The sequence below is a fragment of the Labrus bergylta genome, chromosome 20 (assembly GCF_963930695.1).
Source record: "Labrus bergylta chromosome 20, fLabBer1.1, whole genome shotgun sequence".
Taxonomy (NCBI): domain Eukaryota; kingdom Metazoa; phylum Chordata; class Actinopteri; order Labriformes; family Labridae; genus Labrus; species Labrus bergylta.
Window position 1 is genome coordinate 11,721,154 of NC_089214.1, and position 144,179 is coordinate 11,865,332.

The following is a 144,179-nucleotide window of genomic DNA, read 5'->3' on the forward strand; positions in this document are numbered from 1 at the left end:
GATACTGGTTCTGATACCCAGGCTGATATGGAGTACAATTCCAAAATCAGAATGAATACACATATTATGCATGGAAAAAACAATTGAAAGCCTGCACCATGCTGTTTTGAAAGCTTCTTCTCAAATTAGACTCTTTACTCGCACAGCTTGTTATTTAAGGTCATATAAGATCATCTTTATTGATCCCCCATTGGGGGAAATTAGCATGTTACAACAGCTTGATTTTAACGACCACAAGAACATTGACCATTATTAGGCCAGATCTTGGTATCAGCTTTGGTAGCTGTATCTTTTTCAGTATCATTATTGGTAAAGGTATAGGTTTAGGTATTGTATCAGTGGTGGTATTGCTATAAGTATTGGTATAAGTAAGGGTATAATTTGTATCGGTATTGTATTGTCTTGGTGTTGTTTAGGTATTAATATTGGGCTTGGTATCATTAATGGAAGCATATCAAATGATGCTACTTGAATCAGTATTATGACACACTAGAACAAAGCTCCCGTGTCTGCAGCGTAGAGCACACACAGCTGCAAAGATATTGTTTGCAATCATGTAGCACACACACACACACACACACACACACACACACACACACACACCTTGTTTGTGCTGCTAAGCTGTGCTGGAGCACTTCAACAGGTTTCCACTACCGCTGCAGGACTCGCTTTAATGATCAGCGGAGTCAAAGAAACCCTCTGAGGTTGTTCTTTATCGATCAGCTGATCTGGCTATCAGATATGCTAACAGATCTATGAAGGACTTGTGCTGTAATTGAGTTGCTCTAGGGGAGTGTGTGCCTCTGTTTAAGAACATGTGTTTGGTACATTGTATATGGTAAGCTCCTAGAGGATTATCAGCACACTTTAGGCACATGGTGTTGCTTTTTTTTTTTGGTGTTTTTTATACCGTTGACCCAACTGGGAGATGTGATCCCTGTGCTAATTATGAGTTGTAAAGCAGATTCTAATTGCGGTTGTTGGTTTGAGTCCCTGAGGGGGATCAGTATTCAGTCTGTCCAGTGTGCTGTGTGATTAGAGAGACAGAGGGAGAGCAGAAGGGTTAAGTTTAGGTTATGTCACATTTTGTATCAGGAGTAAAATCTCTTAATACATTTTTTACTTGACTGTAGAACATATATGCTTCCTCATATAAGCATTACAATAAATGTGACTTGTGTCTCTATGATGTCATTGATTTTATACAGATAATTCATAATCAATTGAAAAAATGACAAAATAAATAAAAGAAAAAATACATTTTTGGAGCCAATTTCTATACTAATAAGAAACTGAACAAGTAAACTGATTACCTAACTCTTGGTCAAGTGAAAATGAGAGCATAAAAAGTTGTACTAGTCTGAGCACGGCATGAAAAAAGTTTGCTTTGTAAAAGGTTGTCTTGGCTTAAATCTTAATAAAACTGAAGACAGAAAAGCAAAGGTATAAAAGTGGAAAGGACTTTCTGGGTGAACAAACTGATATAAACAACAGAAATGTGTGCAGACATCGGAGGGAACACTAATACAGCTGAAAAGAAGTGGTGACTGCCATAAAGAGTTTTAATGTGTGTGTTGTGTGTGTGTATTCCATGCCTCTGTGATCACCGGTGATGTTAATGTTACCTGTCAGCTCCCTCACCACAGCAGCCGTACAAGAGACATACTGTACACGGACAAACTCATTTATTTCAGAGGAGTTGAGGGGACAGGCTAATGGTCAGGTTTAAGGCTAATAGGACACTCGGGGATACGAGCACCATTCAGCGTTGCACATTACAGACACACACAATTACATGGAGAGACATTAAGTGACTGTTTTATTGAAACAGAAAAGAATATCTGGCTATAAGGTAAACATACTCCAAAGACTCAGTCCGTTATACTGTACATAGAGGTATTTACAATGCATAGCTTGGTTTTTATCTCTAAGTGTTTTATTATTTTTTGGTAGGAGGCAGTAGTCCTCCAATTTAAAAAAAAAAAAAAGCCTACAGAGATTTCTTTGAATGGATCTGTTAAATAAAAACTCCAAACAACAAATAGTATATTTAGTCTTAAGGGGGGGCTATAGGATGGTCTGTGGATATGTAATTTTGGGCAAACTGGCCCTTTAAATATTTTTTTTTAAGCTATGTATGGGCCTTTTGACTTTAATTGACATGACAGCTGAGAGAGACCGGAAATGTTGGCAGGAGAGAGTTGGGGATGACATTCAGAGAAGAGCTGAGGTTGGATTCCAACCCACGGCCACTGCGATGAGGACTATTGCCTCTGTACATGGGGCGCCCGGCATAACCACGAGGCTATCCAGCGCCTCCTGGCACTTTAAATTCAAAATATGAGAATCCCATCCCATAACAGTAGCTACGGTCCTCAACACAGCTTGGGCAAGGTCGGCCCCTTGCTGCATGTAATTTCTTACAATGACTCATGATGAGAAAAGGAGCTCTTAATGACCACTTTAATTTGTAGGAACAAATGTATGAAATAAAAACGGTTAAAAAGTAGAACATTTCCCTCAAACAAACTTTAAAAAAAAACACATTAAATCACTTTCAAAAGCAGGATGCCTTTAACATTTACGTGACCCTGACCTTACAGAGACTCTCCAGTTTGCATAACTCACAACCACAGTTAGATCTGTGGCAAAAAAAAATGAGAATCCACATCTCAACCTCTAAATCAGGCCATGTTGCCCTTTATGTTTCCCCGTACAGCCAGCCTCCCCTCTGCTGCTGACAGGACTGATGGCTTTTGTTTGCAGAGGAGCATCATCGCTCACAGCTGCTGCTGTAAATCTGCACTCATCCATCCACCAAGAAAGCCAAATGAGCTCATCCCTTTGGCCTGTGTTACAGTGGTGAAATATTGAAGATGATGATGATGGTGGTGATTATTGGTGATTTCCTCAGCTGTGTGTGCGATTATAGAGTGGTTGTTGTTCTTTGTCTTGTTTATGTGTAAGGGGTCTCCTCATGGTGGGACAAATTGTCTGTCCTCAGGTCACTGTTTGGATCACCTGGCTGATTGTATTTCAGCTGTTCATTAACTAAGAATAGATTAATGTGAGCTACAAATTTGGAAAAGAGTTATTGCTTTTCTTACGTCATTCCTCTGTGCTTTATAAATGGAGCTGAGAGGTTCTCTATCTCTTTCCAAGGCGAGCCCTATAGACCCCCCGCTCTTCCTCTCTCCACTTCTCCTTGTTCCCTCTTCCTTTAATTACTGTCTTCATGCTTGACGGGTACTGATGACTTGATTAAGCCTGCCGTGTGCAGTTCCAGTCTCTACCCTGCTGATGAATGAGGCTAAAGCTTATTAACTTACTCATTCTGATCAATAAGGCGCTGGGCCTGAACACTGCAAGGACAGAGAGGAAGCTGCGGTGCTGCTGGACTCAGTGAAGACAGAAGGGCTGAAACCTGCACACATGATTAGTCTGTGTAACGAATCCTGCTGCTCTGAGGAGAGAGGAGCACAGGTGGATTGATTTTCTGGATTACTTTCAGTGGCAGAGGCTTTGGAGCTTTCTCTCAGCAACTTTCATGACAAAGAGTCCTGTTTTCATTCCAATTGGTTGTTGAAAACTGAAAATATATTATCACGTCACATTGAGCGAAATTGATGAGGAATCAAAAATTGGACTGACCTAAACTAGATTTAAGGCAATATATGGCAAAAAAAAAAAAAACTATTTCAGTTGCCAATTTGGCTCTGACTTAACTTTGGAATCCTTCCTGATAACAAACAAGTTCATAAATTGATTTATCTTTTAAGATTTTTTCTTCTAATCCCTGCAAAAACTTTGTTTGGTGTCCTGAAAAAGCTAGTTGTGAAAGCTAAATCCTCATATTGTGAGCAATAGAGAGTGAGTGTTAAGTTATTATTGCAAAACTTAGGCTTATTACAGAAAGAAATATGAGAAAATTGACATTATTTGCAAGAAATGTAAATTTTCATTTTACGTCCTTTTCTTTATATAGATTATAGTGTGTTTCAAAGTTTGTATGTTCATATGTTGTGTAGATTGAAATAAACAGCTAGAGGACTGTGAAGTCAAACCCTGTTGAAAGGATAATTTAAGTTAAATAAATCAAAGCACATTATGCTTCTTTAGTCTTGGGGATTTTTCTTCGTACCAGGTAGTTTCAAGTAAGAGCACATTTTTCACAATGAAAAAATAAACTTTAAGTGAAGTTTTATCTGTGGTTCGAGGTAACTTAGTTTTTAAAACTTGAATTATTAAATTAAAAAGCTATGTAGTCAGCACTGACAAACTGCTTTGTCAAATTCCAAATGTATTCTTTCAAGCCTTATCCCTTTTTCAGTGGAATTTTATTTAAAAAAACATATTTTTAATGATATATCATCTATTTCTTTTTGAAATACAGATCAAAGATGATATTTTTTTACTATCTCGAAAGCACAGCGTAAACCTGTAAAAAATGTTCAACATTTTGAGGAAAGACATTGTGATTGTTGGTATTTTTTTCTGTGACTCACTCAAATGTAATTGTTTTCAGTCTGTCCGCACTAGATTTAAAAAAACGATTTTTAAGGTTACTTGACAAAGATATTAAGAAATAAGTATAACATTTCTTCCTAGTTTATTCTATTTGACTTTGTGCAGCAGGAAGCTCTGCATGTTGCAAAACCTGAACAGCCAACTTGTTTTGGATCTCAAAGCCCATCATGCATTGATTCTATCACTGTTGATATCACCTGCAGAGAATATGTCTAATAGATTAGTCGGTCTCCCACTACTCCTTTATCCTCAGGAGGCCTTCTGACACCATCCAGGAGGCAGAGGATGAAGGAGAGTTACATCTTAACCTTATTCCCCTGAGGAGGCCTTTCAGCTCCACCAGGGCCTTTGAAACAAGAGGCTCATCATTGAAGCTAATGTGACCTCCAATGGAAGCAGTCAGCGTGTGTGTGGCCTATATACAGAGATTGTTGGAAGGTGACATCTTAACTGTTAATCCTTGAAATAGGAGATTATGAGAAAATGAGGAAGGTGCCATGTGTCTGTCTGCAGCCCGGAGCCCCAGGAAAAAAAATGTTCCTCTTTTAAAATTCCTGATATCGATCATTTTTTTGTGCTGCAGATTCAATCTTTATGGTTAAAGGTGCCAGTATTGATGTATTGTGGTCAATGATACACACGCAAGCCCACGCACACACACACACAGACACACACACACACACACACACACACACACAGACACACAAACACACACACCACAAGAGCTGAAAGGTGTTTGATTCATTTTTCATGTCCGGAAAGCAGAGACTTCCTGTTTCAGAGAAGAAGCTGATCCCATATCCCTCCCCTACACACCCTAGTGTCTGAGGACTGTTTCTTGTCTGCCAGGTCCTTAATGAACTAGACTTTGTAATATTAGCCTTTAGCTATTAGCAGCCCTGGCTAGGCTAAACAAGTCTTGGTGCAGGATAGTGTGTATTGACCTTTGTTTCCCCTCTCCTGGCTGCTCTATTTGGAGCATGTGTGCATGTTAAGGACTTCTGGGAACAGCCCTTTAAGAAGCTGCACACCGTTAATGTGACTGTAGGTCGGCTCCATTTCAGAGGCATTGATCTGCTGCTGGAGCTCAAACACTGGAGCACTGTGGCAGCAAAGCAGAGAAGGACTCTGTGGATCTAAAAAAAAGAGAATTTTAGTGACTTTAGTGTTTAGTGTTCAGTTGTTCTAAAGAAAAAAAGAGTTTTGCATTCCCAGAAGATAAAATGACAATCTCATTGTTTGATTCTGAACATGGGGTAATTAATTGGCTCTATTTCTTTATGCTGTTGAGGATCTACACTAGCAAGTTATCTGGTCCACTTGAAGTTAATATTCAATGGAAACATTAGAGGCTGTACTGTATGTCATGCTTTTTTTTTTTTCTTTTTTTTTTTTTAAAGTAAGTTACATATTTTAACAAAATATTTTGCTTTTCTATTCCCACAACTGCTCTACTTACTGTGCTTTCTTCACAGTTAGCATGTCTGGTATTGATGTTTGACAAGTGGACTTGGCACAAAGTGCGAAAATGTTTGATGCAGATGCTTTCGAAGACCAGCAGCATTGATTTGTAAAATAAATGTAAGAGGAAACAGACAGATGTAGCATCTAATCAAAAACTTGTTTTAACATAACAGATGTAGGGTGTGTAGCTGAGGCTTATTTTTGAACAGAATCCTCTGGGAGCCTTTAAAACTTATGCAAAAGCAAATGTGCAGTAATTCTTCATTACAAAAAAATACTTGTATTTATTTATATTGGTTTAGATGCTTAAGGAACCACTTAACATGTTGTGAAAAGTTAAAGAGAAGGAGATCGGCATCTATTTGATGAAATCGATTAAAAAAAGCTAAGGATATGTAATAGACATAGACCCAGCTCCAGGCACTCAGCAGGAACCAATAATTCCTGAAGTGAAGAAAATTCTTGCCAAGGTCAGCAGTTTTCCTCTGATGAATCTGTACATTATCACAAATATAGACTGACTCTTACCGTATCTTGAGTCTGAGCCATCTACTGTGACTTCTATTACCCCAGTACATTAGACCGTAGTCAATAAAGCAGTCTGGGAAGTATAGTTTGTAATAATTGAGGGTTAGTGTTTTTTTTCCAGTATGGCATAATTAGTTAAAATAAGACAAACTGCTCTATTGTATCAGGCTGTATTCATGAGGGTGAATTATTGAAATTACAAATACCACAGGTTTACTGATATCGCTTCCATAATGGTTGACTGCAAAAATGATTGCCACCACTAATTAATAGCTCTGGTGTTACCAGATGAATCAATGGCCATCAGAAGATTGTCTGCGGCTGAGATGAATCTCATGTGTTGGAGATTGTTAAAAAAGCACAAACAGATCAATGGAGCTCCACTTTTAAGGCTTGGATATGGCTTTAGATATCTGTTCCGCTGCATGTTGTAGTGTGTGAGTGTGTGTGTGAGTGTGTGTGTGTGTGTGTGTGTGTGTGGTGTGTGTAACGGCCCGCCTGGTAACCAGAGTCGTAACAGAAGCCCATTTAGCATATGGCTTCTTTTTTTTCATTTTACCACGGAGAGGTAAACACAGTGGGGAGGCCAGAGGAATAGAAAAACACCCTGCACAGGACGGATCTCCCTGTGGACACACACAGGGTGGACACACACAGAGGGCACAGTGTCCAGTTCCAATGACAAACTGAGGTCACTCTGCTCAATACAGGAAACACTTTGTGTCTTTCTTTAAATTCAACCTTTTTTTTATGACTTTAATTTGCGTAAACTCCCTATAAAAGTTTATACTATTGTAACATTGACTGAAAATTCAATTTGGGTCTCCTGCCTGGCTCTTGCTTTGTTAAAGATTTATGTTTTCAAAAGAACAAAGCACGTGGTCCCTATAATTATACAATATGTTAGTTTTAATGTGAGATATGGTGTACCTCTGAGCTCTTATCTTGGTCCGCCTCTTTTTTTCTCTGTATTTTTTTTTCCTGTTTAAGTTTTCTGCACTTTGTCCAAAAGTTTTTCATCGGCAGTCCTTCCCTTCGATCAAACAACCTTTTTTTTTTTACATTTGCCCTTTGGGTCATTTGAACGTGTCACAACACCGAAGGATGTTGATATCAACTGTCAAACCTTAAACCCTAATGGGGCTTTTTTAAAGTGACAATCTTAACAGATCAATGCACATGCATTGGAGTCAGATTACAAAGGCTGTCAATGACCACACGTGAAGAAAAGAAGGGGACAAAAAGACACTGAAAACACAGGACAAAGTCAGCCATCCTAAAAGACACAGAGCAGAGATACATGTTCATCAGTGTGACCACATACCTGCAACTTTGTTTGAAGCATGTCTTAAGGTTGTGGTTCTTGTCGTCATCCATAGGAAAATCATAAAAGGGTGAATTTGGCCAGACATAGAAGAAAATCGCATTTGCAATAAAGGATACCTAATTACCTGATTAGTCTGATTGTATTTCATTGTTTAGTCACTGCAGGCATTGTTTTTAGTTTCTAAAGAAATAGAACTGAGAGATAATCTAATTTTTGTAAAGTTTTTTTGGGGCTTTTTGTGCATTTAATAGACAGTGGATAGAGTCAGAAATCAGGGAGAGAGAGTGGGGAATGACATGCGAGAAAGGAGCCACAGGCTGGATTTGAACCTAGGCCGCCTACATGGAAGACTATAGCCTCCATACATGGGGCGCGCGCACTAACCACTGCGCTACCAGCGCCCCTACCTTTAAGATTTTTAATAGATTCATCTCTGTCTTCTTGTAATTTTGGCTGTTATTGTGTTGTTATCAGAACTGTTGGTTAATTGTTATTTCTGTTATTAACTTTTTCAATTTTGCCTTTGTACCCCAGGAAAAGTGGCTACTGCTTTGGTTTTATAGCTATTTGGGATCTAAATAAATGAATAATGACTACAGTGTGAAACACAACTTTCATTGTTATTCTGTAGCTAACTCCAGGTCCTAAAGAAATGGAATAAGCGAACACAATGTTACTTATCCTAGCTCGCCGTACCATCGTTTGCAAAAAACATAATCAAAAGATTCTGAAAAAATAAGAGGAGGATGGACTCAGATAATTATTTTCCTTGCAGTGAAATGCACCATTAGCAGGTAGATGTGTTTCATTAATACCAAAAAATAGAGTAAAAGATAAAGATACATCTAACACTGTTACATCCACAAAGAAAAACTCACCAGGGCGTTGCCTCTCCAACGAAACTGCTGAAAGGGCTTAAAAAAAAGGGGAGATGCAGGCGGGGTGTTAGGAAGTTAGATGCCGGGAAGAAGCACTAAGGTGGTGCTAGGCTAGAGACAAGCCATAAAGAAAGGCCTGTTAGGGTACATTAGGTGGAGGAGAGGGTCATAAGGCTTCATGAATGTTTCAGCAGGAGAGGTGGGTATTTGTCTTCCAGCTCTGCTGTCAAAAAGCCATCATGACTCAGTGTTGGGGGTGTAGTGGGGGGGGGGGGGGGGTTTGCCGCTGGAGGACCAAGACACTCTATTTTCCTGCGGCAGAGCACTTGTACACAATCACAGACCTGGATGGCCAATACACCAAGAAACTCTCATGACAAACCAACAGAAGTACATATACTCTTAGCTGTGGTAGTGCACTCACTGCCCGCCTCATCCGTCACTCTTTTCATCTCCATCACTGTCAGCACACTTGAAGTTGAATCACTGCCTCCCGTCTCCTGGATGAGCAGGTTTAAGACCTCTCAGCTTCTACCCTTGCTAATGTTTGGCACCATTGCAAAGCATCAGGTGCTTAAACAGTCATCCAGGCCTGAGGCATAACTGCTAAACATCCACACCCTAGGGTCTTTCAGCCTTTGCTCCCTTTTGACCCTGCAGGCCTCTGGGAGCTGCCTGAGGTCACGGTCAATTGTCCCGTTAACAATAGAAATGTAGCAGTGATAGCATCAGAGAGTAGATAACTGGGTGGTTAACCTGTTTTTTTTTTTTAAGCGGTGGAAGGAAAGAGTGGACCCTGAGAGAGGAGGATGTTGACTCTTACATTAAAGTTTTGTAGATAAAAGTGACACAACAACCTTCATCATGAGCTGCGGGTGTGTTCCTTTGTCCTTCCATGCAGGACAAAAGCAACGTTTTGAAACCAAGTAACCTCCGAGCTGCATCATCAAATTTATATATCATACTATATTAGCCACAATTAAGCTGATGCGGACAGGAGGTTAATTAATGTCAAGACATCCTCATGTCTTAAAAAATGGTTCTCTGTCGCAAAACAGTGGATTACTCCCATCCAGTGCAGCAGTGATTTGGGCATGGTACAGGGAGCTGAGCATTTTTAAGGAGGCTTTCTGGGCATACAGTATTTAACTGGAGGAAACGATACCATAGACCCTGCACGAGCCTGAGGGACCATCAAGAACCCCAAGGAGTAAGCTAAATACCTCTTACTTATTTATTTGATCAATTCGTATTTATATTTGCATATATCGACTTGCCAATTTTTGCCTACTTGCTTATTGTTTTTGTGTTGCTGAAACACCTCTGAGGATCATCTTATATTAAAAGTTACTAAAGAGAGAGATGTTTTGAGATGATTGCGCTCACGACTGATCTGCAGACAGCCGATTCTTCCTTTATGAGGATGTTTGCCTTAGTTTTCAAAATTATTATTTAAACTACTTTAAAACTTTGTGGTCTCCCTCTTTGTCCAGCTCACTGAGCTTCAGTTGTGATAGTAGAAAGCAACAGTAGACATATCAAATAATCGAATCAGCATATCTGAGGTTTTAGGCATGTTCTGAGAGGTTCAATCCAATGTTTTCAGACTAAAAAAACAGCTTCCAGGCTTAATCCTCTGCAGACTCAGACACCTACTACTTTTATATGCTGCTGGCTCACAAAAATCGACAGTGATTAGCGCAGTGATTAGAGGACGTGAGGAGGAGCAGAGGAGGTGATAAGAGGAGGAGAAGGAGGAGGAGGAGGAGGAGCAGGATGGGGGAAGTAACCGATAAAGAAGTTGTCCTCCCTTGTCTCTGTGCTGTGATCTTTGTTAAATGTGATTGACAGGTATTGATGGATATGTAGCTGACCTGCCCCCTCTGCCGATCTCTTCCTGTGCCTGAGTGTTTCTACACATGGAGCTTTGTTTTTCTGAGTGTGTGTAGATTTTTGTGCATTTGCTCCACCTAATGAACACTTGTTGTATACTCATAAAATGTTTTTTGTGTGCATGTTATGGCTTGGTTTGCAGGACTATAGTGCAGTGTGTGGCTCGCTTGTGTACCCTCATGATGATGATGATGATGATCCATGGGGAAATCAATCATCAGTTGTCCAGTGTGGCTGGTGACCATACATTCTCCAGGTTGAAGAGATGACATGAACAAATTGAAAAAAAGTCTTGAGTGCCAATTAGCTTATCCACTTTGAGAAGGTTGAATTCGGCCTCTCCCTTCATTATAATTACTTGTTCTCAAAGTGCTCATACCAGAGTAATAAAACATACAATACAAGTAGAAAAAATATTTTCATAAGAATAACTGAAAAACCTCTTTCCTGTCCCTCTACAACAGTAACCGAGAAGGCAAACAGATCCTTATTTGTCAAGATGGTGCAGAGTCGATGTCTGCCATACATGTGTTGTGTTCGTCTAAATGGACAGCTTAGTTCGGATTAGTTGGACCAACAGCAAACATCTTTAGAGGCAGGGAGGTCACCTCATCTGTGCATGTGGAAGGAGTACAGTGTCCATATGTTGTAAATCCTTCCCTTAGGCACAACACATGCAGCCCTTTCTTATACCAGCAGACACTAAATGTTCTTGAAATACAAATCTGGAAACCACAACTATTTCGACTGCGCTACTGAACTCTTCCTGAGGTACTTGAAATGTTCCCCACGGTGGGAGGTTTTCCCTGTCGAGGGGGTGATGTTGGTGGTGCTGGGGTCTCAGAAGGTAATACATGACCTAAAAAAGATCATTCCAAGTTGTGCAAAAGAGTCCACTATGATGACAGTTTTTGCCTTAATATCAATGTACTACATACAGGCAAGGAGAAAATGCAGGATGTGCAGGATATTAACATCATCACCCATGCAGTGAATATTCTTGGGCTTACATTTCATGAATTATCGCCTAAACCTAAACTGACTGCAGAAAACTGCCAATAGATTTGAAATGTTTAATTTTAAGCTCTTGGAGATACTTCCTGAACTGTAACATCAGTGGATGTATGTAGCGATGCACCAATGTACAGCATGCTTTTCTCTGACCAATAGAGTCCTATCAGTAAGTGCTCATATGGTACTAAGGTATCTCGGGGACTATTACCACCATTACCCCCTATGAGGACCATCGCTTGAGAAAAGACCCTGACCCAACGGGGGGTGGGGGGCGGGGACCAAAACCATGAGGCAACTGTCACATGGGAATGACATGGTCGCAGTTTATCAGACCACAACATGTTAAGAATTTGCATTTGGTTGGTAAGGCAGCAACTTCTGGTAATTCATTAAACAATGTACAAACACACACACACACACACAAACACACACACACACACACACACACACACACACACACACACACACACACACACACACACACACACACACACACACACACACACACACACACACACACACACACACACGCACACACACACACAGATGGAGAAATTATTGTGGGGTGAAACAGAAGTGTGGGTTAGAGGGAGGGAGGTAGAGAGTACTGTAACAGTAGCCTCTCCACTCACTATAGCTTCAATAACAGTCGGGTACATACAAAAGCCTTGCGAATAAAGACACACAGCTAGCACACAGAGAACTATTGTAAAGCGTGACGCATGGGGAGAAGAACCCTATCGCACTTTCTAACATCCCGAATGACAAAGCCAGATGTCAACCTACAAGCAGCTTTACTCCATTCAGCACTGTTACATATGAATTGGTCTAAGAGAAGAGCCCTGCAGTCCATTTGGGCTTAAATATGTCAAATTCAGCAAGGAAATATATTTTTATAAGATAGATATAGCTAGCTTACTGTAACAGCGGGGTGATAACGAGATAGCTACAAGATTCATAGCAAGATTTTCAGAAAGCCAGCTACATCAAAGCTATAGTTAGCTATAAACCGATCTGATAATGGTTCAATTTTAAATATATAGATATTTTAGTGCTGTTTTTGGGTACCATGTGGGTGTGTGTGTGTTGGGGGGCAGTAGGACAAAATATGTTGCCCCACGGGACACAGTGGATCCTCACACCAGCCCCCACAGAGAAGGATAAGGCCATCTGCCTCCTCACACATCAATCCTACCTAAAAGACACACACACACACACACACACACACACACACACACACACACACACACACACACACACACACACACACACACACACACACACACACACACACACACACACACACACACACACACACACACACACACACAAACACTGAGTGCAGGGCAGCAATATGGAGAGGCTTTGCAGACAGTGTTTGATCTGCCTTTCATCCATCCAGCAGCAAGCAGGCTGCTGAGCCTCTGTGTGTTTGTCTCCTGCTGTACTGTCCACTGTCCCTGTGGAAATCAGCAGCCGATAACAACAGATCCAACCTGAGGACTGAATGGCAGAACACAAGCTGATCAGCCTCATCTCTGAACACAGGGAACAGGAGGGGGCACAGCTCAGTGGACCCATTCAAACCTAAATGACTTAACAGGAATGATTCTTTAAAGGCAGAAGTCACACATTTCACATGCCAATGTGACATCAGGGACTTTAACTTAAATCAAAAGTAAAAGCAGGCCTTCAAAAACAGCAGAGCTGCACTAGAAGAAAAGATGTTGTAAAAGCGATTCTGCCTTTAGAATGACTTTATTTTTAGTCTCATGTCTCCTCTACTGTAAACAAGTTGAAATCTAAAGAATATTGGAAATAAAGGAGAAAGAAATTCATACCAGCATCTCTGAAAACAAGGTATAAGTGAAAATGACAGAGTAAATTACAATCGCAGTTTAATTAATCGTTTAGCAATTAAATCAAACATTTTACAAATGAGCAGATATCAAAAGTTCCAGTTATTTTTCTCCAATTTAGTGAATGAAATTAAAATCCGAGCTCTAATCAAAGAAAATAATAATGAAATATGTAACAATAATAAACCAAAATGACAAAGATGGTATATTCAACGTCATTCTTTTGGGTGAAAAAAAGTGTTAGATCATTAATTTGGAGAAAGGGCATTATTACTAACTCCCGTTTATAATTTTTAACATTCCTTCATAGTTCTCATTTAGGTTATTCATAGACAACTAAATTGAAGTGATTGGAAAGTGCTTTTATTGGATAAGAGGTAAATTACAAAAAAAAATATGAGGGAATAAAACGATGAAAAACTCAGGACCTGAGCCCTGAAACATTAATAGAGCATGTTTTAAGAGGGTATGTCAAATGACGTCAAGCCTAATGCACCAAAACTGCTTCTATGTATGAAAAGAGGAAGAGTTAGTTTCAGAAAAAGTCTTTCATCATCGTCATCATCACTGAGTTGTTTATGTGGTCTGAGGCAGACTGAGGTCCAGATGGACAGAGAGCTGCTGGGGTTTGACTTTATGAGTCCACTCAGCTGAGAGTCTGAGGCCAGTCTGAAAACAGAGGCAAGCCTCAACATCAGCCAGACAACAGTACACACACACACACACACACACACACACACACACACACACACACACACACACACACACACACACACACACACACACACACACACACACACACACACACACACACACACACACACACACACACACACACACACACACACACCGCTGACAGCTATTAGGCAATCAATAGTAGCTAATACATGAGAGTATTTGACCACTCAGCTCGACTAGCTTAGCTGATAGAGAGTAAGAGAAAGGAGGAGAGTGGACATAAGAAAGGGTTAAGGGAAGTGAAGAAAATAAGAGTAGAAGTGGAAAAGTGGAAGAGGAATAGAAGAAAGGACAGAAGAAAGGAGAAAGAATGGAAGATAAGATGCGATATGGAGAGTAAAAAGACAAAAAAGAGCCAAGAAGAGAAAATGGTAAATTAAAAGAAGAGGAGAGTTTAGAAGACAAAAAGGGAAGACAAGAAGAGAAATGATAGAGAAGACAGGGGAAGAGAACAAAGGAACAGAGGAGAAAATGTGGATGGGTATAACACTAGGAAGAGAAGAGAAGAGAAGAGAAGAGAAGAGGAGAGGAGAGGAGAGGAGAAGTGAAGAGGGGGCAGAGAAGAGACGAGAAGAGAAGAGAAGAGAAGAGAAGAGAAGAGAAGAGAAGAGAGGAGAAGAGGAGAGAAGAGAAGAGAAGAGAAGAGAAGAGAAGAGAAGAGGAGAGGAGAGGAGAAGAGAAGAGAAGAGAAGAGAAGAGAAGAGAAGAGAAGAGAAGAGAAGAGAAGAGGAGAGGAGAGGAGAGGAGAGGAGAGGAGAGGAGAGGAGAGGAGAGGAGAAGAGAAGAGAAGAGAAGAGAAGAGAAGAGAAGAGAAGAGAAGAGAAGAGAAGAGAAGAGAAGAAAAAATAGGAAGAGAGGGTTGAAAAAAGGGAAAGAGAACTCTATTAATCATGCCATATTGGTGTATTATATATGTATTGTATCCATGCATCTGATCGTCTTTATATCAATAAACATTTCTTAATAATTCGTCTAATCCAGTTGTGGCTGAATTTATAATGTGAGTGTTATGAAACATACAACAACATCAATTGTTTGGAGAGAGTTATGGTCTTGTGCTTTAGCCTCAGAGGGAATAAACCTCAGCACTGCAATAAAACCCCAGCACTCTTATCATTAATATCACATTAATAAATAGATTATTCTGATGGATCGCCCTCCAGAGGCCCAGTTAAGTCATCACGAGGTTAAGTGTGAAATCAATCCCTATAACGACCCGGATAAAAAGTTCTCCCATGCCGGAGAGTTTGAGTCTTAAATCAACCAATCACAGAGGTGCTAGTAAAACCAGTCTTATAGCGCGGCTCACTAACAATCTCAGTATTTCAGCTCTGGCAGCTCATTCTCCTTGTTTCTCCTTCTGTCTTTCTTTTCCACCTTTTGTGTCTTGTCCTACCCCTCTCCTCCGCCTCCTCCGCCTCCTCCACCCCTCTGCTCCTCGAAGGCCACGAAGGGGAGTATCCTCTCCATTCACTGCAGAGCCCTGGTGGAGGATCGGGGGTTGTATACATGGGAGGTGAGGGTGATCTACACTTGTTCAAGTATCTATATTTCAGCTGTTTGAAGGGAAAGGGAGGTTGTTAAACAGTCAGTAAGGAGGCGACCCCTGACCCTGAAGGCTGCTGTCCATCCGGTGCACAAGATAAAAAAAGAGAGTCTGGACAGTGATACTGACTTCACTGCTCTTTTCTTTTCTTTGCAGACATATCTGAAAAAAAAAATACCAATGAGAGGAGATCTTGCACCCTTAATGTGATAGAAAAAAGTTTCAGATCTGCATCATGTTGGTCATGCTTCTTCAAACAGGCCTGCAGTTCAGATACAGCCCTTTTTAATTTTTCAGTATTCAGAAAGAGGCTGCATACATATGAGACTATAGTCTGTCTGCCTGCTGCAAATGTCCTATATGCTGCAACTGGCTGCAACAGGATTCCCCCTGCACCTGCCATTTCCTTGGAAAGGCCTCACTTTTAGATATGGCTGGGAGCAGCAGCAGTACCATAGCACCCAAGTGGCAACTTTTTTTGTTGAAAAATAAAGCCAATTTTGCTACGTAAAGTACCCATCAGTATCCCATACATGCACGTTTACATGCTGTGGGAGCAACTTGGTGTTAAGTGTCTTGCTCAAGGACACATTGACATGTGGCTGCAGAAGCTGGGGATCAAACTCCTGATTTAGCTTACTTTAGCTTACATGTTTTCCATTTGGTAATACTATCATCAGGACCTCACGGTGGGTTATTTCTGTTACAAAGTCTTTGACCTGACAAGGAAGGCCCCAGATGCCAAATGGCAATTCCAGTCATCTCCACAGTAATAAGCTAGAAATATGTAACTGTAAAATGAAGGCCATCAAAAGGTAATGAATTCAGTCCTAGTACTGTTACTTGTACTTTTTAATTAATATCATATTTACAGTTTGTGTTACCTACAAACCAAAGTGATATTAGTGGGAAAAAAAAAAAAAAAGATGCTGCTATATTTGCTATAAAAGATGAATGATCCTGACGTAACCTGAAAAATCTTTTCTATTTCTCCACTCCCAATGCTTGAATTTGTGGCACCCACTTAGCGCTGTTGCAGTGTTGTTGTTTCTGCCTGCATGCCCTCAGTGTGAAGATTGGTGACCCAGAGGTTAAAGGTGACATAACAGAGCAGTGGGACAAAGACAGAAGACTGTGTCATCTGTCAGACCCCATGCTGCAGCCACCATCAGTGCCAGTGGGGCTCCCTTTGAATTAACCATAAAACACACATACATGCACCCAAGCACATCTCTCTCTCTCTCTCTCTCTCTCTTTATATATATATATATCCCTCTATCTATCTATCTATCTATCTATCTATCCATCTATGAGGACAACATGTGGCACAGTTGGAGACAGTGTGAGGGCAGATGTCATTCTTTGTGTGAGGAGCAATAGACCACCTTACTGCTGCACTCTATTGTCATTCATTTGGTCCTCTGGGGTTTGTTCACTTTTTACTGTGAACAGGACGACGGTCTCCAATTCATCACTGTTATAAATGAAGAAACAGGACAGTGGATGCACACAAAGGGATGCTTGCACTGTAAAATGCAGGTCAATACAAAAACACATCGACATGAACATGTGTGCAAGAGTCTCCAAAATGATGCCCATCGATGTAGCTTATCTGAGCGATTTGATAACTTTAAACTGTGTTAGAGTGGTCACTGATCAAAGAAAATAAAAATAAATAAAGGTAGAAGTAACTGTTCCAGTAGAGTGTTGAAACATCTCAATTTCAGCCTTTTCCTGTTTCTCTTGTATTTAAATTTCTATTCTCACATTTCTTTTAAAATAAGTGATATCTTAATTATTAATACTTTTTCTTTTACCTAAATCAGTGAATATAGATATTTTTAAGTATTTTTTCATGCTAAAGTTGAGTACTGGAATTTTGTGTATTTTAGTGTGCTATGTTGAATACTGTTTGCCCAATATAATTATGTTTCTAAACTGAGATTTTGATGGATAAGTAGCTGAATATAAAAAAAACAAATACAAATTAGCCGTATTGCTTCCATGCGCTGATTTTTTATTATTTGTGAAAAAGGCATGATGCACATAGAGGACAAACCAAGGCAATTTTGATTGCTATGCAGCCTTACATTACAGTAGAAAATATGATAATAAATTAAGAGAATGTATAACATTTATTTGTACACAAACAGGCTCCAATCTACAATGATAAAACACAGGCTACCTTTGCTTTCCAAGCATTAGTCGATGCAAGAAAACCCAATGTAAAAATAATTATAATAATATAATAATAATAATAATAATAACAACAATAATAATAATAATAATAATAATAATAATTAATTACAGTAGGTTAAGACGATTGTTGCAGAGAGAAAGCTTTAAGCCACAAAACAACAGACAATGTATTCAAACACATTATAAATAGATGTAGACATATTTTTGTCAACAATTTAAATAAAGATGAGCCTATTTAAATAGATCCATAGAACAACCCTTTATCAAGCAGCATTTACATGAAGAAAAAAAACCCACAAGATCCTTGTAGCTCCTTGTTATATGTCTTCGATGACTTCACCACAGTGTTCCAGCTTTGAGTCTTTTTGAGATATTTGTTCCACACAATCTGCAGCCCATTATACACGACTATACAGAACTTTCTGAGAACAGTTTAGCTCATAAAAGATTAGTTCCAGGGCCGATATTCCGGATTCAAAACTGTTAACCCGGAGTAAGGACAGTTTTTCTGTGCTTTGGGATCGTCCTTCACTGCGAACACAGATCCCTCCTGTAATCCACTGCCCGCTGTAGACTGGAGAACGGTACTGTCCTGGATCTCTGCAGGGCGAGAAAAGACCCATATAAATGATCAGTCTTCAAGGCCGAGGCATGCCACATTTTTTTTTTTTTCATGGAATCGACAGAGAAAATCAAAGACTGCTCGAAAATAACACAGGCTATGAAAAAACAATGACAGAGTCTGTAGGCTATCAACTGGCACAACGAAACAGGCTGCTGTCAAGAAACTGCTGTCATATCTGGACTAGACTATAACGCTTTGCACATATTTTAATAACTTTAATTGTGTGCTAGTAGGCCTATTTGTTTAGACCTACATAGCGAACCTCATTCCATTACAACATAATACATATTAGTTACTCTCGGCGATATTATCAACCAATGTTGATAGGTAGCCTAGGCCTATACAAATAAAAGGCCTGTAACATAGCCTGTAATTTTTTTTTAAATGGCCACATTGCTTACTTTTGTGGTGGTTTTTAATGTGGTTCTGAAGCTCCTGCTCCTCTTGAAAACCAACCCCGCACAGCTCGCATGGATGCGGCTTGTCCTTGGCGTGAGTCCGGCGGACGTGGCTGTCGTGGGCGGCGTGAGAGGCGAAGGCCTTCCCGCAGTGCTTACACTTGAAGGGCCGCTCTCCTGAGTGCTGCCGGATGTGTGTGCGGAGTATACTGGAGGCAGTGAAGGCCTGGAGGAAAAACAGCCAGTTATTAAGATATTTTCGTTATTCCCCCCTGTAGACATTTGTTAAATAATATTTATTAATAAAGCTGTTTTAAGGGATTATGTTTAGTGGCAGTTCATAAACTGTAATAAAAAATAACCTACATTTTTAAAACTAGTCGCACCTGTTAGGCCTACAGTTTGTCCTACATCTCTTTTGTATGCCTAGGCGTGTAACTGTTAATTGATAGTTATAAAGATTATTAATAAAATGAAATTGGTCAAACATATGTGTGTAAGTCTTATTCGCCCTGAAAGTCGTTTTCCTCCAGGGTCCATGTAAAAAGACTGTAAACCTCTGGCCTCGTGCCGTATCTTTAAGTGTCCAGATAAGGAGAAAGGGGATTATCTTCAACAAAAACCCTCTCCGGGTGCATAAAAAGGGGAGGATTTTGAGAGAGAAAAGAACAAAAAAAAAAAAAAACTTCTGCCCATTCCAGGACCGTAAATTAAAAGTAGAATCTCGGCAGACAAAAGGGGTGGGCGTGCATCTGGAGATAATTAGCATGTAAGTGTCTCCGTGGAGCGTGCCCAGCTACAGAGACAATAACGAGGGGCTCATGCACCATGAAACGAGGAAGCGGTTAATGGATCCGGGAATGCTGCAGGTTGAAAGCATGGAGGTATACTGGGTTTTAAGCAGAGAAGTGAGGAATACAAAGCAGACAGGTGTGGTACTTTTAGAAAACTAATTATATCCTGAAATGTTTTAAAGCCTTTTCATACTTTCATCAGGGGGATGTCTCGAATGGAAAACCGAGAACATGCTTTCTAGAAATGGAAAATGCTCTTATCTTATTTAAAAAAAAAACTTTACAAGGCTACAGCTTATATCATGTAAGGTATCAAATAAAAACAATGGGTTAAATAAACATAATCTCCCTATTAAACTATAACAGTGAAGTATAGCTCCTTGCTCCCCATAACTTCTGATGTTACGCAAAGCCCCGGATGTTTAATAACACACTACGCACTGTAGTTTATACATTGAGTCCATTGCTAAGTCTTAAAGTCTTCTTACCTTATTACAGTAGACACACTTGTAAGGTCTCTCTCCAGAGTGCACGCGCATATGTTTGTTGAGACTAGAAGACTGGGAGAAACTCTTTCCACACACTGAGCACTGCAGACAAATAAAACACCAAAATTATTGTCATTTTTTTTTGTGCCAATTTTAAATGTAACCTTTAACCATTTCAAGCCTATTCATTTACCTAACACAACTTATTTCACAAAGACATTTTGCAGACTAATTTGGTGTTGCTGATAATTTAAAAAAAAGACACAAGGTGTGTTTTCATTTTTTTCTTTCTTTAATTTGTTCACTTCTAGCTGATACACTTTGCTTTTAACCAACTAGACGTCTTACGGTAATTTGCCTTTTTTTTTTTTTACAAGGCCCAATAAAAACCCTCAAGCATCTGTTTGTAAGTGGCGCTGCAGGGAGCTGTTCTATCAGCACCACGCACACTTCTGCACACAGCATGCGCCTGAAACTCAAAGAATCTAAGCGCAAAACACACGTGCATACCGCACTGCTTTCCTACCTTATGAGGTCGGTGTTTCTCGTGCACGTGTAAAATGTGGATCCTTAATCTGTCTCTCTTCTCGAAGGATCTGTTGCAGAGGTGACAGGGGAACTTCCTGTCGCCTTGGTCCACGCAGCGCGTGTACTTCAGGTGTTTGTCTCTGTAGTACTTGTAAGCAAACACTTTCCCACATCTGTCGCACTTGAAACCCTCACCAGAATCTGCGGAAAACATGGTGAAAATAGACATACATTATTAATATTTTCTTTAAAAAAAAAAAGGTGTTAAGTAACATTAAAGGTAAAAAAATAAAATAAAAAAGAGGTTCAGATTCTGACCTTCAGCAGAAGAAACCGCACTGTTCTCCTCTCTGGAGTCTTTCAGAGTAAGAGGGATGCCGAGGAACTGCATGTAGCAATCCCCATACCACACCAGCAGCTCCTGCCCGGGCCTGATCTCTTTGCAGGCCTCATAGAAGATCTGACCCTGGACCTGCACAGCGATCAGGTTCTGCTCGTCCGGGAAGCGAGCACACTTCACCAAAGACATCCAGTTTCCTGATCCTCCTCTGCCGTCAACAAAGTGACTCAACCGGCCGTTTTCAAACACCTTTAGAGGCAGAATGTTTAGAATTAAATCAGAGCTAAAACACAACAGATCATATGGTAATTTAAGTGCAATAGCCACACATTACCTCCCACATTAAGGTGTTGTCGTCGTATGTCTTAATCTCGCTGGTGTTGACCAGCTTCCCCTGGAAAGGTCCGAAGCGCGTGCCTTTTGGGATGCTGCTTTTATCCGTAAATATTCCACGATGCGTCACGTTTCCCCACGCTGCCTGGAGGATGGTTAACCCTAACAAAAAAAAAAAAAAAAAATAGAAACAAACAAGTTTAGGATCTTAGCCAAATTAAAGAAGTGGCAGAAGAACTTTTTTTTTTAGGCTAATAGAAACTTGGCAGTTACCTTCTGGAAGTTCGAGCGCAACTTTATCCAGGGCGATAATGTGAGAGTCAGAAACTGGAACAGAAAACACACACATAATTAAATGACATTACGAATAGGCCTATAACTCTGGTACGGGTTAAGTTATTATCATGCTACTAAATAGGCTACATAATCCTGATGAACAATATCCTATTTGACCAATCACATTTTAGACTTATTTTTTTCTTGCAGGATTCTTGCAGGATTCTTGCAGAACAAACTCAGTCTTAACAAACAACATCTGAAGTCTCACCTGACTTTTCCGGTAGAGCCAACCCGGATATCGCGTGCCCCACGTTCCGATCATGGTTGCCAGAGTAACCGTACAGAACCATGAACAAGTCGTCCTCGCTGAAATTATAACACGTGCGCGTTTTCTCTGGCGACTTCTCTGCGCTCCGGAGCCGAAACGAAGTGTCTTTAGGCGGTGAGGCCGAGGGGACAGAGGAGGGGACAGAGGAGGACCTCTCACTGGACGGGCTGCTGAAGTCTGTGGACAGCGGGCCGGCCGCGTGCTCCGTCACCACCGCAGCCAGCTCCTCCGGTTTGGAGTGCAGCGGGTGACCCGGTAACATCTGGCTCAGGTAGGGCATCCCGGAGGCGTTCATCATGTGCTCGTGCAGGACTGAGGCGTGGTAGGGGAACTGGGGGGCTCCGCCGTGCAGGCCGAGCGGCAAGGAACCCTGGGCGTCAGACACGAGACGTCCGAGGGACTTGAGCGGGTGGAGGAGGCTGTGAGTCCGAGGGAAGAAGTCTATGTAAGGGTGGTGGTGGTGGTGGTGGTGGGGGCTGTGGAAGAAGCCTCGGGCCGGACTGCCTTTAAGCATGCCGGCGTGGTGGCTCGTGTCCTTAAGCACTACAGGGATGCTGGACAGGGACACAGACATGATGGTGAGAGGGACCGAGCAGAGGGTGAAATGGAAACGGTGGGGTTTCCTGTAGAAAGAGAGAGAGAGAGAGAGAGAGAGAGAGAGAAGAGAGGGAGAGAGAGTTATAAAAGTTTAATGCAAGACATCTTAAAAAGGGAAACGTTAGGCTACATCAGGAAAGGTTGACCTCACCTAAATCAATGATTTTAAGTAGACCTATGCCTCTATTTATTCCTAAATCAAGTAGTGTCCCTCCCCATAAAAAAAAAAAAAACAGAGTAGAAAAATTGTTGCGGTGAACTAACCTTCAGTCCACATGAAAAAACTGATCCAAAAAATTCCCTAATTTGGCCAAAATCAGGGACAAGTCACTCTTTCTCCAGGTAGGCCTATAACAATATTTTAATGTTACAGCCTAGCCTATAGAAAAGACAGAATTTCCCATTCATACCCGACCTTACTGTGGACTGTAGATGGAAAAACTGGGCAATTACTGTATCGTAATAAAAGCATTGCACAGTGAAATTGGACGGCCGACTTTGCAATATTTCCAGCTGAGAGCACACACAAGCAGACACACACCAACTGTTCATCAGCTGCTTTAAATGAGCAGCAAGGAACACGGTGTGTTCTTTTAGGGGGAGCGTTCAGCAATCAGCCAGTAAATAGAGAGACAAATCAGGGTCATGACACTCATTACCGAACAGTCGGCCGGAGCAGAGGTCAACATTAATGAAGCTTTTTACGGACTTTACCGTAAGGCAAATCGTTGAAAATAAAGAGACATCAGCAGGAGAATTGTTGAGAGGAAAATGCTGAGGTACAGAAAATATTGTCCTCATCATGAAACTGAAGTAACGATTTGTAAAAAGAGTAGGTTTAGTAAAAGCACTAAAGATAGGTTGACAAGTTTCGTGCGTAATTTCAAACTAATGGAAAACTTGGAGCATCCAAATTATATAAAATAAGCCTACTCATAATAAATTAAAATACTTAAATTATTTCAGTGAGTACGATACAATTCCCTTTATATGAAAGGCAGCAATGTTGAGCTGCGGTGATTTTTGAAGATAAAAAAAAAACAACTTACTTTGGTAGATGAAATTGGATGTTTCACAGTAAAGTTGTCTCTGTCATGTCCGCGGGCTTCAGTTTGAACAACAACATCAAAAACAGCACGCAAAAATCTCCACAAAGTGTGCCGCGGGGGGGGAAGAAGAAAAAAAAAAGGTCCAAACTTGAGACTGAGCTGCAGGGACCTTTCTCTCTGTGTTGTTCTGTGGTCATCTGAGGGCACCTTTACTGAACACGGTGGGGTCTGCAGGAGATGCTTCCTTCGCTTCCTTCTTCCTATTGGTCAGGAGTCAGCTCGTGCCTCATGCATCTCAATGCCCCTCAGGAATACATCTTCCCAGGGACAACCCACACCCTTAACTTCTCCACAGCAATCTGCTTTCTCTGCTATGAGGCTGATGGGAGAGAGGGTTTCCCCTGCTCAGCAAACACTTGAAGCGATTTTATCCGACGGACCCTTGAACTAAAGATAATATCCTACTGATATGACCTGGATGTTGTGAGGAGAACCAAACAGAAAGATGGAGGCAACGAGAGGGAAAGCAAAGAGGAGAACCAGGAAAATAAAAATGACATATGGGACTGTACTGAAGAAGAAGAGAAGGGATGAAGAGTTTCAATCAATCTAGTATCTTCTCTTTTTGTCGTTTTTTGTTTTCCAAGTTCTCTCTCACTGCAAACACAAGTCATTTAGAATAAATGAATAACACTGAAGCGAGTCATTTCCATACGTTCGTAAATGGGATCATGAAACAGCTTGTTTTGTTAAGATATTAAATTCTTAGGCCCACTGGTCGTATCTGCTGACATTTGTATTGTTTTTGTGTGTCGTTTTGTGAAGCAGCAGTCACGGCCTTCTGCAGAAGGAGGTCATAAACTAGCTTTTATGTAGGCCTACCACTGGTAGCCTTAACATATATGTCAATATAAACATCAAATAAATAAATAAATACATTATAAAATGCAGTAGTAGGCCTATGGCTCGTTAACAGGGTATTGGTATTTAAATGAAGAAGGCCTACATTTCCGCATGTAGCCCATCCAAAAGGAAAGCTAAATGTAGCATTTTATCTGAAGGGATTAGTTTAATATTCATTTATACAATTTCTAAAACACTATTTTCACCTATAGCATACTTTCGTGGCAATTATTTTAATAAAATGTTGGCTACTATTTCTTAAGTGTATATTTAGGCCATTTGTTACGTGTATGGGTAAATTCATTGAAAAGATCAGTGGAAAATGTAGCACTTTGTTATTGAGTATAAAGTATGCTAAACACTGTTCGTTGTTTATTCTTTTACTTGTTAGAAAAATAAAAGAACACTAAGGCCTTTTTATGCTCAGAAGAACTCTTCATTTCTTTGTATGAAATAAGACTCACCCGATTAAATACTGCAATAACAGAATTCTTTATTTACAAGGCAAATAGCATCAGCGAAGCCATATTAGTTCACAACTTGCATAACTGTGGTTTTAACTTCTCTTGTATATCTAATTTTGCATAAAACGCTCACACACACTTGGGATACAAAGATGGATGCAGGTATACAGTGTGATTCATGTGAACAATGCAGAAACAAATATCTCGGGGGGGAAAAACACAACGGTAGGCTTTCTATAGAAAGTCCATATAGTATTTTACATATTGCTTCAATATCCTTATGTATCATCTTTTCCATACAAACAGGGTGGGTTTGTGTGTGTGTGTGTGTGTGTGTGTGTGTGTGTGTGTGTGTGTGTGTGTGTGTGTGTGTGTGTGTGTGTGTGTGTGTGTGTGTAGGGGGGTGGGGGTGGGGGGGAGGATAGCAGAGTCTTCAACCCAACACAAAACAGCGAGCAATGATGAGGGACAGAGTCTCCAGCAACTGCGAAAAAAGTTGAACAATGATGCACCCATTCAATATTGTACACAAGTTATACAAATTTATACAGACAGCGGTGTAATGTACAAGAACGAGAAAGGACGAAATCTAAGGCATTATGCTAGGGTTTTTAGCATTTCAAGGTTGCATCTTAGCTCTAAGAAATTGGCAGACAATACAAAAGGGCATTTTAAGTTCTTCAAAACAATTGATTAAAGAGGAAAAACAAATGTTTAGTGGGTCCAAAAGCCTGGATATCTGTACGGGGCAAAATCATTGATTTGCTCCTGTCCTCATTATAAATGCTAAAAAATGCATTGCTACCACATGGCTTTAAATCTTTTTTTAAATGTTGACAATCTTTGGAAATTTTGCAAAGGGCTGTGAATCATTCTTCAAAATGGCTCAAAAAGTCTTGTTCTGCACGACTGTATGATACAATCAAAACAGCATTTATTTAAAAAAGAAAGTGATATTCTGTCGGCCTGCAGCCAAACAGCTGCAGGATTTCTGAAATCATGTCAAATAAAAGCTGAATGCAGACTATCTTTGTCAAAAAGTTCACTTGCTACAGCTTCAATTTTCAAAGAGAACTTAATGATAAAAAAACAAAACAAAAAGAGAAGCAGCAATGGGCAACATCCTACCTAAATGCTGAGAAGAGCATGGTGTAACTGCACGTCACCATGTTGTCAACAGGTTGACAAAACACACCATCAGTCACATGCTTAGGCCTTAAATGACAATACATTCAGAATGATTCTCTTCCTCTTTTATGCTGCAACATCTACATTTGACCCTGATAAGTGACATCAAAAATGTATATATCTTTTTTTCCTTTGTGGGCCTATGAACATGCTAACCAACAGGTCTTCTCTCACTATGAAAATAAAAGCTGGTAGAATTCAGAAATCCAATTGAAAGGTGAGGATTATTTGGCTTGCTCCAAGTTTGTCCTGGGTTAAAATAGTCGATATAAAAAAGTTTTGTTTGAGGAAAAATGTATTTTTGAGGTTAGAGAGGATGACTTGCTTTGGATCTTGTGAAGGTCAAACCAAACCCCTCCTGGGGCACAAGAATAGCAAGTCATTACCGAACACTTTATTCTGCCTGAGGTCATAAAATATGGCTAAGTGTCTGTCAGAGCAGGTCTGGTGAACCGTGCAGTCTTAACTCTGACCTCTGCGATAGAACAGTGGCTGCATAATCGAAACAGGAACGCTGTGTGTGGCTGCAGACTTTCTTGGTACAAACTGCAATAAAAAACGGTGTTTAATACTGCATCCAAACGTGGAGCAAAAATGTGTCCTTTTGTTTTCAGGAAACTGTACAAAAACAACGAAAACAAAAAAGACAAAAACAAAAACAAGAAAAGAAACAAACAACCCAAAGTGATTCTCAAGTAATCGTTATTGCTTGTTTACATCACACCAGAACAGTTTGCACCTAGCAGCTTGTATGAAGCACTTTTCACTCCAGACAACATAGAAAGCACACTTCTGTTAATTTTTTTTTTTAATAATTGTATGGCTGTGTTGAAGTTGTCCTTATTTTTTTTTTTAATTTTTCTGTGACGTTCTATGCTAAAGGCAGAGAAGCAAGCGATAATCTGTACACTGTATACACAGCACACCCCCTTACAAACCTTCCCTATACCTCCCACCCACACCCATTTCTGCATCGTACCAGAACGTGAAGGCTCCCACTCCACCACCCAAAAAGTAATAAAAGAAAAGAAAAAAAAAGAAAAGAAATACCTGCTCTGCTTCAAGAGGCAGTTGTGACCAGACAGGGAGGGAGAACCAAACCCTAAGGAATAAAATAAATAGGAAAGAAAATGTTTTTTCTTATCGGTATGTACAATCTCTGTAGTTCATTTTGAAACCATATATGATTTTGACATCTTCTTCTGAAACTCCAGGACCAAAGTATAATCCATAATTCAGGCTTAAAGAAGAATCTTCTCAGAAAGAATACAACCATTACTGTTAAAATGATAAAAAAGTGCCTCTTTCACACTTTGAGAAATCTTTTTTCTTGTTGCTACTAGGATAAAGAATCATCTACAATATTTAAAATGAATCTATACAGAAAAATAAAACTTAATTTAATACACTATATAAACCTCTTGACTAAATTAGTCTAATCATACAAATCTCCATTCCACTCAAACCATTCTTCTGCAGTGTTTTTCAAGATCAGTTTTTTCAACCATATCTTCATTCTACATCTTATTTCTCACAACAAGAAAAATAAAATAAACAACTAAAATAATAATAAAATAAAGATCAGCAAAAAGGCAAAACCGGTTAAGTGTTCCAGCTCCGTCCGTAGATTTGAACACAACTTGGGAGTCTTTGCTGCCATTTTGGAATTATGGGCAAATGTCCCAAATGAGTGAGAAAAAAGAAAATCAGTGTACGTCATTTTCTGAGATGAGATTGTAAATGGCCGCTGTCCACTGAGAGGAATACATTCATCAGAACAAGGGATCCCACCCACTGCTGCCCTCTTTAGGTCAGTGTCCCCCCCTGTTGAGGAGGCTTACAGTAAGTCACACTACGGTGAATGCAGCTGGACAGGCAGACAGACTGGCTCATCACAAGGCTCTCCTCCAGGAGGGTTAGGCAGGTTAGGACATAGATCCACAATCCCTCCCCCCCCCCCCACCACCCCCCAGCCCTCTGCACACACTCTGGTGTCTGTTCGGGGGCCGGGCTCCTCCGGGGGTCCGCCGAAGACACCCGGCCTGGGGGACAGACAGCAAACTCGGAGCTGGGGGTGACATCCGGGGGCCGGGGTCCGGGCCTGGCTGGTTCAAGGGGCCGTCAGATGGTTACATGTTTGTACAATTTTAAAGGGCCGACGTGCTCCTTGGACCAGCTGATCACTGAGGTTCAGGGTAAGAGCTCCATGAGGGTCAACAGTATTTCTGCAGAGAAACAACACATTTTCAGTCACAGCAATCTAATGAAAACACAAATTGAGCAGCACAAGTGTTTCTGAACCCGCAGAACTTCTCCGTAGCAAACCAGCAGACTTAAACAATTAGAAACCACCTTGGAGCACACCACAGAGGCTAAAAGAAATCCGTAAATCACAAAAGTCTGCACTAATGGCCAAACGGTAAATAATTGAAATTATCTAAGTGCCAATATATTTCTATAATCCTGGAAGGAGGATAAATCTAGTGACAGATATACTGGTGTGTTACAACAGTCTGAAGTGCAGACAATCAAACAGCAGCTCCTTGGTTAAATATTCATGGGCCTTTATTGGGCTTAAAAGCATCACGGACATCAACAGTATATTCTACATACCAGGCTAACAATACCAGGGAGACAAAGGAAGAAGGATTAACTCAGTTATCACTTCATAATCACCAGAAATAAAGTGCTGAAAGTCTGACTTGTTTTCTCCGACTTGTTAAAGGCTGAATATGTGATTTTTCACACTTAAATGTAGCAGAAATCAAGTATATCCTCTGAAAATAACTCTGTGAGTCATGACTGTACAATGAGTGTGACACCTGAGTCCGACTGTCTGTGATGTTTTCCTAGCCGTAGCTTCACTTTGTTTACATCGCCGGGACGGCCGGCTCATCCCCTTGCGTATAAAAGTTGTTTAATTGAGGGACTAGAGAAAAGAAGAATAACATAAACCCTTTTCACACATATGGAAATCTCCTGAAAAACTCCGGAGATTTCCAGGAGGAAATTCTTTTAAAGAATTTTTTACTCTGATATAACCCGGAGTTTATCTGGCCAGACCCCTAGTATTTTTTCCGCAGATAATCCGGAGGAGCTGATGTCTGAACGCGGCCGAATATACTCCGGAGAGTTTCAATTTGAGCCAATAGGAAGAGAGTGACGTTTATATAGTTACCGGCTAAAGTGTCTGCACAGCCACTACGATCTCCGTGCACGTAATTAAACGTCTGCGTTATGTTTTCTGTTCGTCAGTATGTTGTTCTCCTCTCTTTTGTGGATGTTGTCATTCCATTGGATTACACATAGCATTGACATAAAGGCAAATATTCTCATTATAACGTTGTGTAGCGGACTCTGCTGCTTCGGCCGCATTGTTTATTTACGTCACGTCTTACGTCGGGAAATCCCCCGCGGCCCCTCCCCTCTGACAGGGAAAGTCCCCCGCAGTGAGGAGCATATGTGAACGGCTAGGTCGAGAGAATCTCCGGAGAAGTCCTCCTGTAAATATCTAGATATTATCCGGAGTGCATATGTGAAAACGGCAATACTGTACTCACTGCTTATTTGAATGTCACATAAGTGTTTCTAGATCACGGTCATTTCAGGTAAATTTACATGCAGTGTGAAGATACGAGCATAATAAAGATTGGTAGCATTGCTAACAAAACAATGCAGCGCAAGTTGTTTTGGTTTCATGCTGGTGCTCAAGGGCGACATCTGCTGGATCAAAAAAAAAAAAAGAAAGCATATTCTGCCTTTAATGTCCGTTGAGAGTGTGTAAGTTTGACCCATCAGGTTTTTATGGTTCAGTCAAGCAGCTGATTCATCTTGAATCCAGACAGTGCAGCATTTACACATCATACCGTAACATCTATATAGTCTAAATGGTCTGGCTCTAAAGTGCCCGCTGCTAATTACATCATTGTCCTCTAAGTTCAAGTGAAACATCAGAACTCCAGCTGGAGGCCTGACGTAAACTGAGTAAATTATTCACAAGCACGCCGGTTCAATAAGTGTACCCAAACACTTAGGGTCTTACCATAACACAAACACAGAAGATAAGCAGCCCGGTGTGAGGAGAAAGAACGACGAACCTTTTAGTTTTTCTTGGTCCCTTGACTGCTTTGTAAAACTGGAAGGGGTCTGAGCTCCCAAGGTTTAAACTCTAAAAGTGTCTGACTTCCTACAGAGTGCTTATTGAAAGGCACACACTGAGGATATTACCTTTCATTTGGCTAATTCTCGCTGCTACCATTCCAAAACTGACTTATTTTCCATGTTCTTCAGACCGGTGGTTCTCAACTGGTGGGTCGGGACCCAAAAGTGGGTCGCAGAGCTTTTTTCAGTGGGTCGCAAATGTGTGTGCCTGGAAGAAAACTGCTGTCAAAAAGTCTATGAAGCCTTTATTTTTTTTTAAACAAGTTTGTTTCATTCAGTGTCTTAGTTCACGCTTTCTAACTTCTGAGGTCCAAACTATACAATTTTTCTTTAAATAAATCGGATTGATTGGAAAATATGAGAAATGTGGGTTGCGATTTTTCATGTAGTTGGTGGGTCCTGAGGCTCGACCCGGTAAGAACCACTGATTTAGACTGCTGATGTTTTTGTCTTGTATTTACCTGTTCTGTTCCCATGGAGGGCAAGCCGGGCGAGGGCCCCGAGGCCATGGACGTGACGCTCATCTGCCCGCCCATCTGGCCCATGCTGCTGGTAGCCATGTTGGCGGCCATGGAGACGTTGTTAAGGTTCATGCCATTGCCGTTGTACATGTTGCTGTTGTTCTGCTGAGTGAACTGCGGCGATGCCTGCTGCTGTGAGAACATACTGTGGAGAGAAGGAAGGGTAGGAAAATCATGAGGTTTGGAGAAAACATTTAGCTCGTCACCGTTGGACCAATATACTGGTATAAACTGCTTACAAACGCGCTGGCATTAGTGCGAGTGCAGCCACCGCATCACACATCGCAGGCGACCTGAAATAGTTCCCCTTCATTCATTGTTGCTCGCGAGCTGTGGGGATAAATAGCGAGGCAGAGCGTGCTGGCAGAACCACTTTTACTCTTTCATTAGCTCAAAATTAGTCATTTGACAAAAACGGTGTCATATTCTTGAGTAAACAAAGCCTGTGGAGTGCTGGACTGATTGAAAGACTCCTCAATTAAAGTCAATGAGCGACCAGTGAAGGTGGGCAGTGCAACTCGCGGGCTGATGGTACTTCAGAACGTTCACTGTAGGCTGAGAGCTCAGCTTCCGTACTGCAGCTAGTAGGAAACTCCACAAAGCAAAAATAGATGGTACTAAAAGAGCCACAGAGCTGCACGTAATATTCACTTTGTAGACTTTGCTGAGCGTAGTGTAAATTAGCACGCAGGAAAACAGTTTAAACCTTTTTTCTCTCTGAGAGACCCCAAAAACAGACTCCGTCTTGTATACTGGTGCGACTTATAGAACGTATTTTACGGTAAAATACTTTGATACTTTCTCAAAGCACATGTTTTTAAAACGATAAACTCTCTGTTCTTTAAATGTTTGATAGTATCAAAAAGTTCCAAAGCTTATAAAAACTCTTCAGTATCATTTTGAATCCACAGCTGCTGAAAGAGAGAAAAAGAGAGAGACAGAGAGAGAGCAAGAGAGAGAGAGAGAGAGAGAGAAACAGAGAGAGAGCGAGAGAGAGAGACACAGAGAGAGCAAGAGAGAGAGAGAGCGAGAGAGAGAGAGACAAAGAGCGAGAGAGAGAGAGAGAGAGAGCGAGCGAGAGAGACACAGAGAGCGAGAGAGAGAGAGAGACACAGAGAGAGCGAGAGAGAGAGACAGAGAGAGCGAGAGATCAGAGAGAGACAGACAGCGAGAGCGAGAGAGAGACAGAGCGAGAGAGAGACAGAGAGAGAGAGAGACAGAGAGAGACAGACAGCGAGATCGAGAGAGACAGAGAGAGAGAGAGCGACAGAGACAGAGAGAGAGAGAGAGCGAGCAGTGAGCAAGTCAGTTCATCTGGATTATGAATGACACTAAATGCATTGGCAACCTTTTGGTATCAAAACGTCAAAACCATAAAACCAATAAATGGAGTCCAGGACTTCTATTTTAGTGGCCGTGGTATTAAACAGGTATTTACATAGTTTGAGTTTTATAAATATAGTATTGCAGTTCAGAATTCTGTGATTGTGACAACCTTAGTTGGAACATGGTCTTATACATGTTTTAAAATACAGCAGAAGTTTACAGTTTCATTTACAGTAACTGCTGGTGTAGCTTCACCAGCAGTGATGGGCATTCAAAATAACTGCACAGAAAAACTCCATTTCCTAACTTATCGATTGGTTTACTTTTCATAGCACATAGAGGCAAAAGTATTGTAGGAAATCTTTTTCATAACCAGTTTCACAACCTCCTCACAAAAAGCTTTATAGTATTCAACAAGAAAAAAGAAATTTGACCAAGCGTTAGCATAACGTTCTTTCCCCCAAATTTTCATTTCATGACCTGCTTCAGCCGTCACTTCAGTTTGGTTTTGTAAACAGGTAAATATTTCAATGGAATCGATGGATAAGCTGCAGCTACATGAACACTTCTTTATTATTGTGCCTATTTTTGATAACGTTCTAGCAGATAAGGACTTATTTATACACACAGTTCCTGTTGGCACTGACTTAACCAAAAGATAAAAAGTGGAAGGAGTATTGGACAGGCTGACCTGAGTCGTTTTTCTCAGATAAATGAATGTACATTTATGACAACATCAGTGAAGTGTTATCTTTGCAAAGTGTAGTCATGACGTTTAAGAGATATACATTGAAGTTCTATATCTGTGTCTACCTGTTTCCTCCAATGTTGCCTTGTGGCCAGCCGTTCATGTCAGGAGAGCCCTGGAAAGCAGCGTTTCCTTGGCCCTGCTGCATCATGGGGGACTGTGTGTGGGCCATGCGGGGAGAGAGCATGGGGCTCTGTGGCGTGCCAGGCCCTCCAAATCCTCCCTCTGCTTGTTGGTTCATACCTGTGATGGAGGCATTGAGACAGGTCAACCACAGTGGACCCGCAGAGACTCCACAATGTAATTATTGAAGGAGTAAATGTACGCATGCCATGTCTTTTCATACAATCATGCAACATGAAGACTGACAGTTTAGCAGAGAATGAGCTACAGTTGCAAGCATGATGATTAGCATGACAAATCCTGTTTGCATTCAGGATTATTCACAGGCAGTTCATTTTTCCTACATGCAGTAAACAGGCAAGGAATTAGGAAGACAGGGAATAAGGATAACAGGAAAGGAATTCAGAAAATAATAGGGAGAGGGAAGTAATGTCTAGTGGAAGTTATTGCTTTGTACAAACCCACGGGCCAGATTCAGATTAATGACTGGAGGTTAAATCAAATGTCATTATACACAGTAAACCATTAGATTCTCAGATCATTCTTAGATTACAAGCCGCGCTGTTACACTGACAGGTGGAGCTGTAATTATTGCTCCGCCTGCTCACAATCTTTGGAGTCGGGTGTCTCCAGAGTTACATTTAAATAACTGAAGTTCTGGTGCCCTCTGGTGGAGAAACAGCGCAGAGCTAGGAAACCATTTTGACAATACACAGAACAGAGATTGTTCGACCACGTCCTGTTTACATCTCATTTGTTACGTAATTTGAAGGTCAATTATGGAGCAGGATTTGGATCATTCAATGTCAGCTGATCAATGCCGTCATCAGATGATTGTAGCTACTGAGAGCGTATGATGCTGTGCAACTAGAGTCACATCGACACATAGACACAGTGGCGAGCACATACACACACACACAGGTTGTAGGGTGGAGTGTGTGTGAGGCTTGGAGGGGGGGGGGTGGGGTGGGGAGGGGGGGGGTCATGGGAGTGGTACCTGAGTTGGGAAACTGAAAGGCACTGTGCTGCAATTGGGGGCTGAGTACGGCCCCGTACTGTCCGCCCATCATGTTTGTGTTTCCCATCATCATCTGTGAGGAGGAGGAGGAGGTGGAGGAAGAGGAGGAGGTGCCATGCAGGTGGAGCTGGGGGTTGGGAGGGAGAGAGGGCAGGCTGGGGGAGAGAGGGGAGGAGAAGGGGCTGGTAGAGGGAGGTGGCGAGGCCAGGCCTGTACTGGTACCGTAGCTGGGTGGGTAGGGGAACTGCTGGGGGTTGGCCTGGGGTATCCTGGGGTTACTCATGCCTCCGGCAGCCATGTTTGGAGGAAGGTTGAGGCCCTGGGCCCTCATGGCCATGCTGCGCTGCTGCTGGACCTGCTGGGCCTGCTGCTGCTGCCGCTGCCTCAGGTGATTACTCAGCAGCTCTCGCTGACGCTGCGCCAACATCTGAGCGTTGATGGTCCCCTGGGAGCGGGAGGAGAAACGTGTGAGAAAAGAACAACACAAAAAGAAAGGAAAAGCGTCAGTGATACTTATTATGCAAGTCTACCTGTGTGTCAGCAACTTAACAAACGCTGAAATTAAAGCTTTAAATAATAGCCGTCAGTCAAACTAAATACTACCTACACTCATACGCACATAAGAACATGTTTGAACAGACAAATAGTGTGACGGAGGAGGTGACGTACCTGGTTTGGAGCGCTGGCTCGAAGAGGTAGGTTCACATTCGACACACTACTCATCTGAGTCATCATTGGTTGACGGTTCTGGTGGGACAAGATGCAGAAAAAGAGGTTTAGACAAACACTTCTTCAACACTTATATATATATAAAAAACACTTATATATATATATATGTACAGTATATAGAGATACATATATACTGTGAATGTAAATACATGCTATTTATATAAAAATATATATAAAATTAAAAATTAAAAATAATAATAATTTGTCCACTTGAACCAATCAAATACTTGTGTTCGTGAGTTGCACTTGTACTATCCAAATATAATCTACCATTTCCAGAATGTTAAAAAAATGTGATTGTCTGCTAATTAGAAAATAAACCCTTCTGGGCAAAGCTGAGGTCGTAAAACTCTCCAAGCCAACAAACAAATAAATGTATCTATATGCAGTTAGACCTGGATACTGTACATGTGTGTGCAGTTAACTGTGTGCTCTGGTGAAGGGCTGCACTAATGTATGTTTCACATATTGTTGAAGATGAGTAATGGAAAATGAGAATCTATGAAGTTTTATATCAAGCAGCGTAAAACTTAAATATCGACGTGTTTCTTTAATTGGACATTGAACGTTCTGCAGTGTGATTATTGCACCAAATAAATCTTTCTTGTTGCCTTCACTGACAATTGAATTCAAATATTTCTTCACTGATCCCTTACTATCACGGTCCAAATCTAATACAATACTGATAGTAAAAAAAGTGGATATTGTTAAAAACATTGTATCTTAGTTTTCAGACATACAGTTTTACAGGCTTAAAGCTATGAGTGGTTAATAATAACATGCCATGGTTAAGCCTGTAAACTCAAAAGGAGCTATAAACTCCCTGAACAGCACATCAGTTTCATTCTTTGAATTGTTAAACTGTCCCTATTATAACAAAATAAATACAAAAACCTATCTAAAGGGTTAATATTGTCTACGGGACAAAAATGATTAAATTGTTTTTGATAAAAAGAAATTGAACGACATTAACAACTATGATGAATCTTTTCCTTTTCAATGCGACCTTATGAGCTTTATTCAAGTTATTGAAACGACCAGCAGGTGGCAGGTAGACTTGATGTCCACGCTGTTACATGTTGATGTCCTCACCTGCTAAAAAGTTAACCTAAAGACAATCATGACAATCCCAATATGTGTGGTCCAATCACACAGTCGCTGATCAAATAAAGCAATGTTACATAATAAACACCAAAGAATCAGTACACAGTCCGTATCCTGTGTACCTGCTGTGACTGGAGCCGGTGCTGCAGCTGCAGCCGTAGTGTGTTGGGCTGGTTGGGGACGACTGCGGGCCTGAGTCCGGGCCTGGCCTGCATCCTCATCATGGGGTAACCAGGCCGTGGACCCATCTGGGCTGACATGGGGTGGAAGCCTTGCTCCTGCATGGGGGCACCCGGGTAGCCCCTCTGTGCCATGTGGGAAGGTGGGGGACCAAACTGCTGTGTGTACATGGGGGGCTTTTGGTCTAACATAATAGAGGGGTCCTGGGGGAACTGGTCCGGCTCCAGTGTTTGGCTCTGAAACAGGAAGTGGCAGAAACAAATGAAAGACATATCCAGTCATAAAAAAATAATTGGAAAAATTCTTTATGAGAAAATAACATTTTAGTATGAAAATGAGATTTAGGTCAGATAAATCTCACTTGTTTTACCAGAGCAGGGATCCCCAGAGCACGATCAATCTCCTCAAGGCCATCGAAATCTTTAAGTGCTGTGTACAGCTGGGACATCAGAGCTCCCTCATCTACTCCACTGCCTTCACCAGAGCTGTGCCCTGTACTGCACAGCAAATCATCCGGAGGAGCTGAGTGCACCGGCCTGGGAAGGGAGGAGACCGAGAAGGCAATTAACATATTTTCTCGATCAGAACATTTTGTTCAGTATAAACTATAAATTACTCACAGACCATAGAGGCCATGTTTTGCATTATATTATATATAGAAGTTATTTTATTTGTAAGTCTTACCGGCTCTGGTTTACAAAAGCAGTCTGATCGATGGGCATCATGCTATCGGGCCAGGGTGCTGTCTGATTGGGTGGAGCCTGTTGTTGGGAGAAATGGTGTCCGGCCATGCCAATATCCATATCAGGTTGTGCTAAATACAGAAAAGAAAGAAATCCGATGAAGTCAGGCTGCAGTTCTGGTTATCATGAAGAAAAAAACAATTGAAATCTAGCTATTGTTTTTTTTTTTTTCTCAAATCCAAACAAGCAGGACACAGAGTCCTGAGTAAAATATTACATTCACTTCTTGTGTGTTATACCTCAGCAAACCACTAGGTGGCAACTTTTTACAGTTAATATTGTATGAGTGAGAGGAGATCTTTTCATTTAGGTCTCACCACTCCCCATATCAGTCCAAGTTCTAAAAGACTGTGGCTGACAGTTCAGCAAAGGTGGCCTGCTTTACACTGACAGGTATTTATAATGCATGCCACCTTACTGAACGGCTGGAATGCACATTTTATTATTAAAAGAGAAGGGGTTTCATTGTCAAGGGGAGCTACTTTATGTTGTCATACATCTGCATTTTAACTGTGTACCCAATGTGTGAAAGAAGCACTGAGCTCTCACCATTGGCCATCATCGGGGACTGGAGCATCTGTCGAGGCCCTGGTTGGCTGATGGGCCTCATTGGCGCTCCGTTGGGTCCCATCCTGCCCTGCATGGCGCCTTGCTGCCCAGGGCCGGACGCTCCCAGTGGAGGGGCAGAGGCCGAGCCCGCCCATCCCTCCTGCTGCTGCATGCCTGGCCGTGGACCCCCTGGAGCCATCAGTCCTGCAAGAGGCAACGCAGGTAAGAGAGAGGAGTTAGAAAAGCCCCAGTGGATCACCACTGTACCCATAATGCAACAGTGCAGGGTAAAAGCTAGGAATGCAACAATTCTCAACATAATATTGAACAGTTTGATTCGGCATCCACAGTTTAATATGCACTTGCAAATTAAGTTCATTTAGGGTTTTGCGTACAACGAGCTTCCATGCATGATATTTCTCTCTGACTTGGCTCTGTTTGTGTGTGCCTGCGAGTCCACGCGCTGCGATGAGGAAACTCCATTACTTTATCATGGTGAGAAGCTGGCAGAATGAGGAAACACCGCTGTCTTTTTAATTCAGTGGTGTGGGGACATTTCGAGCATCGAGTATAATGACAAGGAAGACAAAATGGTAAACAAGAAAATGATGTCTGCAAACATGGCTTTTAACGCGTTACCTACTCAAATGTAACACTCAAAAATTCACAGCAACAGCGTACATCAGGCTGTAACGTTAGCAGGGTGTCACGTAGACACCAGCTGATCCCTGCATGACGCAGACGAGTTGAGAGTGAAAATACTGAAATGTCTTCCCATGTGTACATTTCTTAATGGCACTACCGCCTTCTATTTGCTGAGATTTCACATCCTACACTAGGAATGTGGGTAAATGGAAACATCTATTTGCTTAAATAAATAGTTTGGGGAAAATAAAAAGAATGATTCCTTGCTGATTCCCTAAAATTTGCCAAAAACTCCAAAGAAGGGAACACGCGCCAATAACTGAACTGAAAACCAAAAACTGAGGTACATATTGAACCATGTGCTGACTGTATTGTGGCATCCCTACTCAAAGCCATCTTTGTAGTGCAGGGGGGCTGTTAGAGGAATTCTAATATGTGGGAGCGACAGTGAGCGAAACTTTGTGTCAGAGTGACTAAATATTTCCTGTCACAGGAAGTGAGTCACTGTGCCATGACATGATATGTCACAGGCCGAGGCGACACAGGCAGAGTAAAAAAAAAAGAAAAAAGTTTGTTGTTTTAGAATGTTGAGAGCAGCAACATGTGTTATAACAAGGATGCAGCGATATGGTGTTTGCTCTAATATTTGTTCCAAAGTCAAAAATCAGAACTTGAGATTCCTTCTCTTTTGTGTCCTGTGAACGATCATCGGGAAGAAAAGAGGCTAGTAAAATCAGATTCAACTTTTAATCACTTTGAAACCCAAACTTCAATAAAAAAGCTTTTATTTTATTTATCTTTGAGCATCCTTTACTCTGATGTATTTTAACATTTGAGCTCAAACATGTTTTCTCTGTTTAATTTCTATCTCAAACATCATGTTTTAAGCTTTACTTTGCACATATTATTCTCTTTATCTATTCAATCTTATTCAGAGATTGCGTGTAATTGTTTCAAACAGACTCGGGCTCAGTTATTTATTTTTCTAATGGACAAGACATACAGTGCAACTAACTCACTACCATCCAAGATAAAAATAATAAACCCTGAACACACACCTGTGCTAACCATACCAGACTGATTAGCCATCATGCCGTGATTTCCCACCAAGCCTTGCTGCTGTTGCTGCTGCATGAGAGTGTACGGGCTGTTGGCTCTTATGGGGTACTGTAATGAGGGCTGCTGGGGTGACACATTCATATCCAGGGACACACTCCTCACAGGCAGACCCCGGCCTGGCTGGCCTGGTCGGACACCCCCAAAATCTAAAAGAGAGGAATCAGCAAGTTTAGCCAATGATAAGTTAAGAAATAATACAATAACATCTGCTTCACAGCTTCATAAAAAGGATAATTTTGTAGGACTAACTTGTTGGGGCCATGTTAGCCCCCATGGCTCTGTGTTGCTGCTGCGCGGCCATGGCAGGATTGTTTTCAGACATCTGCAGGATGTCGTTGATAATGTTCTGTTTGTCCATGGGACTGGGCAACGAGACGGGCCGGGGTTCACAGAAGAGCTGCGGCTGAGCGTTCTGCAGGTCGTTCAGGATGTCGTCGAGCTCCGACGACTGGAGAGAACATCCAAAGAAAAAGAAAAAAAGTGTGAATAACAAGAAACAGATGAGCCAACTTGGAAAACAATGTTGTCTCACCTGCACACATTTAGAGAGCAGACTTGACACTGTAAACACAACAACACGTGTAAGATCTAAGAGATGGTAACAGCAGGCTTGGCCTTGCTTATAATACAGCAGTAACCCCCGGGATAAAACAGACCAATTTCATTGAATCTAGGCCACGCTTCACATTGACTTAGCTCGTCTGACACACACTCCTCTGTGCCTACTGGCTGGTGATTTTTTTTTAAACAGACAATTGGGTCTGGTTTGCTTTAGAAAGTCCACAATTTTTTAGCACATTTTTAAGAATGCCATTAACTTCTTATGACTGTTTTTGTCCCTATTGAGAGAAAACATGTGGCTACAGAAGCTGCTTTCTGCTGAGTAACACGGGAGAGCGGTGAGCGGTGGCAGGAGTTTGGTTGGTGCCCAAGTTTGAATTGAATATATAAAACATAAACAAAAGTGACTGTAGAGCTTCTCTGTGAGGCGTGGGGGAACTTCAGGTAAATAAGTTGCACTGTCTGGAAGTGGCCACAAGAGTGCAGCACACTTGGAAACACTGGCGGCTCCTGATCGTGACATACTGTACTGTACAGCAGGAAAACAGACACAGCGTTGTACCCTTAATGTTCCAGACAGTGACATGTATTAGTTTAGCATGAACATGATGCTAGAGATAGCCAGGGTCCAATATGGCATATGTAATGTTTATCTCAAAGCCTGCATTCTACTGTAAGACCTTTAATCCTCCACCTTAAGATACTCTGTAACAGAAAACATCTCCACACACACACACACACACACACACACACACACACAGCAGCAAACAGATAACCTCCCAATGCCAATCGCTACAAGCATACAGGATATGTAGGAGAGCTAGAGAGAGCAGCAGAGTGAGGGTGGGGGGCGGTGGTGGGAGAGAGAAAAGCCCTAATGAGGTCAGGAATGATGTAATGCTCCTGTACGCTCTCAGTTTGCTCTTTCCTCCTCCTCTCCAATTCTCTCTCTCCTCCCACTTTCTACTCTCTCGTCTTCTCTGGTTGCTTTTACCCTTAATGGGTCCTATTTCTATCAATCCCCGTTACTCTCTTTTCCCTCAATGCGTATCAGCGCATGTAGAGCAATCCACGTCCTTCCTCTCTGCATTACCGGAGGATACACTGTAACTGAGACTCAAACTGCACAGATTTGTAAAGACAAAAATCACTCCTGAGCAATGCTACATTTGAGGATCATTTCTCAGGGTTTTGGGTGTAAGTGTGTTAGTAACAATGGAGGAGCTGCTAAGACAGACAATATATTACAAGATCCAGTTTGTTTCAGGGCAAACATGCATATTTAAAAGTCCTGTATGTTTTTTGCCTCAGGCACTTGCTCTTTGTGAAACCCCACACCCAACAGACGAATGTAAATATCTGCAGAGTCAAAAATTGAGTGAGAGTAAAACTTAACTGTGTTTGGGTCTTTGTAATTGTGGTTACTTACTAGATATAAAAAGTTATTAACAGTAAAATGTTCAAGTTCAACTACAACATATAATATATGTAGACACGTCGGATACAAAATAGGTCCAACTTTACAAATGCTGTGTGCTTTGGAACAGTACAGGTTGACTGTCTCACACCAGGGAGGCAAAGAGGCGGAGCCAAATGTGTATTCTTACATTGTTTAAATTGTTCTCAGTTTAAATTGATCAAAACTCTCAAACAGAAAGTGTTTAAACACGTTGTATTTGATCCAAATTTTATGTACAGTACCCACCCCGATGGCAAAGTGGAGTAAAGGTTAGGGAACAGTGTACCACTCTGACTTGATGCAGGCTATTTCATAGGAAAAAGGGAACTGAGAAACAGGGTGGGTAGAGCAAAACTGCTGCTGTCAAGTAAAGCAAAAGTAATTTTACTTTGGTATCAGAATCTAATTTTGTCAGCAAAAACATTTTAATTTTTGTAAAAATGTGTTCACTGACTGAAAAGGAGCAATATGTAAGGTATTAACTGAACTGAATCTAAAATGACCTTCCTGTATTATCAGACATGAAGGAAACATGCTACGTTAAAGTGCTGGCTTCTCTGACAACAGCGCAGCAGCCAGTATGTTCTCCTTCTAAGTTTAGATTCTGGTTCGGTGTGGTTTGTATTTCTTTTTACCAGAGAAGATAAATAGTTTTAAGGCACCCCAACATGGTTGTTTTGGACGTCCCTTGGTTTGCCAGATATGACATTAGTTATCACGCAAACCAACACGTGTTGCAGCGTTCAGATATAACTGATTCTACCCGACCTAAAAAGAGATTTTTCTAATAATCTCAAAGAGCAGAAACGTGGTAAAACTAGGATAAATACTTGAGATGCTTTGCTGATGCAGGAGTGGCTAAACACTGAAGCTTCCATGTCTATGACATGGCAACCTACGTGCACATTGACTGAAGGAAGGAGGGGGCCGAGGGAGACAGCTCTACCCAATGTTTTGAATTTAAACTGAAGCACGCAATTTAAACACTAGGTGTTACATATTGCTCCTTTAAACACTTTTTAGGATTATTTTTTAATGCAGGACAGGTGATAAGAATAAAAAAATATATATATATAGTTAAACAATTAAAAAAAATTTGTGATGGCAGCAAAAACTTTCAAAGTTATGATGGAGGATCAATTATCCCAATAATATGTGCTAAGTGATTCAGAGGATAAATGGCTCACTGGTTTTGGAAAACTTTAACCTTTGTTTTCTCTTTTGTCCTGCGTGTTTCTGAAAATGTAGGTTATATTTGCCTGCGATTGAGCACCAATGAAAACAGCAAGTATTGACATGCAGTCTGACATCATACACTCTCTTAAAGTATATTAAGAAATGAGATACATTTCTGTATTTTCTTTAATGACTTAAGTTTTTCCGGTCATAGAGGGGAATATAGCCATTGTGTTAAATATCCAACACAATTCTTGTCAAAGAAACACAAAATATTTGTAAGGTGAACTGCAGTGGTTTCTACATGGCGATGCAATGACCAACATACTACTGATGATGATTACGTACTTAATTTGACAACATTACAAAAGGAAGATGTTTCGTAAAGGAGGATAGAAAGAGGATTATGCAGCTTCAGAGGGCGGTATGTTTCCATGGCACTGTTTGCGAATGAACACACACACACACACATAAAACAGTGATCATCTTGCCTGCCATAGGGTCATGCGACTAAATGACCAAACCTGTACTTCCTTTAGCCATCAGCAAAGCCACTATTACTGTTGCTGTGCTCTGATTTCTCATTTAGCTCTGCTCCAGGCATCAATAATTCAGCCCTCTAACAATCATGAGGAGGAGAAAGACGGAGGGAGGGAGGGAGGGAGGGAGATACAGCGAGAACACAGTGGGTGAGGTTAGTACAGAGAGAAGGATGAGTGGACTTTTTAACTAGTACAGTCAGCTTTCACACATGGCTGAGCAGCAATTCACCAGTGAGGAAGAGAAATCCACTCACACACATGTAATGGCTCTAATGAAGTCATGGCTTTAGTACATCTAATAAATGCCCTTGTCCTGGCTTGGAAACCATAGGCACTGAAATGTGTAATCACCATCACTGTTAAACGCTCCGAGGGCTTTAATCACCACCTCTCTGTGAAGCGGATTTTCATTTCGCTTCGAACACTACTACTACTGCTGCTGCTGCTGCTTCCCTTAAAATGAAACATCCAGCGTCCAGACATCCACATAAAGTCTCTCAATTTCTTCCTCCTTCTATTGTTTCTTGTACGTTCCTTGTTCTACAAACACACCACTCCCTCTCCCCCTCTATCTCCATGGTAGCAGAGAGGACATGCAGGAGCATATGGCTCATCATTTTCACTCCGCCTGCCGAGGCTGGGCTCTCCTGGGGGTATCTACACCTCTCTCATCTCTCCTTCTTTGTTCAGTTTCAACAGCAGCTCTTATTATCCGTCCAATCACCTTTTTTTTTCTCTTCTTAAAATGTACCTGAGCACATGCTGTACGTTACCACACAGCTAGCAACATTGCCGTGCTAGCTGACATTGTGTACCACTGCACATCTGTCTGAACACTTAGGAATGTGCAACACAAGGTGGAAAAACAATAAGACAGCAATGCCTTGAACATGCATCGCAACAGAAGACTTTTAATTTATGTTACTGACATTTAAATGGCGTGCATGTCATATGCAGACTTCTCTTTAAAAAGAGAGCTTATGGGAGGACAAGGGACACTGAAGGTTGAAAGAGCATGTACGTAATTTTGTGTTTTGCCATTTTTGTGTGTGATAAATATGACATTTGCCTTCTGTCATTAATATGTGTTAAGTAGAATGAATTGTACATGTTCTTCGTTATTCCTGTCCTTAAAATATCATTCTAATTTCCAGTTTTAGCGAGCTAAAAATCCTGCTATGCTGAAATCTCTGGTTTTACCAGCAACACTCCCTCTGCTTTTTTTCCCATTTTACTTTCTTCCTCTTCTCTCTTTCAGCGCCTGACCTGAGCGCTGTGCCAAACCTGAGGACTCGGGCCAAATGCAACCAGGATCAAATAGCTGGAGAACCACAGGGGCTCCTTCCAAATGTCACAGTTGTTTGAAGCTGGGCAGACAGCTTCACTCAGATTGTGCTGCCAACACATCAGCAGTGAAAGGCCCAGATGTTTATATACGTGATTAAAAATAAAGATGTCTTTAGAGTGTACAACAAAACTGTAAACGTGTATGTGATTGTATGTATGCCACAAATGCTACCTGACCTCTACTCTGCAGGACTGTGTTTAGCTGTAGCGTCCTGTGTGGACATGGGACTTGGGAGGAGACAACATCTGCCACCTAACCCAGATTAATACTCAGACAGAGAGAGAGGAGGCAAGTAGAGCAGTACAGGGCAGAAAAGTTTTGGAGTTTTGTTTGGCTACATGGAATGAGGTAAGAAAATAAGTTTTACAGAAGTCTTTTTATTGTTCAAAACACAGCAATGATGCAGTAAAAAAGAAAGGACAAAGAGGGTACTGAAACTGACCTGTTCTGCGCGGTCGTATCCTGCGTCTTGTTTCTCTGCCTTGACAAGCGGGTGCTTTCCACCTTCCACCTTCACCTCCCCAGGCTCCAGTTTAGGCACCTTGTCCTTAAGTACAGTGTCATCTTTATCCAGCAGGTAGCGTAGCAGGGCATTGTCTTTCTTCTTAGGGCTCAGGGGCTCCTGCTTCGGAGTAATTTCTGTCCCAGCAGCTGCACCGCCAGCCCCGGGGTTTTGGTCTTGGCCCAGCTCTTTGCCCGTGGCCTCCGCTGTGAGTTTGGCCAGGTCTACAGGAGACGTGCTGTTCTGAAGCAGCTGGTGGAGGATCTTGTGTTTTTCTTTAAGGGAAGTGGCATGTGTGTTCCCCCCAGTTTGGCCGGCCCGGACCCCCGTCCCGACCAGGTCCTTGCCCTCGCCTCCTGCGCCTGGAGAAAGGGGCATCTCCAGAGGCTCGGGCTTGGTGGTGAGCAGTTGCAGCAGCTTAGTGTTGCCCTTGTTGTCATGGGGACGGTTGTGAGCATCATGGCCATCAGTGGGCCCGTCTCTCTCCTCCTTGGGCTCAGCTAGGTTTCTCTCTGTCTGGCCCTGCGTGGGCCCCTGACCCCCCTCTGAATGAGGTCCAAATGAGTCTCCTGAACCACCTACAGGCCCCCCACTGCCTCCAAGTTTTGACATGAGATGAGAGTTCACCCCTGACCCGGTTGTCACCCCAGCTGGGGAGCCTATCTTTCGGTCCGGAGACCCGAGAGTGTGCGCGTGGGGGGGCCCGTGTCCCACGCCGTGACACTCGCTAAGAGCCTGCAGTGCTGACAGAGAGTTGCTAGTGTAGCTGTTAGCATGGGTGCTAGTTGTGTTGCTATTACCTGCACTCCCAGGTCCTCCTCCGCACATCCCCACTGGAGAGGGGGAGTGCATGCCTCCTGCTACACGAGGACTGCCGGCCCCCCCAGGACTCCCTCGGTGTCTGGGCGACAGCATAGAGTTCTGCTGAGGTGGATGTGGTCCACCGGCAGGGCTGGGGCTAGCGCGAGACGGGCTGTTCATCCTCCAGTTAGTGCCCTGCTGTGGAGGCTGCATGCCCCCAGTGTGGTTGTGTGGTGGGGGGCAGCCGAAACGGTAGCCCTGCATATGGCCCCCCATTGCTGCAGGCTCTCTTGGGCCAGCTGGGCCTGGAGGGGAGAAAGGCGTGCTGTTGCTGCTGATGGTAGTGTCTTGGCCCTGAGGCCCCGAGCCTGGCAAAGAGCCTGGGGTTGGAGGAGTCATGGAGGGGGTGGAGGGGTTTATCAGTTTGGGAGCCATCCCTGTGGCCTGACCGCCAGGACCCATGTCCTGACCCATTCCACAAACTGTCTGCTCCCTGAAGATGTACACACACAAGAACAGAAAGCACACTTAAACAGTTGAATAATAAAGTTCAAGAGAAATTAGAAAGCAGTGAACATTAGTCAATTCAGTCCCTCGAAAAATAAGCGCAACTCAAACCACGAGCACATCTTAACCCGCTGACACAGAACACATGAAGCCAGCATGGTGTGCTGCAGGGCACGAACAGGCTAAAACATGAAACCATGTTCATGCTGCAAATTTGCCTCTGTCTTCCTGACACAGGTGTAGGTAGAGAGACATACCTCTGGAGAATGTGCAGGGACATGTAGAGCTGGGGTTCGTTGGTGGCAGGTGAGCGCACCAGTTTACTCTTGGTGTGGGCTGACACGATGGTTCCATCAGAGAGGGAGAAACGATAGATGGGGCTGAAAGCCTGTCCGTGGCGGAGCACTAAGGACACATACGTACTTATATTAGAAGATGCAAACACAAAACATGTCATAAAATAAATGAATTTGCAAACAAAAATGTACGACTCATGCTTGGTCGGCTATTTAGCTTTTGTACTAAGCCCTGTATTTACTTACATTGACACATATTGCTGATAGGTTGATTAATGCGCAACTTCCTAATACAATAAATTCAATTCAATTAATTTTGAATTAAGATTCTGTTTGCAGTTTTTATTTAGGGACTAAAGTAGCAGCCTGTGAATCCATACGCTTTTTTTTGTAGAGGGGGGCAAATGATCAAACCACCATTCTATAAATATGCAATTTTCTGTAAGCATTAAAAGGACCAAATTAAGTAACTCTCCATGAATCAAACATGATAGCCAATGGCAGGTAATTAGGATTACCTTCCTGCTGATGTCTCTTGGCAAAAGACATTTCCCCGTCGTTCTGCAGGTGGAACCTCTGGATGCAGCGTCTCACTAGATCCTCCCAGCCCGGCTTCATGGACGCCCGCAGGAGACTGGTATCCAGGGACGTTATCTTACCTAAACACAGAGGAGGGGGTTAAGTGGTCTTAGTCAGACATAGAGGTGAGGTTTACATACACAAGCAAACACCAGCAGGGCTGCCGGGGATTCAATGTCTCTGTCAAATATAATTATGTAGAGCACCTTGTTGATAAGAAGATGCCCTTTACTTTGCCACTCTGCTGTATGACAGCTCTGTGGTATGATGTCTGTAGAAGTAGTAACCAGGATTCACACACACGCACGCACGCACGCACGCACGCACACAGAGTGTAACAGTTGTTCCTCAGTGGGTTGTGATTTAAATGGAGGCAATGATGCATTTAACAGGCTGAAAGCAGACTGCTGCTTGAATGACAGCCAGAGGGACTGACTCAAGACTTGCCACAAACATTTACAACAGAAGCCATGATGATGCATAACATCATTATCATCTGATGAGCAAGTGAGGATCACAGAGGCAATATTTATTAATCATGAATATTTTCATAACCTAAATTAAAACTCTTATTCTCAAACAAGATATGTCCAGGGCCCTACAAAAAAAAATGTAGTGAGATGAAGGCGTGATTCTTGCTAGGTGGGGAAGTAAATTACTATACGCCAGTGAGTTAATGGGTGTGCTTTTTTTTTGTGTGTTGTGTCTTTGTGTGTATGCCAAACACAAATGTTACAAGCACATCAAAGACCAGGTGAAATCCAGACATTTGTGTGCATCAAGGCAATGGAGTTCACAGATTTCTTTTTACCTCCCAGCGTGCAGACAGAGGTGGGCAGTGGGTTGAACTACCATGTTTTATCCCTAAGGGCCTTTACTGAGGCTATAAAAATCTTTTAATACCTCAACCTGGTGTGAAGTGATTTATAGGCCGGTGACATGGGATGAAGAGTGAATGAGCATGTGTCTGAGTAGAGACATGTTGTTTTGCAGAGTTTGGGAGAGGTATCTGTTTAGAGAATGTATTCGGAATAACTTATTATCATTCACTGGCCATTGTTGCTCTGAGGACTAAGAACATGTGTCTATTGAAGAGAGTGGACTACGTTTTAGAACTGTTCTATGCTTTATTAGTTTGTAAATCCAGTGCTGGGTGAGCGGTTTGAGTGTACCTTGCAGGTCCTGGCGCGTTGTAAAGCTCTCATGCGTGGGAAGCATGGGTCTTTCCTTCATGGGCACCCTTCGTGCCACGCAGATCAGGCACGACTGAAAGTCTAAAGGGGAGAGAGGAGAAGAGAGAGGGAGCAGAGGGGAGGTGTGCAGGAAAGAAGAGAGGAGGTAGAGGATGCAACAAAGAAGACGAGAGATGGAGGGGGAGGGGAGGGGAGGAAGAAGGCGTGAATGATGGGAGACAGAGGGAGGGAAAGAAAATGAAATGCATGTTATTCCCAGGCAGCATAATTAATACTGTTATTAATGAGCATGGGGATCAGAGCTACGCTGCTTTCATGAGGAGGAGCAGCGATCGCTGGCAAGGGAAATGATGAAGTGTGACCTTTGAAGGTGTGTGTGCACGTGTGCCTGCTGGATTGCGTTTCCGGTTAGTCTCCCCTGCATTGCCATCTAGCACCGGCGACACCTCCCCTGGCCCGACTTTAAAGATTGCCATCGCTCAATAATGACAGCAGCACACCATTGATGACACTGCCAAGTTCAGGACTGGGGTGACCCCGAAAAGTCTGCCATCTGACTTCCCTGAGCCAGTAATACCCACAATCCCACATGTTTCAAGCAAAGGAATGCATGCCAGAGCTGACACACACACACACACCTTCTTGGGTGGTCGGGCCCAGAGATCTGTGAATCTCTCCAAACTCTCTTGCTTTCCCTTTTCTTCCTTCTCAGTCTACGGCTGGACAAACTCCTCCTGCAACTTTACCCACTGATCCAGGTTTACTGCTAACACGAAGACACACACTCACTCTCTCTCTCTCTCTCTCTCTCTCTCACACACCTCTGGCCTGCGTCCTAGTCGGTGCATTTGCCAAAGTATGGCTGGCAAGCAGCTGGTGCACAAAGAAACCCGGAGAGGGGTGAAGTCAGGTTGGAGGAAAACATTTGCATTTTCACTCATTGTTCTAATCAACCACTGATCTAGACTTTTTATTCAGTTATGTTGGGAAATTAAGGTTGCTCATTTAGTGGAATTTATGCAGTAGAGGTAATTGACTTGTTTTGAAAAGCATTACGCAACTCCTTTTTCTTTGTGCAACGTTCTTAATATCTTTCAAAAAAGGAAAGGCACTTGTGATGGAAATTTCCTTCAAACTACGGGATCTCGGGTTTCTTGCAGCTCTGCAATCCACAGGAAAAGTGCACTGCCCTCTCTGTGACTTACTGTAAGAAGAACAGAAGTAACACACAATTCAAATCATTTCCCAGGAAAGGTGAGCAGATGTCGACACCGGGAATGCAGCTCCTCTCTTTTCTGCTCACACAAGCTCTGATAAATGTTTTAAAATAAGTTGATATGCGGTTGTTTTGAGACTTATTTGAAGGTTATCCAAAGGTTTCACTGATGCAATACACTTGTTCTAAACAGCTACATCCTGTACTTGCAGCCATAAGCTAGGGTTTGTGAGGGATGTACATGAATTATAGATGGGCTTTAATGACAGCTGCCCAGCCTCACGTCTCCCTCGTGTCACTTAACTTTTCATGGATGCAGGTTGAGTGGCACCGGCTTTGCTCTTCATCAGCTGCTTAAAGGACTTTTTTTTAAATGCCAGTAACAGGACTTGACTAAACCTTCTCTATTCAGAATCAGTCAATGCACACCATTAACCATTCTGCTGCGGTCAAGTTCGGAGATTTCTTAGAACAAGGAAAGCCCATTAACTCCTTTTTTGTCCTGATCAAGGTTTTTGAGCTTCAACATGAGCAATCAACTCAGCTAGCAGACACCCTCTTCAAGCTCTTTAAGAAATCGAAATCAGTTGACTTTAATTCAGTCACTGAACACAGAAGCAACCAGCCTGGTGTCACTTCAGGTAGAAATGCAAACGTTTTTTTTTCTTCTTCTAATTTAGGAGTTTAACTTGGAGTTTTTCCTCATTTATTTACGTTAGACTTCAGCGTCACAGATGATCTTAGGCTAATTAATTTCTCCCTAAGGCAATCTTTCTGTCATGAGCTTGCTCTTCATAATGAACGCAGTGTATAAGAAACTGTTCCACTCATGGCTTGCTTTTTTCAGGACAGCTCAGAGATCCTTATCCTGTGAAATCCTACTTTTCTTTTCGTTTATTCACAAGTTTCCTAATCAGAAATGTATCCAAGATAAGTCAAAATCTAATCATAAGAGAAATTCTGAGAAGTTCAAAAAAACTAATCTTGTCCAAGGTTGTTTTGTAGGGTTGCTGTTTTCATATCAAATGACACTCTTTCTCCCCCTCTCCCCCTCTCCCCCTGCGTACCGTCTCCTTCCTCCTTGATTGACTTGGGCTCGGAAACTGCGAAACACTGCATGGTCTCATATTTCTGTGGCTGGGGCTCGTGCTCGTGCTGCTCGTCCTGGTTCTCGCCGTGCGGGTTGACCAGCATTCGGCAGTTGAATGTGTGGCTGTTCCTCCTCGGACCCTCGCTGGACCACGGGACTCCGTTAACTGCGGAGAAGGGGCGAGAAGCAGCATTCTTCAGAGATGTGGCTTCCATAGGGGAATATTTATTGGATGATTTTTTTTTTTTTTACTGCAGCCAAAATAAGGGGAGACAAAGAGCCAAGAGAAGCTACCACACTGCGAGTGAAAGACATAATGAGAGCAAGACAGACAGAATGAAGGCGGAAAAAGTGTAAAAAAAAAAAGGAGAGAGCGGTTGCTGGGTAGAGATCAGTCACGATAAGCAGTTGGAAGCCTGAGCCCTGTGCCATCTATCCACAGCAATGCATCACAGCCAGGCCTCCATATGCATGTCCTCTAAAACATCTCTGCCAATCTTTTTTTCTGCTCTCCAACACTTACACAGGCGCGAGCAAACACGCATGTACACACACTTATAAAAGAACAGGAGAGATGTTCAGTCACACACACACACACACACACACAACTCATTTAACTCTAGCAAACTCCCATCACACTCCATCTGGTTTGTGATCTCATTCGGTGCATTGATAATCTCCCAGTATCTGGGACACAGCCCACTGATCGTTTCCAGGGTGCTCGGCTCTGCGCTGCTCCCCCACCCAGATGGCTGGGCACTCAGACCTCAATCCGAAGCACCGGGAGAGGAGAGGAAGAGCAGAAGAGACTTAGAAAGAGCTCCTGACATACAATGCGATCAGCTTTTATGAAGAGGAGATGGAGAGGGCGAGAAAAGGAAGAAGAGGGCAAAAAAAAACGACAGAGAGAAAGAGAAACTCTGTCTGTCTTGCAAAAATCAACTGTTTTCATGATATGAGCAATGCTAGGAAGAAAGAAAAAAAAGAACATTGCTCTTCAGGGAGGATTCATAAAATGGATAAGTGAGAGAATTACAATGGGAACTTGACGAGGGTGAGAATAACACACAAAACCAAGAGAAGGGGAAGGAAGGGCATGAGAGGAGAATATAGGAAGGGAGCGATGCTGCTGACAGGGGAGAGATGCCGAAAAAGGAAGTTAATTAGCTGAAAAGGGAGGGAGGAGGAAGACGAAGAAGAAGAAGAAGAAGAAGAAGAAGAAGAGCGAGAGCTACTGTCTGAGCTGAGCATGAGCAAAAAGAGAAAATGAAGAACTGATAGGTCTTACACACAAGACCAACCCTGCAGATTAACCATACCCAATTTTCCTTTGCAGCAGTTGAGACAAACATTTCATTTAAGCTCCATTATTATTAAAACAGCCTCCTACAACATAGCCGTCTGAACATGGGGAAGAAAAGAGGTGAACAAAAGCAGACTGTGTAAAACAAAAGAGTTGAGGTCAGGGTGTAGATTACAGAGAGTTATGAGCGGAGGTGGGATGATGCAACATGTAGGACATACATGCAGCATTAAGAAAACATAGCGAGAGAGAGAGAGAGAGAGAGAGAGACGTGGAGCACCGGAAACTGACAGGTGGACAAAAAGCTGTGGAGCAAAGCGGGGAGAAAAGTAAGGCTGGAGGCTAACCCAGGGATTTAGGCAGCAGGTTCTTGATGAACTCTGCGTGATCCCCGACGTGCAGCACGCTGTAGACGCTGGTGTTCATCAGCTCCTCCTGGTTGTAGCGCAGGTATTGGGTTACGTTCTCAGACACGAACACGATGTTACCCTCCATGTTTACCACAAAGAAGAAGCCGTCCAGGGCCTGGAGAGGTGAGAGGGAGAAAGAAATAACAGAAAGTCAGGACAGATATTTGCTTTTTTTTTTTTTTAACATTCTCGATGGAGCTATAGTCTTGGCAACAAATCCGAACACATTTCCACAAATGGCAGATGGATTCACAAACGTGTATGCAGACCTGTGTAAGCATTTGTAGATCTGTTTGTGCATTTGCAAATAGTTTTGTACTGAAAATGACGTCTTGATTCAGATGAAAGCAAATCTCAGCTGTGAAATCAATGCAGAATTAGGAGGGTAAGAATCTGTTTGACCACCTTCATTTCACACTAACACCAGCTGCAAATTTTGGTGAGGTACTTTTGTGGGGTTGTGTAACATGCAGCACATGCTACACCGTTTCTAAAGACAGTGGATCGGCACACTGAGTGCTGGATACCATCAATCTCTGCTGCTGATGTTCAACATCGGCGCGGCTGATAGAAGACAGGATAAAAGCGTGTGCCTGCAGAGATTGGAGGATGTGCGAGAGGAGGAGCGCTTAATTGAAATAATACAGCCCCAGGTCAGCCATTACACACAAGATGGTGTCAATTAGGCCATCAAATCACATCTAGCTCTTTAAAAAAAAAGGGGATTTCTGCTGGTTGTAAAGCTGCGAAATCTCGTGCCAAGCGAAGAATGAACTGCCAAGGTATCTGCTCATCGCTTCTGCTAAAATAATCATACACACACTTTACATCACATTCATGACACAAATCATGTGCTGTTTTTTTTTTTTCCCCCTTAACAGCCCATGAATCAAAGTCTTGATACTGCATACCCATCTCGCACTGCAACCGCTCTTGATAGAATACCTGTGTTCAACCAGCAGGCTTAACTTTCTGGGTGTAGCAACCTTCTCCATCCCACATCACACATGATCAAACTGAGAAGTTTTCCCTCGCCTGCATTACCACAACACGAGCTGAAAATAGACTTTAAGGAGATCTCATCTATCACTGCATGAAGCCAAGCAGGTTTCCAAAACGCAACATGGGTTGTGCAAGTCCACCCCTGTGTGGAGAAAGACCATGTACTGGACAAGTAGGGCAAACAGAAAGAGAGCAAACACTCTTTTGGTGCCAACTATTGCCTTCTTGCAGACAATCTTGCGTAATGCAGTTAGCCAATAGTTTCATTTACAATGTCCTGATTAAACATACACTGCTGCAGAGGGGAATAGGAATGACACAAATGAATATACCCTGAATTCAAATGTGCCATACTTTCCATCTTCAGGTTCCACTTTGCAGCTAGCCTGTTGTGTTAATATATGACTCTATATGGTTTTACCTCCACGGTAATAAATACACAGAAGGTAGTGAGTTGTGAAAGGAGGGAGTGAGCTCTGGGTCAGCTCTCCTCTCCCCTCACAGTGTTACTGTTATTTATGACAAGAGAGGGCTGCTCTGCACACAGGGTCTCTCCTCACATATATTTTATGCTAAACATGCTGCATAAACAGCACGACAGGGCATTGCTGTCCTGTTCAACCTATTCAAACTGGCCACAGCACAGGCCCGTGTTGATTTCAAATACCTTGTTGGTATTTCCAAATGTTTCAGTTTATATCTGGCTTCAAATGTTCAGTTGGATTTACATTTTTTAATGACAAGACTGCTGGTTGAAGAACAAGTTGTGTAACGACTGAAGACTGTTTTCCATTATCTTAATGATATATTTTAGGATTGTGATGATTACTTTGCAAGGTTAAGGCAGTTTCATATTTTATTTATTACATCGAGCTAAATAAGTGAAAGATTTTTTAAACAAATTCAGACAGTTTTTCTATTTCTCTATTTCTATTTTTAAGTTATATTAAGAGTTTAAAATATGATTTGAGAGTGTTTCATTTCTATTTTTTGGATAAATCGAGTGATTCAAATGAGATTTTTGCTCATTGAAGAGAGCTTTACATTTTTTTTAAGATTCATTGTTATTTAAATAATAACTTTAGCCAGAATAATAAAGTTTGTCCATTTTGGTTGACATTTCTAATTCTTAAAACAAATCATTTTGTCACCATTAGACAATTTTAATGTACATATGATTGATTTAAGGTTGCCCTGTGATTGACTGGTCAACAGTCCAGGGTGTACCCCGCCTCTCGCCCAAAAGTCAGCTGGTATCGGCTCCAGCCCCAGCCCCCCCGCCCTTGTCTTAGACAAGACAATTTTTCATTTTTTTTTAAAGACAAATAAATATGTTGCCTTATTTAGAACGATTTAAGATATATCTGGAGATTTTATTTTGTTAAATTTAAGAGACTGTTTTTCCCAAGACTTTATTATGGTATATCTAATCAGCTAAACAATTATTTCCCCCACTTTAAGACAGTTTAAATGTTGTAAATTAAATGTAATAATTAAAACAATAATGGTGTCAACTTAAGATAGTTTTACTGGTTTGTATTTGATCTTATTAAAATAAAAATTTGCCAATTTCCGACCGTTTTATACAAGCAGATGATCAACAGGGTTTGTATAATGAAACAAGGGTTTAAAAGTTGAAGATAGTTATCAGGATTCAGATATCACTTGGTACTACAATAGATAAATTCCCAAACACACTCTGCCTTAGCCTCCAATTGATTCACTGATGATGTCATCATACCACACAGCAGAACCATACAGTGCAGTAATCCAGGAATGCAAACTGTACCACAGTCATGTGACAGAACAAGACTCGTTCCCAGGAGGTTATAACAACAGCATGCTAATGTTTTTTCACGGCCTTCTCTGCCTTCCTGCGCTTCAGGACAGTGAGCAGCAGACAGCAGAGGAGCAGGGGGTCACAGGGCACGCGTGGGTGCATTTCCTGCTGATGGCCATTCTTCTCATGGCATCCTGTAATGAGCCCTTGGTGGCGGACGGGGACGTGGCCATTGCCGAGTGGGTGCGAATGGCCGATTGCTGTGTTTTGGGGCCGCTGACAGACGGGGCAGCATGCAGGCCGAGCTGGGCTATATTTAGCCGTGAGTTAGTATGTCGATTCGGTGACGCTGGACCAGGAGAGCTATAAATATTCCATGACAGGACAGATCTAGAGGCAAATGAAAAGAGGATAGGGAGGGAGAGAGAGAACTGAACAAGAAAAGAGAGAGAGAGAAAGGGAGGGAGGAACTGAGCGAGTGAGAGGACGGGCTCAATGGAGTGATTCATCCGCCAGGCTGTTGCTTTCTTTCCCATTATACGTAAGCACTTCAGTAGCCCTCCGCAGGACAACGAGGCCATTGCTCCGCTCGGTGATTTACAGCCAATCGGGGGCAGATACAAGACGCTGGCAGCTTAAACTCCACGCAGCGACACTCTCACACACACACACACAACTGTTCTCCGAGGATGGCACTCTTCATCATGGCAATCGTGATTTAAAGAGAGGAGTTGATCGTATGTGAGTGGGTATGTGAGTGTTAAGTGTGGGAAACTTGAGTGAGGCTATGATTAAGCAAGGAAACCCACCTCCAGCATCATTGGTCCCAAGGCATCTTTGTCAATCACACTTTGGCCTGTCGATGAGACATCAGCCTTCTGTACCTCCTCTTGATTTGCTGCTGCTGCTTTTTCTGTTAACAAGAAAGTCAAGACAAAAGTTTAGAGGTAAAAACAACAAACAATGCTTCTACAAAGTAATGATCTTTTCTTTTCAATTTCAACCCAAGTAGCCCATGTTGTACTTAAAAGTTGTTTTGTTGTCATGGAGAACAAAAAACACAACACAAAAAACTTGAACATCACAGTGGTTAGCAGAGAAAAATTATCCCCCCCCCCTCCTTAAATTGACCCACATACTATAAGAGGTTGCTTGTTGACAAGACTTTAACAAGTTATTTTTCTGGCTACAAAGTAAACACATTTGTCCTTTTGTCAAAACATGTTGCCATGGCTCAAGCCAAAAGCAGTGAGCAGCAATCGGAGTGAAAGGTTGTTGTAAATGAGAGTGTCAGAGCACGCAGCTGCCACGCTGGTGGCAGCCACTGGATGGTTTGCATTGTCATCTGCAAAAAAAAAAAAAAAAGGGAAAAAAAAGGGGGGGCTATTATGGAAACACTGACAGTATGTAAACAACTTGTGCTCCCACATCGAGAAACCAGTTGTAGCTTTATGGTCAAGCAGCAAAAAGTTAACCATATTCCTCTTTTGTTTTAAACAGTGAACATGTATCAACATGGTCGCATGTTCATTCTCCCGTTTTTAAAATGTATTAATCAAATACCTTAATACAATTATAATGAGCCAATTTTGAAAGCATTCATGTGAATAAAGAACACTAAATACCATCAAACTGAACTGGTACCTCTTAAAGCTGGTCTTATATTTGGTTACAGAACTTAAAGGATAGTGATTTCAGAGAGTAATCCTTTCATAATCTTTATTTTTCATCTCTTTTTAATTTGGAAAGCTCCTCAACATTGATACTCTTTAGCAGGGGTTGTCTCCCTTTTCATATGGATGCTTTTCTCATAACTTCTCTGGCACTGTCTCCTCCTCTTGAGCTTGTATTCAAATTGGATTTCCCAGCATGGATATAGACAGTACAGCTTGTTACAGCTATATACCGTTCATATTTCCAAACTGGATCTTTGCAAAACAAACAATTTGACAGGTTTCAGACTGATGTTTCAAAATGAAAAACATAGCTCCTTTAGATCCACAGCTGAATTAAGTCCTCCAAATGTGTACGATCGTGCCTCTGGTTAACTAAGGAGTGGAAATCAGAGTATCCTGTATGCTTCTGTACCTGCACTATGGTGCTGTTCATTTGTCCATGTGAGTGATTGGGTTAATAATCATGCAGAGAAGCCTTATGTTCAGCGCGTAGGCTGCCCTACTTTTAGAGACGATGATGAGAGGCGGAATATGAGTGGGCTGTTGGGGGGGACACATTTAACTGTCGCACCATGCCAAAAAGAGGACTGACCATATGGTGAGAGAATGTTGTGGTGAAAAGCTTACAAAACCATGTCCTTCTTATTTTTTTTTAGTCTTTTTTTTTTTAAATTTAATTTTGGGGTGGAGACGTGTAAAAACTGACACAACTGCAGCCCCCCCCCCCCCCCCCCCCCGCTCTGTGGGCTCGTGCAACACCTCACAGACGCACATTCATCTCTTTCAGCATTAATGATGTGTGCATCAGCAGGACCTCTGCAGGCCCAGCGGGCCCCAGTATACTAGCACAGCTGCCCTGGGTGCAGACCCATCACTCAATGTCAGAACAGCCCTCAGCGGCTCTCCCTCTGTCTGCAGAGCAGTGCCACAGATAGAGGGAGGATCTGCTTATTTAGAGGAGGAGTCTTAGAATAACTGCTACATAATCTGTAACCCTAAGAAGTATACTTAGACTTTCTTACTTATAATGAATGAAAACCTATGTACTAGAGGCTACTGTACATTACAGCCTCCACCAATAAGAGCGAGTCTCTGCTGTGTTGGCAGAAGCGAGCAGTTAAAGAGTGTAAAGGAAGCTATAAAACTCATGGCTATGCTATATTTCATAGACACTATAATAAAAGTCATCATTACTAAACATATGTCTATTAAGATGCAACAAGCTGCAAAACTGAAGAAAAAAAAAAGCCAAGCTGTTCTGAGCACACCACTATTTCAATTAGCAGAATGTATGCAGACAGCATGAGAGGAGCAAACGAGGATAATTAAGAGCTTTTTGGTAGGAGGCCACTTTTTCACAGGCAATCATCACTGCATTGCTCTTCTCTGCACAGCTAGGAGACCAATCAGTGAGAATGATGAAGTCACATTAGTGTCATGCAATACATCGCAAATGTCAACATAAACTGAGAATATCTGAAAATTAAAAATAATAAAATAAAAAGCCTATAGATAGAGATTGTGCACAATAACCAACCCTTGATATGACAGGTGAGGTGCAATTAAATCAACAAAAGTCTGTGGTAGAATCATGCAACCTGTACCATGAAAACATCGAAATGAGCTTTCGGTGGATCTGTGGCTCGACAACAAGTGCAACCAGAAAAACCAAAAAAGCAGCTGAAATACTCTGTGATGGGGTGCAGCAGCTTTCTACGTCAGTTGAAAAAGGTGTTGGCTATTGAGGTCTGAAGAACAAAGCAGGAGAGTGAGCAGCCTTGTTTAGCCCTGCCTTGTTGTTGCTGTACAAACACTATGCTACTCCTTCAGAGGCGGGCTTGGTACGTCACTGTAGCCCAGTGTAAAGAAATGAGATCAAGGAAAAGGAGGGAGGCAGAAAGGGGAGGAAGACAGTAAAGAGGGAGAGCAGCCAGAGTTTTTTTTGTGTGCCAATTTTGCATCACATTGTTCACTATTACATAACTCCTGGCTCAGTGAGTCATCATGTGTGACATCATCAGACGATCTGAATCATGTACACCTCGAGTGGACCACTCTTTGTCTACGAGTCACTCAGCTGCTCTTTTATGGTCCAAGCTCAATCACAATTCAGCTTTTACAACTTTTTAAGCTATTTTTGGATCTTTAAGAAGGAAATAAAAGAAAAAACGTACTTGCATTGGTCTGGTAATTTAAACATGGGAAAAAAAGTAGAAAAGCAGACCTCAACTAGCTGCGAAAGAACTGCTAAAAAAGGAGAAGCTGGCAACTAAAACCGAGCACACTGATCCATTTGCCTGATGTTCTGGCTCAGAGAGGAAGTGGGGAAGGTCTGCAGCCAACAGGAAACTGCTCTGGTTCCTCCACATTATATGATGAAGTGATGGAGGGAACATTAAATCAATGGTGCTGCCCTTTAATAGCCGCATCAATTACTGTGTATGGAGCAGATCCCACACCATAATATTTATGCAATTGTGTCGGATGCTTCTGCCAACAAGAGTGCCACCTGTGGCGACTGTGGTTATGTTGGAGTTTAAAAACCAAAACATCTTTAATATATTCACGATAATGTAACACCTGAATCACAGAGTGTTGCATGTATTTGTACCCTTTCATTTAGGGTAGGCTTGTTACAAGGCCGCCTTATAAAAAGAACTTAAGGAAAGTATTTTTTTTTTTTTTTTTACTGTTTCCTTGTTACTTTGGGAATTAATATCTTGGATTTTACTTCTACAAACATAAAACGTGTCAAAAAGATTTACCTTGCTCCTTTATCTGTCTGATCTGTTTCACAGTTTCCTTCAGGATTGCACATTTGTCAGGCTTGACATTGAAGTTGTCCATGTCGTTGAAGTTGGCAAAGATCAACTCGGCGAGCTCCTCGATGTATTTGTTCTCGTGCTCGCGGTTGCGCTTCTCGTTGCTCCGCTTCGGACTACAGATAAGAGAGAGAGAGAGAGAGAGAACGAGAGACATCACCGAGGTGAGAATTAGATTAGAAATGAAGATGACAGCAGCAGCAGGGGGGTTAAATAGGATGGCAACATCGGCATGAGAGAGAGAGTCAGAAGAGGGATGAGTCTAGGGTCAACTATTCTCCATCAGGCTCGTTGAAACCTATCAGCAGGCCTCTTTATTGTGCCAACATGGAGCACCACATCAATAAAGAAAAGCCTCATTCTTAAGTGCTTATCTGCTGATGAATTATGCAGATTGATCGTACAGACTTCAACAGTTCACCAGAGTTAGATGTGACATACGCATACAGTCACTCATGGTGCAGCTGTATATAAAATACTGCAGGATATATATGAGCTTTAGATCTTTGTTTCACAGTCTTAAAACATCTGGCGGATGGAGCAGGAGGGGAGGGAAATATTTTCAAGACAGTGGGCAAAGTTGTTGACTAAACACATGAGTAAGGAAAGACTGGATAAGAGCCTGACTGATATGGAAATATGAGACTAATTATGATTTTAGTGGTATAAATTATACTGATTACAGATATGGCAGCCAATATGGTAAATTTTCAGCTTGATTAAAAATACACATTTTCCATCAAAATGATAAATCTAAAAGTTCGGCTCAGAAGGATATATTCTGAAAACAAATTACTTCATTAAAGAATTCCTCACATTTTTATTTTCAATCATGGAGCCCATCTGCTCTCGTCTCACAAAGAAATATATATGTCTCTTGGAGCCATGGACAACCTTTTGGGGCTTCTGTTGTTGTAAGGAGTTATGAAGGCCCAGACTTCCGTTTCCCTTTTTTTAAGAAGCAAGAATAGTTTGTATCAAATCTCGAAGGCCAGTAGCAGAGCTGCACTCGCATGCAGAGGTCAGTTTAAAAGACAGTGATTAAAGCTAAATGGTCCTTAGTTCGCTGCCCATGGCTTCTGGGATTTTGTTAGTGCGCCCCTTATGCTCTCCACTCAGCTGAAGCCCACTGAAACTCAAGTGAAGGAGTGGATCGTACAATAAAAACAAAACAAAAAAAACAGCACTTCTGATTTAAAAAAAATGGATTCATGGAGAATCAGAAGATATATATTTACAGGGTTGGTAGGAAAGTCTTAATGTGAAAGAAGTAGTTTTTAAGAAGATATCTGCCTTTGGTCCAGAGGAACAAGTCTTACCTGGGGCCTAGAAGTTCGGTTGAACATTCTTTGCGTTTCCGTGACTCTGCCCTGGCAGGGTCAGACGAGTTTTCACCGACTCCACTCATCCTCAATGCATATCAGCGTCTGGAAAATCAGCACAAAGAGAGAAAAACAGGTTTTCGCGATATGTAAATTCATGAATGTACGACACTTGACGGATCAGCTATGAACACAAACAGCAGTCTTATGTGGACGCACTTAGTATTCTGTAGGTGTTCAAGGATGCCAACATGAGCATCTGCATACAACACACACACACACACATAATCCAACGCTGGGGGCACAGGTTGATCCACTCCGGGAGTGAAATGAGTGAAAATGGAGCGGAGAGAGATTCAATCATTTCTCTGTGATGGTGCGGCTCTCCCCAGAGAGGCTGAAATGAGAACACGGCGCTTTGCCCACAGCACCAGACTGCGCACTCAACCATGTACCAAGAAAAAGCCATTCGTTACACGATACCGAGCGAAGCCAGCTCACAGCGAGAGCCGAGAGGGTTTATGATCACAACATGTGTCCGTGTTTACTGAGCACCACGGAGGATCCTAAACCTGAAGTGGTTTGTAAGTGCCACTCAAAAATTAAATGCAAGACTGTCTCTTGTCTGTTCTTTTTTCAATCAAAACCACAGAGCTAAGATCTAAGCGTGTAAGAAACCAAACTGTGAATGTTCTTTTTTTTTATATTCAAAGTGACAATCTGTCTGAGGGCAACCTGCAAACTGCTATATTGGGCTTCCAGGCCATTAGGTCACAAATATGTTGCGTACTTAAGCTAAATCAACAGGGTCGTAAAAATAAGTCGGGAGCTCTTAAGAGACGTTCCCTTGCAGATGTTGAGCATCAACCTCGACATATCTCACATTCCTCTCCTCGTCTTACCCTGTGAGTCAGCACAGGCTGAACTTCATGCCACTAAATGAACGACTATCAATTATTGATCCAAGTAATGCCTTATTAATTAGCACCATCATCTGCACCAAAATGTCATGGTTACTAATGGACTTGGGTTTTGATAGAACAGAAAATTTCCTGCAAAGTAGATGTGACACTTGCAAAAAACAGGGTGATATTTAAAAACTATATGCATGAACATAACTTCTTGGTCTTTTAGTTTGAAAGGGTTATCAAGAGAGGGGAGGAGAAGGATAAAATCCCCCTCCCCCCCCCAAAAAAAAAAAAAAAAAAATACAGTTTTTAACCCTGCACAGTGCCCAAGATCAGGGCATGATTTGTTGTGAGACACTCTTAGGCACCCTTGCCATGGAAACGGCTGCGACACACAGCGCTCAGCCATCCATTACATAAGGCTGGGAGCAGAGTACAGCACAACACAATGTAGAGCAGAGAGCATAGCTTAGCACAGGCAGGCTACACTAAGAAAGGGAGCTAGTGACCATGCAAACTTGAGTCTGGCTCCCTCCTGGCCTGAAGTGACCTACTTTAAGCTAATGGTAGGGTCTGCACTTAAATGGAAGCTGTCAAAGCGGTGGGGACTGGCCAGAGAAACAGAGGCGAGTCTAAAGGGAGAAACCTGTTTCTAACGTTCTATTGACAAGTTATTTGAGTACCATTGCCCTTAACAGTGTACGGACAGGAAATTAACACAAATGTCACTCCTGCGTCCTTGCTTTACACTCATCTGAATGCGATAGAGGTGTCTTTATGCGGTGACCCAGTGCCGTCCACCTAAATGATAACAGTTTCCATAGCAGAGGTTATGTGCTTTTATTAATGACAACAGAAAACAGGCCATTAAATTCTCAAAGCTAAGTGCCACTCTCTGTTCCGATTGGTTGTGCCTGCGCTTTCCAAGCACAAGTTACCATGGGGACTCCAGACCTGATTGGTCTTTCCTTGTACTGGCGGGCCGGATGTGATTGGTTGCCTTCGTCTCCTTGACACGGCAGTAATGATGGGTCAGTGTACGTTTGAGACAAATAAGAAAGACTGGAAGCAGCGGGCACGTCTCAATGACACCAGCACAGTTGGCCAGACAGCTCGGCCAGCAGGAAGGTTTTGTTGCTGGGGGATTCTATGTTCATGTGGGCAGACTAGAGTGGGATTTGTAATCCTAGAGAACGCCCTGGATCTGTGTGAAGCTATAAACAGCTGGGCACTGGTGTTAGCACTTACTGTAAAGAGCTGTGTCACTAAGTTAATTATCAACATCGGCCACTAGGGGGGAGTTTCTCTTTCATGCCAAAAATCTTAAAGACCAGAGTAAGCCTGAAACGAAGTGGATTGAGGCATGTAGCTTGTGTTTCAGTAATGAGGACATGAAAGCTCCTGCGAGGAGTTTATAGATGATTATCAAGCAGACTGAAATGAATACTGATGATTCTTCATGAACGACAAAAGCAAACAAGATCATCAGCGAAAAGATTTCCATTTCTCGTAAAACTATTTTAATGCCTGAAACTGTTAACTTGCCGCGGGGCGGGTGTCAGGAGAAGTGATTAACAGAACTCTGAAGAAACAACCTTTTTTTTTTTTTTTTCCTGTTACAAATTCTTGCTGAGTGATACGTTTGAATGTTAAAAGAAGGCTGGATACGAGTCCATTGCTAGATAACACTACTTACACATGTTGAGGATAAGAAATGCAAAGAGATTAGAAGAATTGTGTTTTCTTCCACACACACACACACACACACACACACACACACACACACACACACACACACACACACACACACACACACACACACACACACACACACACACACACACACACACACACACAACACAAATGATGTAACTTAGTGATCATAATAAAAATGGCACAACAACCAATTTCCCCACGAGGGAATCGTTTAAAAGTAAAGCCAATGGTGACCACAAGCGTTGATTGATACAGCCAAGAGCCTGTGTCGACAACAGGACAACACAGTTCAATCTTGAGTTTACAGCTGTGTTCTTCACAGAAACCCTCATTAAAATAACCCGTTTCAAAACAAACAGGGTTATTCTCAATATTTTCAGATTCCTTAACTGATTCCTTTTTTAGATAAAAAAGGAAAACAATTTACAGTCCAGTACAGTGCAGTGTAAACCAAACAGTGATGAAGAAGAAGACTAGTAGTTTAAGGGCATTTAAAGGCCAAACATTTTTTTTGAAGTCTTACATCAGCTAGAGCCTGGCTTAGCATTAGCGTTAGCTAGCGTGAAGACATGAAAAAGACATGTAAAAGCTGTTTAATTTTGCTGATGAATGTGTAGATCCATGCGTGCAAAAAGGAAGAGCCATGTGTAGGCACACCTGAGCTGAGTGCAGATACTATGTCGAGTGATGTAGGGTAAGTCGGTGGGATAAGTCACCTCATTATGTTCAGGACTGATTGACAGATTCTGGAAGGCATCACCTACATTTGCAGTTCTTCAAGCTGTCAGCTCATTTAGTGCATTAGTAGTGCAAGTTGAGACATATGGCCAGTCACTGCGAGTTGCCTTATGTCAGTCATATGTGGGCATGTGATGTGTTGTACTGTGTCAGGAACTATTCATCGTACATTTGGAGAAAGGTTTTTTTTGGGGGGGTTTTTTGGACTAAAGGAGGCAAGCACCATATGAGAAAAACATGTGATATCATTGTTCAATATTTCAATAATATCATGAACTGGGATAAATAAACCAATGTTAAAATGTGCATATTAGCTGTAACTCACAGCTTTGATATCTAATTTCTATTTGTGTTTTACACAATACTTATGTTTGCAATATGCTTCTCCTAAATCTAAAATAAATCTTAAATGTTTTTCTGCCACCACTAAATTGGCACCAAGTAATGTGAGGGTAGCTGACAGCCAGCTTGAGGCTCATATGATGCATCAAAATGGTGTGAAAGCATGGAAACAATGCCAAGGCCTCCATCCAATAGGTAAAATGTATGCAAGCTGAGTGAGAAAGCATTGTTTACTTGAAGCTCATTTCACATATGCACCCCTGAAAATGTCTAGAAAACTTTCAGACAGGCTGCCCCTGAACTCTTCCTGAGTTGGATTTTCACACGGGTAGACTATCCATGATGAGCAAAAGGGTGATGTGTGTGTGTGTGTGTGTGTGTGTCTCAGGAGATAATAACTTGCATAAAAAGAATGAGGCAGAACTAAAAAGCTGATGAGGCCGCCGAGTCTGACAATAAAATGACACATTTTTTTTGCTTTTGTATCAGTGCTATATGTAGCTCAATACATTAATAATAACAAAAAAGCAGAGAAGAACAAATAGGCAAACAGAAAAACAAATGAAGCATGCTATACGGTCTATCGTGCGCCAGTGGTAAAATGTAACCGTCATCAGTCCCTTCCTCTCGTTTGTTCGGGCTTCTCACATCAGCCTGTATACCCCAGCTTCCCCGAGGGCGAGGGGGGTGGGGGTTGGCGACGTACCAGCGGACTTCTATCTATCTCTTGATTATTTGGCTAAAGAAGGTTGGCAAATATAATAATCATGCAATAATACACTTGGGAGGCCGTATACATACTGTTATTGTCTCAATATTATGTTGACATTATGCCGACTTTATAAATAAATAACTCAGGCGGCTCCTCTGAAGCCCTACGATGTGATTTTTAATTAGTCTTGGTAATACTGTATACCCCGGGAAAATGTGGAGGAGGTTTAACAATATGAAACATTTGGATCTCACCCAACTCCAGAGATAAATTCAGAACTTGGTGATGTGTTTATTTTGAAAGCTCAAACTGCGACAACAATGAATTTGCGATTAATAGTGCAGTCCTACTCTGAAGAAGACTTCTCAATTCAGCATGCACATATATTTTTATTAATCACTTAATACAAAAGAGATCGCACTGCTTTCAGAAAGGTACTGAAAACCCTCCAATATTCTAGTCCAGATATTGGGGGTGGTTTGTGTAGAAGAAAACAGTGAAGGCATATCTCTTGTTGCTCCAGCAAGTTATTTAATTTTCTTGCAGAAATATTTCGTTACAAAAGAAGTGTTGCAAAATCATGCAAATATTTTGTGTCATCACATCTGCTATTGCTGTTAGTTGGATAAAAATGGATTAAAGATGACCTAGAAGAGTGTGTCCACACCTTTTATAGAACCCATGGCATTCAGACCCACCACACATTCACAGTGTGAGTTCTTGAATCATACAAATTCAGCAGTTTCACAGATTTTGAAATAGTTTCAAATCAAACATAACACAGTTCATAAATGTCAGTTTGAAGGTGCACTACAGAGTTTTGGTAGAGAAATTTGAAAGTTGGAGAAGTGTACAGATTCTGCGGTAGATGTTCATAACTCTTTACACAAACTATCCTCAGAGGAAAGTTTGGTCCCTGGAACAAAAAAATTAAATGGAAAACAAAATGCAACGAGAGAAGTTATGATGGTGGGCCCGCAACAGTGAAACCGTAACTCTCCTGGTAGCTTTTCAGCTCCGAACAGTGTTCCAGGGACACATTCTTTACAAAGAAGAAAGTTCGGTATTTAGTTATATCAGAATTGTTTCACTTCTCCAACTTTCAGATTTCACTACCAAATCTACATAGTGCACCTTCAAAGGCGGGATACATCTGACACTTGAAGTGCCAGCTATAGTTTTGGCTAACCGCTTGCTGTTGCTTGTGAAGTGCTGGCAGGCTGACGATCACTGGGAAAGTACAAACTGCAGATCTGACTGGAAATGAAGCAGGGGTCACAAGGTTTACTGGAGCACAGTCTCCATGTAGTCTTTTTGATACTTTGATGTTGTGATGAGCTTAGGTTTCCTCTTACATAAGTGTAGTAAACACGACAGACCGAGCTCTCCTCCTCTTCCCACCTCTCACACACAAACACACACACACACACACACACACACACACACACACACTTTGAAGACAGCAAACATAATTGTATATTTGTGTGCAGACAGGTCGGCACTGCCAGTGTGAACTCAACGCTTCATAACAGGTTTTCATCTTCATCTTGGTCCATCTGTGTGCCTGACTCACGAGGATAAATTAAGCAACAGCCACAACCACTGCCTCACAAACACAACACTGATGATTTCCAAATCATTTAATGTTTATTAGGCCAAATGGCCACATATCTAAGTCTATGACTGAGGTTTGAATAGTGTGATAAGACACATGCAAAAGGTTCACCTGAATAAAAACTTTACACACAGCCGAAGACACAAGTTGAAGTTCGCTAAATCAATTGACTTTGAGAAGTCCTAGGTGCACTTGAGGGAGGTGATCATAGGTGTGTGTGTCATTGCTTATGTCTTAGGTGTCACAGGACAGACTCTCTAGGTCTGAGCTGGAGCCAACCAGTCTGGAGGGGAAGGAATGAAGAGACAACAAGGGGGCTGCTGCTGCTGCTGCTGCAGCTCAGAGTGAGGGGACGACAACGTTTGCTCTTGTCAAACTCAGCTGGTACAAGCTGTACGTGCCATCCTGGGTCAGAGACAAACATCTCCGCAGCAAAACAAAGTTTACCTGGAAGGCCGTCAGAATGATATGATATGATAAAGTTAGCCTCAGACTGAAAAGGTAGAGCTGCATTAAAGATGCAATGTGTAGAATTTGGTTAATTAATTCAAAATGGACTTAACCTATGTGATATATTTGTTGTTGTTGAGTGCTTCCATTACCATGTATATTTCCAACAGTTCCAGAAGCCAGGGAAATCCTTCATTTTATAGTTGTAACAGTCTGTGTCTTTAGAGGTGCCCGCCATGATGCAGTGGAGTAGAGTGAATCACTCCCATGATTCCCTGCCAGCCTCCACATCATATTTGTTATTGTTTTGACTGAGAGCCCCCTGGCAGCAGAAATTAAATACTTTTCGTTTAATGCGATATCATTTAATACTTCCAACTATACAAGTTTTACAGGTTTGATGGTAAAGGGGAAACGGTTTGAATATCATATATTTGATATCTTTTCATCACAAGGTTCAAGGGAGAGATAGGCTGTGGAAGAATATTTGTACAATATAGTTAGAAAGAACTTTTGACTTAATAAATAATAATGAACAGTACTCTACTTTTCATTCATTGGAGTATCACAGTAACCGGGAGACAGTTAAGTTAAGTTGAGGGAGATCTGTCTGTATGTGTGTTAAGTAATGCTGTTCAGTATGCTTATGTATTACTTTGTATTTGTGTTGGGACCCCATTGAAAATGAGATGCTGCATGTCGAGGGGCTATCCTTTAATAAATTCAAATTTCATCCAGATTTCTGTTGTTAAGTTTACATTTGGGAAACATAAAATGTGCTTTGGCCACGGCTGTGTGTTTTCACTCGCTGCTCTCTTTATTGGGTACACAATATAATGCACTACATCTTAGCCCGATATTCTTCCATTGTGGAGCTTTTAATAGTTGGTTTACAATAAAGTGTTCAGGAGGTGAAATGTAATTAAACTACAACTATATATTCAACGATGTAACCGTTTATTACTGAGCGTGTAAGTCGTATTGTTGTTGTGCTGGATTGCATTACATTGAAATGTGTTTCTAATATCCCTCCTCTGTTTGGTTTTCAGTTTGGCTTGGCAAGACATTCTAAACACCTGTCAATATAAAGCAGGCCAGTTCCACAACACTACAAACTACAAGCTCAATTATTCAACCCTCTCTGACTGTGTTGATCCAAACTGAATATCTAAGAATTCCTAGATTTTGCATCACACTGTGTGAGATTATACAGGGGATCCTAATATAGCTAAAAACTATTTGCATGACATTCTGTTGTTATATTTAAAATGCATTTCTTAAACAACAAAATAATGTATAGCTGTGGTGCCGCCTTACAAAAAGCAGGGTTAGCTGCTCCTACTGGATGTTTTTTCCTTAATGAAATTCAGCTGCACAAAGTGAGCCAGGCTGCATGCACATCACCAGAGGGGGGAGGGGGGGGGGGGGGGGGGGGGGGGGGGGCAATAAAAAACACTGAATCACTCATTCCAGTCATAGTATAATCAAGGGGGGAAAACGGATGCAGAGGGAGAAAAAAAGAAATCAGTGTCTGATTGCCAAGGGGAGAGGGCATGTGCCATTCCTGTAATCATGTGGGTTAGCAGGGCTTTGATTATGAAGACACACCCAGCGCTTGTGGAGCTCAGAGAGTGCTGAGCATGACTGTGCATTAAACTGCATCAAAAACTAGCGGGGGAGTGTTTGAAGTCTCCTGCACTGTAATAATGAGGGCCCTTCCAGAAAGTGCAGAACCACCGTAGGGCACCGAACAATATCTTGCTGGTGTGTAATCTGTCCTCACACGGCTTCTTGGCACAACAAGCCCCCCGAGAGAGAATCAGAGAACAAGAGTGCACCAATAAAAAGCTGCTTCTGGAGGGCTGCAGCACGGGCCATTTGTTTCCCCAAAACTGAAGAGGAAATCATGACATGGGAGGGGCCCAGAGGACCCGCGTCTTCTCATTTTACATCTCAATGTTTGCAAGGGTGAGAAAAAGTGCTGAGAGAGCCAAAGCACACAGGGAAATGTTGGAACTATGTCAGAAGGTATTAAAGACAAACACATATCTAAAACCAATATCAATTTCAACAGAAATTGATGGGGGTCTGCGGTGGACCCTGGACCTGCTGACAGCTGCTGTTACCTTGAACCAGATGTTCTGATATTAGGTTAGGGTCATGGGAGGAGCAAAGAGAGACGGAGGGAGGAACATGAGGATGGATTGAATAAGATTAAGAGCAATGTGAATTGGAAACGTTAAATCTTGGGGTGAAATAACGAGATTTGAATGACAGGTGCGTCATTCTCAAGAGCCGAATGAGATCGATGACAGCGAGTGAGGCGGGGGGGGGGGGGGGGGGAAATCAGAGTGTAAAGGCAGTAAAGGAAGATGGGGAAACAAAGAGAACAAAAATAGGTCATGGGCATTTTTCACAGAGACGTGCATGACGCTGCTGTGTGCTCTAGGCCCTGGGTGTCACGCTTTAGAGAGTCCAAGCTCTGTTATATTTCCATATACGTATATCACTGCTGAGGCACACAAAGGGTAAGGGATGATGTATAGTAGGCAGGTTGTTGTCCTGAAAGGAATTCTGACAGGGTGAGCAGGACCATGACGCAAAGCACTGGATAATTCTACAATTTAACAATACAAGCGGTATCATGTCAGGTACCATGCATGGACATTCTGAAACTTTGGGTTCAAAAAAAGGCATGAACCGGCTGACACAGGTTGATCAAGTGAAGTGTTGCTTAAAACAAACATTTCAAAACCTGGATTAAAGAATACATGTCGAAGAAAATGATCTGAGTGAAGCTTTTAATGAGGTTATTTCTACTGCTGAAAAGAAAGCTGTGCACCTGATTACTTTGACAATTTCTCACAGTCTGCATTTTTTTAGAAATACTTGGCAGATACACTTTTAATCAGAGTATTACCAGAAAGGTCAACACAGCTTCTTACACGGCTACTTATTCGGGAAATGAAAAATTTGAAATCAAAAGGTTTATTTGGAAATTAATGTATTTATTGGATAAAGGATTTGTTTCTTCCGCTTAACAAGTCGTCCACTGTAATCTAGAGTTAGCCGTGTCAGTAGCAACTGTTACCTCTAAAGCCTTCTGAAAACGAGCTCACCTAGCCTTTATCACTCCAATTAAACTCAACATTTCTGAAAACGAGCTCACCTAGCCTTTATTACATTAAACTTAACACTCTGCCTTAAACAGAGTGAGGCCTATTTGAGTTATCTGCCTCCGTGTTCTTCATCATTCAGCAGTCTTTACACACCATCATATACCATATCCCATTCCGTAAGGCGTTTACTTCATGAGCCATCTTCAGTTTTGTAGCTTTTACATATTTTAGCCTCGTTTCAATGCCGTTACCGTCTCCTTCTCCTCTTTCCACAGTAAACCGTCCCATGTCAAACTAACCTGACTTCTTTCTGCAGATTTAAATGATTATAATTACTCCTCTAGAGTCTGTGATTAGAGTTGCTTCCCGAGCAACCGTGTGCTTTTCTTAGTAACGGTGTGGGTTTTTTGGACAATCTATCGAGGGATAGCAGACCGTTGTTATGTGTAATTGGTCAATCAGAAGCAAGTATTTGACACAGCCGTGTAATAAACGTCATTTGTAAGTCCTCTCCTGAGCTCACTTTCCAACACTAAAATTTGTATTCTTGCTGTCCCTTTTTTTTTTTTCTTTTTTTTTTTTTAGAGTGACCAGATTTCTTGCCTGCTCCCAAGTCTTTCTCCAGAGCTCATCCACTCAAGAATCACTGCAAAGTAATGTCTCTAAAGAGCAACCCCGCCATTTACTGAAAGCTGATCAGGCTCATGAATCTTTAACAATGTCAGTCACTTCAGGATGTCGCAGGATGCGGACGGGGAGGGCTTTCTGTATAATAAGCACAGAGCACTGGGCTCTGGCTGTCAGAGGAGAGAGAGAGAGAGAGACAAAGAGGCGAGGTATAACAAAATTGATTAACTGGTATAAATAAGCACCTCTCAGCAACAATCTAGTCAACAATTCATCTGTGGCCGAGAGCAGCGCCTGAGGGGAGATTCAGATGTCACTGTGGGAATCTGATTATTGTATACAGTTAAATATATGGACACTGAGCTGATCTCTGTTTGATCTCGGTGAGTTTCTGTTGACTTAAAGCTTAATTTGAACATCTTTGTTCACGTGACTCAACTTTCAACAGATATTACAATAAACACAGCAGGACACCACAGGAAATTGAATCAGCTTCACTATTCTTTTCTGCAGGTCATTTTGACGCTGCATCAGATATATAATGAAGGAAAATGTAAACACTGAATTAAGCCTCTGCTCTAGCAAAACAGTGTGGCTCATGACAAAGCATTTTCTGATACATTGGGGCGAAAGCTTGGTCCAAAAACATGCTGCAACCAATCACATTAATGCAAACTATTGTTTAAGCCCCTTTTACACAGGCACTGCATTCCTGAACAAAAACAACAACCCCAAAAGACAATAAATAATTCACATGAGCTGCATCTGTAAACAGAAACTGACAAAAGTTTTCATCAAAACTTAATCTGGAATTGTTCCTGAGCGTTATTTTATCGTGCTACTGTTGTAAAAAAAAAACGGTGGGACCTTCCTGCATGTAAAAAAAGCTGCTCCCAAATCTTTCAATCTTCTCTCTCACTTATTTGTTTATACTATGCAGCGTCCTTTTAACTTCATGCCTTGCCTGCTGGATCTGTGTCCGAAAACTACGTCAACATCGAGTGGGCTCAAGTCAAATTTGCATGCTTGGATGTAGACTGGCAACTCGTTCACAAGTTTTAAACTGAACCGGCATTCTGGAAATGTATTTCTGAACTGGCTGAACAGGACAGTGAAACACATTCATGCTGTGCCGAAATACAACAAATGACATGAAATCTAGGAATCATTTTGTGCCTTTCTTTTGCAGGGGTGGGAGGTTGCGTTTGGATGGTGGGCCTCCAACCCAAATGAATGTAAGGGAAACACTGTTACATGATGCAGCCCTTAATTTTACAAAACGGTTTCATCTGCACACTACCAGGGGGACCTTCAGATAACGACATTCTTCAAAAGGTGAACTCTGACCTGTAAAACTTCTCACCATGTGCCTCATCCGATAGCAAATATTTCTTTTGAATAACAGAAACCCAATCAACCCTTGTTACTAATGCTACTCAGACTAAAACAGATTTAATGAAGATGTTTGCATTGTCTGTAAAACTGCTTATTTCTATTATTTGACATTTTACAGTCCAGCTACATCTACGCTTCTCACCTTGATTTCAGTCCAGAGAGTCCCTCAGGCCATTACTGCAAGACGGTAAAGGGAGGAAACCTTTAAGCATCGTCCACGTCTACCTGCTGGAAGAAATAACAGCTGAATTATGAGGATACAGAACGCAGTGTGAACCAGCACAACTCTTCTCACTAGAAGTGGAGCAGTGCATAATAAAAGAGATGTTTGAAGCAATGTACTGTGCCATTGTGTACTACGATGTTACATGAGGACAACTGAAGATGTTGGATTATATTCAAGGAAAGAAACATCTTCTTTTCTCATCAAATAAAATGAAATAAAAAAAAAAGTAGTAACTTTCCATTTTTTTCCAGCATATCGATACTTATTAAAAAGGAGCATTTTGAAAACAACATGATCCATCCAGTGTTAGCATTCCTCACAAACAGAGCGTCAACGGCAGAGAGGGACAGGTGCTTTGCAGAAACACAAGGGTCAACGGCAGAGAGATGGAGAAAAAGTATGCTTCAGTGTGCCGTCCATCTTTCAGTGTTTAACCCCACAAAAAGCCAAACGACATTGAACTCATACAGTGACCGCTGCTCTGTACTTTTCGTGGAACAAAGAAAAGCAAACAAAGCCGTTCTTCTTTGGTGGAAGTCCAAGGCAACAGAAGTCAAAACCTCAAGTGCACGCATCAAAAGATATCAAAAAGTGTTTTTTTTGACGAGCATCCTCAAGTGACTATGACAGCCACAGTCATCCGTTTAAGAGCTTCAAACTCATTTAACACATCTTATCTAGTGCTGTTTGCAGGAAGTTAGCAGTGAGCTGAAAGTTTAGTGTCCACAGGGTCTTTTCATGTCCGTTGAGACCTTGAAGCCTATTACAGGGTAGAACAAAGTGTGCCTTTTTAATCACGGCACACGATTAATTAGACAGGAGAAAAGTTTCAATTTTAAACCATATTCCCTTTTGGATAATTAGAAAATGCAACTTGTAACTGCAAAAAGGGGACTCTGCTGGGCTATTTGGCTTTGTTGAAAAAAAAAAAAAAGAAAGAAAAAGCTCTTGTACTACATGAAGGCTGATTTAGGGAGAAGCAGCTGGGTGGCCCTCTCTTGGCCAGGGCGATTTCTCCTCAAATACCTGCCAAGTGAGCCAGCTGAGGAATGCACTCACGTGATGTCATGTGCTGACATAACTGGAGAGTAAACCGATTCCCCTATTGAACCCTGCGCAAGTCCATAGAAGTCTTCAGGGGGATGATATTAAGTAGGGTGAAGTGCTGCATGCCACTTTTATACATCAGAAATCTGTGATGTGAGGAGCAGTCACAAAATGCTCCATTTAACCAAATAAACTTTTTTTTTTTTTTTTTGACTGCGCATAGGATAATAAAATCAAGCCAATAGGAAAAACACAAATTACTCCAATTCTGCCGATTACATTTCATAAACCCTGGATTTCCTAACTCCACCTTCCTCTTTTCCTTTTCCCTTTCCTGCATGGCTCCTGGTTCTCATCCTCTGGAGGAATTTCCTCTGAGCTCTAATGCTGTCACATGCTAAATCTCAGTCAGGCCCTTGATCTGCAAACTGAGTGACAGAATTAGGCAGAGTGTGAAAACACTCTTACTGTATTCTATTTCAATGGCTATCATTTTTTTTTAAGTACATAAAGTGGATCAAAAAACATTGTCAATTGATTTAATTAGATGAGCCTTTTTTTTTTTTTTTTTTTTTTTTTTTAAATCAGCCATTGTTGAGCCTTTGTTTATCAATGCAAGTCAATTGGATAGAGAATTCAGTACTTGATAATAGAGCTATCCATCAGCAGCACAATAGTAAAAAAAAATGATTTTGAATGTTGTTGCGGGAACAGAAAAACACTGTTTGAGTATCCAGTTACATCCATCACACTAACTGACTGACAACACCCAGGACCCTGCAGTGTCATCAATTCAAATACTTTTCTAAGTGAGTTTAAAGCCCCTTGTGGGTCAGCAGGGGCAATATTTTCTGTCCGATCATGAAATTATCTCATTTGCTAAACACTCTCAGTCCAACCATCTGTTGCTATTTAACAGGAGGTCAAAGATCACAGGGTTAGAAGTTCAAGCTCCCCTTAAACAGACTGCGGCTGATTAAACCATAACTGATGAGGGACAGTTTCATTACGTGGTGAAAAACCTCACATTAGACCTAATGCTGGTGACAAATCAAAACTTTCCCAGAGGAATGAAAGTGAAAACACAAATGTGTGTGAGAAATGAAACTGAACGAAAATACACAGTAACCGAGTGACCCGAAAAAGACAGATTTCTCCTCCAAGCTCATCCGGTTCTAAACACTCATGCAGACAGTTATGATTTGTTGCAACAGACTGATCATGGCTGTGATTTTGACTAAAAATTTGAAAGTAGTTGTAATCCAGTCTTTCTCCAAGACTCTGAAACAGGATCCTCCAGAGTGAGCGCTCTGTCACATAGGCTGGGCTAACAACGCTAAACAATGCTAATGAGTCATCCTATCAGGTTCAGTTAGTACAAAGGGCAGATAGTTCATGTGCTAGAAATTGACTATAATGGCTAGGTCACAGAGGGGGTAAACACCAATGGAGACCCTACTGGGTGACTTTCGAATGGCCCTCTAATGGCTTTCAATTCAATAAGAATCACCACTGATGGCTGCCATAATGAAAACACCTGGCCTTTTAGCTCTAAGGTTTGGTCAAGATGCTCTTCTTATCCAATAATCAATTGATTTTGGTCCATTTTAAGGGGGCTGCAGTGGAGCAACTGCAAGGTTTAATAAGCCACAAAATCAGACCATTAAGCCAAACAAAGATTTGATCAGTCGTATAAGTCGCAGGGTGACAAAGGTATACACATTTTGCCACAAAGCAGGTTTGTAACAGCTTATAGGTTAAGAAGACATCTTTGTTTATAAGCGCAGACTGACGATGCAACTTGCTGTAAAAATACAAAACTTAACTGCTTCAGCTGGGAGTTGGGAGTCCCTAGAACAAGGCCAAGATACCCATATACGTAAAGAGAGCTGCTCAGCAGCAAATATTACAGGAATGTGGTCATACTGGGTTCCTCTAGGGAGAAGTTAAATTGTAAAGTTTAAAAGGCACAAGGCAGATGAGGAAGTTCACATGGGAGGGAAAACCTTGATTGTTGGTAAAGGATTGTTTTAAAAATATCTGGAAATTTTAGTAAATGTTTGAAAATGTAACTTCAGAAATCACATGAATGGGCAAATATAACTCACATCAATGTAAAAAAAATGCTTAATGAAAGAACCTTGCAATAACAGAGTGACCCGAAAGACAGATTTCCCCTCCAAGTTCATCCGGTTCTAAACATTCATGCAGACAGTTATGACCTGTTTCAACAGACTGATCATGGCGGTGATTTTGACTAAAAATTAGTCAAGTAGGTGTAATCCAGTCTTTCTCCAAGACTCTGCAACAGGATCCAGAGTGAGCGCTCTGTCACATAGGCTGGGCTAACAATGCTAATCCTATCAGGTTCAGTCCTATAAGGTTTAGTTTAAACACTAAAAATCCACATCCAACCTATCTTGATGACTGCCCATACAAGTCCTGTCCTTTTAAGCCATCGTCATGTGCAGAGTTCCTCAAACAAACACTTACTTATTACACTACACACTGTCATCTGGAATATCATCGGGCTGCTCTGATGCAGGTGCATCAAATGCCCTTTAATCTGTTGCTCAAAAAGCAACAGCGAGCGCCTTCAGCTGAGACCTCAGGGACAGCAAACACAAACATGTCAGTACCACAATAAGACTGATAAGATGTGCTTTAAAAGTTGAATCATTATGACAAGAGTGTGTGTAACAAAGTGAGGGTGTGGGCAGAAAGAACAATTTGTGTGCACAGCTGATTGTATCACACTTTGTATATGATGTAGAGCTTGTCTTGTGACTTGTCAGCATGTAAACTGTGTATCTCTTTTCTGTGTGTGTGTGTGTGTGTGTGTGTGTGTGTGTGTGTGTGTGTGTGTGTGTGTGTGTGTGTGTGTGTGTGAGGGACCACCATCTTTTATTGCCTGCCACAGTTTGTAAGGAATTAGTTCCCGTGGAGGCCTGAGGCTGTACAGTGGAAGTGCTCTCAGGATAAGGAGGTTCCATAGTTAGCGTGGAAGGGGGGGAGGGAGATCAGCTGACACAACTATGTCACTTTATCAGCCAGAGACTGAGACAATGTGACAGGCCAGACTCCCCAGCAACAGCAGATATACAGTGTCTACAAATCTGCAGGACACAACTTAATAAAAGTAGTTCTATTTAGATTCAAATGATGTAGCAGTGAGGAGATGAGGCAGAGGTTCATCGTGTTGGTGTGCTCTATTAAAGCTACGTGTGAGCGGGGTAATAATCTGTGGAGCATGTTTAGGGGGATGCCTTTAAACCCCGGCATTACCTGATTAAGAGAGCATCTGCTCTGACAGTGGAACATGTAATTGGACGAGACAAGGCAAAGAGCAAAGTGAAGCAGCATCTATACAGTCTTCTGCCTAAACAGCGTCAGCCAGGTGAGACAGTCTACTAATGTGGCTATTTGACTCTTGAAAAACCTAGTTATAAAGCACGGTACCTATAAAAGGGTCAAAGAGCTCCTTCCTTAGATCGCAAAATTAAATGAAGATATTGTTATGTCATGTTGTGCAGCAGGACCAGTCGTGTAACATCACGGCTCTGCCTCCGTGGTGTAATTTCCTCTCTGACGAATCCCTTTGTTTTGCACGCCTCTGCTGCCAGATGAGATGGGAGGCGGTTTTGTTTTGACGGCCCACATCTTCAGGTGCCAAAACCACAAATCTCTGGAGTAAAGGTATGAATGGGAACACTTTAACATGCAAACAAACACACAAGCAGATCCTGCATGAGGGACAAATATAGGTCGTGTAGATGTTTTGCCGAGGCGATGTGTAGTTTCATAATCTAGAACTGCAGTGCTTGCATTTATGAATTAGTAGTATAAATGCAAATTGTACTGTTTGCATAAGTGGCATACAAACAAACATTTTTTTTAAAGTTAATCAAAGGCTTTTTAAGAACACAGGAGGTGCTTACAGTAAGCTCCAGGGGAAAATACCACAATTCTTGTGCGTTTTAATGGTGCTCTTTACCCCGCAACCCACATTAAAAATGATCAATTATCCAATTACTATTAAGCCACCCTCTAAATAAATTACACAGGAGCGCCTCAGCACGATGCCAAAAAAGACAAAAGTGCATCAAAGTTGTGGCAAAACATAATCATGAGTCTGAAATAAAGTAAAGGCATTGGCTGAGCAGCTGCAGCAACATCAGGTATTGCAGTCAGTCAGCTGTTGGTTAGAGTCTTGACAATAACTGCAGTCTTTTGAACATCAATGTCAGACTGATTTCATTGCTATAACTGCTTTATCTGGTGTGGGAGTAGTTTGTGCACTACTGACATCAGTCCTATGAATGGAAAAAATGGGCAGAACTTTGCCTTTGCGTTTATTTTTATTTGTGAGGTTTGCTGAGACTTTTACACAGAAATGTGGGATTAAGTTGAAATATTTTACTCTGCATTGGCTATTTAGTAAGAAAAACTTTGGGGTTTAAATCCCTGAGAATGCAAATATTTTGCCAGTGCAAGCTGCTACTTGTGATGCAGTGTTCCTAAATTCATCCCACACACTGCTTAATGTAGTCTTTGGATGCTAATTTACATACCATACACTATAAAAACTATGTTTTACAGAGCCGTTCCGTGTCCAAGAACTGAAGACAAATTACTAATATAAAAAAATGCATCTCATGTTGTTTTTGCTGTGACTTGCTGTAGGTGGAGATAAACACATTCAATATGGTCAAAATGGCCAGCAAATGTAGAAAAAGAAGCTAAATGGAACCTTATTTTTGTAGGTGAAAGCCCTCTTGTGTTTATTACAGAAGGATATATGTTTTGGTATTTCATTTTTATGTTACATAAGGCTATTGAAAATATGAGTCTGATTTGAAGGCACTCTAAACTGAAGGGAGTTGTTTTAACTGATTGTACTATCTGATGAAATCGTTGAAATATGATGTAACAAGTGTAAATAATAATTTATAATGCAATATAAATGGGGATGTTAAATATTTAGATACATCATAATGAACTGGCAATCACGCTGTTAAGATGCACAGTAACAGTCATAACTGTCATAATGGGGGAGGAGAAGATGTTGAACATCACATGCTTGATGGCAAATTACAAACAAATGTTCTGTTTTATGTTATTACTGAAATGAAAGGGATGTTCCCTGTTAAATGACCTGTAAGATTTGGCCGCATGTCCATCAGGTATCTTAATGTCGAGCTGATTCACATACAAACCATGTCCGTATATCCAGACCGGTCATTTCACTCACCATTTACGCTACATTGTTGGAGTTAACGGGGCGTGACACGACGCACATGAACCTGAGCTTCAGTTTATGTTCTCAGTGATTAAAACAAGGAAAACAAGGACTTCCGCTAAATGGTTGCTGCTTAATAACTACAGTACACGTGAGCTGAGCAGTATGTATGGAGAACGCAGGTCAAGTAAGGAGATTCCCTCCCTGCTGAAAACAGTTAAGATAAAGCAAGCAAAACCACATTATAGGTCACTGCAGGAACACTGCTGAGTCAGCAGAGAGCGATAGACAGAGGAAGAGTGAACGAGAGACAGAGTGAGAGAGAAGGGGAGAGAGAGAGAGAGAGAGAGAGGAATCATGCTGGTCAGAGTTTGACCCTCACAATGTGTACAGAAATGAAAAGCCTGAAACTGAATCCCCCACATTCCTCTGGCTTTATGACAAGCGAGTGAGAAATGCTGCTGCTCTGCACATGTCATTCCATACGATCTTACTTCCACCTGTGATGGTGCTGTTCACCTCCTCTTTAGAATCTCAGGAAAGATTTTCCTTGGGACTTGCAATTTTTGGGCCACCCACCCTACTCCGACAACAGCTTGCTCAATACAAGGTTTCTCTCCCTCCCTCGGCGCCAACAATTCCACCCTGGGCAGCGGGAAAGGCGCCAACCACATGCTAGCACCCAAACGTATTGTGGCAGAGGGGAAAACAATTCACCCACTCACACCGAATTAAGACTTCGACGCACAATCCACTCGCCCTCACCACAACATGGTCATGGTCAATTTGGAGAATAGAATCCCATACTTCCATTGAAGGGGTGTTTTAAAGAGCTTTAAAAGCTCTACATTTAGAGAAGTCATTTTAAATGTGCACATTTTATTAACAGAGTATCTGAGCAGTTGGACTAAGCCAAGCTCCTCCTAAAAGAAAATGAGGCACTTCCTTACAGTGCACAGTCAAACAGCAACAGTTATTAGATCTACGATTACAGTTAAGCAATACCAGCCTCACATCACAAGGGAAAACAGCTGCAGAAGCACTGTCACACAGTCATGTGACCTCTGCTGCCTCCTCTGCTATAGCCGAGCAGGCTGAGGGAGGGCACCTTCTTCTAAGCAATGAGTGGTAGACACCACAATATCATTTAGCTCAAAGATCAATATGCACTTTGCAGCAGCTGACCTACATAAGTGGAGGAGCGTGCAGAGTCGAAGCCATTGGATTGCCCGTGAGCCTTAAGATCCTTGGAGCCCCGCTGGAGTCTCCAAGGTAGAAGAGCATGAGGAAGCTGACGGTGTGATGTTACAAAGATCAGATTTAAAAACACAGATCGTGATTTCAATCTGTGTTACAGTCTAACAAGGACAGGGAACTACGGTATATGGAATATGACCACAGGCAATTTAAGGAGATATTCTACGAACACAAAGCTTAGGGCTGGATCAGAAGGCGAAGATATCATCATGATTGTCTTTTTTAACATTGATTAATATTTATTAAGACATATTTTGATATGCTGCTGATGTTACAAATATTCTGAAGTGATGTATCCTAAGAAACGAGGGTTTCTAGGAAAAAAAGACGGACATTTTTAATGTAAATGTATTTCTATGCTTCATTAATAAAGATATATAACAACTTAATACACTGAGGAAAGCAGGCCACAACAAGCAGAGTGTCTCTTAAACCGGACAAAGCTTTAAAGGGGGCTGTAAGCTGAGCTGACACTTACATATTTTTACTCATACACGATATACGTCTCTGGGAACTAGATGTTAATTTTACAACAAACCCATCAATTCTATTGGTATTTATCCTCTGCAAGAAAAGAGTTTTAGTGTTCATGAATGTTAATTTGAAGATGCGTACTCTTCCATCGCCCATCATCACAGATAGGGCCTTCGATAACTAAATATGTGTCAACTAAAGCTGCAAATTATCCAAGAGTCAATTTGGTGTCAATTAATGGGATCAACTTAATAAGAAAATAACGTCACTGTCTTGGAAATGCCTCATTTGGATTGCCGGCAGCAAACAAAACATCTCCTTTTTAATAACTGCTAATGCTATTTGTGGATAAAACAATCAGTTAAATGCAAAAAGTTCCAGTGCAGATTGTTGTTAACCAAGACAGGACCTACTTTCAGCACAGATAGATGGGATGTCTGATTTGAGGTCAGCTAAACAACACAATAACAACATGCCTGGAAGCAGGGGAGGGAGTAAATACTCCCGCTCCTCCTCTTCCATGTCAAAGCCCTCTCGGCTTTTCATCAACCATCTCTGCCTTCACTTTAGACGTCTCCCCTCCGCTGCCCCTCCTTCCTTCCTCCCTCCCTCTGCTGTAAAAACCTGGCCGTTTTCCCCACCGCTCATCCCTCACGCCCACCCAGGACCTGTCACACTGCTGTTTCCATGACAACACAAACGCAGAGGTAGCAGGGTGAGATGCCCAGCGAGACAAGGCAAAGCGGATGCCAAGAGGAGCGCGATCCATGTCAAGAATACGTTGTAGACCTTACATAGCATGGGATGGATAGAAAACACGATGTAGCAGGATCTGTTACATCTAAGTTTGAGTTACAGCTGTGTGTTTTGTGTGTATGCTTGACCCGTTTTATCAATCAAAGTCCATCTTGGTCAAATATTTGGTGTAACTGTATTGAATTTTAAAATTGTAACAACAGGGAAAATGCCAACTCTGACGTTCTTTAACTGGCAGTACAGTCTTTCTTTAAGAGGAGACTTATGCAAGTATTTGCTCCTGATATTTGCTCCTTAATGAAACGTACAGGCTTGAGCAAGGCCAGTAATTCTTTGCAACAACCATATGAAATCCCTGATTCCTGCCAGCACTGTGTGCTGTGGATGCTGTCACTTGACCCTTCTTATAGAAAAGGAGTCCAGGAGTCCACATTCAAGAGCCAGTGAGAGAAGGAGGGGGTAAGTTGTTGTTCAGGAGCTGACCGCACTAAGAGGCAATGACAGGGATGTCATTTTCCAGCCTGGCTCAAATGAGTCAACTTAATTTTGTTAGCAAAGACAAGTGTATGGAAACAAGGAGCAGTGGAGTTAACTAGTACAATGAACCATGTGTAAGAAGGGATCCATGTCATACTTCAAAAAGACACACATTTACCATCTTTAGCTAGAAAAAGTAGTGACATTTCTTTATCACAGCATACCCTAAAGGCAGATTTGATCAATTTATTAGTATTTTCAAAAAATAGTAACATAGAAAGGCCCAGTCATAAATCAAGGGATGAAACCGATACACATTTTAATCCTTGACATATTTTTGGCCAACTGCTTCAACCCCTAGGTAGAGATGGGACTGATCCGATCTAATATCGATATCGGGTCCGATGTTGAAGTAAGTCACGAATCGGATATCGGACTGACGGCGCCGATCCACGTCCTTGTTCAAGAAATACGGGTGGCACTTTAAACATTCTCAACTCGCACAGTCTCACTTTGACGGAATTCAGAATGAACTATATGAAGCACACAAATCATCTCCACGACGACGTTCAGAAAGAGATGGAACCGCTCCTGCTAAATAACCAAAAATACAATTCTTACACTTCCATTTAAAACATTTAATTTGAAAATCCTGACAGTTGTAGCTGCTTCCAGCAATGCAATGCTGGGTTTACTACAGCTTTGTGAAGCCTTACACATAATACCAAAAACAACAATACACTAGTTATGACAATATAAATATCAGAGTCAGTATCCATATCAGTACATGTGTATTGTATAGGATATAAAAGATTGATCGGTACATCTCTACCCTTAGTATGTTCAATGTTTGATCATTGAATACTAAAAGAAGCAACTTGCAATCAGAAATTCTTTGTGTTTTACAAAATACTGCGTCTGAAAAGCACCAAGATTAGTTTCTAAAAATTGTGACTCCATCTGATTCATTATCTCTAGACTAAATTTAAACGCCTAATCGTGTCAGCTCCGAAAAAGTTTTAATTCTCAGACATGAGTTTTAAAAACAGATTTTTTTTTTTGTTCTAAAAGTGATGTTGATATAAACTGAGCTTTTTGTTACAAGTTCAGGTAAGATAAACTTGATGAAAAAACAATGCAGGCCACAATCACTTATGGAATAATTGTGATTCATGTGTATTGGTTTACCAGTGAATCAATCTGCAAGCGTTTTAGTTTTCACAACACTCACCCACAAAAGTTCAATTACATTTAAAGACATTTTTCACAGGTTAGTTGAGGTAATGGTTATGGTTGTTGTTCACTAATGGTAAGGCTGCAGAACAACTTGGACGTCATTAGACTAACAGTGACAGACGTCTATCAAAGACCTGGCAGCTGTGCTACAGAACAAGGGTCAAATGATTACAGTATCTCTCAGGTGATGCAACATAGTAACCTATCACAGGGCAAAAGTCAGTGATTATGAGCGATGAGACACTTCCCTTTAAGAGAAGTGTGTACAGTTAACTTCTAGAATGGCTATTTTCTTTTTTTTTTAGCTTAGTCCTTAACTTTCAAAATAAAATCCATATCTAAAATCTGTACATAGATTTTCTCAAAACAAATGAAAAAAATAAATACAGCTTGATTTATATGGAATGATGAAGACACATTCAACATCAGGTAAAGCTGGGCTTTACTTTGCCACACAAACACACACACACACACACGCCACTACAGCCGTAGTTCACCATGTGTTCAGGCAGAGAGCTACTTCTAAGTAACACCCATTACATTACAAGAGACTACGCCAAGTCAGTGTGAGAAAACCTCCAGCCGATTATCCTTGTATAAACATCCACATACTTGGGACACAAACTTGCGTGAATTCCTGAAATGTCGTCATCATCATCCAACACAGAGGTTCTTCTGCACTGTTACATCGAAATGACAAAACGTATAACACTACATAATGTAGGAATGCATGATTACATCTGTTCACAACTGCATTCCTTGTAACCAGGGGAATACTTTTAACAGATGTCTATGAATCTACTCGATACACTCGCTCAAATTTAAAGCCAGTTTCAGATTAAGAGGAAATTTCCCTTCATCTTGTCCCATCTTCCAAGGCTGAGCGGCTTCTTCTGCCACTTTCAACGAAAAGAAATTCCTCAAGGAGGGCAAGTTGTGTGTCATTGCAAGTTTTAAAAAAAAAAAGTAAATAACTCCAGGCACGATGCTTTTGAGATGTAACACTGCGAAGGTTGGCAGGAGAAGCACTTTAAAAATAAAATAAAAAAAGTGGTTAACAGACAACACATGCACACAGGCGGAAGGAATAAACACATTATGTTTAAACTCATCAAGTTATACACTCCAGACCTTTTCAATTTGTTGTTAATGAAGAATATGGCTCAGGAGCCAACATTTTTTCCTTGAAACTTCTTAAGAGTTGGCTTTGCATCGGACCACTTGTAGATCTGACTGAAACCCTTCACATCACATCAGCAGCCCACAAAAACCCCCGCAGCTGGACAACATGTCATGTTGAGCCTCCTGTCAGTGATTGTGACTGTGCACCATCAGGTGGGCAGAGTGATGTAACAGAAACCGCTCAACTGGTTCCACAGGATGCATTCCTCCAGCATTACTGACAGAAACGACCGACAATCATTGAAAAAGGCACAAAGTTGTCTGCCTTGTGTAGTCCTGAATAAGTCAAGCAAGGAGACCCATTTAAAAAAAACAAAAAATACCCTCAACACCAGGGCACAACAAAAGCAGCATTCCCCCATACTGCATGACATCTTCAGCTTACTCTGCGCTCAATTAGTTCTCCTGCCTCTCTATAGCGCTTCATTATTGTGTTAGGAAATAAATATTGTTAATTTTTTTGGAAAGATGTGTCAGAAGAAACTGCACACACGTTCACTCTTTAAATCTTGGGTAGTCTATCTGAGACAACTTCTAAAAAAAAAAAATGTTGAAGCTACTAGAGGAGATCCATTATAGCCCCACATAATAGCCTGACTGCTAACTAGCATTTCAAACAGAGCACCTCCTCTATGCATAGTAAAACTGAGCCAAAACATTAATTCAACAACAACAACAACAACAAACAACAAAAAACAAAAAAAAAACATGAGTGGCCCCTTCCTTCTGAACAAAACGCAGAAATTTCCCTCAACTTACCCAGCGCAGCACATCGAGCAGAGGCATGGTTAACACCACAACAAACCCATTTTTTTTTTTTTTTTTTTTTTGTAACAGCCCGCTCAAACACATGGTGGTGAGAACTGTCCTGACTCACTCGTATATTCTGACAACGACGTTCAACCAGCACGGACTAGCCCGCAGCTAAAAAGGTTAGCATGCTAACTACGTCCCTTTGCTGTACTGGCTGAACTTAGTCCGCCGCCCCCCCTCCGCCACCACCACCACCACCCCGCTCACTCAGCACAAAAACAATCACACATTTAAAAAAAAAAGTATTGTGCACGCCACATTTCACGTCACACGCACAATCGAGCACACCGCTAACACAAACAAATGACATGACAAGACAGTGCAAACGAAACTCGCATTGCAAAAGCTCGCCGCCTGATCCGTCTTAATTGAGTTTGCTGCAGGAGCAACACTGTTGACACAGGCAAGCGGGCTTAGCCAAGGAGCTAACACTTGGCTAATAAAAGCTAGCGCCGAAGCGAGAGCCTGTGCCAGACGAAGACACACACACACACACAAACCGAGATTTTTTTTTTTGAAGCCCTCGCATTGGATCTTGGATTTCACGACGAAAAAACACCGCGTCCGGTCTCAACAAGCAGCACCGACACGTGTGGCTACTTACGATTAAAGGCTTTCGGCTGTGTCCTCGCTGTTAAATTCCGTTTATCGGATGCAGCTCTGACCTTCGCGGTAGTGAAACAACATTTCTGCTGGCTAACTGTGCCGCCATGTTACTCCTGCTGTGCAAACCAATGCTGAGTGTTTATCTGGCTGGTAGCTGCTATCCTCCCCCACACCAAACCACATCACGGGGCTCCGGCGGTATCAACTCAGTTATACGCCGGGTGCTCGTAAAAGCGACACCCACGGCGATTTTACCTGTTTAAGATGACACGGGTGGTGCAAACAGAAAAATGTGTCATTTATTTAATCTGATAAAACAGTGGCTGTTACTTTAAAAACACCACCGTCACCGATGTCAAGAGTTTAAGGCGGTGATTTAAAAAGGTGGGCAAAAGTGTGAACCCTCCTACCAACTTAGGTGTCTCAATGTAGTAAAAAGAAAAATAATATTGTTTAATATTGCTACACCTGTGGGACTGCTGCATACACAATTAATTTACATTTAAGGTCATAAAGATTTATGTCAGCCATTAAAAAAGGTGTATCAAATAAAAATGCTACTTAAACGGGTGTTGTTTAAGTTAAATACCAGTGTAGCCGAGTTATTACACCACAATAATAATAATATTCATAATAATAATAATAATAATAATAATAAAGCATTTAAGAGTTGTAATAACAATACTGATTTGAAAACTGTAACGGTATTCATATATCAAACTGTATTGTTGGCTCATGTTTTTTTGTATGGGTGGGATATGTTTGTATATATGTGTTGTGTTGTGTGTTTGTATGTATGCTGGCTGCTGGATCACCTAAATTTCCCTGCTGGGATGAATAAAGTATATCTTATCTTATCTTTATCTTATCTTAATACACACACACACACACACACACACGCGTCATTGTATGTGTGTGTGTTTTTAAAGACATGGGCAAAAATATAATAAATATTTACCTACAATCAAAATAAGTATAATGCGCCTGTCCTACTCTTTAGCCACCTTGATTTACCAGGTGGTCAACTATTCACAGATCACACTGGGCAAGCAGGCGTTTTCTTTCAACTAAAACCTACACAACACCGCCACCAAGTGGCCAGCAGCTAAAACAACAACAGTATGGTTTCCATATGTTTTCATTAACCAAAAGAAAAACAGTAAATAGCAGAAAACATTCCACTATTTGTAGGTTATTAACGCAGTTTGTCCACCATGGCAGGTATTTTGTTCACAGCAGTAAAGCATTTATTGGGCTAAGGACAATTTTCCTCATAAAAACTCTCACTAAATGAAGATGTGGCAAGGAAGGACGTACCAACCAACAAGTGTAATTTCACCCTACTATTAGAAATTGGAGAGTTTCTTGTTGGACAAAAGTACAATAAAAATGGTTAAAGGATTCCTGTTTCACTCTTTCCTTACAACACTGATTCACACATGGAAACAGAGAGCTGTATACTGTATGAACTGAAAATGTGGTACTTTTGTAATGAAAATTCAAGTGAAATTCAAAATTGACTATTAGTACTGAAAAATGATAAAGCAAAAAGCTCCTCTTCAATAAAATATTGTATTGAATTGTGAACTAGATTACCCCTCAGGGGATGTTGATTTAAGCAATTACTGCTGCTATACTGCCATGACTCACTGCTGTGTAACTTAATGTAGTTCATGGGTTTATTCTTTAGAAAAAGCCGGTGTTTCCTTGGTGATTGATGCTCACGACTGCACCACATAGCTTTGTAAATTCATTTTATGGCATGTAAGTAAAAGGCAGACATCAACTGTCAATCAATCAGGTTCATTCAGCACAGTCCAAAGTGAGTAGGGAGGAAACAAAGCTCTTTTTTTTTTCATCATCAGTCCGTGCTTTTACATCAAAATATTCTTGCGGACATTTTTAAGGGAAACAATGATATGCAAGGCCTGAACAAGCACAGAAAACTAATTCTACTTGAAAAAGAAACGATGAGGGTTCACACAAGACAGTGAATGAATCAAACAAACAAAAGGGATGATTGTGTCCTTATTAATGGTTATAGGCAGAATGGCACTAGATTGAAATTTCCCTGTGATGAAACTGGTCTTTAGTAATTATAAAAGCTGCTCTGAACTCTAAAAATGAAATGCTACATCAGGTTACAGGGCCGTTTTACAGAACACTAGCCTTTGAATTTACTTAGAGCATTACAGTGTGATGTCTCTTGTTTTCCTGGGTTACTTTGATACATGTTTTTTATCCCATCCATGAGCTGATGCCTTCTTTTTTTTTTTACTCTTTGCTTTTTTTCCATTTAGAAAAACATTGCAACAATTTCTTGCAGCATGATTTTTTTTAACAGTCTGGGGTGTGAACCCAGTCATGTCTTAAAGATTGAGATTATGACATGATCTTATGTCACGCATGGGGAAATTAAGAGATGTATGGAAATTCATAAAATCCACATGATGTCTTCAAAAATCACTCAAGAGGCAATGTTGCAAAGAAAAGACTAGCAGGTACAATATCAAGGGGAATTCATGAAAAATAAAACAAGCTGGAATACACAGTGTTTAGGAAAAAAGCATGAATGACCTGACTTGGGAGAAATATTAAACACTGATATCATCATTCCTGAAATTCTTAAAATTACACACCCTGTACAAAACAATCCGTATCAATAGGCACTTCTTAAATAAGGTCTTTTTTTTTTTCATAGTTTATTTATGAATTCTTTTGAAATGGCACAGCAATGATTCTTTAATCAAGGCGTGCTGGACGAGTGGCGACAAGTAAAGCTAAATGCATTCTGGGCCTTGTAGTCCAGCTGGGAGGAGGTCCATTAGTCCTGTGTGGGGAGCTTGAAAATGCATATCATGGTGGAGGAGCAGGAGGTGGAGGCAGAGCTGTTGGGTGGATGCAGCCAAGGAGGCATGTGGGGAGTCCAATGTTTGAGGAAAGAGGGTGAGGGGAATAAATGTGTTTAAGACGACTTCTCTTTTCTTGCTCTTGGTGAATCAGCGCCATGAGAGTTTACTCCATTTACGCCGTTGGCTGTAAAAAGGGACACATCTCCATTAGTTTCATTTAATTCCAGTATGATGTGAAGTGTGTGTGCGCATGTCAAGTATTCATTTAAAGTGACAATTTTATCAGCAGAAACACGTGTGTGGATTATTTTCCAACAAAAGTCTCTGTCGGCTACTCTGTTAGCTTTTTGTCTGCTACTTTTTTTTTATGTTCATTCGTTTTTTTATCCGGGGAAGTTACAGGATTTGTCAGAGAATCTAATTCATAATCACCTTTGTCTTTCTTTGATTTGCTCTTGGAAGGAACCTGTTTCTTTTTCAAGCTCTGAGCCTGTGCGTGCTCTCTCCACCGGCGCAGCTGGAAGTTGATGAATTTCCACATCATGAAGGCCTGAGTGAAGCAGATGGCAGCCAGGACTGTTATCCTAATGGAGAGGGGAAAACAGTCAGTCAGTCAAAATGATTCCAGAACATGTGACGGGATGCTGCAAAAAAACCCAAAAAGAGACATTTTGATCTCTCTAAAGCCTAAGTCGAAAATACTCTCATCTTCTTTCTTGATCAGTGGACTTCCTGTATGATTGATGAACTCAGAATGCTTAATTAGGCTCGTGCACCTTTATTTTAAGTGACCAAACTGATGTAAATATTTTGTAGTTTTTTAAGAAGGACTTAAGAGTTCATCCTACTAAGCAACTCTTACAACATTACAAATGCATTACAGAGTGGACCTTTACGTAAGTTAGGAATTAAAAGAGTCCGATTCTCATTTCATAACAGAATAAATCCAGTTTAGTTCTTTCAGCAGATTGGACACATTATTGGACGTTGAAGGTGTCCTGATTTTCCCCTCAGACTCTCTTACCGAATGAAAAGAACATTAAAGTTTCCTGCAGCCAAATCAAAGCCTTGATTCTCAGCGTTGGCGAGGCCAAAGCCCACAGTGAGGACAGACAGGGACAGAGTGAGCAGCCGTCCAAGGACAAACAATACCGCCCATATGGTGAAACTGGAAGACAAGAGGGGACAACCATGATGCCACATTCAACAAAAATATGATTTTTTTTTTTCATTTTTTCTTTACTAGAGGGCTGATTCTGCACATGAGAACTCACCCCGTCTGTCTGTTCTCATTGCTGAAATAGATGAGGCGGGAAACGTGGAAGAGGAGCTCGACAAAGTAGTGCAACACGAGCAGGACCAGACCCAGGCGGTTCAGACTGAAAGACACAAGACAGGATTCCCCTTTATTACAACTGACAAGAACAGCACAGTGGGACACCATTCTCCAGAAAGTCTTCTTTTTTCTTTTCTTTCTAAAGTGGCAGTCCTTACTTCAGAATGTAGGCACCGGCGATGTGGACCAGGTAGAGGAATATGTACACAAGCTGGCGTGGAATATCCTCCTAAACAGTAAACAACAAAGAAAGGGAGGTGAAAAATATTTACAGCAGCGTGGCTCTGCATGTAGAATCAAGACAAGGAGAGATATCTCAAACAATGCTGCATAACCAAGGAAGTCAAACAGGAAAAAGCCTCAGGGTGCAAACAGGAGTAACACAATGTAATAATAGTACACACACGCGCACACACACACACACGCACGCATGTTTACCTTCTTTGTCTTTTGGAAATACAGCTCGGGAAGAGAGTGCAACCAGTAGCCCAGTTGACAAATGTAGTAGAACTTCATCTGGAATCTGAGGGATTAACCAAAATAAAAAGTTTGAATGTTCAAAGTTACACTAAAGCGTTTAATAAATGTATAAAACTGAAATGTATGTGAGAAGTTTTTTTTTGAGGAGGGCCACTCGTCAAGCCCCCTCTGGGTTTATTTGGCTCATCCAGCACATTTATTTCAAAATGCACATTTTGTTAATTGACTAATCATTATGTACTTTCTGTTTTTTTCCATTGATCTATTATTGTTTTTTTTTTGTTTTGCTAAGTGCAATAAAATTACAAATTAAAATTAAATTAAAAGTAGTTATCAACTTACGGCATCAGTGTGTGAGGATAACCCTCCCACAAGGTGACGGGATTGGACAGGAAGTTTTCCTGAAAGGAAGAAAAAATAAACTTTGAGCAACTGCAACTTTGAGCTCAGAAAGTGTGTGGACAAAATGAACTTAGAACGAGCTGTAGATACGTACAGATAAGAGGATGCTTGCGCCCCAGCCGAAGGAGAATAAGTAGAACGCGCTGAGCTGTCCCGATTCGTTGAACTTGCTGTGCTTAGTTTTGGAGAAATGCTTCTTCCTGTTGATTTTCTGCACAGATAAACAGCCGTATGAACAACACAGAACTGTCTGCAGATGTTACAGTGGCTGCACTCTAAAATAGTGTGTGCCTGACTTACATCCAGCACATACTCCTGGATTATGGCGTGCATGATGATGGCGACCAGCATGTAGAAGAAGATGGTGGCGAGGTCTTTGATGCCATGGTGGAAGTGGTTCACAGCGGTCTCCTCTGGGCCTTCTGTAGTTAGTAATTACAACAGATATTACCGTCTTCGAACTGAAAGCAGTTGATTTTCTGTCCAAGATATTGGATGCAAACATTTACAGCAGGTTTTTTTTTTTGTGTGCTTTAAAATGAACTACAGAGGCATTTTAGTTCAGATCATGTCAAGTGATTCACAGGTTTATTAACCTTAATTCCTTAGGTGAGGTGTCTGGATTAGTGCGTCTCGACTGTGCAGTGTTACACAACTTTCTAAATCCCAGAGTCATTGACAATCTTCAGCTCAGTAACACACAAACACATGGAGCGCCTCTGTCCATCTGGAGTTACATTTGATCCAGGATCATTTGTAAATCTCAGCACAGGCAGCGAAAATACCATTCTGTTATTGAGTTTGTCTCACTACAGAGAGCTTCAGGTGCTGTTTTTTATTTGCCTGATTTGATTCGTGCTGTAAATAAGTTACAGAGCGAGGAAAGCAGTGAGGTCTCTCAGATAAGAACTGAATCACCAGTTGGCAGCCTGGACGACAGGGTAAAATAAAAACCTCTTGAGGTCAAACTTGCTTTTAACAGTTGTCTGAAGTTGTCAAAGAAATAGTTCACCTTGATGTGAGCGGAACTTGAATTGAGAGGGCCAATATTACACCTCAGCCCAAATTCTCCCAGCACAACCTTGCCACAAGAGAACTTTATAAATCAGGCGGACTAAATTTAGCTCCACAGAGTGGAGAGAGAAAAAAAAAAAAAAAAAAAAAGCAGCTCTCAAATGGGTTTTGTGTGTTAGGCCATGCAAGTGCCGCTCTAGAATTCCAATGAACGACTTTCATACTGACAACTCCAAGATAACACAGCTATTACAGGCTGGAGCCAAAAACACACAGTATTCATTAAAGCTGATTCACAGAGCATCATCATCATCATCTCATTTGAAGTCGCAAACCTACCGTTTGTTGATATGGTGACGTTGTACTGGACAGTTATGAATAACACTGCAAACTTCGAGGTGACCTGTAGAAGTGAAAAACGAAGAAGTCGTAAGAGACTGCACTAAGAAGAAGCAAAAAACACTTCTACTGTCAAATCAAACAGGTACATACAGAGATCCCCTGCAGAACCTTTAATGGAGTGACTTTAACTGTTTTTCTTTTACAAATATCATCCTCAGAGTATATAACAAATCAGTTTTAAAGCCATGTCATGATCTATCGTAGCAATATGTCATACAAGTTTAAGACTTATTACATGTTAAGAGCAGCAAAATCTAAAAAAAAAAAACCCACAAATAAAAGATGCTGAATTAGTGCAACAACAGAAAAAGCAAACCAATAACACCTTCTCCAATGTTGTCATGCAAACACATATTGAATGGATTTCCCACAAGAAATGAACTGTGATGGTCACAATTACAAGTCATTATTAGGATGTAAAAAAAGGTAATGCTGATGTGTGACTGTTGTAAAAAAAAAAATGTTGTAAAAAATGATCCAAGCAAGCCAGTATCCCAGGAGCAACAAACAAACAAAAAAAAAGAGCCGAATAGTCAGGTTGAAATGAGAAGCAGCCTTTGACTCCTTCACAACAAAAGAGCAAGGTGAGCTAAACATTTAACCTACATACACAATAGAAAATGTACTGTTTGCTCAATCTGTCTTCACCAGACGTGTGTTTACTCTGCGTTTGCTGCCTTTAATAATAAATTGCATGCGTGGATTAATAGCTTCTCTTGCAGGTATTTCACTCAGCGAAACAGAAAGGAGGAGGTAGTTGTAAAGTATGACGTGTTTGACGCAAATGGCGCTGCTTTCGCACGGAGGATAAAACACGTACGAAATGAAACATGAAAGAAGGAAGCAGCACAGAGAGGGCGACACCGAATTAATGTTGAGTTACATTTCAACGCGGCTTCAGTCCAAGGACAAAACTTTCAAAATTTGTGGTGGGGGGGGAAGCGGGTTTCTGTGATGATGATGATGATGATGATGGTGATGATGATGACAGCCCTCTCTGTGATTGCCACGTCTACGCAGAAACTAACCAAGCGGAGGGTTGCTCAATTTTATAGCCACATAGATCAATGCAGGTTTGCATACAATGTATCAACTTGAGTGTTTTCAGAGATATTGTTGCATGTGGAAAAAACAACAACAACAAAAAAAACTTTGTTCTTTATATGTGGACGCCTGCGGATTGGCGATTTGAAATATCGATTTCAACATGGGAAGCAGCCATATGGAGAGTAGACACTAGTTCCCACGTCACTTGAATAACGACAAAGTTCACATTGATCGTCATGGAGAGCGACCAGACAGATTAGATAATCGTGTGGATTAAAAAAAAACAAAAAACAAAACAAAAACAAACACACAAGCGAGGCCATCGTTAATGCAAAAAAAAAAACAACAAAAAACTTTCGATCCAGGAGGAAGTCGAGTGAAGAATAGATCAGACAGCCATGTCAGTTTCCAGGAACCCAGATGGAGAGTTACTCGGCATCCTTTCAGCCACAAGTCTGCCCCCCCCCCCCCCCGACACACACACACACACACACACACACACACACACACACACACACATATATATAACCGGCCGAGCAACCCTGCCTGATCTGCAATAAAAAACCCAATCTGTGTGTTGGACGGGACTCACCTCAAAAATGAGCCCGAGGAGGAACACCATAGCAACACAGGAAACAATATCTGCATGGTTCTGGATGACAAACTCATGGCTCAGCACCGGCGGGTTCTTGTTGGTCTTTTTTCGGATCCCCATGTTGAGACGATTTATACCCGACTTCACCTTCACGACGTCAGCTGTAGTCGGTTTCAATTTAGCTTTGAATATTATCCCTCTGCGCGACAACACGATCAAAAGCTTCCCTCCTGCTCGCTACAAGCAAAGGGCCAGGCAGCAATTGAATGGCGTGTCACTCTTCTACTAGTGGGAGGATCCACGGAGAGAGAGCCGCTGCGTCTGACCAACGAGATGCTTTACGACACAGGAGACAAACATCTGGACTCTCCATCTCCACCTAGAGGTGTGGAGTAGAAACGTTTACGATGGACTAAATCCTTTACCATATAGATTTTTTTTTTTTTTTAAATGTCTGTCCAAGGTAGCCTACATTTATTTCATCTCAAAAAGCTACAGAGAAGGTGGTTTACAATAAATGCACATTTTAGAATATTAAAAAAAAAAATGTTTGACAAAGAGTCCCACCATTTCAGGGAAGCTAGAAGCTATAGCTATGTGTATAGACAACAGCGGTCACAAGTAACTTTTGTAAGAATTTGCCCAATAATGTATTTATATGTTATAGCTCATGTTTAATTCAAAGTAAAGATTTGGAGTATAAAACTGGCTGAAAGTAGGATATGTAGGCCTACAGCAGTGATTCTCAACTGGGTTAGCCGCAGGACTCACCATCGAGACCCACATTTCTGATATTTTTTCAACTAATCTCATTTATCTAATGAAAAATTGGGCAGTTTGGCCCTCAGGTCATTCAAAACAAAGGTGACAGAACAAAGAAACGGAGCAAAACAAACATGTTTGAAAAGCGCTTCACGTACTTTTTGGACACAATTTTCTTCCAGGCACACACTTGCAACCTACAGAAAACGTCTTTGCGACCATGTTGGGTCCCGACCCACCACTTGAGAACCGCTGGCCTACAGGACAGGCTCCTAGCCATGACAATGTGACTCCAGGAAGTTACTGTGTCATGCCATAAAAAAAGTCCAGCACATATTTTCTGTTACTTTACATGTGCTTCATTATCACCGTTCAGGAACACAGTTTGTTTCTGTTTTGTTTTTTCATTTAACCATTAAAACCATTAGTATGCATATTATCCAAAATGATTAAGTATTCCTTTAATCAAAATAACTCCAACTAATTGAAGACACAGCAAGTGAGGGTGGTATTTTAGCTTTACTTGCTTATACGGTAGTATTATGCACACAGTGGTTGCAGGTAGGGCATTTTTGTAATTTCTTGTTAATCAAACAAAAACTTAAAGAGGAAGAATGCTTTCTTTTAAATTATTCTAAAATTGACATTTAATTTCCTATCTAATAAAACTCATTGGCTTGTACTATCTTTGTATTAGAGTATTTAAGTTATCATGTTGGGGTTTTGGAAACATGTCCAGGTTGGAGATGGAAATCCCTGTGTTAACTGTAAATGGTTTGATTTAAGGGAAACCACTCTGAGAGGTGTGACATCACCCTTTGTGTTCAAAGCATTCAAACACTACACCTGTCCTGTGGAGTGAAGCAGGACAGGATATTCTAAATGATGGAAGACTATGACAGGGAATTCCAAGTATGAACTGTCACCCAGTCCTACACACCTATGCACACATGATCTATTATGTAAACATGATTTCCTCTCTGACCATATTAGGTCAGTATTGTCAATGGGTGGAGCTCGTCTACAGTTTCAAGGAAGGGAAAACATAACTGCTGTGTGCAGAAGTCTTCTCTGTGACTCGAGGCCGCTGTCCAGCAGGAGCAAACTCTTCTAGTAAGTATAATGATGATCATATGTACATATATCTGTTATTAAAGGATCAAATTGTGATTTATAAGATACTTCATAATACTTGATGAAAATTGAATAATTATAATTCTAATAATTATATATGAATAATAATAATTAAATAATATAATAATAACAACATTTTTGATGTCTTGAAATAATGATGATATGACTGTCATGTTTCACACAGTAGCCTACCAACTATTTTGAAGCTAGAGGATGTAAAGAGGCTTTATATGTTGTTTATTCTCTTATTCCATTTGTTGGTTTCATTTTAAAAATAATGTATGTTATGTAAGATGTTTGGGATGTGCAAGGCAGCATGTGTTATCATGTTGTAATTCCTGCTGATAGCATCCTTGATTATTTTTCTGTCATAACTGTAACTGCTATTTATCAGGACTGCAGGTGGCAAAGTGGTTATTATGCAGATCAAAGGGCAGGAGACTGTGACACAACAGCTGACTGCAGTTACATTCAAAATACATGTTTCATATTAAGGTAAATCGGCACAAATATTAAAGAGCACAGTATTTAAAAAAAAAATCTTTCTCATGGTTTTTAACTCTCTGTTATACTTTCATAGATTGGCCAGAATGTCTTCTCAACTGCTGGATTGCAACATAAAAGTTTCCACAGCGGATTTACTTCACAGCCTTCAAAAAGCAACAAGACTTCTACCTCCTTTTGAGAGTTAAACCTTCGATTGAGGACAAAATGCTCCAGTCAGACAGTCAGTACACCAAACTGCGATGGTTATTAACCATTGCCGGGCTGTTCTTGTATGTGGTGGATATTTGGACGGACATTGTTCTGGCACTGAAATACTTCCAAGAGAAGCATTTTGTATGGAGTGCACTGACTGTAGTGTTTGTTCTGACCGGGCTGCTTGTGACAAACATCTTTAGCTATGCCTGGTACAGGGACGACATGAGGGATGTTATGCTAAACCCTGAGGGGAAAACAACCATACTTGGATTGTCTAAAGGTGGACTTGCTGCTCTACACCTGTGCGGCGTGGGCATCTTCACCAGGTATGGATACAACAGTGATGATCAATGTTATGACACTACTATTATCTCTGCAGGAGAACACGTGCAGACAGTATTCACTGTGATGAGGAGGGTTTTCAGGCTGTGAAACAAAATGTGCAGTATGCTAATTATGCACTGTGCTGTTGAGGAATCTGCAAACTGGAATAACCACATTTAAGCTGTAGTGTGACGTCTGACGTGAAGCTTGCAGAACCATTGTCAGTGCAGAAGCGAAAGACAAACTCCAGTTTCAAATCAATCCATCAACATCTAGATCGTTATACAACCCACATTTAATCCATCATGAGTAAGCACTTGTCAACAGTAGCAAGCAATAAAGTCCACTTATTGGGCAGCAACCATGAGCATAACCAGGTCCTTTCCCTTGGCTGTCTGGAGGAGAGAGATTAAAACAGAAAAAGAGAGACAGACAGAAAGATGGACAGACAAACAAATGTATTGTATCTTTGTAACAAGTGAAAACTTTATTCTAACAGGTAGAAACTTTAAGCAGAACCAGACTCATTGGTTGAGAATTATCCGCCACAACCAGCAGGGCAAAACAAAAATGGTAAGAGAGAGAGACAGGAAGAAAGAAAGAGATGGATAGAAATAAACAAAAAGACAGACAGGACAACAGGGAGACATTCAGACAGACAGACAGATGGACAAACAAACAGGGAGAAACTCAGTCACACAGACGACAGGCAGACACTATAACATTGTCGTCACCACCTGTCTGACTTTGCTCGTGTTTGATATGTTGCTAGGTTTTATCACCTGCTAAAAAAAGGCTTCAGAGTCGTTTGGACAACAACCAATTTCTACACAGAGGAAGAGAGGAGAGAAGAGAACCACAGTCTGTTTTGCCTGGCGACTGATCTGAGCATGCTCAAACTGTTCGAGGCTTTTCTGGAGAGTGCTCCCCAACTGCTTCTCCAACTTTACATAGCGCTGAGTCAGGATGGGTGCTCAGTCATGCAGTGTAAGTATAGAGGAAGAAAGCTTGCGCACAATCACGAGTTTACCGAGTGATTATTGAAACCACCTGACTGTGCATTTCTTTCAGATTTATCTATGGCATTCTCCTTCCTCAACATCGCCTGGTCCCTGGTTGATTATCGCCGATGCTTGCGGAGGTCTCTCCCCAACGTCAGCGAGATGCCCTCTGGCCTCCCCACAGTAATCTACCTCCTCTACAAACTGTGCACCATCATCAGCCACATCCTCAGTTACACCCTCCTCCTCATACTGAGCACCTACAGCACAGTAGCCCTCACCGTCCTGTGGCTGTTTTGGACAACCTGGGCGAACCTGCTTCAAACCAACTTCTGCTCCTCCAGAGGCCTGGAGCTTGTGTACCGAGCAGTCGTCGGAGTCATTCTTACGTTCACCTTTTTCAACGTCAAAGGACAGGACACCAGAGTAGCCATGACACTTTACTACTCGTTCTATTCACTCGTAAACATTTCGGCTCCTTTCCTCGTGGGCTTGTTGAGTCCAGAGCTTCAGAGAGTCCCGTTCTTGCTCGCAGTCAGTGGTTTGATCTTTGGAGGTTTGGTGCTGGGGCTGCTGTGTCTCGTCCTCTACTACCTCCTCCTGCATCCCAGGGAGAAGTGGCCAGAGGCAGATGAGGTGGACGGCCTGGGAGCAGAAACAGAGAGCACAAGGAGAATAAGGAACTTTTTACAGCCTTAAGGGAAGATTGTCCAAACAGAAATCTGCTTAAAGCCTGGTCACTGGAGTACAGAGAATAGCTAAAAAAAGATGAAAAGACAAATAGAGCGTGAAGAGGAGTAATCTTGATATTGTAGTTTGTATTCTTTACATGATAATGCTGCTATAAGTTATCTTAACATATTCTGAGTTGAAGTTTGCCGTCATTGTTGATAAAATAAGTTGTGTCTTACAGTTGAATGTATCAATTCCTCCATATTTATTATGTTTAAATAAAAATGTCATTAAATTACATAACTATTCTTATCATTTTTATATCAACTTTTTGATTTGCTAACCCTGGAGGAGAGCATGCATTGGCTAACACTCTCCTAATTTGTTTATTTGCTTTCCTGAGAGAGCCTATGAGAGAATCACTCACGATTATCTCATGGATTTCACTAGCTGGATTCTTCTGTGGGTATGGACAGATATTTTCTCAAAGCATGTAATGCACATATTGAACACAGGATGGCGCTGCTGTCTAGGTTAACTTTTCTAGTCTAAGTCTTTGTGGCTCCACTTTATGAAATATTCATAGAGTTACAGCCATAGTAAGGAAACACGCAGCAAAATGTCAACACCAAGACAAACTTTTTCAAACCAGTCAAGTGACTTCTCACTTATATTTTCAGCGCCAAATTGGAGCGAGTCAGCAATACTTTAGTAGTATATACACTTTAACTGCAACTCTGTGGTTAATGTGATTCCTTACTTTCATCATTGAGTCAGATGTTAATTCCGTTGGACCTCGAGCATCTCTTTTAAAAATCAGTTTTTCAGCCTTTCAGTTATTTTCCTCCCTGACATTGTCTCATTTGCAAATGAAAAATGAAAAATAAAGTATACACTGCCTGATGAATCCCAACAGCTACATTGAAGTGTCAGGAATAGTTGAATTAAAGGATTCCAGATCCTGCTCAGCTTCAGTGCAGCAGAAAATAGGTAAATATCAGTGGTGCTGGTTGCGCAGTGGTTAGTGCACGCGCTCCATGTACGGCAACTGTAGTCTTCCAAGCGGGCGGCCCAGGTTCAAATCCGACCTTTGGCTCCCTTCCCCCATGTCATTCCCCACTCTATCGCTCTCCCTGGATTCCGACTCTTTCCACTTTCCTATCTCTCCAATAAAGGGACAAAATGCCCCAAAAGTTAAATAAAAAACAAAACAAAAAAGTAAATGTCTTCTCCCATCATTCACTTAAACCACAAGAATTTTCTCTCCCCTAATCCTTTTAAAGGTGGCAACTAAACATTCCCCTCTCATCAGAAATGAGGAACACAGGGGTCAGGGAGGAGATAAATAGAAATAACAAACCGAAGGCTAATTTTGTTTTGACTACCAGGAAAAATATTGGGTGAGTCAAGCTTCAGCTGACTCTTCCTGGCCAGGACAGGGGGTAGGATGGCTGGTCCAGTGTGAGCTCACCTGAGAGGAACGCTGACAAACCACAGGGTCAAGGGTAGAGGATTCCTGTAAGCTCCAACCCCCCCGCTCTTTCTTCCTTTAAGTTGGGGTTTTCTGACTTGTTTACTCCAAGGGGCCACTTTAACCGTCATCTGTCGGTTGTGCTCTGTCAGAAGCACTCCATAAAATGACGAAGTTAAGTAAGGAGGTTATGTTGAGGAGGAAATGATTCACTGTAATTTAGTCACCGCACATAATTCAGCTTTCTGAGGACATAATCAAACTGTGTGACTTTTGATAGCTTACTTTTGGAACTACCAGGAGGTTGTTGCTCCATTGCATCTGTAGGAACGACATCATCATTAGAGAGAAAATAAAATGACTTCATCCTTCACATTTCGCATTATGGATGCTCCTCTCTCTCCTTCTTCTACTGTATATTTTCTTTGGTTGGGTGAACTAATGCGATGTAAACCTGCCAGCAGGACTTTTATTGGGAGAAGATGCATGTGTCCAGGCCTGGCTCCCTCGCTCTCTCTCTCACTCTTTCTGTCTTGCGTTGCTTTTGTGGAGCTACTCATACTTTTGGCTGTGACTCACTATTCACAACGCTTCCAAGGACCAGTCACAAGTTATTGGGATGAAACGTGTTGAGTAAAGCATTACCTCTCTATTTCTCTCCAGGAGAAAACAAGCAGAGAGACGTCTGGCGTTGACAACCTTTTGGTAATTTCCACTTCTGGCACTGAGAGCTTTAATACGTAGTAATCTCTCACTCTGATCTCGCTGTAATGCACCTCCAAAAGAGGCTGGAGAGCATGGTGAGAATTGGGGGAACAAATAACAAATCAAAGATGATGATACGTGACAGTGCAAGATGAAGCTCCATAGCAGCACAGGCCTTTGTTTTCGTTTGGCCAAGGCCAGAAACTCTTTTCCTAAACCCTAACCAGAGTACATTTTATCGAACATACCTGAGTGAAAATATAAAAACACAAAAACATGAAGTTCACACTTCTGTCAGAAGCTCACTTGTTTTCTGACTGAAAGTGCACTCAGCGTCAACACTAACAAAATCGTCCCCTGACCTCTCTATCACCATCACTAGCTTTTCACCAAACCTTATCTTTTTGTTTTCCATCACCACATCCTGTAACAGCCGGTCAGGAGTGGGGCACTCCCGGCATACACCATCCCCACAATTTGTACAGACACAATAAACCCAGTGAGACAGGCTGTTTTTCATTAGGGCTTCAAAGTCCATATAAACCATGATTAATGAAGTCTTGAGATGTTGTATGTCTTTAATTATTATGACTTGACCGCCGCGCCAGTGCCGCAGATGCATTAGCAATGTTGGCAATCTGTACACATCTGCCTGGCGCGTTTTTGACATGGCAGCTTCGCCTCATTCTTGGAGAATTCCCCCAATGTTGAAGAAGGCGGGAGGAAGGGGGAGTGATGGGAGCCCCCTCTTTTTTTGTGTGTGCAATGGCACAGGAGTTTCTTTAATCACTGTACATGCACACTTACAAATGAGTTTGGGCAGTGACAGATTGGAAAGCAGGCTGAGGATAATTACATGCAGTGGGCTGGTGTGTATGATCAGAGCGTGGCATTGCGTTACTCAGAGAGCTCTGTAAATAAAGTTCTCCTGCCATGAATACGAATTTAGTTGAGATGCATTATGTTGGGTACGCTAGCCTCACCATTGTTACTTTTTGGAATTCTGCACCAGAGTAGTTGTTAGTGGGGTATGTACAGAAATGCAATGTGATGATGATGAGGTCAGTTGTTACCATGAATCTGACATAAGGTACCAATTACCCCTCCAACTATTCCAACACTATGGGGAATTTGCTTAAGCCATTCCTCAAGGCTCCAAAGAAATACAATCAATAATATATCTGACCTTTTTGTGAACATCTATCGAGCTAAAATAAAACTAGTGCACTAGTGGACTTCAAATCAAGAAACCCCTTTTCAGAGAAAACATTTCAATTTCATTTGTGATGTTGTTGGTTTTTGTTTGTAGTGAGCCTGTATGTCCAAAATGTATGTGAAATAAAAACAATTCAATTCCAAAATGGAAACGTTTTTAAGAAAAAATGACTGTCATATTTGCACGATCCACTTCTACAACTATTACAACTACTAAAAATAATTGTGGGAAAGAAGAGGTGCATCGTGAGTTTACTGTGTCTGTTAGATTTCAAACCTCACTGAGTTATTACATGTTAAATTGAATCCAAATGATCTCAGTGGTATTAGTTATGATACATATAAATGTAAACAGTTGACGACCATGCAAGCAGCCCTGTGAGTCTATATCTAGACATTATGACACTTTACTGAATGCTAACATTCTGGAGGTAACCACTTTTACTGTGTGCATCCCAGAATGATCATATTAATGTGACGACAATGCAAACATGCTCTTGTTTATCATGTGATACCGTCTGCTAATTAGGACTGATTATGAGGAATAGTGACACTGATAAGAATTGTATACATTTTGGAACAATTCTTGAACAACAAAGTATTCTCCTAAAGTCACAGATGTCTGAATGATATTTTTTGACACTTCACGCAGAGTTTTTACACTGACGCCAGAAAAAAATGGAATGATGAACACGCCTCCATATATCCCTCCAAATAGTACTTTCAACTTGTAAGTGGCTCTGTGTTTGGTTTGGATTAGGTCATGTACAATAACTGCATGATGAGAACAGGTAACTGGACCAGTCAGTGCACACCACTTTTACCTGGGAGCCGCTCCATTTGGGCAGTTGGTGTTTAGTGCGCTTTGGGAATTTGACTAATAACAATGCATGTCGAGGAAGGAAGGAGTTCTAGTTAATCACCTCCTGCTTTCACATTTTCCCAGCCTGTCAATGGATTCTGCTCCAAACTCAGTAGTCAATTTAATACCCCCATTGTTTGACATATCTTGTAAATAATTATTTGATTGGCCAGTTTGATTCACAAAGACTTTGTCATGCCTAAGCTAATGTAAAATAAATGCATACAAGTAAAGACAAGCTGAAAGACATGTTTGTTTCCAACTCCGATGAGTGACATGTTGAAAGGACTTCAAAGAATCATGAGTGTAATCACACTGAGTGTTCTCTCGATTCTGCATCATGTCCAGACGATGAGGCGCAGAAACAAAGAGTGAAGAGGAAGCTCATTTGTATAATCCTCATTTAGAACAGGCGGTGTATGTTTCACAGTCATGGACTGAGAGCAATAACATAACAGTGCTACCCATCCCAGCCCTCACACACAGTCTGCCTCATACAGACGTACATACAGATAGAAAACAGGAGCCGTGTTTGTGTTGGGCACGCTCCCACAGCACACAAGATGATGGATTATAGAGTGTGCTTGTTTATTTATGCTGCGCTGGGTAGAGGAATATGGGTAAAGACTTTGTGAATACAGCGTATGTATAGCAAATACAATCAGCCCTAAAATAAGATTGCATATTATGAATGAGAAATGGGCTCACTTACACAAAGAGCAACAAGCTCCAATCAAACACACACCCACACACTCTTCTTTTTGCAGGGGGAGGGTTGTCTTGATTAACCTGGCCGGGGGAACCCAACATGTTTTTCCTTTTACGTCATGGCCCGTTCCCTGAGTGGCTCAGTGGAAGCCATCAATTCTAGTTTGTCTGCAGTTTGTCTGTTTGAATTTTTTGCTAATCTGTATTATTCACTGATGGCCTGTTGGACTTTCAGAGGAAGTGCTGAGTGAAGACTTTTGCGGTGTTTTCTGCTCAGACATCATACATCAAGGGTTTATTTTCTTTAGACAGAAAGCTGCATCTCTGCCATGTGCTTTAAGGGTGAAGATTTCTGTTATCTTAAAGGGGACACGTTTTATGATGCCAAATCTTTTGATAAGAGCAGTAGAAGTTGAGGATAATCAGCATGACCCATGAAAACAATGAGGAGTAGAAAAAAAGCATCTGTAACTGTGTGACTCTGGGGGACAAACGGTTTTCTCTCATACAGCTACTCTGTGAGCTGCGTTCACTACAACTTATCACCCCCTTGATAACTTTTTGTTTCTGCCACCATAAGAAGGTCTATACATCTTGAGTGGAGGAAAAGATGCTATGCCTGATTATAACAAGAGGTCAGGTCTTTGATGCTGGTACGCTGAAATTTGTTAAATGTTAAGCCAGTGCTAATGTGATTATGGACATTGATCCATTAAATCTACTGTAAAAATGCAGCCTGCACTAGTTTTGAACTTGATACTGGGGAGAAATGTGAGAGGTGCTGTGAAACATTAAAGACGCTTTGATGTAATATTTAACCCATCTGCAGCGAACAGGGGGAAATGTCCGTAAAACGCATTTTGGGCCTGAGTAAGAGGGACAGGCCGGTGTGAGAAATGGGATGTGTGATTTTCTCCCTGGTCTCTTGCAGTGTCGTTGCAGTGTGGGCATGAAAAGGGGCAACTGCCTGTCACGATTACCCCAAGGACATTTTATCAGGGCAATAAAATCAGGGTCTGTGTGGCTGGAGCAAAATGTGGAAACCCCCCCCAACACACACACACACACACACACACACACACACACACACACACACACACTCACACACACACACAAAGACCAGTCAGAGTATCACACTGTCACCTAAGCCCTCACTCCTGCCATGGCAAATAAGGATGAAGTTTACCCCAAATTTGCCTTTGAAGCAGAAAGCATTAAATCAGAGAAGCTCAGAAGAAAGTGTTCAGATTTTCTTTTTGTTTATTTGAGAATTCAGTGTATCTCAGTTTTTGTATGCATGTCTATCTTCAGTGTATCATTTATATTTATATCACTTAAACAGGTTCATTCATGATTTTAGTCATTCAAATATGTCTTCAAGGTAGCTTAAAACCAAGAAATCACAGACTAATATCTGTATAGCTAGTGTAACTGCGGCCAGTTGCACTTCACAGCAGCTTGCTGGGTCAATAAACCCCTCGTTTCTGCGTTTGTGTAGAGTGATGAGAGGGAGGCTTGTTTGTCTGTTTATGCTGCCATTTATCATCTGAACAGGAACAGAATATGAACTGGTAAGTCATACACAGGGGCGTGTCCAGTCTTTTTTGGAATGGGGTGGCCTAACTGGGGCCCTGACTCGTGGCATATATGTTCCCACAAACTGTTTAATTTTATTTATTTACCTTTCCTGTTTCTACTATCTAATTTTAAGAAACAAAAAAGGACGGTGACATATGAATCCTTATAGCTTAAATCTTTGAAATCTCAAAACAATGTTGTCCAAAGTAACAAAAAATATTGCATGCAAACCCCTGCAAACTGTCCAGGAGATTGAACGATTGCTTGCTTACTTTTGTTACTTGCGGATTTGTTCCTTTCCTTTGTGCCTGCATAATGAAAGAGAAGTGCAAAGCATTTATTAACAATTTAAAATACAAGAAGGCAAATTGCCAATCATATTTTAGGATTTCTTTGCAGCACTTGGGGTGGCCATTAAGTGTAGATACAAACATTGATACATGGTATTTGTAGACTGCTGCACACTGCAACTCACCTTGTCCAAGTCTCTCATACGTCTCAACCAGCAAAGCATTATGGCTCTTCATTTAGTACAGTCTATATGCACTGTACGTCCCCTAAGGGAGGGCGCCCTTGAGCTACAGATTCAAATAAATCGCTCGGTGGTCACTGTTGCCTTCCCAAGTCTAGAGATACTGATACTGAATGGGCAGCTGTAAAGCCACAAAGCTATCATTTAACTTGTTTCTGTGGCTCTCTTTTGTAGACTATTTACTGCAAATTTAAAAAGGAAATTATGCCAAAAAATATATATATTTTCAACTTCACATTTGTAATGCTACAAAAAGTTTGACTCTGGACTCAAGTTTCAACAAATCTGGGAAAAGCTGTCTTCTGCCTCCAATTGGAATCAACATTGTGTGCTAAAGTGATTACTTTATACAACTAACGTACTTGGATGCAGAGTGTTACTGAGGACTTTATCTCTTTACCAGACCATAAGGAAATTACTTAATTTAATTTTGGTTTGGCAATCATGTCTAAGAGGCTAACTCACTTTTTTAAGTGCGTTTTTCTCATTTTGTAATTGTAATTTGTTCATTACATTCAGTCTGATAACATATGCTCGATAATAACACCACCAATTGACTGTATGAGGTAGTCTTCAAATTTATCTGATTTTACATGCCTGCCATGAACTGTTAATGCTGTATAATGTTTCAAACGTGCTGCCATACTGTGTGTGATCAAGTATTTTGAGATTGATTGACAATTAACCAGAATCAGTGACTTACTATAATATAAAAGTATTTGCCAATGACGGTCAAACTGTACATTTTTTAAATAATCACATGGACAGATATTTACATTATTTCCTAATCGATGGAGACAGAAACCAAGAGCTGGACTGATGTCCGTCCTCGTTCTTTAAGGTGTCAAAAAGCCGTCAATATGGCGTCTCTTTGGGAAGTCCACAGTGCACGGCCTCTTCACTCCAGCCGGTAATGCAACAAAGGTGTGGTGACTGAGTAATCTCTTTAAACAGGCTCCTTGGCAAAGCCTAGGGTTCAACTCCTGGGCCCCAGAGTCTCTACCAGAGGAAACTGCACCCCCCTCAGATCCCGAGTTGGATAAAGCACTGATGACATCAAAATCTCCCCTGTCTTTTTTTTTTTTTTTTTTTAAAGAAACATCCCAGTGGTCTTTCCTTATTAGCATGTGCAGTGTAGCGGGCAGGAGGAATAACAACGTATTCCCCCTCTCTCACACCGTCTGAACTATTTGGGTTTGAACCACAAAGCCTCTGGCAGCAGCCAAGCCAAACAACAGTCAGAGGGAAGATGGTCACAGCATCACAATTAGAGGCGGTTTATTTTCTATTCTGCCCATGCCAGAAGGATCGCAGACTGTAATTTGCGCAAAAGATGCATGAGAGTTTATGCAGTTGGAGAATTCTTTGGAAAGTCTGTAAAGATTTCAGAAAGAAGAGTGTGGTCAGAGGTGATGCTAGTTTAAAGTTGACCAGTGAAGTGGAAATGATGCAAATCGTCTCAAGTGGGTTTGTTTGCAGTTCAAGGAACATACAAAAGTGCAAAGAATGAATGAAGTGCTTTTTCTTAAAGGGGCAATGGGGAACACCTCTAAACACTCCCCAGTGTCCAAATATTAACAAATTATTCAGAGGTAGGAGCTCTAACTTTGACTTATGATTATTATTGATCATTTTATGAACCATGTAAAGCTATAGTATACTTTATGCCACCCAAGGGTCCTGTCCAAGCTAGGCTCAACCATATATATCCAGAGAGGGTTTTGAGTTCAGGCAGGCACATGTGGGATTTCCCCCACAAACACACACACACACAGGCACACACACACACAGTTTCAGCATCATTATAAAGCTCTGTTCAGGCTTTTTGGCTTGTGTACAGTATGTTGCTTATAAAGCCCGTTGCTGCTTTCTTGACCCACAGGGCGAAGTGAGGCTGTCAGGGCTGTCATGCAAAAATAAAGGTTTAGTTTCAATCATGTGTTTCACAAGAGGGCTCTGAATGGAGCCTTCAGATTCATTATGACAACAGAGAGATTGTCTTTCCCTGCAGCTTGCAGTGATTTTTTCCTGTTGTTTCACAAACACAATGCCAATATAAGATTCATCACACTTCCCAAATGCTTGCAGACTGAATAGGAGAGAATTACAATACCTCTTTAACTCATTTCCCATCACAAATAGACATGTGTAACATATTGCCTCATTAGCTCTTAAAATTTCAGCATTTTCCACAATTTTTATGTTTAAAATTCAAACTTATTCTGATTGGTCACCAAGCTCGACCTGAAATACTTTAAGAAATACAGTCATAAATAATGCTAATAAACACAGGCTATAAAGTTGCCAACATTTTCTGAATTTAAATCAATACAATTGTGTTCCTATGTAAACATCCCTATGCTGTAATAAAACTGGGATGTGTACATTTGTTTTCTCTGTATGTTTAAAACACCATTCTGAACCTATTCTGATGTTTTTTTTACGTGTCATTTCATACAGAGTGAATCTCTTTTCAGTGAATGTCACTGTCTGATATCTGGCCAGTAGATGGTGCTAGTAGATGGTGCTAGAAACACATGCAAGTCCTATCCACTTGCGCAATTGAAGGCCCCGGCCTTCCCGTCACCGTGTGCCCGTGTGTGAGCAGAGGCCAGCGGTCAGAGAGACACCTGATCAGTCCCTCTCCTTCATCAGCACTCCGCGCTAATTGACCTGAGTCACAGATAAACTGTCTTACATTTAACGATTTTTATAAAAACCTTTTCGGTGCTTTAGGACAATAAGCCTGTAATTTGTGATAGCCTACTTTTATAGTAAATAATATGAACGAATTATCAGGCTATAAAAATAAAAAACATTTTCTTTTGGTTTAATGACAATAAGTGGAAACAGGGAAATTACACATTCAGCGTCAAATTATTGCAGAACAAATGGACTGAAATTAAATATTTGATAGCCTAAATAACATTTAAGAATTATTTAAGAACCATAGCTGAAGATTATAAAAGTGAAAAAAAATTACTTGTTTATTTATTTTGCAGGAATGATTGTACAATTTTTTTTAAAGGGATTTGTTTTTCTTCAAAAGTTTCTTTATTGATTTTTTTTCCCTCGTCAGTTCTCTTACTTATTATAGAAACGCTTTTATTTGTAACACTACAATGTGAGGTAAAATGTCAAAAGGATTTTGATTCTTGCTGTTGGAATTAGACTTGAATTGTATGAAATAATCCACGGTCCATATGACATAAAATTTTAATTTTATCTGCAAATAATTTGGCCTATTGTTTTCATTCTAAACTAAACTAAACTCTTGTTGATTATTATTTCATTATTTTAATTCAGGGCAACATTAAGTTAAAATATGGGGCTAGATCTGCTGGTCTGTGCGCAATTTTATTCTAGATGTCATATTTATCACTATAGCTAAAATGTATTATTGATATTTAAACTCTGTCCCTGAATAATTTACCAAAGTTTTATCTATCGATCGACTGTACAAAAAGAAGTGATCCGTGCGCTGCATGATACAGTAAATGTCTCACTCACAGCAGCGAGGGATCGATAATCTCCGCGGTTTGGGACAACGGGGGAAGGTCACGTGACGGCAGATTCCATGAGAGAGGCAGCAGGACAGGCCCAACCTTGACACTGAAAGGACTATTAAGTTTCAAGACAGCAAGAAGATTCAGGTTTCATATAGGTAAAATGAAGTGCTCACAATTAATGAAACCGAAAAATTACTGTTAGTCACTGCATGTCCAATAAAAATCCAAAAACTGCTCAGATATAGAAAATCATTATGGATACGAAGATATATGCAAATCTAAAGGTCTAGATAAGACTTATTTTGTACATACATTGATGTTCATTTTGATATTTTTTAAGGTAAAAAAAAGAAAAAAGAAAAAAAAGTTTAAACCATTTTTAAATTTCAAACATTCTCAAAAATGCACCAACCAATCTCCAAAGAACTAAAAATATGAATTGAAAATGACACCTCACTGAACACTGTCCTGACTCTAATAATGCTCCCACCTGTCCTGGAAAGTGATAAAGCTCCACATCTCGCTTGCATGCTTTGCCAGGAAGTGACGGCCTACTGCTTCTACTTAATGATTTCCACAGGATAGGCTGCGCATGACAGACGCCAGAGAATCAGCCCTCATCACAACACACACACACACACATATGGACATATCCTATCTATCAGAGGGATACCACACTTGGTCCAACACGTCTCAGTCTTGCCTGTGTTTGTATAAGCTTGATTTTCACAACTGGAAAGTAATAGCCATCTGCCCAAGCAGGCTGGAGGGGTATCATATGTGAGCAGGTAACCGATGGCTATTAAAAATCACACACTCTTGGTCCTCTGCTCCTCTCTCTTAGCAACACATACATACGCGCGCGCGCGCGCACACACACACACACACACACACACACACACACACACACACACACACACACACACACACACACACACACACACACACACACACACACACACACACACACACACACACACACACACACACACTGCAGTGGACTAAAAGAGAAGAGGAGAGCAAAGGGTGAAACAAAGTTAAAAACAGACACTTGCAGAACCAGGCAGAGCAACATTGTTGATGGTGATTTATGTAATATTTTATAAATATACAATACAAGAGGTTTGTTACCTCTAAAAAGAGGAAGACCTGAAGATAAGATGGTATATGATGTTGAAAAAAAAAAAAGTCAGGAAAGGATTTTTTTAAAGAATTACCAAAGCAGTTTAAAATAGACAGTTGCACCTATCAGTCTGGTTGTGCTGAAGGTTTCTGCCTGTTAAAACAGAATTGACTTGCCATTGTTGCTAAGTGATTTCTCATTGGTGGATTAATGTGTGTTCTCTGTAAATAATATCACTGCTCTATATGTAAAATGTCATGAAATGACTTTTTGACTTGGTGTTACATAAATAAAAAACGAATGATTCATAGAAGAACCGAGTAAGCCAAACTGTCATCATTAACCCAGGATAGTGTTATGAACAAACCGACAGGTGAGTGGTGTCACTCGGGTCCAGGTTAATTCTATTCCCAGGCCTCGCCTCACCAGGTAGTGTGAGAAGACGAATCCCCACCCCCCTCAGTCGTCCCCTGCTCAAAGGGCGTGTGCGACCCCGTGATGACATATGACCTCTTCAATGGCCCTCCCGAGCCGCATCTGTCATTTCCCACAATCCCCAGCTCCCATTTTCATCTCAGGGTAAGCTGTAAATTACAGGAAAGGAACAGTGGAAGCTTCCTCTTGCCACCAGACTATTGTACAACCTGAGTCCAGTCAATTTCACCAGTGAACCTATGATAGGAAATAACAAGATATAGATCCTCCCTCATATAAAGTTGATAAAAATGTTGATTTTCACAGTTTTTTCCCCCCATTATTGCAATCAAGCATACGTTTTGGATACGTTTGTTAACATTTCACAGATTTCAACGAGAAAAGGAAACTTTCCCAAAGGTATACTTACTGAAAAAAAAAATAGCTGCACATTTTAACAACTCATTTATTCAGAGAACATAAGGAGCGCTCATTTATTCCCCTGGCTATCTGTAATGGTCTAATTACCCTCTAAAAGCTTCTCCATTGGCGTCTGTGTAATGAGGCCCCTGTAGACTACAGGTTGACATAAGACTGCCTTCAGCTCAACCCCGCTGCACCCACAGCCCCTCCCTCTCTTGCCCCATCCGGCCTCAAGGGCCTAAACAGCGAACTGAGCAGCGGCGGCGGTCCATCTGCACAGGACGGGGGCTAGCGCAGACGGAAGCCATTGAGGTGGAACGTACAGGAGAGGTCCTGACAAGATAAAGATATCAGGAGCAGACAAGGGCAAAGGAACATATTGATGGAGAGAGCCTCTCTCAGGGCCCGCTGACACCAGATACCTGCTATTTAAAACAGTGGTTTCGCTTGCTCATGGATTTGTCCATGCTGCAGTGCCATAACCTAACTTGGAGGGCCATGAACTCTCTCTTTCTCTATCTCTCTTCCCGTCCACCCCCTCCTCCCTCCTCATACTCTCTGCATTAACCCTCTTTTACACGGTGTCAAGCAGGCAAACACAGTCACCCCTATAACTGCTAATGCCGCCGACATAAGTCTCCATCTTTGGCCCCTAATGAAACCAGAATATGTGTTACGTACTTCCAAACTGGATCATATTAAAAAGATCTTTTCCCCCCCTCTCTCCCCCGCAGACTCTTCCTTAGGTCTCGATTCAGACTTAACCATTAGCGTTGCTCTGGTCTTTCAGTGGGACAGGGGCCCCATGAAGCTCAGGCTCGCCTGGCTGAGGGCCAATGCCCCTCTGAGGACGGATGCTAGGAGTCTAGCCATTGGCCGTGCATTGTATGGAGCCAAGTGACAGTGAGTCCTGGGCAACAGCTGAAAGACGCTGGCCGTTTGAGCCCCTATGGGGGGAGGGTTAATGTGGCTTTGAGCTCTGCCTAAATCTCACAAAGTGGAAACAGTAACACAAAAAAGTAGTTGTTGTCTCGAGCAGAAGTTAGCTATCTAGTTCCAGTTGACAAGTTTTACATTGTAGAGCTTCCAAGTTGGTGAATGCAACGGTTTGATTAGGTTTCTGTTCTCTTGCTCATTTTTAGTTCCCATCAGCAGTGTACAATCCTCAGAATCAACCCAAAATTATATTGTTTTAAAAAAAGAATTTTTTTTCCCCCAACAAACTTTACTTTTATTATAGTTCATTCTTTCCATGACGGTTATTTTTGTTTCATATTTTTATTTTTATAATTTGAACTGGAAGCCACGCAGTGTCCTAAAGATTAACTGTGTCAGCTCTTTCTGATTAAACGTGTTTCAATGATCAGATCTCATTATTTTAAAAGCCTCCATGAGGTCAAAAACTATTTCAACCAAAAACTTGATTTTAAAACAAGGATGACCGAAATATGAATATTTTGATGCCTATTGTTATATTTATTTGCCAGTACTTACACACACCTGATTCATTGATTCATCAACCAGCTAAAGATCTTTTCCCCTCTCTCACCCATTAACAAACTCCGTTCTTCTACAGTACACTAGCTTTTACTCTCCTTGCCTTCCTTCCCCAGTGACTGGCCCCTCCCATGTCCCAAAGCCCATTATAGCCCCTCAGTCCCTTCGCCCCTCCAGTCACCAGCTCTCCTGTCACATACCCCTGCCTCTGCCTTGTCACACCCCTGCACTGATGGATGGTCAGGGTCAGTGGTTCAGCTGTGGAGTTCAGGCCTGCGGGCTCCATGGACTCCCCCCACCCACACCCACACCCCCATCCCTAAACCCACCCCACCTTTTACTACTCCTGCTCCCTCCTCCCTCTCGGATGAAAACAATGTCAGAAACCCAAAGCTTGTTGCTCAGCTGAGAAAACTCATAACTCTCCCCTCAGCGCCTACCGTCCCCAACACTCACTGCTAACACTTTCATTCCTTGCTGGGCCCTCAAATAGACACGGCTTTCTGGGCCCACATAAATCACAGGTTGGGGTCAGGCCGGGCCTAAAGTCAGGTCTCACGTCATGTTGAATGGGTGGAGTCAGGTCATTCACTGTCATTGCAATGTGAGTTATCTCTTTATAATGACGCCTGTTGCCTGTCTGTGAATGTCTGTGAATGAATGGGAGTGCATGTTTTTCAGCTTTTACAACAACTAATCGGCTGTTATTTTGGTAATTGAGGCAAATACAATTTTAGCTAAGCGTTATATTAGCTTATATGGTGTTTTGTTAGTGCTGTTTACTGTCTGATTGCAAAGTCACATAGCTCCTGATCCACCAAATCCTTACAACTCCATTCAGAGGGGGGTATCTGGAGTGTCTCAGATCCTAGACTTGAATCAGTACTGACACACGCTCAGCTCATATGCTAATCACAATGTTTAGGAACCGACAAGGGGGTCGTAACAGGGGTGGACAAGGTTTTGGGTGGGAGGCCTGACGAATTCCAGTAGTTTGGAAATGTTGCAATTATCAGCATTAGCCTGCACCCCCCCCTCGACTCAAACTGCCAAAGTGAGCGGAAATGGCAGCAATCAGGCCCGATTTCCCTCAGAGATGCTGGATGGGCTGGACACACACATCCCAGAGACATGGGCCCTCAGACAAGGAGGGAGAGCAGCACCAGAGCCTCCTGCAAAACCTCCTGACAGATGGGAGCAGAGCAGGGCAGGTCCCGGGGCTGACAGCAATGTTGCCAAAATTGCTCTTGGATTGACTAACAATTAAGATATCAAAAGAGATCACGGCAGCTCACTGACAGCTGCGTCAATTGTTTGCACCTGCTCCACTGGTGTTCTGCACATGTCTGGCATGGATTAGGCCGACTCGTGCCTGCCACATTTCACCTTTCCACAAGTGATTTACTCCAGAATCATCCTCCTGCCTCGCTGGCTTGTTGAGTGCACCCTGTGGCTGCTCAGCCGTTAGGAAGACGAGGGGAGGTAGGTAGGAAGGTTGGATTGCTTGATGGCATCATTACAGTCATCAGTGTCATTAGCAGCATCATATCTTCTTTAACTGCGGTTTAGCTACTCCAGTTGTCTCTAGATGATGCCTCTATATGAACAACCTGAAATACTCGGCCATGAAAAGAACTGAATTCTGGGTATTGAAGACAGTCTCTGTATGGTTCTTTGCTGCCTACTTGGGCCCAATCCCAATGTGAAAAAAGGATGGCATATGGGAGGATGGACAGACAGGTGGATGGTTGGGCAGATAGACAGACTGATGCATAACTCGCAATCATGTTATGTCAGAATATTTGATATTAAGAAAGAATAAGAATATTTGCAGAGTTCATGAACTTGATGACTTGTGAAGCAGAAAGTTAAATAAAGAAAGCACATTTGATAGTTTTCCTGTTTGTCAAAAACCTTAGTAAGTCACATGGTTTTATGTTCTTAACAGTTAAGTGCTGTTAAGTGCACTAAGCGTAACTAAGAGCAGGTAAATGCAGCACATCTTCTTGGTTATGTCTATGTTGTTTCCAGTGAATTACCTAAAGCTCTTGAACACCAAATTGTCCAAAAAGGTTGACAGGATTGCCCAAGGAGGGGTAGACTTATAAGTTAAAACCCCTTGGGTGGTCAAGAACCATCTATTATTCCTCTACAGAAAACAGTGCTTGGAAAAACACACATATCTAAGAGAAGTTTTCTCAGGTGTTGTTTTGATTGATGGCCTATAAAGACTCTTTTCTGGGTTTTTGTCATCATACAACTCTTTTTGAGAGACGCTAGAAGTTACTGTGAGGAGGGAACACACTCAGTCATGGACATACATGGATGCATGACTTTGTATGTTTGTATTTGTGTGTTTGTGCATAACCATCTCCTGTTATCTGTCCATCAGCTTTAGGCTCCATTGAAATGGCCCTCCCCTCAGTTCACAATAACACCAGTATTCTCTGTGTGCTGTCATTGTCCAGGCCCATATGGCACAGCTACCTTTTTTTTTTTTAACCTGACAGAGCTTGCTCTTATTCTGTTCCAGTGTGTACCAACAGTATTGCTTATAGACCTGTAGACAAGCCAATTACTAAAATATGCCCCCCCCCCTCCCGAAAAACAGGAAGGAAGGATGTAGAGGAAGCAGACGGTAAAATCCCTCCCACTACCACCTCACACAACGTCACACACAAACACACACTAACACTCACACACACATAAACACACCCCTTGTTTGGCAGGGTGAGACAAGGCCAGTTGTACCCAGTGCCAACCCCTCTGGAGCCGGGCCAGTCCCACTGGACCCTCTGGATCGTATTCTGGTGAAGGCCGTTGTGGCTGGTCGGTCCCGCTGTGTAACTCTACCTCCGTCTCTGACACAGTACAGGTATGTCCCCTGTGGCCCAGATTACCAGGGGACTGTGTAAACAGCCCTGCTAATCTGAGGAAGTATCCTGTTGGCATATTTGTGAAGCCTGCCTCAGCAACAGGTCTGGTATTTTATTTAGAAAGTCAATGTGGGCATAATAATAGAGACAGACAAAGGGAAATTCAGCAAATGTAATAAATTAATCTTTGGATTAGAATGACTTTACAAATGGAAAAAAAAAATCTGTTTTTGTCCCCTCACAAAGAACCAATACTCAGAGGAGGCATAAGTAAGCACACGTTTGACATATTTATAAGTAAAAATGTGAAAAGACGGTAGAAGCGAGATAAGCTTTAGAAATGCGCTTAAAGTTGAAAATGATCAAGCATTACATTATGCAATTCAAGTGAATGGAGAATATTTCAACTGCGTCTGTTTTACCAAATGGGTGGATGGGTATGCCAAAAAATACTCTTTTCCATGTTATTTCAACAATCACCATTAATTTTAGAGGTTGAAGTCAACCTAGATTTTGGTAAGGTACCTTTTTATATGAATATGATGAGTATAAATTACAGAAATTTGAAAAAGAAAGAAGGGCCAAAAGACACAAATGATAGATAAAAAAAATTCTTAAGGCCAGCACTGAAGTATTTCCCTTTTGCTACTTCCAAACTTTGAGAATGACACACAAAACATGGGATTTGAATAAGGGATTTCACACACAACTCCTTTGTTTGGGCCTACACTCTGACAAAAAAAGTGACATTTCAATGTCATAGAGTGAAATTAAAAACAGTATTTGCTGCTATTGACTTGAGACAACTGTGATGTATTGAGGAATGACAAAGACAGCCCTTCATATGACCTTCCAGAAATCTCGGTGTCACATGCCTTACCTTTTGTCATAGAGGATCCTGCATCTTCAAGTCACTTTAATCTGCTAACAGCTTGGGTTTGAGCCACTCGGTCATTTCTTTGGCGCTCTTTCCATTGTCCTATATGTCATCTCCAGGCAGACACTGTTAAGATATTAATGGCTGCATGATGAGATGGCCTCCTTACAAGGCTGCCCTCACTGGATAATTTATCATGTAGTGAAAGACATGATGTGGTTCAGGTTTAGGTCTAGCTACTTCATCACAGAGGCATTAACTTATTTCTTTCAGGTGACATGTTCCTAGTCTCAGGTGGATGAATTTATATCCGTGAAATAATTGGGAGAACTTTGTTAAGATTTGGTCGAAATGAAGGAGGCGTCTCAATCATTCAGTGCACAAAGAGGAGAGAACAATCCAGCCATAATTGGCCCAAAATATACTCAGAAGTTACTGGAAAATGTAGAGAAACATAAATCACACATTCAACTATAATTCTTACTGTGTAAAACAAACAAGTTCAAAAATTTGGACAGGTTTCTTTGATGACTTTTCGGTGTAAGTAACTAATCCCAGAGCCAAATGAGAGAAGTAATGAGCATTCTTTTCTGGCATGAGTGTGTTTATAGGAGCGCAACTCTAGCATGTAAAGAGAGACCCATGAAGCACTTCTTTTCCTCAGAATAAAGTAATTAAGGGTCTCTCGGACATTTTTTTCTTCTGCTCTCAGCCAAAGAATGTAGCTTTCTGTATGTCAGTCGATCATCGCTGCAACTTGACATCCTGACCCGAACATTTAATTTATTGATCTTCATTTTATTCGGATGTAAGGACCCTTTGCTCTTTTAAATTAATCCAGGTTAATTTGGCCGGGCCCCCTTATCCCACCCAGCATGAATGGGCCCTCTGTTGGGCAGAGCTGGCCCTGGCCACCCAGTTTTATGGGAATCTGCAGTGAATTAGAAAATCTGTCAATGCGAGAGGAGCTGCACGGTGCGGATATGCCGTGTCACTCCACCTGTAAAAGAACTGCTCTTTGTCCATTATCTCCCAGGCTTACCTGAGGAGAGTTAACCTTGAGGTCAATAACATCTCCACGGTGTTTCATGACTGGCTGGGCCTGGGCCGGGGGTCTGAGGAGAGCCATTGTTAACACAGGGGCTGCAGACCCACACTTCCTCCCTCCTTGGCTCTCCCAGTCAAATACCTCTGGGAAACAGATCTGTAAAGAGCAGTGACGGGAGCCATAAAGATGTGATCACTTTCACAGGAGAGAGCAGCCACTGTAATAGTTTGTCTTCATTGTGGTTAATATAAACCGCTCATTTCTTTAAATGAAGTTGCAGCATCCGAGTATGTTCCCCCAGGTTGTAATTTTTTGGCATCCTGCAGAACTTTTACCTCAAAACAAATTCACTCTTATAATTACACATAAAATATAACTCTACATTAATACTCCATCCATGGACCGCTCTGTATCCCTGGATGTGGAACCCTTGGCTTACTCCCTTCTCTCTTTTATTCCCCCCTCCTGATTCATGCTCTTTTAAAGCATGGTCTTTGTAGTTAAGCATACTGGTATTCAAATCTAAGCATCCCAGATTGGAGTATAATTTGCCTGTGCATATCTATTGCTCCCCCGGTAATCATCCACATGTTACAAATAATTGTAAGATTGTAGGAAAGTTTTAGGCAGTGAGCTTGGTAAATAACAAGTATTCTGTCACAGCAGTGCTGCATTATTTCTCTCAATCCCCCCTGTTGTGAGTAACCGGAAAGATATTTGTGTTGCCAGAAATAGATTCAAGATGAGCGAAAGGAACAAACTGTAATAAACATGTCTGCTATGGCCTTATAACATTTTTATTAGATTGCTTTCTGCTTCAGTAATTTGGTTATTTGCGTATGCAGAGACCTTATACAAATTGACACACAATCATGAGTCAGTTGAGGGTGTCTGTTTTGAAATGCTCCTCTGTTTAGACGGAGCCATTTGAATAGGATTTGACCTGCATGTAAATGCTGGGCTGGGAGAAGTTTACACTGAAAGCAGGCAGACAGGTGCAGAGCACGGGAAAGTCCAGGTGTGCTACCGCTGACAATGACACAGACCCATCCTGTGTGTGTGAGTGTGTGTGTGTGTGTGTGTGTGTGTGTGTGTGTGTTGCTGTTTGTGCTCCAGCTGTACACCAGAGGAAATTTTTTTTTTCTTTTAAAAATTGATTTTTTTAAAATTGAGTATCATTTACCATGAATGTCGCAATGATACTTTCCACTTTTGTTTAGTCTGTATTACTCTCTCAGGGCACATGAGGAACAAAGGATTTGCCTAATTTAAGTGGATGTTTTCAAGTCAGTCAAGCATTTGTCAACAAAGGCCAACAAAGCGAGACAGACAGCTCTGCGCTACGCAAGCCCACAGCAAATTTAACAGTGCTGGACTGATTGCTGCTAACTGTCCAACGTGGATTTATTTTACCAAACAAAAGCAGAGACAAATGTCTTTTATTGAGGTGCTCATGGGAAGCATGTCTTTTTTTTTTCCCCCCATGAGGAACACAACCATGCGTGCCACGGTTCTGGAGAACTCTAGGAAAATCATGTATTGATCTGTGTTGAAGGACCCTCTATGCCTCTGCTCCTTTTCTTGGAAAAAATATGTTGTCATTGCATTCACTAACAGCCCCAAGGGGGGGGGGGTGGTGTGGAGGCAAGAGAACATGTCAGGCCGAGCACATCACCTGTTCCTCAAACCAAAATAGGACACAACTTGAGATTCAATTTTAGAAGCCAGAGAGGCTAACCGACGGCAGCGACAGGGCTGTAACGACTGGTGATGAGTGATGACCACTGGCCTTCACTCACAATCAGCAGTCTCTGGTGGCTTCATTTCACTATACCTGCCACTTACTGAGGCCTGCCATCAACTGTGGACACTATTAATAACCCTGAATATTTGGATTTCTCTTCAGGCCTTATTTGAAATTATCATCACAGCAGCAAGGGATTTTGTTGTTGTTTGTTTGAGAGATACTTTCTATTTTATAACCTTTGAGTCTGAGAGGTTCAGAAGAACTTTGTACCAACTGAGCTTTCACATCTGGGATTGTCTCACTAGTAACCATGGAAAAGTATTACACCATTGCTAAAAGGAAATGATAAGCCTTTGAGGAAGTGAAAAAAGTCTCCTTTTTCCTATGAAATCTGTTTTTGAGAAACATAACTAAAAGATTAAAACTCAAATAATCAAACTGGGCAATAATCAATATCACAAATCTTTCTTGAAGACAGAGACAGATCCATTTTCTTTCTTGATTTCTGCAGCATCTGACTTTATCCTGCACTCGATTTGCGTCTCGTCGTGCTGCCATATTAAAACACAATGAACCACAAAACAAATATTTGTTTTTCTTTTCTCCCTGGAAGTAGAGGGCTTTGAAATCCAAACCAGCCGCCTCATAGCTCAAACTGGTGCTGTGAAATCCAAAGTGACAAAGCATTTTTCTCTCTCCCTCTGAGGCTTTTTTAACCTGCTAGGAGCAGCAGATGTTTCACTTTTTCATCATTTGGAAAATGTATACCTGCCTTTTTTCTGCTATTGTATATTTAATCCTTTGTGAAGGCTTGTGGTTATTTGCGGTTGTAATTAGGCTGTTTCCATTAAGGAATATTACAGCTAAATAGATCCATTACTCTCGATCCTACTTCGTCACTGGAAAAAGCCCGACCACCACAGTGATTGGAAGGAGGCCCAGTCTGGATCTCAGAACAGAAAACACTCACACCTGAAAGAGACAGAGGCATAAATGCAGTTCCATATTGTAATCAGAATGGATGTTTGGCTTCTTACTCAAGTCCAGGTTGCTACAGACTAACTGAAGTAGGTATGACGATTTGTATCAAGCCATGTCCTCCTACTTTATCTTTGGATAGTTGTGACAAAACTTGGCAGTTGACTTATTCAAACCTTCCAGAGTGTTTTGCAAGCAAGCTGTCTCTAAAGTTGTTGATATTGCTTAGTCGAGAGTGTCCAGGTTAGTTGCTTGTGGTCGCATCTTTGAGTCTTTGCAGATGGGTTAGAATAGAATAGAATAAAACTTTATTGTCCACCAGAGTTGGAAATTTGCCTTAGGCTCTCCATATACATAAAACAGTATAAAAACATTCAAGCCAACAATAACACAGACAACATAGCAGCCAGGTTTACACAGAATCAGAATCAGTTCATGTCATGCTTCAGATCTCATCAGTCATGTTGTAAGATTAAGGATATTTACTGCACTTGGAATAAATGACTAGCTCTTGATTTCTCTAAATCGTTCTTTAACCTCTAATACACACTGGGGTGGTATCCAGATATATGGCCTTTCTAACACACTGCCAAGATTATGAGATGGCTTAACCTCTCAAAATATCTGTTGCCGTGTCCTATCAAATCTATCACTCGTAAACTAAAAGATGAAGAGAAGAGTTTCTATATATAAAAATGTCGGTCTATGAATGACCACAACTAATCAAAAAGTTGTGTGAGTTATTGGAAATCTGCTTTTTTTCTTCTGGAGAAGAAACATGGCTCTCATGACAAGTTCTTTCCACAGTGCTTAGCGCACGAAAAGGAATTATTGGTTTGTGCCTTCCTTATATGTTTTAGGGAACAATAACCGAGGAAAAACAAATCCATCAAGTGAAAGAGGGCAACAGTAAGTATTAAGTTGGGCCTTATGTAAGACACACATTGTCTTCTTAAGGTCCGTGTTGATGACTCGCTCTACTCTTTTCCACCCTGCCAGGATAACGGCAGCTTTGACGGCGCTTGTAGCCCGAAGCATCTTTTGTTACTGATACGTCTGTGCTGTCCTCTAAATTGGTGACACTGACACTAGAATGTCACCTGGACTTTGTTTCCTAGCGTGCCTCCACCTCTCCACCCGTTGCACCTTGGGGTGATTCCCAGCCTCAGCTCCTCTCACTCCTCCCTCTTGTATTGAGAAACAAAACAATGACTCCCAACGCCTCAAGACTTTTTCTACACCTCTGAGCTTTGTTATCTTCCCTCCTCCCACCGTTTTTTAAGAAATGTGCAAAAATGACAGGAGCGATCAATTGCGAAAAAAAAAAATTCTGAAAAAGTGCATGTGGACCGCAGGGGCTGTTTTACAAAGACCGAATGTCTTATTGTTGTTGTTGAGTTTCTATTATGTCCGCAGCCATTATCGTGACAGCATGGTGACAACAGCTCCTTTCGGATTGAATGCTAAGTGACGTATTGTTGATCATTTATATTCTCCATGTTGCTTGTGTTAGAGAGGGCTGCTGTTGGAATATGTAATGTGGAAAGAATAGTTGTATTATGACAATTATTTCTGCAGTGTTTGATTCCGCTTAAGGGAAGCACCCGTTTCAAAATTTAAGATTTACTTTCCATTAAAAGCAGAGTTAGATTCTACTTATATCTATGGTAGGAGCAATTTTGGAGGCTCTTCATAAAACTTTACCTAAAAAATAATCATGCAACTTTTTTTACAGCAACCTACTGTAAGAATCCTTTGACTACAAACTTCAAGTCATTACACAATAATTGACTTCCTTAATATTCTCCAGTAGATCAAAGAAATCCTAGAGAAAAACATGCAAGCCCACTGTTTGCTCGTTGTAAGTCCATGAACTTGGCACTCATTGTCCTAAACATTCTGCCATGTCGGTGAAGCGTTACCATGGATCTTTTCCCCTTCATTGTTATTAAGTGCCTTGTATCCTTTACGTGATCTCAACTGTGATGACAATGCTTTCTAAATCCCCATCATTTCGATTTCTGTAAACAGACCATGTGAGCACAAACTACACAGCAAATACCCTCTAATAGCGCATATCAATTGCTATTAAGAAAAGGGGGAAAAGAAAAGGAACAAGGAAAATAGGCAGGGGGGTCCTATTATCCCTGAGTCTCTAACAGGCCAAATAAATAGTACCATGTGAGTGATTTGGCCCAGAAAGACACCCGAGTCCAGAGGAGTTAGTGTTGTCCAAAAACCATCAGAGTTTAGGAGGGAAGTCATGGTACCTGCCTTACCTCAGCATCCCTCATCATTAAAGGCTTAGTGTCCCAAATGGAATTTACAGTCACTGCTGTGAGAGGCAAGGAGCTCTAGGCTGCAATGAAAAACCACTTGTGGGGTCACCAGTGAACTTTTGAATGAAGACAAAAGTGATTAAAGACTATTACTTTATTGTTATTTGAAAATAATGGCATATACATTTGAAATGGTTGGTTTATACCAATTAGAAGAGGAATCTTTTCATTACTCCTGATGGTATCTCAGTTTTTAAATGTAATGTTTGCCTCCCTTTCAAGATATGTCTACAATAAAATGGCTAGCAGAGTGTGATTGGATTCTGTTATTTGTGTGTTTCTTGTAAGTAGAAAGGGGAAATGCTTAAGTGCAATTTCTAACCCATAAATGTCAGCTAGCTAGCAAAGAAGATGTGTGTGCTAAAAGGAGTGTAGAGTTGCAGTATCAATCAGTTCGATAGGGGCGGCTGTGGATCAGTGGAAGAGTCAGTTATCTCCCAACTGGAAGGCCGGGGGTTTCGTTAATTCCTTTATAAGGATTTGTTAGGAGTTACCCAATGTCTTAGTAATGTGGCAATGGGATAGGGTTTATAGCATGATCTATCATCTCATTACTAGGAATACTGGGAGTGCATGGACATAAATTGGGAAAGATAATAAGGGATATATCAGATGCAAAGGGCATAGAGGGCAGGTGGTTCTGTAGGGTGGTTGTATCCCGGGTCTGGCCCTGGCCTGGGTCTGTTGAAGTTGGCAATGCTGTTTGAGTTGTGTTGAAAACCAAGGGTCATGTGGAAGGTTATGTAATTTATCAGTGGGGCATAGCCTAGGACATAATTGGGATTAAAGGTCTCTTCACTCAGCGCATATCCTTTCATTTGGACACAACTTTGTGAAAATACCATCTACAGGTTTTTGATAAGGATGGATAAAAAACCTAAATATCTTTCACAACTACTGAAATGTGTATAGGATTCAAGATAATGGAAAACATGGATACAAAACTTGGATACAACCCTCTCACAGCATCTGATCCTGCCGTCTGTACCCTCAGGGCAAAGTAAAGTAGGCCTCATTTGTGTGTGTAAATAAGCTTAAGCCATGGTCAAGCTGCGCTCTGACGTCGGCGATGGAAATTAGCCATTGTGTCAACAACCTCGAAGCACTTTTGATCAACTTGTTCATCCTGATTTGTTTTCTCTGATGGTGACTTGCTGGGTGACATGGCATCTCCTGTCTGTCAGCGCAGCTCTTACAGACTTTTTGCTACGACTATATTCAGCCTTTTATTGGCTTCCATAACCCTTTTTGGAGAGACAGTAAGAAGCCGTCAACATCTGTCTACCTGCCAGCCACAATAACCTGCTGACACAAGGTTTTGTAACTATGTTCTGCTTCCTAGTCATGGACCTGTATGTTTAAATGCAGACCAGTAGCTGCCAAGTCAGTCCTGTTTGAGGGAGATGGAGGCTGTCTTTTATCAGTCCCCATTAGAAGGGACGAGGGTATGGTGTGAGTGTGTGTTTATGTTTGTGTGTCCTTGTATATGTGTGTGTGTGTGTGTGTGTGTGTGTGTCTTTCTTGAGCAGCCACATTAATCTCCATGAGTGAACACTAGCAGGTGTTAACCTATGTCACTCCTAATCGCCATGGCAACAGAGTCATAGCACCTGGGGGTGTCTGTGAGGCTTTGTCATGTTTTGATCATGACTGCATTTCCCACTTTTTGCACACACACAAAAACACATATAATTACAACAAATAATACAAATAGCTTATAGATGTGATTCAATCCTGTATCTGTTTTCAATATGAGGCTAAGCTAGCAGCTAGTTAGCAGACTTGTATAATAAGGTGCTGGTAGTAGCAATTGCAGTGTCACCTTGATTTCCATCTTTATGCTAAGCTAAGTTAGCTCTAGCTTCACTGAGTGATGTAAAAGTAGCGTTAAAATGTCCTCACTACTACCATATAATTTTCTAAAACTTTAGCTAACTTAGGGAACTAGTTCTTTTTAATAATAATAAATCAAAAGGAAGAGGAGTTCAGCTTCCTGATTGAGTCCTTGTCTCCTCATATAATAATCAGCTAAATGCAAGAACAGTATAACTTGCTCCAAGAGCAGCATCACTTCATCCTCTGTAGGCCCTTAAGCACAAGATGAGACTATCTTTTGGGATCAACCTCCAAATATCTTCCTCACAGTGTAATCATCTCAGCTGAGGTCAAGTACTGACGGTTTTGGGAGAGCTCTCTTAATGCAGCCTTAAGTACTCCGGCTCTTTGGCTACAATCGTCTGGCAGACAAAAGTAAGCGATGGCTTGTGGAGGAAATGCTTGAGAGGACTTTTGGGCTGGAATGCAGCCCGTTGCACTCCCAGAAGGACGCGCTGCTGAGGCCCCAGTGTGGCTGCCACACGCCATGATTGCCAGGGGTCACCGCCAGAGCCCGGACCCCTTAAGCCCCAGACTCCCAACGCATGATTTGGAGTTCACATGTCAGAATATTTCTCAGTTCCTTGGCTGACCCCCACATTGTTTCTCCACCCAGAATCCTCAGGGACCGTCTGAAGTCGAAGGATGTTTGCTAATGTAAGAAGTGTAAGGTAAGTGCGTTAAGATCAGAGATTGCAAAAGAAAAAACCAGTAGAAGACAGAGAGTGTGACAAAGAGAGTGGTGATTTTGCCGTTTATGCAGTGTTGTTTACCTTCTTAAGAAGGCGATGGTGAAACTAAGCGTGGCTAGCTAAATGCTAGGTGGCAGCTCTCTGAGGCCCCCCCCCCCCCGACTCCCCTCCTGGGCTTTCTGTCGGCTGGCCCAGCTGTCATCTTTCTAATGATTTCTTTATTTTGCAGGAAAAGCTTGTCGCCAGGGGAAACGCGCCACTTCCGGCACAGGGAAACCCGACGCCGGGCCAGGCTGACGCTGGGACCCGCTACGTCTGCAGCCACATCACAGGGGACCCACACACCCTTTCATCCTGCCTGTTTCTTTGCTTTCTTTCTACCTCTATCCACACAGTCATCAGTATCACCCTTTCTCTGAGCGCTCCCATTTGTCCTCAGGGGGTTTAACTTTACTTCTTAGTAGTAATAGTTTTCTTTTGACTTCTTAATGATTATTTAGCATTCCATTTTGTGCCGCTGATACGATGATAAGATCTTATTACGCGTCTATTGAGAGTAACAATATTTTCAAATGGGCATGATGTCAGCTACCTTCCAAAATTGCTTAATTAGATTTTTTGCAGGGCGATCTTTTAAAGACTGATACGTTTTTGTTTTTTTTAAGTGTGTAAATGTTTTAAGTTTCAAAGAAAAAAATTGCTCTAAAGCCAAAGTAAAATGTTAGCCTATTTGTCATTCCATATCTTAAGGTCACTTGGGTTCTGTTGAGGGAAATAAATATGTATTGATTTGGAATCACTATAAAAAAAAAAACAGAATCTTGCTGATTATTCAAGGTTTTGATTAAGGTAGAAGAGATACAACAGCAAGATTTTTTTCCTGTCTTTTCTTTAACATCATACATACCATTTTTCTTTAGCAATCAGTGTTTATGGCCGCGTTTGAACCTTGAAATTGATTTTGTAATGTATCTGCAATCCATTAGAGTTTTACCCTGGCCAGTTGGATCAGGGTGAGCGGGGTTAAAGGCCTGCTCTGACTGATCTCACCTAGGCGAAGCTTCTCTCTGAGGGCGAGCTCACACAGATCCCCAGAGCCCTTGCTTCCATCCTGCTCTCTGTCACAAACCTCGAGAGGGCCTTGGAGGAAAGAAAACGACCCCCCCCCCCTCCCCCTCCCCTCCCTTCTGTCTGCTAAATCGAGAATAATCAGGCCCAGCCTCCCCAATCAAGAAACCCAAGTTGAGCCCAACTTACAGAAGTTTCTCTCTGCTGCTCTCCCGGCCCCCGGCTGCTGATTGTTCCAGAAACAACAGATGGAAATTGTGAGTGTAAACATGTAAATATTGCAGGAGTCATGGCTGAGAGCAGCTTGGAGCAGAGGTCCTCTCTCGCCATCACAGGGAAGCTATTACAACATGAAACGGTGCAGAGACTTCAGGAAAACAAGCACTTTGTGTCAGAAGTGATAGCTGTCAGGATCCGATACACATAAAACACACACACACACACACACACACACACACACACACAACCGTAAACACACCCAGTCCAAGCACACCATCATAAATGATAGACTGCAATGAAGCATATGCAAATGGTTAAGGTTGGGCCTTGGTGATCAGATCTGAGGTGAACAAACAAAGTAAAAACCAACAACATGATTTTGGGAGTTCAATATCTGACAGAGTACTTGGAACAAAAATAAACAAGTCCTTTAAAAAAGCTAAACTTCTGACAATAAAAGTATTATTTATATGTAAAAAAGGGTAAATGTTGAGAAGGTTTTCAAAAACACAATGGCAATGTTCAAAAAGGAGAATCTGAGTATCTGTGTGTGTCCCGCATGTAAAATCACTCTAATTTTGATAGATCTTAATTGTGGTCGAGCAAGCAACATAGGGGCACCTGAGAGTCGAAGCACGCAGCACAGTCGAAATGTAAACATTTTTCGAGACTGATTGGTACCCAAACCACAGGACCGTTACCTGTCAAGTCCGAGCAATGCTTACTAGCATGATGAGATATGTGTGTGCGAGTTTATGAAAACTTGTGTGTGCGTGCGTGATTATATACGATTGAAATGAGGCCTGCTCGAGACACTCAAAAAGCTCTGGTTAAAATCAAAGAGCCTGCTTCGCTCCAGACTGGCAACGCCATCATATGAGCTTAATTCTCCCTGATTCGCTTTCTGACGTCAGAGAGAGAAAGATCAAGCCTGGATGAACCATTCAAATATTTGTTTTTTCAGTCGTATGATGGGCAAACCATGGAGCTGACATATGAAACTACAAATACTGAAGAAAACATGAGAGTCCTGAGCTTGAAGGAAATACAGAAGAGCATGATAGTTAATCACCTCTGATATTGTATCATAACGTAACATTTAATCATAAGTTTGAAATCCTGTTACCATTAAACACTTCTTTTCCTATCAATTATTGATTATATTATTTATTATTATATTACTTTGAGTTATGTATTCATTGATAACTTATAGTCCAGTTGTTTTGGTTAGAAAACAGCATACAGTACTTTTAATGAAATAATGTGAAGATTTTCAGCTTTTATTGCCTCTTTTCTTTCTTTTATAGACTAGAGAATTGAGAAATGTGTTGCCCTGAGTCAGGGCAAACCTGTGCGTAATTAAATACCAAATTTTATGTTCTGACCATACTTCTTTCTATGCGCGGGTTCTTCAGCCGCTTAGGTGGTGGCCTGGATGTGAGCAGCTGTTGTCTTCCCTTTTATTGATCAAGTTGAGCAGTGTGCGAGAGTGATTTTGTCTCTTTTACAGGTTATACTGTTTTTCCTATTTACCTATGTGGTATGCTCATAACGACTTTCATTCCTGTCAATGTTGTTTGTTCATTTATTTATTCATTTTTTTTGTTTATGTTTGTCTCGTCAATTTTCATTATTATTATTATTTATTTGTTTTTATTTGTTTTTTGTATTTTATTTATTTTCTCTGTGAAGTTTTCCAATCTTGCACTTTTATTCTTTAAACTAAGAGGTCTATTTGTTGGTCTGGGAGGGTTGTTTACAAATATGTTGATAAAAAAAAATAAAAAAATAACTGTTATTGAAATAACCATTAAAGTGCTAAAACTGTTCATTTTTTCGTTACATTTCTGTATCCACCATGGTATCATAAAGTACAACAAAAGTATGGAATAATTAGCGTTGTCTTTTTGTAATAAACAACATTCATCAAATAATCACAGGGATTGTTTTAACCTTTCAAACTAGCTCATTTATTTTTCAGCCTCAGCTGTGTCTGTGTGATGCTCACTACAAAACCTTCCCATTGTGTTGAGAGCTGAGCATGCCACCATTAATGTCCAGTGATTGACAGCTGTGACCGGCCTGGAAACTCTGCTGGGGGCTTTAACACTATGGGGAGGCTGCCATTGATATCCGTTGTGTAATTTTCTATTGGCAGGTGGGTGATGGCTGTGATTAAATCTGGGCTTTGGCCCCTGCCATCAGCATTATTGTGTCGGGATTCCCCGAGTCCCCGCTCTCCGGATCCTCTGTCACATTCTGTCATGCCAGCTTTGGACCTTGCCAGCTGGCCCTGTGGCATGGCATAACACAGACTATGTTAACCACACAAGCCCCCCCCCCCCCCCGCCTATTCTCTCTCTCTCACCCACACACTCTCAATCATGCACTCTTTTTCTCTCCCTTTCCCACCCTCCATCACCCATCATTTAAAGCCCCTCGCTGTCATCCAGCAACACTGTTTAATTTATTTTAGTCCTCTTCCGCTCTCCAAAGCCATGCATCTGCCCATCATGCTTTGCAGATCAGCTGGGTGCAGCATAGGAGGGTCATGCCAGGTTTACGATGTAATTCACATGGGAGAGCTACGTGGGTGTTAGCGATTACGGCGAAACGTCTGGGACGTGCAGCTCTGCTGTTGGTGGGCACAGACGGGGACGGCGGCTAAAGGTCAGGCATGCTAAAACAGAGACACTTCCTATTGATGTCTGACTGGCGTGTTTGTTTAAGAGCAAGGAGGCGAGGAGAGCCGCAGACACTCTCATCGGCTTTGGCTGGGCCCACTTTACCTCACACACATAATTGAGGAGGCTTCACAGTGAGTTTGGCTCATCTCTGGGCCGTCAACATCATAATTACCCCATTTAGCCTCCGAACTCTTACAAATTATTCCGAGGTAATCTGACCTTTCCTGTAGTGACATATTCACGAGATATATCCAAATAAACTTACGGAGTCACACGAAATCATTCTGAATAGAAAATAAAATTAGCATCACTCCTTTAAGTAGTTAAACAACAATTATATGCTTAACAGTGCCTCTTACAGGCTTGTATTATTTCCTAAGTGAGTCAATTTAAAACATCACGTCAATGACTGAAAGTATCGTCTTATAGTCCGTTTCTTTGGATTTGAATGGCACTACACAGGAATAAAAAGAATGACTACAACTGTTTAACCAAAATAAATACATAAATTAAAGTAAATTAAATCAGAAAGAAAAGTGTAACCCCCAATATGGTTTTATTTTTATTTATTTTTTTGGGTGGCTAGGGTTGGGCTTTTATTTAGAGGAAGGACAGTGGATAGAGTCAGAAATCACAGAGAGATAGATAGAGAGAGAGAGAGAGAGAGAGAGAGAGAGACAGAGAGAGAGAGAGAGAGAGAGAGAGAGACAGAGAGAAAGAGGAATAGTTTTCAGTAAAGGAGCCACAGGTCGGATTAGAACACCAGCCGTCCGCTTGGAGGACTGTAGCCTCCATATATTTAGCGCATGCATCAACCACTAGACCACAGCCTGGGTATGGCTTTATTTCAACTCGACATTTCAAATAACTAATGAAACATATGTTTGGCGAAGGCAGCGTATATAATACATAAAGTTAAGTCAATTTAAAATGCAAATAAATTACATTTTTGTTGTTCATTTGCAAGAAAACACATGCATGTATGAACGTAAAAATCTGCTCCGATGAATTCTTTAACATATTTTATCTTAAGAATGAAATGCTTTAAAAATACATTTAGAAATCAAAGAATATCGTTTAAGATATGTTTGGGTTTATATGTAATCCACTTTAGTATTCATGTAAATATATACACCTGTGTGTTATTCTTGTAGTTGTATTAGAATATTATATGTTCACATGGCTCACCTCTTCCTCTCTTTGTCTGGTGACTGACAGATTACTGATTCAAACTTACCCTGCAACACGTCAGGTGCCCACATTATATCATCGCTGCACTGACCTGCTGAATAGCACACCTCATGCTGTGAATGTGTCAGTATTATGAAGTACTGTCATCTGATCTAATGGGGTCTGTGTCACACACACACACACACACACACACACACACACACACACACACACACACACACACACACACACACACACACACACACACACACACACACACACACACACACACACACACACACACACACACACACACACACACACACACACACACACACACACACACACACACACACACACACACACACACACACACACACACACACACACACACACACACACACACACACACACACACACACACACACACACACACACACACACACACACACACACACACACACACACACACACAGTGTCACTCTGCCTTTTCCTGGCTATTGTTTTAACACAATTTATTATGTGCAATTTGTTCTGTTCAATGTATTTGTGAGTGGAGATATATCGGATTTCATTTTTCCTTGCCACCAGACTGCGGCTGAATTGGTCGCTCTTGCTGTTGACAGGAGCGTGTTCCGTCATATTTGCAGATTCAGTGACAGCGTTCTTATCCTGTCATGTCAAAATGGAGGCCAGAATGTAAAATGTATTACAGCTTTGCCAATATTTAAAGCATCTTGTAATGCAATGAGCCGCCTTGGAATGAAACTGAAATACTGGAGTAAAATGAAATTCTGTGTGTGTGTGTGTGTCCTCACCCTGTGTGTGTTTTCATTCGTGTGTGGACACCTCTGCGATGCCTCTAAAAAAGAAACAAATGCCAAAACACACGAGACTTGAGTTGAGAGCTCAAAGAGTGCCTGTCTGCCTAATTTCAACACTGCAGACGTTTATAAAGACATGGGAAAAAAATATGAAAATCATCATTATTACCATTTGTTTTTATTCCATTTGCAGCAGTACAGAATGTGCCATTGATATTGCCTCCATCTGACGTTCTTGATTGTTTACCTTTAGTATCTATATCTGTTTACCTTGGGTGTGGGTGATTCCTTTGGGCGCTTAAAATAATTCAGCCAATGACCTCATCCAGTATACACACGTCAGCTGAAGTAAGTGTGGAATCGGTTCGTACAGAACATTTTGGTGGTGGAGGTGTCTTTTTAAAAAGTGGATGTAAATGATATATTTTCTCATACAGTTGAAAGGTCTGCAGGGCTGTCACAGAGTTAGCCAGCCCAGCTCAGCTGGACCTGCTCGTAGACAAGCATACTGGCACTGTGCTCATCTGCCAACATGTTTTTACTCCATTCTTGTCAAATGCGACATTTTGTCAGTGAACCAATAACCCAAAGTGGAACAATGAGAAATAATTTAAGGGTTGAGTTTGGCTAGTGCAAGCCTCGATTGTCAAGTAACCAACATCAAACACGCAGCATCAGGTTTGACTTTCAATACAAATAATTGAAAGTTGGCAGTAATCAATAAAAATGTGTTTAGAATTTCAAAATAAGGTTGTTAGCAAACATTACACATGACTTTGGAAAATTTATTACCACTTGGTTAACGCCACAAAACGGTCACAGATTGGTTATTTTGAGGCACCAAAGCTGCTAAGTATTGTATGAGTGATTTCCTGATTGAAAAAGTCACATGACGTATTGACCCATCCATCGCTACTGACAACCTTCTTGAATGGACTTTGGTGTTGGAAAAATACATACAAACAAATTGTTTGTTTAGAGGGTTAGCTGACTCCTTGTAAATATCACCAAACACTAGCTCTTTATAGTTTCCCTAACGCTACTGCTAGCTAGCAGCAGACTGGTTGCAGTAGCATAGCTGATATCATTAAATTAAAGAGTGGCGCATGGTGCCTGGCGTTCCTGTGTGTGTGTGTGTGCGCTTGGGCAGAAGTGTATGTTTTCTGGGACGGCCCACCTCCCGCGAAGATCCAAAATACAGACAGCAGAGTACAGCAGGAGAAAGAAGCTGCAGCCACACCAAAACATGCAAAAAAAAACTCAGAATAGATTATTTTCTAATTACTCAACTATTTTGGTACAAACATTGAAGAGGAGATTCATGAGATTTACTCCACAAATGGAAAATCTGCCTTCATTTGGCGCTAGTCAAGTGGATGGTTCTTGTGCCACGAGTGCATATAAAAGCTTTTAAGTGCTCTATACTCAACATCTTCTCCATAACTGTCCCTAATCCAAACAATTCAGACAATCAGGGTCACGATTTGTTCAAACTTATTCTACATGATTCCTTTTCCAAACACAAATACACACAGACCCCCACACACCAGCTGTGTCTTGGCCTCTGTGAATCCCGATGGTAAAAGCCACATTAAAGGTGAGTGTTGTTATTCTGCCTTCATTCCTGCTAGACTCATCAGTTATCCTCTATAGCCTTCAGGATGTCTGCCATCCCTCCCTCCCTCCTGTTTGTTTTAAGACAAATCTGTCTCTCAAAGTGGGAGTAGGACCACGGCGCTTCTGAACCAAACGTAAAAACACATCTTTCAAGTCTAAATAAATCTGACAAAGAGATGCTTTATGAACTGCCACCTGATGGTAGTCCTAAAAAGCTACAGTGAGTAAAGTGGCCGTAACGTATAATCCAATTGGCTTCCAAGCTCCGAAACCGTCTTAGCAGATGGTCGGCTGTAATATGAAAGTTATTCACCCACTCACTACGGCAGTGCGTCTGTTATATCACCGTGTCCTGTTATTCTTTATGGCTTCCATAGGCACTAAAGAGGAGAGAAGTTATTTTCTTTTCATTACTTCTCTCTCTTGGGGGACTGGGAGACTTGGTCCAGCTCTTCCCCTTCGGTCCAGAAATTCTTTTCAATTAAAGGCCTATCCGTACAGATGGTAGAGACATTACACTCTGTTGATGTGCCGCCCCTGCAGCCGATGGACAGCCATTTCATTTACCAGGCAGTAAATCTTAAGGCACCTAATGCCCCGCAGCACAGCGCCTGACAACACACACCATCCGAGCCAAAGTGTTATATGTGCTTTTTTACCGCGCTTCCCTCCGCTCCCTCGATCACACATGTATTGTCTTTGCCACGGATCAATTAAAAGGATGAGGGCTAAAAAAAGGGGCCATTTGTAGAGGTGGACGTCCTCAGCGGCAGAGAGCATTGGAAGCGTGAATAATTTATCCCGAAACTCTATCACAGTGTTTGTATCAGTTTCCATCATAAAGCTTGGCGAGGGAGAGGAGGGTGGAGGGGAATACATCAGCCTGTGTGACAGGCTCTGCAGGGAGGGTACAGTAGAGGGTCTTCTGGGCGACTACATGCACATAAATCCATTCACTGTCACCGCAGGAAGGTGATGAGAGGAAATGGCACAGTGAGAACCTGGCATGAGGACTCTGCAAAACCAAAAGACATAAAAAACTTTATTTTTTTGTTAAAGAAAAATGGGCTTTATTAAGCTATAAAGCCTTTAGTGATAGATTCAGATGTGGTAAGGTCATAAACCTACATATTGAATACGAGGACATCATACACAAAAGCATTCAAATCATCAAACTGTGCACATTTCTTTTGCACACATTTTTTCCCCGACTGCACCAATGTACAGCACAGCCCATTCGTTTTTATGGAGGCAGATGAAAGCTTGAGAATGACCTGATTACAAAGACGATTGAACCTTTTTAAGGGCTTTTTTTTTTCTACAAAGGAAAAGCAATATCTACTGAAGCTTCTGCAAAAATACACAAGGAGAAATGAGAAGCTTCTGGAATGACAATTAATATCTTCCCGTCTTATTCCAGACTTTGTTCAACAATGAGCGGTATGTATCTGTGTCAAAATAGACACCACATACTTTCCTCAGTCTGGGGAACTGGAATGAACTTCGCCGCTGAGATACATGTAAGGGAGAAGCAGGGCGTCCCTCTGTGTTTTCCTTTGTGTTTTCACTAACACGAGGAAAAGATCATTTTGCATTTGGGAGTGAATCTGCTCGGACAGCAATGTCTGAATCCATAATACATGTACCAGACACCGATTGCTTATCAAAGGAAATTGCCCAGCATGTTTAATTTAGCATTTTCTTCCACTAATACTTCAGCTTGCTTGAACAAGGGGCCTGTGTTGAGCGGCATAGACCCTGCATGGGAAGGGAGGCAAAGTCTTTAGGATGGCAGGATGCAGAAAAACATGAGAAAAAAACATGAAAAAAAAACAAAGAGCATATTGCAAAGAAATGTAGTTTAGAGAGGGAAAACACAGTGTCACTTTGTCTGGAAAGGGGTGAAAGGATGTTGATTTATTTTCCTGCAGCAGATTGTATGGTACTGCTTATGGAAGTCAGGTATTGTGTTAATACTGTCTTCACTGTTTCTTTGACTTTACAGCAGATATGATATAGATACACGACAAATATGCGACATCTCGAATGTGTTGATTTATATGTCCATCAAACATCTCCTTTTAATAACTTGAAAATAGGGATCCATGTCACTGGATGACTTGTTTGCCCTGAGAAAACAGAAATCAAATGCAGTGGGTTTTTGATGACGGACATCATTTCTCATTTGCGACCCATTTCCTGTCACTTTTAGAAACTTGTAAAAACAAAGCTCCTGGTGAGTGAGAGAAAAGCAGCGAGTATGAGCTCCGGGCCAGCAATCACAGCCCGTAACTCCCACCGTTCCCAGCTGCCGAGACGGTGGAAGAGGAGCCGGGGGAACTGACTGGCTGCTACTGCCAGCGAGCTCACCGCGATCTGCGTCTGAAGACGGAGCCAAACCTCCCCCCCCCCCCCCCCCCCCCCCCTGTCCCAGCGGAAAGTGCCATTTTCTGCAAGAGTGAGTGAAAGTGTAGTTTCAGACGGAGTAGGCAGCTTGTTAGGCTGCTTTCCCTTTACCAGCTCCTCATTCAGCGGGAGCTCTGGGATACTGGAGGAAATCTCAAAAAGTGGAAAAGAGACTCAGTCAAAACAATGGCTGCTGTCCGGGCCAGAGACCACAATCATTTTCACACATTGTTCTACCTGCTAAAGGTGTTTGCAGTTCTGTACTTATTTTATGGATGGGTGAAGAGGGGGCTACATTAATGCACTTCACATCCTTAGGAATACTAGCTTAACAGGCTTATATTGACTCAATCTGGAGCAATTTAGCACAACAAAAAGACCAAAACAAGTGGACCAATCCAATCACTTTTCAATAATTAGCTGACTATAAACAGATTATGCTGGAAATGACTAGCTGGTTTCACTTCCTTCTAGTCTTTGTGCTAAGCTAAACTAATCTGATATCTGGCTGTAGCTTTATAATTAATAAAACAAAGGTTTGGATTGATCTTCTCACCTGACTCCTACATTTAAGTATTAACAGTATTTAAGTGATGAATATTACAGATGATCAATTAACAAATATTTTACCAAATGAACTGACAATTCTTTCTAAATGTCTAAAATGAAATCTGTTTTTACAAAGGCTTAGCTCTCAGGGTGGAGGAACACATCAGTTGCTGCATCAGATGCGTCTTTTGTTTGCCTGATTGCTGCTTGTAACTCTCATGTCCTCGTACGTCTTGCATCTGAAATATAAGATTAGCCTCAGTCTTTTTTTCCCTGCAGACAGAGGGGTTTGAGGGTGTAGTGTCACTTTACTCAGCATCAATAAATAGAACGTACGGCACATGTCCCCCATGGAGGTGAATGCATATCATGTGAGCCGGCCTGAGTAGGTGCTAACCTGCTGCTGGCAACATCCACACTAAACAATACTTGTTACAGAGAAACAACGAAATTGGATCACTGTTGTGTGAAAAGTGAACTAATGTTATGTGGAGTAAAACACAGGAAAGTGTAACGCAATCTAATGCCTTTTGTTGTCAGGTGCTGGTTCCCTCGACAGAATTACATTACAAGTAATCGAATAACAACAAGGATGTCTTTGATTGTACCGTGTGATAAGTCTAACTTTGACTTAGATGACATTTCTCAACCAAAAATATTTTCATGTCAAATTCAAAATGCTTGCACCTTTTTAAATGACATAAAAAAATGACAACAAATAATATTTTAAGGGTTTCCTTTTTTCAAGTTCATCCATGGGAGAGTTTCAATTTCAGTCAGGTGTGAAAATATGCAACACAACATTCAAGTCATGGTACACACAATGTCCAAACCCAGTCATTGCACATTGGCTCAGCTGACATATTCAAATTGGCCAAATTTGGGAACATCAGTAGGTCAGTCGGAAGGTAGTTGGCTTGAAAACCAGAGGGTTGTCAGTTTGAAGCCTGGAACAGACCAAATAATAGAAATTGGTCTAGTTGCTCAAGGCAGTTTGCGTCTAGAGTACAGCTGAGGTACCCTTGAGCAAAGTACGGAATCCCCAACAGCTCAAAAAGAATGATGTCTAATTAGGTGCAGGTTTGAAATGAAGTGACAGGCGGCCTGTCCTCCTTTTCTAGGAGGCCAAAGGCCAACCTCAGCTCCACCTCTTTGCCGGTGCTTGACCAAAAGTTAGTTTGAGGCAGAATTTCCAATATGGCAACAGCCATTGTTGGTTTTCATAACTGTGTTCCTAAAACAAATTGATGATGTCACTAAGTCAAGTTTTATACAGTCTATGATGATATCATACAATTGAGAAGAATTCAAATTGAAAAAAAATAAATGAGTAAATTGTATTTCTTTAATCACCTTTATTTTATAGGAGAAATGTATGATTCATTTTAAAGTATAACTTGAAAAGAGAATCTAACTGCCCAACTGAAATGGGATAGAACCAATCGAGAGATAGAAGGCAGGACGTTACATTGGGATAAATTCGATTGGACCATTAGCTTCGACAAAGCTTTTTAATTTGTCCCAAGAAAATTGTGATTGATTAGTAAACGGCCCTGAGTGCAGGATGAGTCATCAGACATTTCAAACATTTTACAGGAATAAAAAGTATGCTTATACTGATGTAAAAATACTCTTCTTTATAAAAATATATTTGGCAGATAAATGAATGTTTAATACAGGAATAATGGATTGTAACTGGGAAAAAGTATTTTTGATTTCATTTGGGCTTTAAAGGCAATGGTTTGTTAGATACATGAAAGTTTTGTTCCTCTGATAGACTATACTGTACGTGCTAGCAGTTTAACTGATCTGTTGCCAAGCCTGAATTGGTAACAAATTATCTTATCCTGTTAGTCCTTTACAGGTTCAATCATCCAAGTCTATTAAATAGAGACGATGTCTTTGTGGTTAGGGGAGGCACAAAGTGTAAGAATCACACGCATTAAGAGAGTGTCAGTTACAGAAACCTCAACATTGCTATTAACATAGAACAGACACGCCAACATTTTGAGCTGTGACACCGTACACGCCCTGATATTTACCTGAGTCCGTGCTTGAAGAATCAGTCCCAAACCAAAACCTATATCCTGGGGCATTGAACAAGCTGCCTGAAAAACCACTAACATGTCTGCTTCCTTCCGTGAAAAACAACCCCCCCCCCCCCCCCCCCCCAGTAAAAGTCTACGAGCCATGCCAGCAAGCATAAAAAAGACATAAAGATGTGATAACTAATATAGCCTTGGCTATCTCTGCATGCCCTGCAGTCACAAAACCTATTGTTGTCGTGCTCTTTTGAAGCCTGGGAAAAAGTATCAACGTGTCGGAGGCTGACAGAGCTCTGAACAATTAGATTTTGGCTCGGCGACAGGAAAACTTTAGACAACAGAATAGTGTAAAAGTGAAGTGTGTGTGTGCAGCGACTTTGGCTCTACCCGGTTTCTGACTGATGGGGCGAGGAGCAAAGAGGGGGAACCTCAGATATTACCGTCCTGAAGCATGACAGCTTGACAAGGCGGCCTCCATTTGCAGGGAGGAGCAGGCCACTGTCAAGCCCTGGCACATGAGGGAACTTTTACAGAAAGGCACACAAGTTTGCACAGGAATGTGAACACAGTGGTAGAAGCTTGACTCATTGATCAAACAACGGAGAAGACAGGCCATGGTTGATACCAACAAGCTCCAATCATCTCATTTCCAATTCAAACCTGTCAAATTGGTATCCGCCTTGACAGACAAGGCAAACGAGAAAGACAAAGAATGGGAGAGGAAGAGAGCGAGAAAAGGAGAGCCCCTGGTCAAGCTGCAGCCTGTGCTGCTCCCCTGTTCCCAGCCAAAGCAGGAAATGAAGAAATAGGATCACATCAAAATATGCAAGCCCTATCATCCCCCAGCACACCTTTCCAAAGGACTCAGACAAGCCAACATAGGATTTGGGGGATTAAGTTTTGGCCAGATAAAACAATTCTATGCAGTTTATTGAGAAATGTGTTTTACCAGAAAAAAAGTACTGATGACTGAAATTGAATGAACCAAATGTCTGGAGCGGTTGTTTTGTGAGATTGCTAAACCAATACTAAATTTCCATAAAAGGGATAACGAGTGAAACAATCAAACTAAAGAAGCGCAATCACTACTCAGTGTGTTAATGGTTTCAATGATTACATCTTAGGTTGGTAAAATATATATATATATTGCAGTATATCGTTGTCTTGACTCGTGTTATACAATTACAGAATTGCTGGTGCCAAATATTGATATTTCAATTAAAAGAATTCGAGGGCTCTAAACAGATTTCACTGCTAAATATAGTCGCCGAAAACGACAATGGGATAATGTCATTGAAAATTAATTCAGAGATGAAGCGTGATAAGAGGTGAAACAGACACTAGAGTGCAGTGAATAACGCACATACTTCTTTAGGGGCATTCTTTAAGAAATGGTACATGGACTTAAGCTTGTATAGCTTTTCAAGTCTTCTGACTACTTAAAGCGCTTTTACACTGCAGGTCACATCTACCCATTCACACAATGATGGCAGAGGCTGCCAAGATAAAGCATCCACCAGTATAAACTAATCCATTCATACACAATCAAGCAGTGGGAGAAACTTGGGGTTAAATGTCTAGCCCAAGGACACATTGGACATGTAGCTGCAGGAGCTGGGGATCAAACCCTCAACCTTCCAGTTGAGAGATGACCGACTGTACCAACTGAGCCACAGCTGCTGTAATCAGACGTCGTGATGTATCATTATACACGATCGCTATTATTGTAAGCTACACATGGCTTATTGAACCGTATTGCATAATATCGTATCATGAGTTACCCTGTGATTCTCACCCAGTTGGCTGAAGGCTCTACAGGCTGCTTTGTCCCTTCCACACCTTCCTGGTATATTATATTACACACAGGTGTGGATAGACATTTACCACTGTTTTTGGTAATATTTAGAAAAATGCACATAGGACATTACAGTGCCACACCTTCAGCAAGGTTTTGAGAAAAGGCAAAATGAGAGATGTCGGGTGGGAAAAGTGTGCTTGTTACTTTAATATATAACAGAAGCCAAAGCTGTGAAAAGGGGACGATTGCATGAGTCTGTTTTGGAGCAGGTGGGGCTGCTTCCCTCCCACTGGGCAGTGATTACTGTTGGCTGAGGTCCACCCAGCCTGCAGCTAGCAAAACATTATCTATAGCTCGGTAAATCCAGCCTCATTTGATTTCTTTTATTTCACTTTGAGAGTTACTGTGGTGCAGTGACAGAAGCCCATGACACATGCAGACACTTTGCATACAGCCTATAGGTTTTAAACATGCTTTCATAAATATATACCACTAAAGTTTAAAAAGGTATGAATTGTGTAATGTTACAGAAGGGAAAGCACAATTACTAAGTTTAAACAATTGTGTGAAGCTATAGATTACTGATGAAACATATAATCAGGGGAACAAAATCCCTGGGCCTCTGACTGCCTGTTATCAAACCTGCTAAACAGTAAAACATTTTCACACTGATAGCACAAGCATTGTGATTCATAGTGTTTTTTTTTTTTTTTTTTACTGTAGAAGATTTTCAAGCTGCTGCCTCTTAAATTTATTTTAATGGTTCTTGTGTAAAAGATGAGTATTATTCCTTTTTATTATAGTTCTTAAGAAACTGTGAATGTTTATGGGATACATGGCTTCAAGGTAAGTAAAACACACACATGGCTGTCAGCTGGGTTTTCTTTTTTTCTCCCTCCGTTACTCTTTTCATGGAGACACGGGGAGCTCATAAAGAGGCCGACACAGAGAGGATCTGGGTGATGTAATTTGCTCTTAGCGTCAGTGAGGAGCAGCCCAGTGATTTAGCCAGAGTGCGCTGAGGACATGACAGAGACTAATTGCTTTCATTAATCACGTTTTTCTGGGCCCATTCCGAGCTAAACTAATTGAAATCCTCTTACCTGTCAGGGCGCCAACCATTGTGCGCCCTGGCAGGAGTCACTCAGGGAGGAGGAGGGGGTAAAGGTGCAGGGAGAGAGTGTAGGGAGAAGGAACAGGCAGGAAATGAAGCTCTAACTACAAATAAACCACGTCTTTGTCTAGACAAATCTCTTTTCAAGCCGTAATGCTCTCTGAAATGTGTTAATGTCATGTAAAGTCTTTCAGGGGGCTGCGGGGCTGCAGAGAAGCCAAGCACAAATGTGGCTCGGGAGAAGAAAGGCTCTTTTCCTGCATAAAATACCAAATCGAATTATTCCCTCTGGCCCAGCTGCCAGTGGCGTCAGAGAGAGAGATAGAGAGAGAGGGGGAGAGAGAAAGAGAGAGAGGGAGAGGCTTTAGGCCTTAATACCTTTGTGTGTGACAGGGGCCATTACTGAGGCCCCTTTATGGTAGAGCACAACAGAGACATCAGAGCAGGCCGGGCTCAGCAGACAGACGAGGTAGAGATAGAGGGGAGTGGATCCTATGGACAGTATGCAAAATACAAAAGAAAGAAAATCACTTAAGTGTTGAGAAAGTTATTTTCAGGCTAGAGGATTTGTTGTCAAATCAAAATATTCAACTAAGTGTGCATTTAGTTTTTTTTTTATAATTCATTACATTAAGCAATAACAACTTTCTGCTATAGTAAGTGCCGGAGCTTGTTGGTTTCAGGACAAGGATTGCAGTGTTCACCTGAATTCACCTGCTTTAGATTCTTCTTCTACTATTTGTATAGAGTATATGCCATCATGACCTTACAACATGAACAATTCAACCAATGTCATTTTAAGCATCAGAGGTCAATACAAACAGGATTCATCAGTTCTGCAGGTAATGTGGGCTTGAAAACAATCCTGGCACAAAATATAAAAGAAGAAAGAATTTTTCAAATATAAGTGTTTGTTTCATACTCATAGTTCCTGTATGTAAAGAGCATTAAAGCATGTTTGGCGGTCAATCATTAAAGTACCATTTCAACTACCTAGGTTTGCAAGCATAGCTGAATTGATTTCCACCTTTGTTTGCATGCAGTTTATTGGCCACTGCTCAGATATCCTACAAATGTTTTTTTTAAATCAGATTATGGTTATTGGGATTTCCTCATTAGATTTTTTTTCAGAATGAAGCAAGTAAGCCCCAAATTTGAACCAAACTTTCACAAAAGGTAAATATTGTTCAACATAAAAAAAAAATAAAAAAAAAAATCAGCCTCTCCTTTTTCTTTGCTTTAAAGGTTTATGTATTTGCACAGGCCATGTGTGAAATAATGACGGCACATTTTTGTCAGGACATTTAAAACTCACCAATCATCCGCACATAACCGTCCACCTTACTGCTCCTAGCTGCCAATCATCAAAGGCTTTGAATTTCAAGAAGCGGTCATACCTGCATATACATAGACACACACACATGCACACACAGACACACCTCTTTCTGGCAGTGATATTCAGGAGTTGCATCGAGGACAAATCCAAAAGTGATTGCCGTGTGAAAGGCCCTCCTCCTGCCTGCAGAGTGCGTCTCCAGTTACGAGGTCACAGACAATTAGAGAGAGAGGATCAGACATCCCCACTGTTGTCATGGTGCTGCAACAAGGACTCTCTTACCACACACACACACACACACACACACACACACACACACACACACACACACACACACACACACACACACACACACACACACACACACACACACACACACACACACACACACACACACACACACACACACACACACACACACACACACACACACACACACACACACACACACACACACACACACACACACACACACACACACACACACACACACACACATAGATATATATATTTAAAAAACACCACCATGCATAAACACACAATCATTAAAGCAGTTCACTGCCTGGACCTCCGTCAGCTAACACATCACCCTTCCTCTTTCCCTCTGCCTGTGTGTCAGACAGACACTGCCTCGGGCTATGAACAGCAGACATGTTTTGGGGAGGTGAAAATGTAATTTAAGGTTCAGGAATGAATTTATTTGCCAAAAAAATATTATCTGTTGATCTGCAGGGTGTTCACTTCTTCCTGAACACCTCTTGTCACCGTGTTGCCTTCCCATGTGGTGTAGCGAAGAGGAGAAGGGCCTGCAGGGACACGAGCGACTCCAGATCTTATCTCAGCTACCATCCCGTGTTAGGTTACATCCATTTTTTAATTTAGCATACTGGGAGACAAGTCAGCTTTCACAATGAGGCCTTTATGATCCATGTCAACTCCAGTGCAAGGGAAGAGTATTTTACTTTGTTGCTCTATGTATCAACCAAACTGGACATTACAGTAGCCCTCCTAAAGATGCTATTCTTGAAGATGATACAGTTTTCATCAGGACGTGTTATGGGATGTTTATGTAACTCGTGGTAATTTGCATGTTTCAGGGCAGTTGATTTAAATTGCCACACCTGTGCTAACCATGCACATAAGCAGTTTTCAGAGATAACAGTGGAAATGTTACCGCTTGGAGTACTGTGCTATTTCTGGTATAATAAATCGACACGGTATGATTGTAAAAGTGTTGAGGTCGATCGCATCTCACACACCTATGTGAATTGTTGTGGACCCACAACCAAAGCTCACGATTTACGTGCTCCCACTGTATGAGTTAAATTGGGATGACGCATTGACGATTGTTAAAAAAAAAGGTTTCCGCAGAGTAGCTGAAGTCTGATCTAAGGGTATTCCAGTTGTCTCATATTGTCAAATACAAACTCACATGCACAAACACTCAGTATCAAAGAGAAGCTATCATCAAGAAATCAGAAATTAATATATTGTGAGCAGCAGATCGGGCTGTGATAGGAACTCGTGCCTCCCTGTTTACTAGCACATGACGTGCAATCAGGCTGAAATACATCCTGACTTCAAAATCAGTTGTGTCATTTAACATTCAGGTGACTCAGCCTGCCTGAAATGTCACAGTGTATCCACAGCTTAGTGTGACCTCCAAGGCCACAGAAAGAGTGCACAGAGGAGGAATTTTCCTAAGCATAGTGTATCATAGCAACAGGAATTGGTAGCTGGAATGAAAGGAAATGCTAGTTTGCTTGCTACATGGTTCACACAATGCAAAAGCTAGCATGAAGTTTGAATTTAGTGCAATTTGTTTGTTTTTTTTTCATGAAAAAGCTTTCATGGGCATGAGCAGGCCCACCTCCAGTTCTGTATGCAGTTTTCTACAGCCATGGTAACACATTGTTAGCTTGAGAACAGCTACTGATTTGGACATGCTAACATTTGCACTTAAAGAGAAAACGTGTCCAACTTCATGTCCATGTTCATGTATCCACAGATGGATGTGTTTTAACCATTTAAACACGAGTCATTTCAACATATGTGAAATATGTTAAACTGTATTTAATGCTTTTTTTCTTCATATTATTAATACTATTATTGTACGGTTGCTGTTGTAGTCTTAGTTGCGTTTGCATTTATTATTAACCCTCTGAGGTCGACGCTGACGACATAACGGAGATGTGTTTTCGTCATCAGCTTTAGAACTGAAACATTATGACATCACAACTTACTGTGAAATCCACAGGCTTCAGCAGCTCGGCAGCTTTCCGTTGATAAACTCTGTGTGTGTTTTCGGCGACATCCTGAAGCTTCTCTATCCCACTGAGAAGTTCAGTGTATATTCAATGACTAATCCGGATCCAATCCTT

At 41.4% G+C, this 144,179-nt stretch overlaps 4 protein-coding genes across 8 annotated transcripts; 1 reads left to right on the forward strand and 3 right to left on the reverse strand.

The window, feature by feature from the left end:
* Positions 1-17,779: 17,779 nt before the first annotated feature.
* Positions 17,780-24,215, reverse strand: prdm14 (PR domain containing 14). Its single transcript, XM_065948930.1, has 9 exons — positions 23,733-24,215; positions 22,027-22,709; positions 21,753-21,806; positions 21,481-21,641; positions 21,125-21,395; positions 20,805-21,007; positions 20,279-20,380; positions 19,000-19,222; positions 17,780-18,573 (listed from the first exon to the last, which is right to left on the reverse strand). The coding sequence occupies exons 2-9, from the start codon at positions 22,658-22,660 to the stop codon at positions 18,422-18,424; spliced, it is 1,800 nt and encodes a 599-aa protein (XP_065805002.1). The 5' UTR covers positions 22,661-22,709; positions 23,733-24,215; the 3' UTR covers positions 17,780-18,421.
* Positions 24,216-25,108: 893 nt separating this feature from the next.
* On the reverse strand, positions 25,109-86,089 carry ncoa2 (nuclear receptor coactivator 2). 5 transcript variants are annotated; one of them, XM_020645402.3, is made up of 22 exons: positions 85,772-86,089; positions 72,603-72,685; positions 60,836-60,943; positions 59,460-59,632; positions 55,828-55,931; positions 52,174-52,351; positions 50,501-50,689; positions 48,197-48,298; positions 46,964-47,104; positions 46,407-46,554; positions 44,782-46,135; positions 39,503-39,701; positions 39,193-39,399; positions 37,490-37,693; positions 36,882-37,011; positions 36,568-36,733; positions 36,140-36,433; positions 34,854-34,931; positions 34,164-34,629; positions 33,109-33,286; positions 30,910-31,114; positions 25,109-28,512 (listed from the first exon to the last, which is right to left on the reverse strand). In XM_020645402.3, exons 3-22 carry the CDS (start codon positions 60,922-60,924, stop codon positions 28,501-28,503), a joined length of 4,617 nt encoding a protein of 1,538 aa, XP_020501058.2. In that variant the 5' UTR covers positions 60,925-60,943; positions 72,603-72,685; positions 85,772-86,089; the 3' UTR covers positions 25,109-28,500. The 5 variants fall into 5 exon arrangements, with proteins under 5 accessions (XP_020501058.2, XP_020501050.2, XP_020501066.2 ...); XM_020645394.3 differs by having other exon boundaries at positions 72,603-72,688; XM_020645410.3 differs by having other exon boundaries at positions 34,407-34,629; positions 72,603-72,688; positions 85,772-86,087.
* A 1,421-nt stretch (positions 86,090-87,510) lies between these two features.
* Positions 87,511-94,189, reverse strand: tram1 (translocation associated membrane protein 1). Its single transcript, XM_020646320.3, has 11 exons — positions 93,899-94,189; positions 92,197-92,260; positions 91,144-91,265; positions 90,938-91,054; positions 90,784-90,842; positions 90,400-90,484; positions 90,120-90,190; positions 89,900-90,004; positions 89,650-89,793; positions 89,058-89,209; positions 87,511-88,809 (listed from the first exon to the last, which is right to left on the reverse strand). The coding sequence occupies exons 1-11, from the start codon at positions 94,019-94,021 to the stop codon at positions 88,739-88,741; spliced, it is 1,113 nt and encodes a 370-aa protein (XP_020501976.1). The 5' UTR covers positions 94,022-94,189; the 3' UTR covers positions 87,511-88,738.
* A 1,468-nt stretch (positions 94,190-95,657) lies between these two features.
* xkr9 (XK, Kell blood group complex subunit-related family, member 9) lies at positions 95,658-98,799 on the forward strand. Its single transcript, XM_020646130.3, has 5 exons — positions 95,658-95,776; positions 96,192-96,292; positions 96,378-96,825; positions 97,596-97,810; positions 97,895-98,799. Exons 3-5 carry the CDS (start codon positions 96,509-96,511, stop codon positions 98,521-98,523), a joined length of 1,161 nt encoding a protein of 386 aa, XP_020501786.1. The 5' UTR covers positions 95,658-95,776; positions 96,192-96,292; positions 96,378-96,508; the 3' UTR covers positions 98,524-98,799.
* Positions 98,800-144,179: the final 45,380 nt, after the last annotated feature.

Excerpts from the sequence above, each read along its gene's own strand:
- tram1 (XM_020646320.3), bottom strand. The coding sequence starts at position 94,021 with ATGGGGATCCGAAAAAAGACCAACAAGAACCCGCCGGTGCTGAGCCAT. Across the intron at positions 90,485-90,783 it reads TATCCTCACACACTGATGCC|ATTCCAGATGAAGTTCTACT; the intron begins GTAAGTTGATAA and ends TTAATCCCTCAG. Across the intron at positions 88,810-89,057 it reads CAAATCAAAGAAAGACAAAG|CCAACGGCGTAAATGGAGTA; the intron begins GTGATTATGAAT and ends CCCTTTTTACAG.
- ncoa2 (XM_065949076.1), bottom strand. The coding sequence starts at position 60,924 with ATGAGTGGAGTCGGTGAAAACTCGTCTGACCCTGCCAGGGCAGAGTCA. Across the intron at positions 55,932-59,459 it reads CAGACAGATAAAGGAGCAAG|AAAAAGCAGCAGCAGCAAAT; the intron begins GTAAATCTTTTT and ends TCTTGTTAACAG. Across the intron at positions 37,012-37,489 it reads GTCCCCGATGATGGCCAATG|CACAACCTGATATGGATATT; the intron begins GTGAGAGCTCAG and ends TTCTGTATTTAG.
- xkr9 (XM_020646130.3), top strand. The coding sequence starts at position 96,509 with ATGCTCCAGTCAGACAGTCAGTACACCAAACTGCGATGGTTATTAACC. Across the intron at positions 96,826-97,595 it reads GGCGTGGGCATCTTCACCAG|GTTTTATCACCTGCTAAAAA; the intron begins GTATGGATACAA and ends ATATGTTGCTAG. Across the intron at positions 97,811-97,894 it reads TGGGTGCTCAGTCATGCAGT|ATTTATCTATGGCATTCTCC; the intron begins GTAAGTATAGAG and ends CATTTCTTTCAG.
- prdm14 (XM_065948930.1), bottom strand. The coding sequence starts at position 22,660 with ATGTCTGTGTCCCTGTCCAGCATCCCTGTAGTGCTTAAGGACACGAGC. Across the intron at positions 21,642-21,752 it reads TGCGCTCGAACTTCCAGAAG|GGTTAACCATCCTCCAGGCA; the intron begins GTAACTGCCAAG and ends TTTTTTTGTTAG. Across the intron at positions 20,381-20,804 it reads AGAAACACCGACCTCATAAG|TGCTCAGTGTGTGGAAAGAG; the intron begins GTAGGAAAGCAG and ends ATTTGTCTGCAG.